The sequence below is a fragment of the Epinephelus lanceolatus genome, chromosome 11 (genome assembly GCF_041903045.1).
Source record: "Epinephelus lanceolatus isolate andai-2023 chromosome 11, ASM4190304v1, whole genome shotgun sequence".
In the NCBI taxonomy this organism is placed as follows: Eukaryota; Metazoa; Chordata; class Actinopteri; order Perciformes; family Serranidae; genus Epinephelus; species Epinephelus lanceolatus.
The window spans coordinates 9,580,473-9,724,651 of record NC_135744.1 but is presented as its reverse complement, the minus strand read 5'-3'; the positions used below and the strand labels follow the sequence as shown (position 1 = coordinate 9,724,651).

Below are 144,179 nucleotides of genomic sequence, written 5' to 3'. Positions count from 1 at the left end.
GAGGCTTCTATTCTGGCTCTTTTTGTGGTTCTTTACAGCAGCTTGTATTACTCAGAGTATTAAGTACCACACACCTCTTCCAATCCATCCTCCAATCATTTAAGTTTGCTTTCCATTCCAATTTCTACCTGGCTTGAACTGGGTAACATCAGTCTCAAAAATGTTTTTTTCCTGTAATTGCACTTGACAAACAACCCGCTGGCCCAAGTAACTGTTTATTGACTTGTCTCTCTACGGAGTGCTGCTGTTCCTCATGGTGCAGTGCCACTGTAGTCGTTTGAGAGGCATAAGGTGCTGGCTTGCACCCATCCCCACCCAGGTGCCACAGTGTGTAAATGTAATGATCGATTTCAAATTTGTCGAGAGCTGCAGGGAACGCCGGCGGTTACACAAACTGTCCCATAACTACAGAATCCGAGCTTCTTTCCCTGCAGCTTTTCAATGAGCAAGATGCTTTGCTCACATGTTCTTTGTCCCTCTGGCATTGGCAGCTAAAAAAGGTCTTATAAAAAGATGAAGAAAATAGGAATTTGAGTGTGCAGGCATGTACAGTACGTGCTCTTGTGTGCCTGCCTACTCCAGATTAGTCTAGTTGCATATTGATTTGCTTAATATTGTTTTCAGATAGTTTTCACTTATGCACATTAAAGGAAACAGTCTTAATGAAAGATCATGAATTTCATGACATTATTATTATTATATATTATTATATATTTGGCTGCGGTTCTAACAGTGTATCTAACTGAAATTCAAGTGGGTACTTGAGGAAAAAAGGAAAATCCCGTCACGAACTCCAATGTCAAGAGCCTTTATTGGTTATTGCAGAGAGTAGTAGATATTGTAAATGCACAGCTTAAGCTGCTAATGGAAATGAGTATGAGAGAAGGGAGAAACTGCTAATGTACTTTAGACATCTGAAGACATCTGTGTATATGCTGAATACATCTTAGGCGAATGCAAACTGTGTTAATTCCATTTGGACCTGTAGTTGTGGCTTATTAGATTACTGCTTAAATGTCATGTTTGTCAGGTTTTAAGATGTAAATGGAAAGTATTAAATGTATCCTTTAAGGCTGCAAAGAGGTACTGAGCCAGCACTCCCTGGCTAGCAGAGTTTGGAACAGACTTTGTGGCTGATTTAATCTAATACGGATCACTACTGGCCGACATGCCTTTTGAGTGTGTGGGTGGTTTACATTAAAGTAAGTGAATATTTGGTGCTACAGTCAGCCTGGAAAGTATTTGGACAATGAAATACTGTTTGATATTGTGCCTCCATTCTCTTTCTACTTCAAATGTTCAACGAGATGATGCTAATGAGGTTAGTTGGTTTTAATTTTAGAGTATCTTCAGATTCAAATTAATATTCAATGAAGCGCTCGTTCCCTTCTTTTTTATTTCGCTGTTAGAGCCATTATGCGTGCGCGGTGCCTGGAGATACAAGTGCCTCTCCACGAACAAGGGGCTCGTTGTGAACAGAGGCCAGCAGCACTGAAGCACCGCTCACCTGTTCAGCCTGACAGCCAACTCCGCTCTGCTCTGCCCTGCCAAGCTACACCACAACCAGCTGGTGGCAATCTTCAATTACAACACCTGAGCCGCATTAACTCGTCAGTCCTGACCCTGAAAGCCAGCAGGTGCATGAGGGAGAGGTGCAGGGGGCTCTGCTGGTACCTGTGGACATGGCTTGGCTCATGTCAAAGGAAATAAAAGTTGTTTTATTCATTTACTGTTGTAAAGCTTTTTCTTCCCTCTATGTGGAAATTGCAGGGTTCCAGTGAATAACGGAGCTACAGGTACGTACTGTTGAATGAATGAGTTGTACAATAACAATAGAGCCTTGCTTATATATACAGCTGATGCATGTTCTGAATACACTTTAATTTCCTATATATTTCCTATTCATGTAATAAAAAATACATCTTATGGTGTAATAATAACCCTATATAATACAGTTCAGTTAGATTTTTACCTTCCACTGATTTGACAACTTTCATCCTGTCAGTAAAACAAATACAGATCGATCAAGCTGCAGTCTCCAAGGTTAAAAAATGAAGCTAACATTAAAGTGCCAAAAACTGCAGTTCTTCAAATGGCCATTTGAGGCTGGCTCCAGAAGCTAGTCAGTCCCCACAGACCCTTGTGTCTATGGGGACTGACTCATTTTTACAACAAAAATATACATGTTTACAGTGTGGTACAAAAATCAGTTTTGGTTGCTATAGCTAATTTCAACATTTATGACAACTGTACGGGGTTTCCATAACCGCATATCCTGTTGGTGGTCACAGGGCAAGTCATTGGCTGTCACTGGGCAAGAGGCGGGGACAAGTCCCTGGGCTAACATATAGAGACAGACAACTATTCACGCAATTTAGAGTCACCAATTATCCTAACCTGCATGTATTTGGATTGTGGGAGGATGCCGGAGTACCCTGAGAAAACCGCAGAGAACATACAAACTCCGCACAGAGGGGCTTGAACCAGGTGTCCTCTTGCCGTGAGGCGACAATGCTAACCACTGTACCACCGTGCTGCCATGTGTGTACATGACCAATTAAAATCAATATTCCACTTACACTCCCTTTCACATGCAGCCATGCATATTTTGATTAACGCGCTCTAACATGTTGTTTATCATGCCAAAATATGTGAAAGTGAGACAGCTTAAGCCGCTTGTTATTTTGCTTCTTTGCATCAATATGGTATTTTTAAGTTCCCTACCAGACTTGTTGGACCATGCAAACACAGCCGCCCTCTTTCATCTCTTCAGCTACCTCTTCAGTGTCAAAATATTTACACATACCCAAAAACCTGTTGATATCCAAGTCTTTTACAATGTTTAAAAGTAAGTATGTTTCTCCTCCAGACCAGAAATGTGGGATTTTCTTTTGGGCATGCCTCTCTATTCTGCCTTGCAAACTGTACGGGTAGTTGGTTTGTGTACAATGTATCCATGGACAACAAACAGAGACGACCATATGAGGCGCATATTCTCCATACATGTCCAAAGAATGCTTCTAAAGCCTGGATAATACCGACATATCACATGTCTTAAGCAGGATTTATACTTGTGCAGCAGACCCTACGCTGTGGCCAATGCTTGTTGCCTACGCCATTGTGAGCATTTATACTTGTGGGGTAGTGCGTCTGTGTCACTCTGCAGTTACAACTCCAAAACACTAGTCTGCAGTGCTGTAAAGTTTAGTTGATTCAAAACACACCCAAAACACACATTAAAAATGTCGTAATAGAGACAGTTTCAAACACAAGTACACAAATTGGCTTCACTGTAACTCGCAGCATTCACAGACAAACACTTGTCCTTATCTGGACACATTTTCCCCACAAATACAACATGCTAATGTTAGTAACACAAGTCTATGGTATTTTTACATTGTATAAATTAGCCTAGCAGCTTGTGATCTTTTCCTCTTAAAACCAGGGACAACAGCAACATTTAACAACGGTAACGTTACAGAAATTAGGTTCCATTACAACACACAAGGTTCACCGACAAGACAACTGACTTATACTAAACACATTTTCCAAACAAATATAACATGCTAACATTATTAGCACAAGCCTATTGCATTTTACATTATATAAATTAGCCTAGCGATTAGCGGAGATTTTCTCTGCTCATTTGAAGCCAGGGTAAATCCTGAAGTATAAATCCTCGAAGGATAAATCACACACAGGACTAAAAATGTTAATTTTATGGAGGCTTTATTATTGACACAATTTATTGTTTCTTATCTGTTAAGTTAAAGTAAATAAAAGCTTTGTGTCCACTGGGGGAAATGGTTTCATATTACAAAAACAAACAGGAGGTCTGCGTCACTGCAACGTGTAGTTCCATTTCTGGGGAGGTGCACATCAGGCTACACGTAGGTTTTAGCCGTAGCCTGCGTCGCCATAGAACCTACGCCGTAGGCGAAAGGGAACATGCCATTTCCATGACCTGCATCTAATTCAGAATATTGTCATATTCATTATAATGGTGGAATATTAGTGTGCACGTAAACTACTCAGTGATTCAGACCCACCCCTCACTCCTCCACTGCTCCACCCTCTTATCCAAATATGGTCACTCCTGGCTCCAAAAAAACAAAAGGACACGGCCAAAATGACAAACTCAAGGCTTTGAAGTCACGGAAACCAATGGATGATGTCACGGTAGCTATGTCCATTATTTTATACAGTCTATGATAAAAATAAAGAAGAAATAGAAAGATACAGATATAGGTTTTAGGGATGAGTGAGTACACTATTATCCATATCCAACTAAATTATGTATCTGTATCATATCCATATCATACACAGATTGGCTGGAGAATAAACCCAAAGGGTGACACCTAATGGCAAGTTGTTTTTTTAAGCCTGAAATTGATGTGGGTTGATAAGAAGTTGCTATATTTATTATTTATTAGAAAACCATTTACAGAACAATCTCAGGATTGGACTTCAGATCATTTTTTATCACAAGAGTAAGAGATTGAACACAGCTATCCAAATAAGGATTTCCGTTCATCAGGAAATAGATGCTTTATCAGAAAAGCGTTAGCGTTGTTATCAAGGTCTAAAGTCTTTATTGTTGATAGTATTATTCTGTGAGGAGAAAATCTTCCAGATGAGCAGTCACATATTACATACCACCTTCAAGTTACATAAAGCAGAAGTCAAAGATTAATTCTCATCAGAATTCTTTCAAAAGCAACACGCTTGGGCTTTCACAGCTGAATAACTGCACGAGAAGATTTCTGACTTGTTATCTGACCAATTACTTTAGACATAATTAAATGTAGTCTCTGTGCACTGAGGAGTTGTGTTTTTATATTGATATCAGTGATTAAAGCAAACCCTCTGTCCTTTTACCTCACAGTCATTCTGTCTTTTTCCCTGTAAAACTAATCATTACAACAAAATAAAATTCAATCTCGCTCAGTGCTGTCGCATCATAACAACCCCTCAATCTCCGTGGCAGTGTGCCTCATTGTTTGAATTAATTTTGAAACACTCTCAGCCATTGGCTCTATTTAGATAAAGATTTACTCAAGTGAAGATGTAAATTTATTTTCTGATATTTTTGTCGAGGTACTGAGAGTGACAGCTATATTTGAGGATTCTGCAATCTAGTTGAAGGTTTTACATTTGTAGGGTAGATTTGCCATTATGTTAATCAGTATTCTGGAATATAATAGATTGAATAGTTAATCTATAGCTACAGTCTTCAAATGATAAGAATAACCAAAAGACGAAATGAATTATCTTTAAGATAGATGTTCTAATACAGTGAGACTGTATCGTCAGTTCCAGCTTTTAAGACTGTATGCACCCTGAATTGTTCTGAAATCAGCGATTGCATTTGACCCGAGTTTGTCTGAGGGCTTGTCGCTCGATTACAAAAGGTCTGTCAATGCAAATGGATAGCTTGTAGGTAATTCAGTAATGACTGAGAGTGTGCTCAGGTGGGAGGTAATAGAGTGTTAAATGAGTGATGCAAAGCTCCACAGACTCAGCTGAGAAGGGAGAGGTTGCACTGCCTGCTTTCAGTGCCGGCTCATACGCATTCTATGTTCCTTTTTTTCTCACTTTTTAGTATGTGTGAGAGCAACTGACGGGCAAGATTAAATTAATGATGATGTTGCACATGAAACATACCAAGTGCACTTCTCAAGAGTACTTATTCACTTAAAGCAAACGTCCTGATGATTCACTTAAATTTACTTCATCAATTTTAATGCTGTAATAACATCGTCAGTTAATCAAAGTAAAAATGCCGGGCAGTAATATAAATGGCTGAGTGTGATCAGACTTAAAGAGTTGTAGCCGTCACTGGTTCCACTTATATTTCTGATATCAATCATTTATCTAGAAATTGCCTTGAGTAAAAAAAATACTCTCTCTCCAGTGGGCCTTATTGAAATAATAGTGCACACACAAGGATGCAGATTTGAATTGATCACTCAGGCATTTTTCTCCTCCTGTGAAATAACCGTGACAATGTCTGGAACATTGTTTTGCTGTTTTTATAGCACAGAGCAAGCTTGAAAAAGCATCAGAGTAACAAGGCAGCGTCTGATCCATGTTACATTTGTATTCACGCTACTAAAAGACATGGATTTTGAAGTCATTCATCGGTATAGCAACCATAGTGCAGGCTTTTAGAAGCATAGCTCCCAGGTGCATGGTTTATTATATAGAGAGCAGATGTAGTTTGAAGAAACATTGCTATTTGAAAGTATTTAATTGGAGACTGCATTTCTAGACAGCCATCCCTGCCGCTGGTTTTATTCTAATTGCCAGCAGCAACGCACTTAATGAAGCGAGTGGTGAAGAGTGTGGGTAAAAGAGTGAGAGTGACCAGGTTTCCACGGCAACAGCAGCGGTAGCTGAGTAGTGTTTTCATCTTGAGGAAAGGGCTACAGGAGAGCAGTGTTTCCCTGCAGTGCTTCTTGCAGCTCTATAATGAACATCTATACGATAATAGATATAACCATGGAAATGTTGCAGGGCTGAAAAATGTACGCAAACCTGTAGAGTAGGGCCTCTCCAGAGGAACAGTTTTCTGGGATTAGACTTGTGTAGGCCACCACTCCAATAGTGCACCCTCTTAAAAGTGACTCTGCAGGGAGAGAGCTTTGAAAGCTTTCTGTGCAAAGATTTGAACAAAGAAACGGGCTTGTCATTTTTTTACTCTGCTTGTCTTACAGATACATATCAGCATCAGTGCAAGTTGTTTGGAATCCAGAGGGTGTCAATTTGCACTACTTTTACCACAAATTCTCACACTGGATCATCATTACCCCTGCAGTACAGCTCTGCAAACTGACCCAATGGCAAGTATCGGGTTTGGTGTTTGTTTCCTTGTTTGTTTGTATTTTTGGTGAGCTCCAGCCTCAGGTCGTGTTCAGGTTTGGTTATTTTCAAATATCATTTAAAAAGAAATTGCTCTCTCTTTCTTTTTTCGCCAGTGGTCTACATCTGTGTGTGTCATGTGTTCCAAGTAGGACACACTATGCCCAGCAGGAAAAGGGGAAGAGAGGCAGAGCGTAGCCGATGTGTTGCATTCGCCTAACGGTCAGTAATGGATGAAATAAAGCAAAAAGTTGCTAAAGGGAGTGTCTCAAAATCCCTAATGATTGGGAGAAGGGTTTTTCACTGTAGGAAGATTCTGACCTTGCATGATCCACGATTAGGAGTGTGCACAGAATTGTTGAGATCAGCTGTGAAAGATGCTCAAAAATTTACAAGCCAGGGTCTAGTCATTATTGGGGAAAGGCGATATTGAGCTTTATATAGATGAACAAGTTGTCAAACCTAAATCACAACTGGTAGTTCATCAGTGCATTCCATACAATTCTGCTACAGCTACAGTATGTGTAAGGTACAGTTAAGCCTCCTACAGACTGAGATTTTTGCAATCTTACAAAAATTAGTGCAAGCTACACTGTGCGACATGAATCTAATAAACTTGGGTATGACATTAAGTCTGGTGTTTGCAGACTGTACGATGACAACGCTTGGTGAAACGCAGGCTACGACGTACAATGCAATAGCTTCCCATACTGAGTGCGCAAGGATGCTGCATGGGTTATTACTTCTCCACCTCTGAAGCACAACAGGGAGGGTCACATTATTAAATAACCTAAAGTTTTGTGGGCACTATATACTGCAGTGTGTGTGTGTGTGTGTGTGTGTGTGTGTGTGTGTGTGTGTGTTTGCTAGCTGCTAGGTTTCTCACCTGGCAGCTGCAACTCCGCTGCTATTTCCCTCCATGCTTTGTCCCTCTTCACACAATCATGGTAAGAACTGGAGGACACATCATACAGGCAAGGCTTCTGCTGCCACAACTCCACAAGGCTGGAATCCCATACTTTTCTTTTAGCCCGTTCTGCCTCCATAGCGAGCTGCTATCTGTCTCTTTGTTTGGGTTTAGCGTCAGTGTGTCATTTTATGCTCCACTTTTTTTGGTTGCTTAGGAGACATATGTTATAACAGCAGTCACACTGTGAGATGGTCATCCCAAATTTCTGACACTGTCAGAAGTTAATCCCAGGCTGTCTTTGATTGCAAGACCAGACAACAACCATCCTAGAGGATCTCTCACTGTGTGACATAGGACCACTGTTTTAGAGCCACGACCAAAGATATGGCCACGTTTCTTTCTCACTACCCATCTTTTCATCTGGAACAGCCCAAATTGCAGTGTATATCCGGCTTTAGGTAAGTTTAAATTTAGCTCCTGATTTTATTTGGTCAAAGTCCTAGTCTAAACTAAGACCTTTTTGTCTAATTTTGTTGCCATCTCCTGTCTTATTCTCAGTAGAATGCTGTAAAATGTATCCATAAATCTGTAGACAGAACATTTTTAAAGCTTCCTCCAGTAGCAGACACAAGGCACAAGCTCACGGTTAAAAATGGGTTGACCAGCCTGTGAGATGTGGGTGTAAAGAGCTAAAAAAAAAAAAGTAAAAAAAAAAAGAAAAGAAAGCAGTACAAGAAATGCATCTATGTGTGTACTCATAATGTATGCCCCTAAAGCTGGGCAATGGGCAGCATATCAGGCCAACACATTTATAGTGTATGGCAAATCACCTAACACAAACATCACAGCATAACTTGTCAATAAACCATATTAAGTCTATTAAATGATTAAGTGTAGCCTTAGTGGTACCCTACATAAACTCATATAACATACAGTGTTTAAATTATGCCCTTATTATGCAACATATCAGAGGAACATAACCATATCATTATACTCTTGTTACTCTTCTTAGCCTACTTATTAAACCATAGCGCTACATCCTAATTCACTTGTGGCTGGGCTTGGTACTGTGCATTATTAACCATATCAAAATGCACTTAAAGTCAAACAAACCCTGTATGCTGCTTACTATTAAAGAGCAGGCACCAGTAGCAGCTCCAGTAGTGCAATAGGTCAAGTGGCTATCAGCTCCGAATAAGAGAGTGCACAGATGCATGCAGGTTATTCAACAGGACTAAGACTACTGCATTAAAATGGTACTACATTTGTTTTTAGTTTTTAGTCATTGACTTGTTTTTTGTTTAGCAGGCATCATTTTCAGCCTAAAAAAAGGTATGTATAAATATATTTCAGCATGTATTCTGTCATAAGTTTTAAGACAGAATTAGCACTGCAGCAAAGTTTGGGTGTCTTAAAGAGCGTGTTCATGGCAAGTACTTGTTAAAGCTTAGGCCACTATAGCATTTGATGAATTTTTGGGAATAATGAATGAAGCCCTTTGTTTTCACCTTCACCACCCTGACACCCTCACACTTTGCCCAGTGCTACCAGCAGGGCTTCTTTATGCTTTGCCACTCAACATAAACATTGGCTGTTCATTTTCTTCACTTGAGGTGGACCTATGCGATGAGAGAAAACAGGTGGTTTATTATTATGCAATATTGGACTTTAATGTGTTATATTTGTATGTTTCACATGTATCCTCAACATTTCTAATGTTGCATAATATATACGCTTACTTTGTCACTGGGTGAAGTAGGGGACGGTGGATGGTGTGTCATCAAGGTGGCCACTGCAGATCACTATAGACCACTGGAGACCGACAAACAACAAATCCGGTTGTGTTTTTTCCACCAGGGATAGTGTCACAAAGAGCAGCTGTTTTTTGTTTGTTTGTTTGTTTTTTTGAGACTTTGCTGTGCCTCTAGCAGACATTGTGCCCCCAAAACAGGGTATTTTATGCTAAACTATAATCTTTTCCTAACCAAAACCAAGTAGTTTTTGTGCTTAAACCTAATCACACTTTTAACATGATGTTTTGAAACTTAAAGTAATATAACATTTCAAAATATCACCTATGTCATAACATACAAATAGAATATGTCCTTGGTTTGCAAAACGTACAGTGCAAGCATTTTTCTGATGACTGGGGAGACGTGGTAGTAGATAGGTAGATTTATTGAAATTCAGTTTGATATTCACACTTTTTAAAACTTTAAAACAAGCTCTAACGTTACCCCAGTTGATGCCAACCTACTACGCTGTAAAAGCAATATGATCTGTAAAACTGAATTATAAGTCAGGCTGCTCATGAGATATGTATGGAGTTATTGATTCAATTTAACATCTTCAATTTATCATCTTCCTGGCTTCATCTTTATTGCGTTGTCAATTACCACATGGTCTCGGGTCTCTCTTGCCCAATTCTAGGTGACTCCCCTGAATAGCAAAACACTTCCATGAGTCAAAAAGCAGATAATAACCATAATACTGAGACAGCACATCCCTCAAGTAAGAGGGTCTCCAGCAGAACATAGACACATTAATAATTGATAGATAGAAAGCCAGCCCTACACAGCCATTCTGAGAAGCCCAGTGCCTGCCACAGGAGAAATTTCCAGCAGCAAATAGGTCTTGAAGGTGCCAGTTATGTCATCTTTCACTACAACAGTGAAGTGAAATGCCGAGCAAGTCTAATAGACTAATAAATTAGAAAATGGAGCCCCTTACCCTGAGTTAAAATTCACCGGAGAGTAGAAATGCTGTAATACCTCAGTAACAATTTAACCAGTGTTACCGAGATCACAAAATATCTGGGAATAATACAAAAAGCTCCCTCCTGCCAAAAGCCTCTAAAACATGAGTATGGTAACAGTTAATATTCCAACACATAGCAACATGCTACAGTTGCTGTTGGCTTTACCTCTTGTTAGTTCAATATTGGGCACTCTGGGGTTGTAGATATTATAGAACAGTATCCCTGGTCTACCAGTCACCATGCTGTAGTTCTGCATGCAGTGTCAAAAACTTTACTTTTTTTTAGTTTTCTGTTTATATCACTGCAGTAGACGGAGTTCCAGGGTCCAAAATGTGGGGCAGCTCAAGGAAAAGGAACCTGAAAGAGACATGAGGCCCCCAGAAAACCTCGTATTAGAGCATGTACACACACACGCACTAACATATGTGTGTGTGTGTGTGTGTGTATATGTATGTGTATAAAGTTCTGTTTAATAAACCAGTGCTGTCTGTTCCTGCTGTGGCCATCCATGCATGGGGGCGCACTCAATGCTATGCAACATACACTGTCAACATTTGATGCTGTCGGTATGCTCCTATCTGTCATGAAATGCAGCTTAGGATTTGTCTGTTTAAAAAAAGTATCACAAACCATTACCTGTACAATGTGTGTTAGCATTTTTATTGTGTTGGTGCAGAGCAATTAAAAAAAACCACTGCAACAGTGAAAACTTTTTCTGTATTGTATTTTTTGCTGTTGTCCCAGGATAAATATTCTCTGTATGAATTGAAAGGTAAGGTAATACATTAAGTACTTGGGACCGGTTGTAGAAAACACTGTAAGTTTTCTCCTTAAAGAATGACACTTAAAGTAACACTTACCTTTCTGGAAATTTTACACTTTTCTTTGTTTAGGTTAAAATGCTATTAATAAGTTGATGGCACACTAAAATGTAAGTGAATTCCACCAGAGATAAAAACTCATAATTATACCATTCTCATATGGTTCGAAGAAAACTCCGACCAATCACTGAATGCAATGACTGGCCGAGCATCCTGTCTGTCTTCCCCACGTGGAGGCCTCCGACTGACATAACCGCTCACATAACATCTCTTCCTGTATCTAACGTTACCTTGCCAACGCCTACGTCTATCATAGACGTAATGAGGACATAATGGAGGAGGGGGGAGTAGGCCTTTGGAGGGAGGTGGAGTTGCAGGAGTTGGGGATGGGACTTTGGAGGGAGGCGGGAGTTGTGGATGTTCAAATTTTTTCTAAGTGCTGTGTGAAATGCAAGAAAGGTAAGAGTAGCTTTAAAGGGAAATTTTGGTTTATTTCAACCTGTCTCCTATCGTCCTAAATTTGTTTCAAGTGACTAGTGACGAAAAATAATAGTTAGCATGTTAGCCGTTAGCCTAGATACAGCCGGGGCACATTAGTAGTGTCAGACCTGTTAAAACGTAAGTGAACGGGCATCCCTTCAAGTGCAAAGTTAGTCCACTAAACAAGCTTTCTCTCCACAAAGACCGCCTCATATCAGCTGGAAGGATACACTGATGAAGAGCTTCGTGAAATTGAAGAACGGAGGAGGAGAGAGAGAGAGGCGCAACAGGTAGAGGACGAGAGAGGAGGAATGGCTGCTGCAAGGCTGTGTAGCTCTGGAGATTGGTGGTGTACCTGTGAATGCTGTGCCCCAGTGCCCACAGAAGAGGAATCCCTCTGTTGCGAGGAATGGGACCAGTTGCAGCCTTATTTTCAAGGTCTGGATGTGACCGAGGACGAGACACCTCCACCTGGAGTAACGTTAGTATCCAGCTGGGCTTTATCTAGAGCTCGCGAGATATATTTCAGCCGCGCTTTGGAAAGCAGAGCTAGAGGGATAAACAAACATGGCAGCACACCGGTAAGGTAAGACAACACGTTTACATGTTGTTTTCTATATGTTCTCTGACATTCATCCTAACGGTATGAGGCGGTCTTTGTGGAGAAAAAGCTTGTTTAGTGGACTAACTTTACACTTGAAGGTTGCCCGTTCACTTACGTTTTAACAGGTCTGACGTTACTATGCGCCCCGGCTGTATCTAGGCTAACGGCTAACATGCTAACTATTATTTTTCGTCACTAGTCACTTGAAACAAATTTAGGACGATAGGAGATAGGTTAAAATAAACCGAAATTTCCCTTTAAGGCATATTTCTCCTTAGCTGAGGGACACAGAATGCAGAGAATCCCTTAAAAGGTTTCCTTAGTCAAGAAAAAACATTAATTCAGGTATTGCTTAGAAAGATTTTACAGGGGTACAAGTTGTAGGAACAACTGTAGGAAGAATTGCAACAAAAATTATTTCAGTCAAATCTATAGTGTAAAATCAAAAGCATATCCATTTGGCTCTCCTGGTCACAGAAAACTCCTCAAGTTTTGTTAATTTTTTTCATTTATACTATAAATTCGATCAAGTTGCAAGAAGTAAAGCAGGTAGAGACGCACCAAGCTTTCAACCAACTCTACCATAAATCCATCCACATCATTATTAGACAGAGTAACATATTATAAAGAGCAAGAAAAGAGCAAGAAAGTCTGCTCAGGGGATGGGAGGTGAGCTGGATGGGTCAAACAAGCACATGACTTTGACCCAAGAGACTAGCAGTTGTGTCCCAAGTGAAACTGAAAGTCAGGGCAATGTTGAGTTATTTTGTCATGTCAGTTGTTGTCACAAGAGTTTTAAGTTGTCTGGCGTTACTGACATTAACCACAATCTTTTTGTAACCCCTAACAAAGTATTTTTGTTGCCTAAACCTAAATGCCAACAGTCTGCATGCAAATGGCTGCCCCTTTTAGTAAATATATTCTTGTCATATGACTGTTGGGTTCTGTAAGTAAAGTTAGATGTCTTCTGTGTAAAGACTCATTTTATTGTTTATACTGGTACAATTTGTGTGCTGTATTGTGTAGCTCTGACAGACAACTGCTGCAACAGGTTTTACGGAGAGTAGGCATCCTTCCATCATACAACGTTCAATGTTAGTGGTAACTGTAGTTCTAGGTGAGTTGCGGGTATTTTAAACCAACTAATTAATAACTCCCCAAACCCATTTTGTTAACTTGAAAAAAAAAAAATGTCCAATGAACTTGATCAAAAGCTTTTTTTTCTGTATCTAAGGAAGCCACTACTGTTTCAGACAGACCGCTTCATTGCTTGGGTCATTTTGAAAATAGGGATGGTTTGCCAAAAACTCTGGGGTCCCAATTAGTTTGAATAGTTTAGATTTTTTTTCTCTCTTTTGTTGAATTTGTTTTGCAAGCAAAGTTCTTTATATATTATTCCTGATTCATCTTTTCAAAGTGTGAGTCATAGTTGCTGAATAAAAATTCTTTTTTTTATTTCATATATCAGTCGAATCTAATTTATATCTACTCACTTTATTAATATTTTCCACTGTGATAGGTTTTTGCAAAAGTATTTTCTGAATAGTTTCCAGCTCCAGGTTTTCATATCCCTATATACTTTTTTTTCTTCTTCTTGTAGGAGTATGATATTGTTTTCCCCCTGTATTACTGTTTCACAGTTTGCAGAGTAATGTTGGTGAGCTGTTGGAGAAAGTCATTTGTGTCCATGAAGGATGCCCACTCTCCTGAAGAACCTGTCAAAGTCTGGATCTCTGAGGAGTGAAACATTAAAGCGCCATCTGGAAGGCTGTTTGTAAAATTGCTTACTGTGGAGAACTAAAGAGATAGGGGCACGGTCACTTATTACAATTGAAGGGATTGATGTATCAGTTATGTCCTGTGTAACTGAGTCAATGCTGCAGAGTGAGTGATGTGGCAGTGAAGAAAAATGAATATTCATTTACTGTTGGATTATTTATACGCCAACTGTCGCCAAGTCCTAACTCCTCTATATACTGTTGTATTGCCTCCGTGGATTGCCATGTCCTGCGAGTTTTTATTGATCAGTCTACAGTTGGATTGAGAACTGTGTTAAAATCTCCTCCAATAATAATTTTAGAATCTGTGAAATAAGATAAAATGGGACCATCAATATTTCCAATAATAACATCTGTGTTGTTGGTTGATGTGTTAAAGATAATGAATCTGCCGTCTTGGTTAGTAATTGTTGACTAACACTGCTTTGCCTTTAATTGTTGTAAGTACAGACTGAATTTTGAATGATTGTTAGGGCTTTAAGTGTAAGTCTCTATAAGTACGCATACATATTAGGGTAAAATTTATTTCAATAAATACATATTTTATCCCTTTTAGCATGGGAGCCAATCCTGCATATGTTCCATCTCAGGAATTTAAGTGGAGCAATGATTGAGGGTTTTTGGGATGACACGTCCTGGTGAGTATTTGCCATGAGTAATGTGTGTTTGTGTCTGATTATGCAAGATTGTGTGTGTAGATGTTGTATACATGTGTATGTGTGTGTGAGGTTTGAAAAGTCTTGCTGTCACCAGTTATCATAGTAGCAATTGACAGCAACAGAGTACAAATAAAAAAAACAAACATATACGGTAAACAAGCATGAACAGAGTCAAGATGAGTTTGAGGGGTGGCTGTTCATGTAAGAGACCAGTGGGGGAAAGAGTCTGTCATTTGCATGTATTTGAGAGGGAAGGGCAGGAGGGATGGTTCAAATCATGTTACTACAGTCACTGATAGGTAGGCGTAATGTAATGTGTTAGAGCCAGGCTGTGGTATTGGGGTCATGTTAAAGCTGTCACTCAGCTGTATAATTTGTCCACCATCAACTTTGCATGTTTTTGGTTTCATCTGTGTTTTTCATGATGGAGTATAGAAGGTTGCATTGACCAGTAGAAACCGGTCATTAAGACTTTATTTTGTACTTTTTTGTTCCTTTTCTTTGTTTTTAATCAGTTCCTTGTGTCTGAAATGTTTGAGCTTGGCAACAATAGGTCAGGGTGTCAAGCAATGGAAAGTGACCTGCATGCAGGAACACATTTTCAGTAGCAGGGGGGCCACCCTGGATATATTACAATGGAATGGAAGGAATTGTATGACTGTTTTAACTTGCAGTTGTGGGCAAAATCAAGGTATCAAAAGAGGTCTTTTGTTTTGTTTTGTGGCAAGCAAATCTAGCTCATTGTTAACAGATGTAAGGACACAGACTTTGATTTGGGTCATTTATAAATTGCATGTTTCTATCGTATGCTTCCAGTCAGGCAACCTCTGAGTATGCATAAAACGTGTTGATGGCATATTGCTTTGCTGAAATGCTTAAAGGGAAACTTCTGTATTTTACCTGGACCCTATTTTTTTTTCACATTTTTGTGTCTAAATGACTAATGGAGACAATGATTTCTGCAATTGGTCCTGTTTTGAAAGAGCGCCAGCCTCCAAACAGGTTCCAATATAATCCTTACGGGCAATTATGCACTGTCAATCTACGTCCACTAAAAGTGTTTGTTTTTGTCACTGACAGGCTCAGATTATTATAAGAAGTGTCTGACAACATTACATAAAAGACTGTACAGACAAATGAACCTTTTTTTTTTTTTTTTTTTTAACTTTTGTCTGATCCATTCTGTTAGTTGGTGTGTAACCAAATCTCATTGAAGGAGAAGTCTCATTCTGAAATCTCACAGACTTTTGCACATTGTTGAAATCAGCTAAATATTTAGCCATGACATCAAAAATCTTTCAGATAACATTAAGCTATGCTTTCTATTCACCAACTCTTCCTGGCACTCCTCTCAATTTACTCCCACTGTTGTTTTTCCTGCAGCAGGTCATCTCTTGTGAGATTTCAGAAAGAGACTTCTCTTTAAGTGAAGTGTATTATTGTAAGCCAACAATACTTGTGCAGCTCCCGTGTCCAAGACGAATTTCCCTATGGGGACATTACGGAAAGTCCCACTTCTCTGTAGGGAATTTCCACAATGTTGTCAAACACTTCTTATAACAATCTGAGCCTGTCAATTGCATTACTACCATGTCCTGTTAAGATTTATCTGTTGAGCTGAACCTATGTTTTAGGGTTGTGTTATAGTTGCTTTGACTTTTAAGGTTAAATTTGCACTTGTGAAAATAATGCAACAGACGTATGAGGCAACAATCTTTTTGGTGCACCTGTGCAATCTAATGCATTCTAATATATGTCACACACACTTTGTCAGAGAGGTGTTGCTTTTACTAATTTTCTGGCTGTAATCAGTGGCATTATACTAAAACTGCTGGGTGACTCTACCTCTGCTAATTCTGTATGTCAAAATATTCTGTTATATAATGTATTATAACATATGTGACATTTGCGTTGGTGTTTAGAGATGCCTCCCTTTGCAGTGGCTGCTGACTATTAAGATGCCTCCTGCTAGCATCAGTTAAGTTGCTCCCTTGCAAACTCAAGGCACAAACTCATCAGACTGGACCGGAGCTGTGCCATGCTGAGGCAGAACCCATCCTTTTCATCCTCCATCTCACAGGAAGAAAAAACATGGATCACAATTATGCCCTGTGCTTGCCAAGCATGTTATGTGAAACGAACAGGTGCACTACGACGCACAGCAGCTCTGTTGTCTGTCGTGCTGTCAGATGGGCTGGCGGCGAGGGCATTTCACAGGCCTGTGTGGAGGAGCTCGTGGTCGGCACCCTGCCTCTAGTGTGTATGCTGGGTGTGCGGGGGTCTATTTTGAACTCTAGTTAGAGAGACCTATGAGCTCTTCTCCATTAGTCTTCCCATTGCTATATAATGAATATGTTGTTTATGTTTTACTGGACTATATCCTCACATTTAAACATGACTGCATCTACTGTTGAACTGAATATCACATTGTATTTGGGATATATTCATTTTATGTAGAAAAACAGTGATCCTTAACACCTGCAAGATCCAATTAACTGTGATGAGCCATTTTTGTGTAACCATTTTATACTGAATGTCACTTTTTGCCGCTGCTCACTGAGATAATATGTGAAAAGCAAGCACACAATTATTGACTACACAGAAACCTTTATGTAACAAAGCCATACATTGACTGGAGTCTAAGCCATAATATTCACTGGCAGCTATGACTGAGGACGATGTGCTTAATGAGTGCAGATTAACAGGCTTATACAAGGGAGATTGTTGCCTTAATCTGTTTCCAGGAGAATTAATATTGCTAACTCTGTTAACAGCTCTGCTGGACAGTGCAGTTGCTCAGCTGTCTCAGTTGTCTTCAGGTTTCATTTTTGAAGTAAATGTTATATAGGTCCACTGTTACAGGACAGTGAAAGGCAATTTCAAGGGCCTTAGTGCTGAATATCCAACACTGCTGAATTATCTTCTTTTAGCCTTGCTAGCTGTATGCTGTAGGGATAGCAGTGTCGGTAGGTCTATCCACCACTTTGTTCTCAGCCCAATCGCCAAGGGCAATTGTGTGTTTCTGCAGACCATGAATACATTATATTTGTACGTTTCATATGTATCATATCAACATTTCTAAAATGACGTATTATATGAGCTGACTGTCATCTGAAGGTGGAGGGGATGCTGGATGGCCTGACACTTAGGTGAAATGCCTATTAAGCTGCAAATCACTGTTTGAGACCAACAAACAACAAAACTGGTTTCCCTTTCCCTTTTTTCCCCCACGAAACTCGGTTGTATTTTACAGAGACATTACTGCCTTTCCAGCTGGAATACTGCGACCAGCAGGGGACATTTTAAGCCATACCATGATCTTTCCTAACCATAACCAAGGTGCTTTTTTGTGCCTAAACTTTACCACATGTTTACCACAAGGTTGTTTAGACATTAAGTTTCAACGTATCAGCTACATGCTAACATGCAAATGTAAGGCTGTAACGATTTTTTCTGGCGACGGGCTTGTTGTTCCAAACTGAAACATTGCAACAACTATTTGATGGATTGCCATGACATTTTGTGCATATATTCATGAAGTTGACATTTGTATTTTAAAGTGAATGTCTCAAAAACTATCGACAGGATTACTACGCAATTTCTTGAAGATATCTACTATCTTTGTGAACCTTGGCGATCCCCTAGGAGTGGGGAAAAAAAATGGTACAATGTAGTATCGCAATATTTTTATTTGGCAATATCATCTCGTCACATAGACATGAATTATCAATATTACAAAAACAAATTATACTTTATTTTATTCTACTAGAATAATACAATCAGTTTCTTTTTTAGTCCATTAGATACATGTTGCTGCGATAAAAATGACTGAAGTGAGATCTTTTTAGATAAAACAGATGTTACTAAACTTTTCCTAAATATTTTGGGTTGAAAAAAGGTAAAAATTACAATATGTTCTATTGCAATATTCAGCACATTGTAACATGTTTAAAATCGCAATAATATTGTATTGAAATATAAGTCTCATGATAATAATGCATCATGGGGCTTCTAGTGATTCCCACCCCTATCCCCTGACGTCTGATGTAGCACCATCATCAAGTCCAAATTTATAAGCTGGGGTGAGCGATATGGCTCTAAAATAATATCACAGTATTTCAGGGTATATTTGCAATAATGATATTCTTGACGATATGGGAAATTCGTGACAAAACAATTAATTATTACTTCAGGAACACAGAATTGCACCAACAGTTTGCCTTCATATATTTAGTAAAAACTAAAGAAAAATTATTTCTCAGTTATTTAGTTTGTAAACAACAGCAGTAATTCAGAGTGAGATTCAGATTCTGTATATAATATTTACAGAATTAATTAAGACAAAATAAAATCTACCACAAATGACACATTTAAACAGTTCCTAAATACAAAAAAATGTGCCCTGGGATCTATATATAAATCAACAGCCGCTTTCCTTTTTTTTTTTTTTTTTAGCAAAATCCTAATTGATTGAGTTGTTTTTTTTTCACCTAGACATTTATGCTCTGCCATTTCTCTTCCAATCACTACGCTGTAACCTGTGACAGACTGTTATGCTACAGTGACTACTGCACATTCACATATGTCGTTTTTTTGTCGAGCCGTATAGGATTACATTAACAAAGGTTTATTTCAAAATCACCAGATGACACCGAGGAGAAGGAGAGACGCTGTGCTGCTGCCAGAGGAGCCACTGAATGAACGTTTTCAGCCATGCTTATTGTTGCCGTGGGTAACAGTATGACGTCAATGTCATCAAAGCAAAATATTGCAAATATCACTATATGAGTTTTTCACATAATTAAATTAAATAATTAATAATTAAATAATACATATTAAAAATTACACCAGTATTATTGTGAACAGTATTGTATGGTGCACCCCTTTTTATAAGTGATACTTTGGGATTTGACCAGTGTTAAAACACTGATGTTATAGAAATGACAACCAGTATAACATGTATATGATATATATGATAAACACTAAAAATAAGACTTATATTTATTCAATCTCTCGTGCTCTTTCCTCATATATATTTGCCCACCTAACTCTATATCTGATATTAAATCTCACAAGTGACTTAACAAGATAACCTTTCAGCTTCCACTGAACAAATAAACCCATACTGTCATGTGCATCTCTTAACACTTTCCTGCCCACAACATGATAAACTTCTCGGATACAGGCTGACAAAGCTTAATTGTGACAATACCCTGAGAAGTGGCGCCCCCAGAAATTTTTCACAGGGGTGGCCAGAGGGGGCCACTGAAAATATTGGGACTGCACACCAAAACCAAAAGGTATGACTGAATTATAGGAATTTGATTACGCTATTCTAGTATATTGGCTGATGTATTTAAGTTTACAACTGTCAATATGGAGAGTAAAGGAATTGCCAACTGATATACTTTGGCTTCTTATTTCACACTTAATATTACTAATGATCTGATGGTTAAACAGTTAACATTTTGAGTCCCACAAAAATCCTGTATTAATGTGTTATGTATCTACATGTGCTAGGCGAGTCATTATTCTTCACATGGGCTGGTTGTCCTTTTCCTTGCTACAGCCTCTTCAAGACAGTAATGTGGGCTTCCAATTATTTTCACCAGGGGAAGCCAATGGGGGGTCGAACAATTGTATCAGGGTGGGCCATGACCCCCCTTGCGAGTGCCACTAGGCCAATTACTACTTTTACTGTGTCAGATATAATAGCGGAGATCAAAAATGTGTCTTTGATCTAAAGCAGAACTGCTACTTTAGTTCTTTACAATGAGCATTATAGTCTGATGAGGTCACAGGCATGGCTCGAGACTCTTTGCAGCTTATTGCTGTTATTGATCTCTCATTTAACGCAGCCTCTTGTCATTATCACCCGGGAATTTGGAAGTGACCATGAGATGTAGTTCCTCAGAGGACCATCCACCTCTCTGACTTGACCTTGACTGATACATCTTAAGGAAACATTGTATGCCATTTTAATTATAATAGAGGACAAGGTTTTTCTTGCCATTTTTATACCCCGAGTGAATAAAAAATGAGTGCTGTCTTAAAATTCCTTGAGCGCAGAAACTGCAAGCAGTGAGGAGTAAAAGGCGTAGTGGCATACAGTGCCGTCTCTCTGATCATGTGAGAGAGAATATACTGTAGCACTACATTACTGAAGAGTGACTCAAGACTTGGACACTGTTTGCAAAAGAGGCCCTAAAATTGCTTAATCGCTCATGTTGCATTACTGCGGTTCACACATTATTAAATAATATGGTATCCGTGCAACGATGATTAAGTCAATTAAGTTCATAGCTTATGTGCTAATGATCAAACACAGTAGAAATGCATAGAGCGTGAACATCAGACACAGAAAGAGGTCCCCTTTCAGTGAATGCTTTCAACCGGAGCTCATTGTCCATGACAAAAAAAAAACCTCTTCTCCCTTTAAAAAAAAAAAAAGGCACAGACATATCAAAATTAACATCACAAGACAGCGCTCTTGTAAGCCTTGCACTAAATGTGTAGCAATGGGCAAGTCATCAATGCTTTAAAGAAATGTTCCGAATTAAGCTAAGTGCATGACGGGGGTTGTGTACTTCTAGCACATTGTTTTCTACTTGAAGTAGTGAACACAGGTCCTGGGACTCTCCTACTTCAAGCCCTGGAATGCTTCCCTCTCAACATTCTGGGGCTTCCTGACTTAGAAATGAGGCGCTGGTCCCCACATGACAAGAATACTAGTTCTTCTTAATGAGCCTGGGTCCTAGAGTGAGACACATTTTACACAATGTAGCTCCAAGGCTGCGAGAAGCTCTTATAAAAATGTAACAGCCAAATCCTTGTTTAACACTCAAAAGCGATGAATAATAATAGAAAACAAAGAAAACACTGACAGCATTCATTTTTTCCCTGAAGTGATTTTATTACAAAGTTCATGAGGACTTACAGTATTACAAGAGAATTTGTCAACATGCGAAAACAGAACAAAGCAGAACACAGGAGTTTAACAAACTGGTAAGATAAGACAATCCACTGTTCACGATAAACATAAAAACTGATTAAGTCCTCAGGAGGTGGGAGCCGGTGAATGACTACAGTGCAGGCATAGAACGGCCACATTCACACTGACTCAGCAAAGGTCAATCCAACCAAGGCAAGATGTGCACATCTCAATAAAACATGTTACAATTTTTATATGCCATCGGCTTTTCTCAGAACTTTTAGAAAGCTTCACTTGTATGTACATAAAACTGTACAAAAACATGGCATCACAAGCATTTTATCCTATATAAATATACCAACAATTAGGATAACAACTAGATTCTCTCTTGCAAAGACATTTTTTTCAAGGCAATTGTCTTTGTTCTAGATGAACTGTGGAAAAAGATGAAATGTTCAGTTAATTTCAGTTCGTTTTGGGAGAGGGGCCTTTTGAATATGAACCAGCACTGACATTTCAGAAAGTAAAATAAAAGAAAGAAAGAGTAAACAGTTTCTACCAATTATCTTTGGAATTCATGCTAAAATCGTTGCCTGCCTGACAACAGACATAGGGTTGTGGAGATCTATGTACACTACACCACCAAAAGATTTTCTTTATTTTTTCACACAACCACTTTTCTAAGAGTCTTTGATCAGTAAGAAAAAAAATCTCTTGCCAATTTCAGTACAGTAATTTGTCCATCTGTCCACAGAAATGATCACCATACAATACACACTACAGAGAGGCAAAAGATACTCAAGTGAATTCAACATTAAATCAATGTTAAGTACAAATTAAACATTATTCAACATACTTTTGAGTGTATTTAGGTGCTTCATGATGTCCTCCCACTTTGATCGAGGAGAACTGTTCTGTGTTTGAGAGAGAAGTAAACACAGTTCATTCAGCATGAGTTCAAAAGAAAGGTCAAACCTGGTGATATATTGTTCCAGGGGTGAGTAGCAGGAGGTCATTATCGGCTCGAGTGAAAGAGTCCAACTCATTAAGAGAGGAGGGGAAATAGGCCCAGGCTTGTTTTTTATTTTGCAGAGGACTTAAATCAAACTCCTGCCATTCTGTTTGGAGCAACAACAGATGATTACAAGTTATCTCCTGAGAGTTACCCCATTTGTTTCACGTATCGGTGATCAAAGAGACAAATCTGAAGATACCAGATTCACTAAAGCGATAAGTGTACTTAGGCTGGAATCGGGTTAAGATTTAACCCCGGAGATAAATCTGGATGCAAAGCGGTTGTGAATCTGAATCAAGTCGAAGTGTTTAAATAGATAAAGTTGTGACTGAGGCTATGTGACATTGGTTTTATCACTCATTGCTATCTTTCTCACTTATCATTAATTCCAGGTCAGTGATCTTACCCACTGCTTTGAGTTCGTGAAGCGGCTATCCACAGCTCTGAGAGGGGTGCTTGGGGGAGCCGTGGGGGTTTAATCACAGTGTATCATGGCTGTTGTTTGAATTTTTATTTCAGTCGCTAAATGGCTTTGAAAACGGCATAATGTGCTTTCTCCCCCTCAAGGCAGGATAATCGCCCACCTTATTTAATCATGGCCATGTCCAGTAATTTCCATATGTTTTCAGTTTAATTATTCTAAACGCAGCTTTCAATGGCAGCATGATGAGGTAAGTGCTGATAAAAATACCCCTTTTAACTGATTGTGGCTCTGCGGGTGGATTTGCATTATCTGGTGGGTGCCTTGTCCTGGGGGTGTGCTCACACATGCCCTAGCTCAGGACTCATTACTCACCCTAATTAGGAAATGTCCATTCAAGGCTCTTCCACCCTTACTCAGAGGCACAATCTCACAATGGAAATACTCTGCAGAGGTGAAAGGTATCTACAAATCTAATCAAATCAATGTTTAAATCAAAGACAGCGGCTAGCTCTACGATGTTGTAAGGCAGGCTAGTGTTGTCATCATTAACATCCAATTACCGACTAATACGCAGTGTCCTTCAGACATATCCTTCAGATTCACTTGGAAAATCTTTGTAAAGATAAATGAAGCCCACGGGCATGCCCTATTTTTTAGTCTCTGTTCAATAGCCAGAGGAAAAATGCCTTATAATTTATTAAGCATGTTGTCCTCAATACAGGGAAAATCATAATTAACAAGAGTTGCAGTAAATCAAGCCTGACTCCTACTATCTAATCCTATGTTCAAGCTCACTCTGCATTTGCAGGGATTAATCACAGACATTTAAAATATACTATGCAGGATGTTCCTGAAAAACAATGTATAGACTCGTACAGAAGTAATCCCTCTCAATCATCACTTAGGCAGAAGTGTGTGGCGGTGTATTTTTCTGCAGACTCTGCCCTCTTTCTCTATGTTCTTCTAATTTTCTGTGTTCAGGAGGTTTACAGGCATGTACCCCCACAGTGACCAGGTGCCAGACCGTGGGCAGCAGGCATCCAAGAGACACTGTGCCAAATAATGCAAATATAGCAAGGCCAAACACCAAATGAGACTGAATCTGGGGTTGACGAGCCCAACTGACAGTCCTGCATAGTATACCTTAAAATCAAATATTTATTGAGAAATTCCTCATGGTATTGACAGTTACTCCAAATATTTAATTAGACTTATCAACTCAAAATCCACATTGTCCATAAATTCAGTCTTTCAGTGTGCACTGTGTTGAATTCACCTCTGAAGAAGTATCTAGTGAGAACTGATACTTTATAAAACAAAGAAAGTACTCTCATCAAAGAGCACTCATGTAGTACGTCAGCGTGTTATTAACTTCGGTAAGTGCTCGAGCTCTCCAGTGGTTATCCACGCTCAAGTGCCCTTTCATGTAAATAACTCTGAATTCATTAGATCTACAGAAGTTCTTATGGATCGTGAGGGGAAAGGACTGTGACTTCGGGGGAAAGGATTGTGAGAGTCCGTCTGATTGTCACGACAGAGAGGAGTTTTTTTTGTTTTTTTTTAACTGATACACTGGTATGATTTCATCAACGGAGTGTGTCACAAGGTTTCATTTGAAAAAGCCAATTAGAATTTGTCCAGTGAGTACTCTGCGTTTGGTCATTGTGACTGCGGGGTGCTGTGGCCAAGTCAACCGTTTTCATGATGAACGATAGGTCACAGTGCTGAGAGTCAGTGGAACATAATGTCAGTTTAAATGTTGCCACACAGCTTTCTCCACCAGTGGCAGAGCTCTACAGGGAGCAGAGGTAAAGGCCATTCTACTATGATTAGGGGTCCAAGGTGTGTGTGTGTGCGTGTGTGTGTATGTGATTGTGTGGAGCGGATAAATGCCTTTCACGATATCGAGCTCCACTTTCTGGAGATGGTTTCAATCAAGTTTAAACAGCAGCAGCAAAGAAAAGCTTAAATATGCTAAAATTCTGAGGCAATTTTTTTTCAGCTTATGCCAGACAAAAATATATGTAGAACACACCATTCAAATGTATATACATCACTGTACATTAAGATAGACCGTTTCAGTTGATTGTTAGTCAAAAGTGTTATGCCTTCTGATCGGGCCTGACTGGCTGTCTATTAAATTATGTCTAATAATGGCACAAGAGCACTGATCACAACTTTCAAATTCAAGAGATCACTTCACAGAATGGGACTTGGCTAACTACAACAATATTCAGTTACTACTAGAGTAGCAATTACCATCTGCGTTTCCTTTTGATCAGTTAGATCTGTATCCTTCAGGATCTTGTATAAATAAATGAGTAAGTGCATTAATTAACTTTGTGGAATTCTTAATAAATATGCTAATAAATTAATAATTTAAGGAGGAAATGACAAAAACAAGTGTTCATGCCAGTGGTTGGATGAGTCACAGCCTATTGTTACCTACAAAACGGGCATTGGCTTTAGCATGTGGACAGCCTGTTTCTCCCTCTGAAGTGGGTGGATCTTTTCTTCGTTTGTGCACCAATCAGATGACGATATTCCTCACAGGTAAATTTCTCTTTTTGGAGTGTGGGCAGAAGGGGAGGTGGGCGGGAACTCAGAGGCGACGCTCAGGGGCATCTCCTCTGAGGGGCAGTCCTGACTGGCGTCGTGACCGCTGTTGGAATAGGCACTGCGGGAGGGCGGAAGGTGCGGCCGGTGCTCCTCGCCACCCAGCCTGGCGCTCCCGTTGGCCAGGCGTCCCAGGCTCCCTCTCTCCTGGTAAGGCACGAAGGTGGAGAGTTTCGGGGGGTTCCTGGTCTTGCGTATGGGGGAGGGATGTCCGGGCATCCAGCAGGCGTCTGAGTGGCCCAATTCGCTGCACTCGGTTGTGCAGTTTCCGGTCATTGCCACGTCAGGGAGGGAGCGAATATCTGTGGGCAGGGGGAAGAGAAAACAGCACCATCAGAGAGGGCTTCATAGTGATACACATCAGAACATTCATAAAAAAAAGTTGTAAAAAGGCATTTGTGAACAGAAATGGTGTCATCTGAAATACCCCATGAAACCCACCCCCCTCCTTGATGTCTTTGCAGCTGTTGCTAAGCAGTCAGCAGCAGTTGCTATGTAGCTGTTGCTATGCACTGTGTAATGAGCACTACTGTGTGTGTAGTCCACTCGCTGATGTGATACATTCAGGAGATGGCGTGCTGTGTCTATGTCATTTAGTAGTATCCAACAGCAGTTCGTCTGGTATGTTTGTGATATATCACTGTATTGTTAACATGTTCAATATGGCAATGTATTGATTTCTTTCCTGTGTTAGTTGGATGCTGTAAACAGTGCTTCAAATATGTGTTAGTGTAAAAAAAGAGAGCAGGAATGCACAAAATACTGCAGACACACATACTGTAGACATACAGTGTTTGGTTACAAAGGGAATGGCTGGATCCCTTTAGGCAAAACCATTGTTGAATGAGTTATTGATTGACAGTGCTGAAATGAGTTCCCTGCCCTTGATTATCATCCATTTTTTATTCAACTGTTCCTAATTAAATAAATGGGTCCATGACCCAGTGACCTCATTTAAATGTACAAGCTGTGAAAAGCTCCAAAATAAGTTTGCTTCAGCCATCACTCAAGAGTACGACACGCTTTCTGAAAGTAAAACTGCACAGAAGAACCCGTGTATTTGTTTACCAGAAATGTGCAGCTGGCAGCTAATAGACTTGTTAAGCAGCCCACCTGTTGACAAGCTAAACACACAGCCCAGATTTAATGGAAATACCACTCAATTTATCTTTGTTATCCCTTCAGACTCAGACTGGGACAGCCGGATCAATGTCTGCGAAGAGAAGAGCAGACAACTGAGATCTGTGAGTCTACGACGTCGCCCTCATGTAAACTTTTGATTGCCGTGATAAATGCATTACTGTAATGCCTCAGTGCTGTCCACGCAGTGAAAGAACACGTCCATCACTGGAACACGCTGTCTTGCTTCGCAGCCACAGGACAGTGTGTGAAAGGGAGTAAATGTATTCGTAGAGAAAGCGGAGGGCTCTGCGCTGCACACACAACCAGCAGAAAGATGTTGCTGCATGCGAATGATGCAACCACAAGAGATGACGTATTAGAGGCTGTAGTGAGAGTTCACAGCTAATAGAGCAAATGCCACCTTGACAGTATGCCTGTGAGACGCACCATCAGCATTGTACTCATGACCAGTGGCAAGATAATTATCCTGCAAAATGTCAGACCTCTGAGGCTGGAAAAAAACTGCATCTGGCCCACCAAGGCTTCAATCAATCAAAAGCCAGAGAGAGACAGCTTGCAAGGCATGACTTAAAATTTTAAACCGCTTCATAAAAAGTAGTGGAAGGTATTTTTCTCGTCTCATTTCCCCCTTTTATGTACAACATTCATTTGTCATGGGTAATCCATATACAATTGTCCCATTGTTTATTAAAGAATGCATAGCTCCATCTATTGTTGCCGCTAATCTCATTGTTTCAATAATCCTAAATTGCTAGATGTTTAGACTATTTAATACATTTACTTTACAACTGAGCAACATTCTGCCGTATTCATGCTTAATTATATCATTATGCTTAAGTGGCAAATTCTTCTCTCTGTTTACAAGGCCAATGTCAATGATTCTTTTCAAATGAATGAACTACGCTTTTATGCCTGATTAAGAAAGAAGAATCCGAATTTGGAGCTCTAAGAAAAGACGAGGCGACCGCGGCAAGAGTGCGCCTGTGTGTGCCGCCTCATGCATGATGATTGGAGTTTCATTTTCTCGGCTCCGCTAAGAGCGTTGTCTGTATGCATCACTGCAGCGAAATGGACTCTTGATACAAAAGATGTTCATGGGAAGAGAGTTGGGGAGAGGGTTGAGGAGTACGCTTCTGAGCACAAGCACAGTCGTGTAGGCATCTACTCCAAAAGGATTTCACACTTGATTAAAACCTCTCCACAGCTTCCAGGAGGTTTATGCCACACCAAGCGCCCTTGTGTAAAAATTCTGTGTAGCTCTGAAAATCAGTGTGCAGGGGGGGAAAAAGGTACATTTACACAGGTTTTCTAAAACACTTCACATGCAACAATTGGGCGTGTTTTGTCCTTTGTGAATTAGAAATTGCAAGAAATGTGTGCATATGAAAGGGCTTAGTATGGATACATGCACAGAGAACTCACATTTAGCCAGACACAAATGCCGAAATGTCCCTTAATTTGTCCTTTAACTCATTCAGCCTCATAAAAGAAGGGATAAAAGACATAAAGGTTAACACAGACTGCCACATCCTCACTGACTGTCAGGTTGGTAATTGACTTTAGGTCGACTGTGTTTTTAGAAAATATAATTTGGACTTAATGTAATGAAATGCCAGCTAAAAGAAAACATGCAATGTAAAATGATGCCATGCACCGCTGACAGGAATTAAAGCACATTCTGAGCCATGCTCATCATCATCAAGGGCCAGAAAATCAGCAATGACAGCTAAATATGCCGCCTGGCTTGCCAAAATCTGCCATTTTCTTCCAACAGCGCCAAAGCACATATCGCACGTCATCAACAGAGAACATAGATGCTCTAATGCCAGCTATTTTAGTAGGCCATTACCTTGTCTGTTGGTGTTTCATCAAAATTGTATATGGTTTTATTTATAAAGTAGCTCTGACATATTGTCTGTTCTTAATAGACAATTTAACAAACGAGAGCTCCATATCCAAGTGCAACCTGTCGTGTTGAGGTAACTGTTGCTGCATGCTGTTATTAGTGTTCTATAGTGCATATAATTTCCAGTCACACACGTCAGCTCACAAGTATTTTTAACATGTAATGATAGTAATGAATTGGTTATCACAGCGTGATATGATAGGGTGTATCATTTGTGAAAGCACAAGTTTTTTACATTTGCTTGCACTGACCTTTCCATCGCACTCCAAATCTATCTACAAAAATTCAATACTGATAATTATACTTTTGTGTCTGCCTTTTGCTGTGGCTATTAGCCATCTGTAGCTGTAGTACCCACTTACAGTGTGGCGGAATACCGTCTGCTCTGCACATCAAAATACACCCCCACACTCAGCTGAAACGATCATTGTTTGAATATTTGGTGGACACGATGAAGCAAATGAGTCAACCATGGGGGTGAAAGGAGCAGCCAAAGGAGCGGTGGGAAAAATTGGTATTTTCTCACCCACTCAAGCCTGTTTTCTCCTGTACCTATACCTGAAATAAATCTGCTCACAGTCTGGAACAAACCCTTTAGAGTTTATAGTCTTGTATGTCATGGATGGGAAGCCAAGGTGGACAATGGAGGACAGATGGGCAAACCACAGCACTATTATGCCAGTGGCTGGAACAGGCTGACTGGATTTAGAGAGCTTGTGATTTGGTTTTGAAGAGCAATGACTCAATGACATTTCTTACTCTCTGCACAGCAAAATTCTTTTCCTCTAGACTTGGAGATAGATTGCACCTGTAGCTCCCTCCTTTAATATTGGGTCAGTCCCCATCTGCTTGCTTAAAGCAATATCATGAAAAAAAGAAACACAGTAATTTCCACCTTCTTCCACCTTCAGTACCACATCAACGACTCACAGTGAACCTTAGCAAAGCTTCTAAAAGCACCTCCACTGCAGTAGCATAACATGCACTCCACAGTGCAGTTACGAAGTGGGGGTACACACAGAGCTTAACCCCCCGGCTGACAGATACATGTGAGGGGTGGGTTTGCATGCTGCTTGCATCAGGGTGCCAGTGGGAGGTGTTGAGTGTCTGAGGCAGGCTTCCTCATCGTCTGATCCCCTGCCCACGGGCATGGGGGAAGCTGCCTCTTCCTGAGATTTCACACTGCTCCTCTCTGTTTGATTGCAAATGCTGCCTCTCCCCACCGGCTGCTTTCCAGCGTGTGCGCCACACCGCTATGATCGATGGCGAACAAATATGAGAGACCCACAGCTCATAGAGGGATAACGGGGGAAAAAACAGCTACTATTGTTTGGGAGCGCGTGAGTGATATTAATGGTGTATTTGTGGTCCCTGCAAACAGTTTATGTGGTAAATGACTAAAAAGTTCCAAGAAACAAAAGCAGAGAAGAAGAAATGTCCTACATCTGAGCAGACATTAGTGTCTGGTGCTGGTTATCAGTGTAATAACTGGGTGTGCATGTATTCTCTGGTTGTCATACTCCGTGAAGAAAAACAACAAGAAACCAGGGTTTTGTATTTCTTTAGCTACAACATGTCAAGTCTTGTTATTCAAGTGTTCAGAACAGTTTCTCACAGTAAGCAGAAGCTACCGAAAACAGTCCCTTTTTTTTCCCTCCAGAGGAGAGCATTTTTAAGAGAGGGAAACTTGCTACAAGCACACAAACATAGTGTTGACGTGCACATTTTTCCTTGCTCATTGTAATGGAATACAAAAGAACAACGGCAGAGCTTGTAACCCCAGACATGCACTTTCACATCTCACGAGCAAAATTAGAATGTGTAGGCTTGAAGGCTTTGGCGCCTTACCTCTACAGAAAGTGACATGTGAGATAAGGCTGCAGTTAACTGTTTAGTGACAATACTGTGGTGTTGTCGGGCGGAAAATGGGTGTGAATCCATTCTACAGCACGCTTTGTGTACAACAGCTCACGTACACATTATCACCTGCTTACTGTATGTGGACAGCATTGTTGGAAAAGTTTATTTCTTTTAAACCCTTGAACTCTGCCCTAGAAACAGTCTGCCAGTGCGTATGTTGGTATTTTTTCTTATTGTGATGTCATTTCTTGCAGTATTTTCAAATGCGCAATATCACTAAAATCTGTACAGCCTAAGCTAAAAGGTTATGCAAATCAATAACCATAAAAATTGATAAAAGTATTGAAATATGTCATAAATTTAAAAACTACAAAAATTGGATTTTTTTTGATTGAATTAGAAAAAACTTAACACACAACACATATTGATCCAAAAGATTTCTAAATGTAGAAAAGTGATTAAAACAACTACTTAGCTATGTACTATATACATTTTTTTAGTTTTTGAGAAATGCTTATTTTTATAAGCAGAGTGGAAAGCTGTTTTAGTATTTTCATCTGCAGTAGAAGTATTTCCCCACTGCCTACACTGGTATTTGTTGGTATCCCATATCTCTACAGTCTCTACAACTAAAAAGCTAAATGGCTATTTAAGACAATGAACCATAATTATTGATAAAAGTATTGAAATTATGTCATAAATTAAAGAATATACAACAGACATTACAATAGACTTGCTTCTCTGCCTCTCTGGCGCCGTTGCATTTTTAACTGTTTTTGGACCACTTGTGGCATAACGTGATGACATCATTGCATAAGGACAACATGATGGCACAAAAGACAGACGTCTACACTTTCTGCTGCAAGTCAAAATGAACACTCTAGCTAATTTAGTTTTTGGTGTAGATAAGTTTTTAACAGCATCATGTAAACCACGATCTCTTGCGGCCATGACAATGACAATACTGTGCCATTTCATTGTCTTTTGACCACTTGTAGCACTTGTAGACATAATCGCACACTGAAAACATTCATTCATCTTCTAACCGCTTCATCCTCTTGAGGGTCGCGGGGGGTTGGAGCCTATCCCAGCTGACATTGGGCGAGAGGCAGGGTACACCCTGGACAGGTCGCCAGACTATCGCAGGGCTGACACATAGAGACAGACAACCACTCACACTCACATTCACACCTACGGACAATTTAGAGTTACCAATTAACCTAGTCCCCAATCTGGATGTCTTTGGACTGTGGGAGGAAGCCGGAGTGCCCGGAGAGAACCCACGCTGACACGGGGAGAACATGCAGACTCCACACAGAAGGGCTCCCACACCCGGGATCGAACCGGCAACCCTCTTGCTGTGAGTGCTAACCACCACACCACCGTGCCGCCCACACTGAAAACATGATGGTGCGAAACACATTAGTATTAGCTATATGTTGCAAAAAGAATGAATGCTCTAGCTATTATTGTTTGTTTTTTTAATATTAAATTGATTTTAAACAGGCTTAGGGGCCTCCCTAGTGTAGTGGCTAGAGCACTCGTCTTCCATGCAGAAGGTCCATGTCCAAGGTTCATCAGCAAAGGCATGTGGTTGCACGAGGTTTCCACCGTCGAATCAAAATCTTTACTAGATTCCTTAAGGAGGCTTCAGGCTAAGAAATCTGAACAAAGTCCTCAGCGACAGTGCATCTCAAGCCCATTGTAGACGAGAGGTTCCAGACGTAAAAAAACAAAAAAACCCAAACAAACAAACAAAAAAAACAACGATTTTAAACAGGATCATGACAACATCAACCCCCCACGAACACCACTTTGAGGTCCGTTTTCAGAGGGTTAACTATTACAAAAACACATGAATGCATCACTTTACACAGCCATCAGGATACTTCTGTCTGTTTGGCCTCTAAATAAAAATGGTAAATCTTTTGTTTCTTCAGGGTTAATTAATTCTCCAGTCCACAGGAAGTCATACCAGGAGAAGAATTTGCACTGAAGTTTTAGGCACATGTCTCCTTTACAGATTCATCTGAGTTCTCGGATTCCTGAGCAGACGAGCGTCTTGCTGACAAAGGCTGATGAGTGGACATGTTGGCCAGAGGCACGTCAGGAAAAGCCGCTGTAGATGGTTCAGTGGGTGATGGTACACCTCCTGTCAGTTCTCTCACCATCCACCATTTTGTCTTACAGTTCCTTTATTTGAAGACTGCCTTTTATATCACTGCATTTGACAAAGCCTTAGCACCTGCTGACAGATCACGCTATGCACCGGCTCCTCCAATTGAGAAGTTTATATGCGGTGTGATATGTCAACCAATACTAAGGCTTTGTCAAACTGTGACACACACGAGGCATCTTCAGATAAAATAGATTCAAAACATTGGTGGGGGACGGGGGAAGGAAACAGTTCTAAATGATGATGTCGTTGCTTTTGTAAGTAATATAATGGTTTCTCTGTTGGTTGCACAGAGGTGTTTGTGAAAATGCTTGTGTGGAGAACAGCTTCATGCCTCTGCCCACAACAATATGTTTGGCTTGCTGGCCAATTACTGACTGGAAATTGCATTCTGAACCTTGACAACACAATATTGATCTGCGGCAGCTGCCAATGCAAAAAGAAAAAAACCAAAAAAAAAAACCAAATTATTTATCACAATTGTAGGAGATTCAGGTTCATGATTATCATATAAGTCCAGTTCCTAGTTTCATGAGTACTCTTCGATTGGCCTTGCAGAAACAAAACTGATATTGTTTGACATGTCAGTGAGTGGGACTGTAAGGTTACAACAAATAAATACACAGCACGTCTCCAGATAATATCCCCATTCATTTGCATTAAGACATTACGCAACCTCCAGTACAGTACATCTTGACTGAAGACCTACTGTTACTCAAGTTAACGTTGCCCTGAGAAGATGCCTACATGGTTTTGCCTAAATCTTTTATTAGTGCAGTCAGCTTGGATAATAAACAGCAGTACTCTATACGCTGTATTCAATCTCATATTCATGCAGAGAGGGCTTCAGGGGGAGTAGAATGTGCATGTCGAGTTTGAAAGGCATTAGTTCGACATCAGTGCCTAAATTTAGAAATTTGCATTTGTTCTTTAGGCCAATACAGGTATTTTATTAATGCTGCTCATTTAAATCTTTATTGCAGGCTGTGCCACAGTTGATGTGGGGATGCTGATTAGGATTAAAATACAGACACACTTTATACATGTGTTCAGTGTAATGTGATACAACTGAACATAATATACGTGGATAGTATTAATCATTAGGTGTATGAAAATGTAATAATCATTTGTAAGGTTACACTATGGCAGCATGTAAGATTGAATAATAAAGAAAATTACAGACATTTTAGCTGTCATAGGTTTATTGGGAAATTTATTTTTGGAAAAGCTCAAAGAAGTTTATGATCTAATCATATATTTATGTGATAAACTGCTTGCATGATTACATTTAGGCCCACTCTGCTCCTCCTCCTCCCCGTTTCTCTCACTCCTGAAACAGGAAGCCGCACATTTCCCATTCATTTTCTGTGCAATTTAATTAGAAAAGCTCAGAGAAATGTAGACTAAATCCCTGCAGTGTGGGGTTGTGACTGGACACTCAATAGGCTGATGATTTTTTTTTTTTTTTTTTTGACTTTTTTTGTGCCACGAGGTGTAACTCCATTACAAAGTCTGCACAGGTCAAAGAAGCTTACCCAAACTTTGTTAAAAAAAAATGTGAGGAATACATTTCCTGTCCAACAACTTGATTGACTCAATTTTGCTTAGTTCTGCTGTGAGTGGACGTCGACAAGCAGCTGGAGTCTGTTTCTGGTGCAGATCAGCTGCTGATTTTTTTTTTTTATTTATTTATTTTTTTTTAAATGCAGAACTTTATTTGGCTTAATAATCAGTGACAGTGCTGAGGTTGGAAGTGAAGGTGGAGCTCAGAAAAAAAAAAAACATCCTAAAATATGTCTTTGGTGAAGTTTATGACTGATTTAATGATTTAATGAAAACCATTGTCAGGATAATTAGACAGACTGTTTTATCGCCCAACCCCTCTCTGATTACTGTGTGACATTTACTTGAAGAGTCACTTGTCTATTCCTGTCTCACACGCAAACGTTCTTTCTCCTTCATGTCTGAATGTCTCTTTCTTGGTCCCTGCCTTTGAAGCTTTCTTCCTGCTTTAGGCTTTCACATTTGCACTCTAAGGCCCTTTCTACCACGGTGGCAGTGGTCCATGGCCTCTTACTAGCAGGTAGGAGATGTTTTATTTTGTGACAGCAGAAAAGGAAACATTCTGTCTTGCTGGTAAAACGTCTGTTGCATTTAAGCTGTTTATTTCCTTGAACTAAATTTTCCTAGAAACACTTAACTGTAATGGGCTTTGCTTCTCGGGTCGCAATATGTTACTGTTGTGCTTTTAGCTTTGTTTGCCGCCCACATACTAACCTGTCTCTAAGAGCCTCCATTTAACCCATTACAAATTCACTTTCTTGATTTCAGTAGAAAATGCTTCTTCTTTTATATGCAGACCAGGAGAGAGGTGAAAAATGTCCCAATATACGGTGGAGCCGATACTTTGACTGGATTCAACTGTTTCTCTGTTCAAATCAAACCACATAATGTGGGTGCAACTCATCTGCAAATTTCCTTTCAGCAATAAGAAAGTCAAAGTCTTCCTTATATGTGATCTACAGCTCTGATTATCAAAGGAGGAATTATTTTCCTCACAGGATTTTCCCCTGGAGTTAATTCCTGTGCACCACTTTCATGCTCACTATCTTTCACCCATTGATCTTATTGACATGTAAAAAGGGATGTCTTCCATGATCCATTTGTTGTTTTCCTTCCCCTTTCGATCAAGATGTTATCTCTCTGCTAATTCTGCCTTTGATTTCCACAGTCTGCAATGTGAGACATGGCTAACCAGGGAGAGCTAACATGAGCTGCTAAGAGAAAATAAAAATGAAGAAAAAAGAACTGAGTTTTTACTCAGTAGAGATATTTTTTCAATGCCTTGTGGGCTACATAGCCTTGCCTATGGCCATGGTTGTTCCAGGCCGACTTTTATCATTTGATCATACATCATATCCCCAAACCAGAAACCAAGTGGTCAGGCTCAGGTTTCTATCAGAGCACTATGTTGTCTGGATGCATTCCAGTTAAAATGCATGTATCAGCAGACGTGATGTAAAGAGATAACCGTATTATTTAAATCTGTGTTTATTATTACGGCAGTCACAGCAGGCACATCATTTTAATGGGAAGTATGGACAAACACCAACGTAATCTCACAAAATCCGATCTTTAAAATGTAAGCAGTCCATGCGGTGGCTAAATAACAACCCTGGAGAGGCAAAGCTTTATTTGACTATTTACTATAGATAGTGGGTTGCTGCATGACTGACAATTCTCTGAGAAAGTCAAAATACTAACGCAGTCAGATGGAAAACTCCGTTCCCACAATGAACAATTCAACTATGTCTTTGGAGCAGGACCATTCAAATTTATAACATGATGAAATGTGAAAATTGCCTTTTGTGTTGCAGAAGCAAAAGGAAAAGAACAGCAGCAATGTCCCAATGCTGCTCTGCTCGTCTGTACCCTCTGCTGCCGATAGCTGTTTTGACAAGGCTTTGATTGATGCAAGGGGGGGGGGAAATCACATGGAATTATGATTGAATATATAATCATTAAAGGAAACTAGAAATGTCTGCCTTTAAATATGGACTTAAAGAGAAGCCCAAAACACAGAAGGCAGCAGGGGGTCATCATATCGGCTTTAAAAGCCAGCGTGATTCCACCCTCCAGTGTTGTTCCTCACTGATCCATTGCCTTCAGCTGCTTGTGTTTGATTGACTTTTACAAGCTTCGGCATGGTGAAGATGGGTCAATGATCATGTCCTTTGATGTTCTTGAACCCCTACAACAAAAACAATAATCTATCACAGTAACACAGTTGGCCTAATATTTGCTCAGATATGGGAGTAAATGTGGCAGAGAGACAGGAACACTTGGGCATATCTGCGAGGCTGAATTTTTGGTTAATTGAATGAAGACCACACCTGCACTTTAGTGCTGTCTTGTGTATTAAAGGGGCATTAAAGCAGCAATATAAATGTTTTACCACATTAAAATAACATAAATGGACAGGACATTCACTACATTATGAGACAATAAAATGAAAATTTAATGAACCGATGGGTAAATTGGGTCATGTACACAGTGCAGTAGTCTGGGTGTGTCTGTGACCCTGGATGTTCAATATCTCCATGTTTGGCTGCAATGTGGAGACTTTTCAAAGATTTTTTTAATAACACTGGACACATCCACTATGCCTTTGTGTCATATGAATGTTACTTGTGGTGAGCCAGATTGGGGCTATCAAGTGCAAGTGAGCCACAGTAATAACAACAATAAAGCGGAAAAGGAAGGGAAGGAGAAAAAAAGACATACAGCAAATGCACAACAAGAGTAAACATCGCTGTCGCTTTTTTTTATTAAAGTGGCTGAACTCGCCATCTGTTTTTCAGTGCCTGTGGTAGCTGCGTGTTTGATGGGTACCTCGTCTCCAGGCTAGATACAGTTTCAAAGTAGACAGCTCATCAAGATGAGTGACAAGTGTTGGGACCTTGCAACATGGCCATCTGAGAGGTTAGCCAAAGGGAAAGAGAACAAAATTGTATAATTGCTTAAAATAAAACAGACCTTTGGAGGTGACCAAGGAATTGCAGGAAGATCTACATGTCTCGGTTGTTTGGATCTAACCAAAATCTGTCAGAATTTTACAGTGAAGTCAAGTGTGCTTCTGGGAATGATGAAAACAGGATACATCATCATGCAAAACTCTGTCAGAATGACTCTACTATGGGCTTGAGAACAAGGGCTCTTTAGGGATAGCACAACACAGAAAGTGAGTTTTAAAGTGAGTTTTGAAAGCCGGAACATCTATTAAAAACATTCGAATGGTTTTGTGTGATGGGCAGAGTTGGGAGTAACAAAGTAACATGTTAATGCAATTCCACTACTTTTGGCAGTTATGTAACTAATTTTGTTTTACAATTAAATAACAAAATTACAACTAGTGAGATTTAAATGCGCTCATAACTCATTACATTTGTCTTTTGTTACAGCAGATAAACACCGGGTTTGCCTTCCAGGTTATCATCTAACAACACCCGACCTTATGGTCACACAATACATGGCGTAAATCAATCAATTAGCAGTCACTGCACACAGTGGTTGACAGTTCAAACTATTTCAGCTCGCTGTCCTGTAAATATGGACATTATTTTTCTCTTCTCGACATCAAGGACAAAAATATACTGGTGAGTTTTAGTCTATGTGCAGATATGAGAACTTTATCCACATCAAAGAGTAGTAATTTTAATTTTATAAAATACTGAGCAAAACAACACCCTTCTACAAAGCTAATCCAAGCTGATTTTCATCACAGTGTCATGTTTGAGAGCAGTTAGCAGGGGAAGGACCCAAACACAGATAAAACAGATGAGGAGGCGGCAGAATGAGTTCAAAGATTTAACAGAGTACAACAGGGAGTCCATAAACAGGCAGGAAGCAAAAGTACATCCAAAAATCTCCAAGAACACAAAAACACTTGAAGATAGTGAACGATGGGCTGAAAGCTGGACTCATGGAACAAAAGCAGGTGACATGACAGTGAAACAGGATAAACACACACACACACTATACACAAGGGAAGGAGGTTGTGAACGGAGGACAGGTCACAGCAAGGCTAATGAAGGACAGGTGAAACTAATCAGGGCGTGGCAGACAGGCACACAAAGGCAGGAAATGAAGTTGAAAACAACAAAAGGAGTGAGTAAAAAAAAAAGAAACAGGAAACAAACACTAGAGCCATGGCACATAGTGATAATAGATACAAGCATAGATAGGAGGCTGAACATGACACAGCATTACATGCATGCATTACACAGGATAATCACAGCACTGTAAGACCGTCTCTGGAGTTCTTCTCCTCCTGCCAAACCAACGCCTTCTCATCCCTACTCGTCAAATATCTGTCAGTGGACCTAAACATCAAAATATGATGCTCTCGACACGGAAATGGCACGATTCATTTAACTCGTTAATGACCATTAGTTAACTTTAGCTGTGTGATGCTAACAGTTACCAGTGTCACCGTGTGTGTGTAAACTCTCCAAACTGACGGTCAGTGTTTATATTGTGGTGGTTGTCACAAATAAATCATTTAAGTAAAATGTCTGACTACCAAAAAACCAAATACCAACCAAACAAATGAACAAATATCTGAACAGTTGAAAATTTGGGAAGATGTATGTTTCCTACTTTCCAGCCTTAAAAAGTTGGCAGTTGTCTTGTTCCACGCTGTGCCACAACAATACTAAAATAATACAGTAGCTATGTGTGCATTAATAAGGGATTGATGCAGATATTTAAAAGAATTGCAAATGTTATTTTCCCTAATGAGTATTACTTTAATATGTAATAATAGGCTCAATTACTTTTAAGAAAAGTAACTAGTAACCTGCACAACACTAGTAATAAGGCAGTGAAATGTTAGGTCTGTCATAATAAATGTGTTACACTGTAACATTCTTGGCTACAAGGTTGAGCAAGACAAATCTAAGTAATTTCTATTTAGCTTGAGGCATGTAGAATATTGACGGCATGATATACCATGTTAACACAAAACTGCAAATTAAGAATTGATCCTTTCACCAGGAGGATATTTCCATTTGTGGAAAAAAAACCGTACTGCCATTTAGGGTAGAGGGGATTTTTTTCTGTTTCACTGGATGCCGTCCTCATTGGGTTTGTAAGGGCCTTGAACGGCAGTGAAGTTTGAGATATCCTCAACTGACTGTGAGAAAGCCTTAAAGCAAGAGCGGCTCCATTCCTCTGTAACTCACTGGAAATAAGGAAATGCATGTCAGACCCATACAGTACAATTCCAGTCCCTCAAGTGCCATCCATCATTGAAGGGCAGAACACTAGTTAGAGGGAGGTTCAGTGGCTCTCGGTCCCCATCACACTATGATGGAGAGATGACCCCCAGGGCCTTTCTCTGATGCCGGCTTGAGCTGCCCGACCAACTGAGGTTGAAGTGGATCTGGCCCCTAGCCAACATCCCCTCCCCAATGCACAGTGCTCTACCTGCTCTACGAATCACATCTGGGGTGAGACTGGGTAAGACCCACTGAGAGCAACAGAGCTCTACCACCACTTTCTATTTCTGCCTCTATAATTATCCTTAAAGTTTCAACTCCGGGTCCCATGGACCTGCCAGTGGACACTCAGCTAAAAGGAGCGTCTCTTATAGCTACCAGCTACACCAGTCTAATTAAGAAATTTTTCTCCATGTGTCTTTATAAACTTGTACTTTCAAGCCCGCATTTGCACACACATTACCACCTCCAAACCTGCTGCTTCAGCATGCTGTTGCCCAGACTCACTGGCGTGGCAAGAGCAGGCAGCGTGCTATCCAATTTTTGCCTAAGTACAGAGAGCCATCCACTTTTGTTAGAGTAATACATGAGCACATCTAAAGCTTAGGGATACTGGCTTAGGCATACTGGCTCACTCATTCATTTTACAAGCTTAGTGCTAAAACCGGACATTTTCAGTGGCAGCATGGTGTTAAAAGCACTATTTATGGAACCTAATGTGTGCTTATATGTGTGTACTTTTCTTTCTGCGCATAATTCAGAACACTCATCTGGTTTTCATCCATATTACTGTATATACATGTGGATAAGAGCTGGGTAGCTTGTGTGGATCTCAATTAAAATGAGGGGAACTGGGAATCTGTCCCTAGAAAATGTTCCAGAAATCTTCTACAAAATCACTAATGATTTTGTGCTTTCTTCTTTTTATTATTCAAACATTTTTTTTCTCAGTTCTTCGGTACTTTCTCCCATTTTTCCTACAATATAACCAATACCCAAATACAAAAAAGCTGAAAAGAATTATATACCACAACACAAAAACCACTTACAACACATTTTCAAACTGTAAGAACTACAGTGCAAATAAGTTTCACGTTCTGACAAAAACATGCTATTATCACAAATTCTTCCAGTCAGCTGAACACAATGATGAAACTACAGAGAAATCACTTTTATGTGTAAAAGAAGGTAATATGAAATTGAATGCAAGGGGGTAGATTTATTGGAATAATGGGACCTCTATTCTGGTTCTAGATTTCACATGTGGCTGCAATCTCTGCCTAACAATAATATGTCAGTTCACTCTAAAAGATACAAAGCTAATGACACACTTTGATACAGTTAATGGTCTGAGCTGTGAAACCATGTCCTTCCTCTCACATAGCCCTGTTCAAAGGTCCCGCCTGTCCACAGTCATTTGACAAACACTGTAATGTGTGCGGCCAAAGTTTGGGGTGAGTGTGTAGGTCTCATTGTTAGTGATCACGCAAGCGAAAGAACATTTTCAGATTCAAATTGGGCGAAGGGAAATCTAGACACATTCAAAACTGTGACGTGTTGACACATCATCAGTTCCATTTTGGATTCAGCTTCATTCTCCCATAAAGTCATTTGTAAAAGGGCTATAGTTAACCATTGTCAGTGGTGTCAAAGCCTAATCCAGGTTACAGAGTTTAATTCTGCTCCAGTTCGGCTCTTCCAGTGACCTATTTGCACCAAAATGAAATAACAAACAATTGGGGGGTAACAAACAGCAGCAGCTGATGTGAGCAGAGCATAATGCGCGTGCTAGAATGAGCTCGGGATTATGAGCGTATTACTCATGACAACTTGCCTCAGGGGACCACTTGTAAGGACTTTTTTCCCCCCGACTGAAGCTTCCACAAAACTGCCAGTCCCATGACCTGTCCCTGCTCCGGTGGTGGCGGTTCCAGTGGTGGCTGGCATAGGCCACTGTGCTGGTTCAGGCTGGCATAGTCTTCTCCGCTCAATAGTACTAACAGGCAGGGACTCTAACAAGGCACAATGACATCTGTCTGAGAAAACCCACACCCCTGCATCAGCACGCTATACTGGCACCCGGGCAGGGGCCCAAGCTGGCACTCATGGGACAAACAAGCCCCATCAGGCAGACGATCTGCCTCTGTCTGCACAGCATCTTTCTCCACATCTTTATTTGTTTAAATGTTCCTTGTGCTTTATACACAAACAAGCCACCAACCAGATATTCAAAGGGAACTTGTGATCTTAAAGATGTGATGGCTGAAACTGTGGTACCCTGTATGATACTGATATGGCAAGCATTGAAAGCAGAGGAAAATCCCTGACAGGAGTTCAAAAAGAACAAATATACGACGCTACATGCATCATCAGAGAGATCTAAGGCAGGAAAAATCAGACAGCATTACTAAAGAACCTCATTATCATGCAAATGCCATTTATTCCATTTTATCTCACCCTTCTCAATAGCCCATATGGCAGAGAGTCCGCACAGAGGAAGACACAGGGAGACCTCACGCTGGGCAACCGGCCACATCAAAATTCCTCCATCTGTGGTCAATTGAGTTTGTGTGTGTGTGTGTGTGTGTGTGTGTCTGTGTGTGTGTGTGTGTGTGTGTGTGTGTGGTGTGTGCATGCACTGGTACCAGTCTTCAATCCACCTGTGTCCTATTGATGGTAGCCCTCATATCACAGCCAAGATGCCTAACCACTGATCCCCAGAAGAGTGATTATTGTCTAGGTTGGACTGGACACGATGGGACTGCCGGTCAAACTTGTGTCCGAAGAAGAGAGAAGAGGCATAACACAGGTCCCCGTAGGACTCATGCCCAGGGCTCATGGGCAACAGGTTAATAGGATGATTTCAGTGATGTGTTGTGAATCCTGGTGTACTAGGGCTTAAAATATGCACAATTTATTGGGTTAATGTAGACTAACTGTAATTATTTTTTAAAAATCTGTCAGTTTTCTATATTTCTATTAAAACATAGTTGATGGAATAAATTAACTAATGAAACAAAATCATACTAAGTTAATTCAAGGGTTAAAGATGTCAACAGTGTCAGCTAAATTACTGTAATGAAATACTGAGTAACTTATTTTATACATTTCAGAGTTTTTGATATTTGGGATTTGTAATACATGTAATGAGAATGGCATAACCATTAAAATGATGCATTCTCCCTGTGAACCAATCAGTAATAAATACTGTGAATCACTTTGATTATACCACTAATCAAAATCTGATCAGCAGCAGCTGAGATAGATGGATGGACAGATGTGAAAGACAGAGACCAGTCCTCGGTCTTCCTCTGACTTCAATGTGGATGACAAATCATGCATCTCGACAGCAACCAGACACACAAGATAAGCAGTTTTCATGCTGTCTGAAGCAATCAATTTAATTTAATTTAACAGCACTGTAATCAAAGTGATTTAGAGATTCAGGGTGTGATGCAACACCCTCCAATGCAAACAAATACACGCATGCATGCAGGTGCACACACATGCACGCACGCCATGTGTAACCGATGGATAAACATTTCTGATGAGATTAACAAATAGTTGAGCAATGTGCACGCCACACGTGTGAACATAAGAGTGGAAAATACACATGGGGAAACTGAAATGGAGTGCACTCTAACACAGCCTGGAGACAAGAATTAGAAAAAAAATCATAGGAGAGGGGAGCAGCTGCTCAGGCATACGAAAAAAGGAACCCAAGAAATTAACTGCTGCAGATCAGGCAGCATAAATGTCATATATCAGGAATTTTATTACTGTAGTTTGAATCCACTCTTAATTTGAAAGCCAAGAACCAGAAGAGAATATGGTGATGTCTACTTTAGTGAACCAGACACTGTTACAGACCACACACTCTCCTTCATCTCAGCCACCAAGTTCAGTAAACCAAGGTCATGTTACTTTAGTCTGCAAAAATCTTAAAAAGGCAGCAAAAATAGATCAGCAACCAAGCTGCAACGTCTAGGGCTGAAAAATGAAGCCAATGAGATGTGCCAAAAACTGCAGTTCCTCTAATGGCCACTTGAGTCCGGCTCCAAGAACGAGTCAATCCCCACAGACCCCCATGTTAACTTTACAGCACAAATAAATTTTAACAGCCTGGTACAAAAAACAGTTTAGGTCTCTATAGCTAACTTTCCCATTCATGACAACTACATGGGGGATGGATTTTCGTATAACTTACTCATTTAAATGTTATTAAGGCTTAAAGTTACACAAAATTAAGGGCATGGTCGCTTTAAGTGACAGGTGGGTGCCATTCCTTGACAAGTTGCTACCTCCCCAACAATGTTGGTTAAGTAATTGTTACCATGGTGAAATGCCAGATTCACAGAGTATCGGCATAGCTGTAGAAGTCGCTGTATCAATGTGTAAAAAAAGTACCTTCTTTGGTTGTCCTGAAAAACCCTCTAATTAATCAGAATTTTCCATTTAGTTATGTTGTGTTTTGTTTTAATGGTTTTAAACCTGTTTTTTGGCTAGCAACAGCACTATCATAGTTAACCATAGCTGTAAATCCACCCTGCTAACCATACTAGCAGCTAGCGTTTGGGGTTAGCTCCACCCTATCATCAAAATATTTGTAAATCTTGCTCCAAAATGGCGACAACCGATATGCTGAAGTCGAGGCTTCAAAACAAGATTCCCTATACCAGTGGGTGACGTCACGGTGGCTAGGTCCATTATTTCATACAATCTATGTCAACAACATAAAATTTATCAGCTAATATAAATAAACTTATAACAATAATTTATCATTTGCTAAGAACTGAACTCTGGCATTAATATCCCGTATATTAATATATCTTCAATTAAGAAATTCCTTGGACTGGGATGCAATCACAGTGGAATGCCCTCCAAGCTCAGGCTTATTCCAGTCACACACAGTAAAGGTCTGACTGACACCATAATTTCTAAAGTGGATCTAAAAAACATCATGAACTACATCATTCTCCACTGTAGGCCGCTGACACTCTCTCACAATGTAGATTCACCACTGTCAGAGTTCAACTTGTATAACAAAACACACATCCGTGTCGATATTTCCGGGGCCCAGTGATGCAAAGGCTGACAGTCTGGGGTTCATATATTGCGTTTTATCCAACTTAAATGGAGTGACACATCATGCTCACCTCCCCATTTTTTGCCTGTCAGTCATCTCTACCGCAATGAATAAAGCTCTGCACCAGTACAACCTGTCACTCTGTCACTCAGATGCTTTAAAAAAGATTTTCACGTCACTATTCAGGTGGAGCTGGGGAGGAATTCCTCTGTCTCCTTTGATTTTTCTGTCTAATCCTTCATTTTATGTGGGCTCTTTGTTATCTCCCTGAAGTGGGAATCACATTTTAATTAGGTCTATCCTTGGTTAGCAGTTCATCCTTGCATCTCCCTGTCCTATGTGCTCATCCTATGGGCTTTGCTTCCTTGTCAGAGACTCTTAGTCCCCGCTCCCTGTCACAATCTAACATCTCCCCCATCTTGTGCCATCTTTTCATTCTTTAACTGCTCCATCTCCACTCACAATCTTGCTCTCCTGCTGCTGACAACAAAGAGCGCCCTGTCTGACAAAACCTGTTTGTTGCAGATGGGAGAAATGCAATAATCAGCTACAACAATAGAAAAAAAGAAAAAGAAAATGCATATATTACACATCCTAAGTGCAAAGAGCGAACAGAAATAGTCAACTGTTGGCCCGTGGGCTGTAAACAGCCTGCCTGTATATAGGCTGACTAAATCTATCTATTAAACGGGATGTTAAGCAATCTCTGACCTCTGTAGAGCCAGAGGGAACTGCAGTATTGGCAGGACTTATCCTCTCCTACAATACCTCTCCTTGAATAATGGTGTCATTAATTGACATAAATAAATAAACAATCAACATTTGCAATGCAGATGAATAAGCTAGCTAATGAGATCCAACACAATTGTCTAGTAAAGAGTCAATGCAAGCTACTATACTAATAATAGAACTGTGTTATCTGCTGCTTTGGTGTGACGGTGACACATTTTAGCCTTTGATCCTGCAACGTTTTGCAACTGAAAGCGTCTGAGATTGAAATAGTTTCTTTTCCTCACTTAAAAAAAAAAAAAAAAAAGAAAAGAAACAACAGAAATCACTCTGCACTCAGTATGTGCAGCCCCACTGACAGAAGGTACATCTGTGTCTTTTCACTGACACTGTGACAAAGTGTCTGTCAATGCTCATCAACAACTCTATCAAGTCCTTGCTGATGCGTGCCCCATTTTGTACGGGGCAATAAACGCTTCCATATGCCTAAAAAGCAAAGCCACACATGCTCTTGAGATAAAACCATATATTAATGCAACACTCTAATGATATACAAATATAAGTAGAGGGGTGAGACGTTCTTGGTGAACAGACTATCACCATGTAAAAATGTCTAATCCTGAGAGCGGTGCAATGCAAAATACTATAATGACTGGAAATGCACCATGGGAATCACTTATCATAGTGTGTTACAAGACAGGTAATGGATTATGTTTGGCATCTTAAGGCGGCAAAATTATTATTATGATACACAGTCCACAGAATAGCAGTTACAGCTTTGGCTATATTTTCTTTTAATATGGACCGATGCTGAGACCATCACTGTTCAGCCTGTGGATTGATGAGTGTGTCTACAAATTATTGCTCCTGCACACCTAAGCTGCAGTGTAACTCTGGTCCAGCTAGCGGCAAGGAAATGCTTAGAGTAAACACAGTGTTTTCTGCACAGATGTCATGGTTCAGATTTATTTAGAGGGCGAATGCTCCATTAGTTGGGCTTTTTAATTAGCACACTTGTGAGAGAGGGTCATTAAGGATGTCTGACAGAGGACCTGCTGATGAGGAGGATGGAGACACTGCTAACTCCAGCCCTGATCCCACGCACACACATATGGGCACACACCCACTCCTGCACGAGCACAGATCTGCTTAAAAACCAATAACATTTCACACAGTCATCGACAAACACAGCGAGTCAACGTCATGGGTGCCACAACATTTCCACTCCAAAACGGCCACAGAGCACAAACAAATCTCCCACAAATGTCTCCATCGCCAAACAACACCGCACACACAAAAAGAGCCCATTAGAGTCATTTACATTTAAATACATATTCATAGAGAACACAACAGAATGGAGGGGGGATTGTCAGCGTACCGTTTTCAGGGTGCTCGGTCTCTCCAATGCTGCCATCTGGAGTGGTTCTCTCATAGTGGTCCTCAGGCAGGGTCAGGGGTCCAATGCGAGGACCAGACGATGACTTGCTGCTGGGAGTCTCCGATTCCTCCAAGCCGCTGTCATAGTAGCTGTGCTGAGAGGCGTCCTGCAGGTCCTGCACGGGGTTGGTGGTGGAGAAGGTCACTCGCCGATGGGGATGCTGAAAAACAGAGAGACAACAAATAAATATCCTCAAAACAAGGAAACTATTTTTCAGGCTACACTTTTCATTTTGTTTGATGGTTCCAAGGAGACATCCACGAAGTTGTATGGTAACAGTTACAGCTCAAAACTCAACGTTTTAAGGCTACCATCTAAAATGTGCTGGCCTTATAAAGTTCACTCTTCAAAAGTCAGAAACTAGTATTAAATATTAAACACTCTTAAATATTAAACAGTCTTTTGCACTGTTATTATTCCGCAGATTATATAAGGTAGAAATATATGAAAAGAGTGAAGTTACAGACTTCAATAATGAGAGTGTGCAAATTAGCAGCAGCGGAAATTGAACAAATTGAGACAGAAAATACAAACACTATTAAACATCCCATACTACACCACAATATTTAAATACCTAAATATGGGGCATGTGATTAAATATGCCATATGATACTATCCTGTATATGTAAAGAATGATTAAAATCTATGTGCATGCTTTAAATAATGAATGAGAGGATGCACTGCTCAAGAACCTGTGCTTCAATTAATGTGTGTCTACACTACCAAATATATTTTTTAAAGCTGTAGTTGGTAACTTTTATAAAAATTAACTTTTGTCATATTTGCTGAAACTGTCACCATATCCTGACAGTAGCACATGACACGGATAATCTGTAAAAAAAAATAAAATAAAAAGTGTAGTGCGCCTAATGGCATTTGCAAGAATCCACCGCAACTGAATGAAAACAACCAATCAGAGCTGAGGAGTCTCTAACACAGCTGTCAATCATGTCATATCACTGCTTGTGAACTGCAGTCAAATTGTCAAACTAGTAGTGCTGATTAAATACTAATCAAGATTCTGTTACTGCATTACCTATTTCTCATCTCCAGTGTATTCAGAGACATATTTTGAGTGTACTGTTTAGCCGTAATATGAGAAAGGCTGTGATCCAGCCACCATGTTGAAAACAATCAAGCCAAAATGAATCACCGCCCACCGGCCAGAGCAAGCTTCCTCATTTTACAAGTTATTTTTAACTGTAAAATGAGAAATTTAAAAAAGCATGTTTCTAAAAACATGTGAGGAGAGGAGCAGGCAATTCAGTCTCAGAAGTTTGATTCATATTTGATCAGCGCACTGGTTGATATGATTGACAGCTGCGTTGAGAGACTTCTCTGCTCTGATTACTTGTTTTCAGAGGAACATGATTTTTTTTTTTCACAGATTATCGATCTCATGTACTACTGTGTGGATATATTAACAGTTTCAGCAAACATGACAGAAATTTATTTTCATAAATGTTACCGACGGTATCTTTAAGGATCCTGCCTTGTTGACAGTGCAGATGCATAAAAAACTCTGTATCCCTCATCTAAGAAAATGAAACAGCAGGTATAGATCCAAGGTACAGAATGTTCAGAACTGTGCATTTCTATTCATTGTTGTCCATCTTTTCAAGAGCTCCAGATGGAGGTGGCATACAGTATGTACCGGAAAAATAACAATGTACAAGTTCCATATGTATAATGTCACTTTAACAATCATACTCAGAACATTTACTTGGATACTTGTAGACTCTGTATTGAGACATATATATATATATATATATATATATATGTATATACTGCAGTATGTACTGGATGTTAAAGTAAACATTATAAAACAGGGTTATAGGGTGTAACAGAGGTTGAGAAAAAGTATTATTATTGCTGTTATCATTATTAGTCAGACAAAAGTCACATTTTCTAAATCTTCCACTGCCAAATTAATTCTGATGACAATGATTGGTACACTAATCAGTAGCCCCAGTGAGCTACTTCCTATCTCCATATTTTAATATTTTCCTTTTCCCTGGCTTTTGATGTTTAAGCGAGTGGAAAGCTAGACAATATTTCTGCAGTTTAACTAAAAAAGGAACCCCAAGAAGATCTAAATAAGGCTAACACAAAGAACTAAACAGAGCTTTGAAAATACAGTTTGTGACAGTCACTACTTTGCCAGCATTCGAATAGGCTATATCATTAGATCTGCTTTCACTGTTAGATACTGATGAGATTTGATGAAAGAGTAAACGAATGAATGAATGAAAATACTGATGCAATCCTGAATTTGATAGCTTGAAGAGGAGCAGGGCGGTATATAATAAATCATTCAACATCACACCCTTTATCAAATTCAATGGCTTGTAAATACAGTTAGGAGACCATTAAATTTCCTCTTCCAAAGATCAGTTTACTAATGGCTACTTACCACCGATCCACAACAGAAAGATAACTCCTTACGGCGCACACGCAATCACACTTCTTCTCCCCCCACCCACCCCCACACATGAACGCCTCTCGTAAAAGTCAGGAAAGCACTGATACAGCAGAACAGGCCTTCCGCTGCCGCACGAGTCAGCCCAGATCAATACCACGGCTCTGTGCTTTCTACCATTCAACCACTTTTCTGGCAAACAAATCCATGCTAGAAATCATTCGAACCATCAGCCTTTTAGTATATACACACCAGATATTGAGAAATGCTTTTAGAGCTTAGGTAAGTGCTATCAGCACTGTGTTCTTAATACCGTTAGCAGCCTTCAAAAATGTTTCCAGAAACCTGTTCATCTCCTCATCATCTCAACCAGTCACACTTTCCTCACTTCACAGATGCATCTCTTGGTCTTTGATCTTAATAATGATTATTTGAGATCTGGGGTGCATCATATTTTTTCTCTCCCAGCAGTGCTACTACATCCCTGCATCAATAAATCATACGGACGATGCACTAAGAAAGCTGTCTTGGAATAGTCTGTTATCTGTAACATTTAATGTAAATGTTCTAACAAATATGGAAGATTCTTGAAACACAACAACCCAGCAGCTCTTTGTGTCTTTGTTTGTGATTTTACATGCTTGGTGCACAAATGAGAAAAAGAGGGCAATGAGTTATTTTGGGGGATAAAAATATGACATTTGTTTTCTTTCTATTAAACATGCTCTTTAGCTGGTGCATCTATACACAGTGAGTTAGAAAGAATGCACTGTTGTATCATTATTCACAGAATGTCAATTACATTAATTGATCTAATTTAAATTCTGATAAAACAGCACATGGAAGAAGTCAGCCTTCAGGAAATCTTTTCATTTCAACCCAAACAATGATCTTTTCCCCAACCTAACCAAGAAAAGGCTTTCTGGCAGAAAGTCCTGAGGGTAAACTTCTCCCAGTTGTGATAATAAAACAGTATGGAGTAGGAAAATAGACTATACTTAACAGGAAGTCTCAATAGGGAACTCCTCTGCCGCACCATACAAGTTATTTAACTATTGTTTCTGTGATACTTCAATAAATTTACTATTGATTCATGTGGCTGGACCAGACATGATAACTTTCAATGGTGCATTTTTAAAATATGACTGAAGGTCGCTGAGTCTTCAGGACTATTTAAATGTGAGGGGGCATTTAGTTGTTTAAATATGGATTCTTGCTTAAACTCCTCCTTGAGGCATCACTCCAGAGAGTCAGCATGTTTCCTGGGTATGATAACTAGCTAAGGCTGCAGAGATGGGAAATAGATTCTCCTTTTAGTCAGAGCACAAATCCTTTGCCAGGCCTTGGGGGCTGCGGGGATGCGGCAAGACGGAAGGATGGAAGGGGAGGCTGAGCAGGAGTGGGGAGTTGGTCAGGCAGACACGGCCGGCGCTTTGGCTGGAGGGGACAAGCAGAAGGATTAGATTCTGGGAGACTGGAGGCGGGAGAGGGGGATTGTTTGGGCATTGTGGTAGGAGTAAGAAGCTATGAGGCTGAGAATGGAAGAGGGGACATTTACGATGACATCTGAATTCATAACCCCCGATTTAGATTGGGCTAAAATGGCCTCATTTATACGCCTAATATTACAATCCCAACGCAGATGGAAAGATACAGCGGGATTCTGTCTTTACAAGGGGACCAAGAAACATTTTAAAGAAGCAATAAACAGCAATCATCCACTCCCTACCTAGAGCTCCTGTAGCCCTTTGGAGACACTTTTTTTTCCTGTCAGACTGCCAGAAATATTTTATACAACCTACTGCCTCAGAATAATCTCAAGCCACACATGGATACAGCCGAATATTTCCACTGATGCAGTTATATGCCAAAAAGCCACAAAAAGGATGAAGCAAATATGTCCTTAATTTCTACAGCTCATTACTGTATGCATGATATGACAAGGTATTTCACAGTCAAGTGCAAAATTAAAAGTGATTATGCACACTGTTTGTTAGACTCATTTGTCAACTTCTCTTTGATACTATGGCACATCAGCTGTCTTTCACTACATAAAAATAGGAAAAAGAAAATGAGAATGGCAATATGCCATATGTCGGCCTATTAGCTTCACGCTATTCAGTGCCATAGATCTCCCCATCACCTTAGAGCTGAAACTGTGTTGCTTTACTGTCTTAAACATATTGGACATAATAACATAACATAATGGAGTGGTATTTTAAAAAACACAGGTCAGTACCCGAGCTAAAGTCAACTTTGAATGACAACTGGTACTGTATGAATCATACTTGCGAGTGTTTTGCACACCATCAGCTTGATACAAGTTAGACTTAGAGACTAGAAAAAAAACATTTTTCTAAAAAAGTTTTGGAAAACATGGAAAGTTACACTCTACACCACAGATACTCAACTGCCTACTTTTCCAAAATGACAGGAGACCAGGGGCCAGTTAATAAACAAACATTAATAATACTAATCAGTATATATAAGAAATGATATACTTGATCAGTATATATGATAAATGAATTGACATGAGGCAAGTCTAGTTGCAGCGGTCTGGCACAGGCCAGGTATATGCAGGGTGATTCTATGATTTTAGTACATCTGGGGCTAAGCCCACACCTCTGTTGGGGTCCTTGGTTCCTCCCCTGGTACTTTTTTTTGGATAAACAGGCCCTATTTTAACTTTTTTTTTTTTTGCACTCTGGCACTTTATTTAAATTCAAATTACAAAAGAAAATTCCCAGTGTGAATCAATTTATTTTCATTGTGCATTAGAAAATAGTAGGCGGGCCACCCACCTGCCCGCAGGCCAGATCTGGGGCTGCAAATTGAGTATCACTGATCTACAAAAAAAAGGCAATGTGTTGATTGTGATTGATGTTTCCTTTTTTATGTGGACGATGCAACATTTAATGGCTTGGATATTGCCATGCAACTAGGGGGGAGCCTTTTACAGATGACAAAATGTCGGATTAAAAGGCCTTGTCACAGAAAATAAACACTCTTTAGGCACTGTCAGGCACAGCAAGGAGAAAAGGTAAAAGCCTTTTGATGTACTTGTATTTGCGGCTGTTATGTAAGCTGAGGGTACTCAGTGTTAATTAACACAACTATTGATGTAATATAAAAATGTCTTTACCAAAAGACATTTGACTTTATAAGCAGTGGACCTTCTCGTCCTCAAATTGATTTGCACAAGCCCACATAAAGTATGTTAAAAATATCGAATGGGTTGAATTATAAAGACCACACTTCAGTTACTGGTGCATTTTACAACCTCTGAGTTGCCTCAGATGATGACTACATATCGGATATTAAAACAATGGGATGCCACAACACAGTATGACATATCTTAGCTTTAAACAACAACTGCTTATTGTTAAACTGATAAGGAGTGACAGTGTCTGCAGCAGATAATGGTAAGTGATGATCTGTGTGAGCTAAATCATGAGCTCGAGGCTTTAAGGCATTTTAAGTTATGTTGAGACTGGCAGCCCACATCAGATTTTTGGCTGAGATAAATCAAAATAAATATTTCATCTATCTAATCAGATCTCAACCACATTCGGGGGTGGTTTGATGTCCGGTTTAAAAATTGGCTTTCAAAGTGCCCTTTACATCACCTGCTGTTTGACACATAACAGTGACGTCACGTCCCGGGAGCTGTCAGCCCTGTTAGCCGGCTGCGGCTGCTGCAAAAAAACATATATCAACCACCTCTGTCACTAATGTTGTCTGGTGTGATGGAGGACTTCTGCACTGAGACTAGATATTGCTATGGTGTGAAGAGTGAGAGGATACATCTCCATTATTCACCCAGCCTGCAGCTTGCTGTTTTGTGTCTGTATCGAAAAAATGCACCACCAGTTTGCGAATGTACTCACGCCTATGTCGTTTCCACAGCAACTGACGCAGATGGGTTATTGTTAATGGCTATATCTAATCACTTGCAAATAACAGTCTGGACAGTCTGTCCTAAAGATTGGATTGGAAATAAAAAATAATGCATTTGCCTGCAGCTTGAATGAAGGAATAAAAAGGGATTCCTGGGGCACATGGCTATGCCTAAGCAACAAGGATAGCATTTTGGTGACTGTGGAGCATCAATATTGCCATTGCTGATTTGCACCACTGATCCCTGATGGGACAGCAGACCCCACTGCTGTTGTGCTCTCCCATAGCACCGAGTTCCCGGCCTTATGTGAATGCCCTGGAGCTACCTGACACCACTCTGCCGTCAGGTGCCCTGTCATCCAGCCAAGCTTCACTGATTGCCGGTGCACAGGGCTGCTGGTACTTATGCAGATGGGAAAGCTTTTCCATCATCTCTGCCACTTTTTTGAGCAGACTTCCAGCAGAGTCGCAGGTGAGTTAGATTTTGTGTTTGTATTTTGACTGATCTGTATGTGAACATTTGGTGATCAAGCTGGCAACTGCATTGTCTGTACTTTAACTACCTTGTAGAAATGATTCCCCAGTGCACTGTATTTCACAGCAAGTGGCGGCTTAATAGTTGGTACATATGGTGGGACTGCAATCCATATAGTGCAGTGGCAGCAGGATATAGCAGAATATTAACATAATAATAAAGTACATTTAATAAATATAACTCAAAAGATATTATAATTACAGTAGAATAGTACCCTGGTGGTTCTTCTGCAAAAGTAGCCCCATTTGATATGAATTTTAATAACAGTTCATCCTTTAATATCTAACCTGAGATTTAAAGCTCCAGGAAGCATCTAATCTTTGAGGAATTAACCTCTGAATTGTGAGCCTAAGTGGTTGATAACACTTTGATTGTATCTCCATTTATGCTACTCTGACAGCTTGCTAAAATATATCTGGATCAAAGTCAAATATTGCATAATTTCTCATGAATTAATCTTTTTAATCAATCCAGTTATCTATTTTCTCCCAGTGACAAACAACAACATGTGCTAGATTGGTGTAGTGTAGTAAAAGAAATAGATGTGCCATTTGCAGTAATCCAAATACGCCCCTCTATATTTCATTGCTATGAAGAGAAAATCAAATTTTTCCAAATGCTGAAATCAACAACACAGCACTAACACCAACGCTCTATTTAAATAAAATATCTTGTTACTTTCCATGTCCAATGGGTAACGATGTATTTGTCACAGTTAGTTTGTTGCCAAATGTTTTTATTCAAAGTTTTATTACACAATGGTATTGTTTAAGCCTTGTCACTGTGACCAGTGAAACATGCTGAATATTCAGAATTTCATTTAGAGGAGCAAAGTACAACACGCGCCTGGGTTTCACACCTTTGAAGAAGACACATTAATGGGAATAATAACCATCTAAACATAATCATTTCTATGTTGTGAAGCAACTTGGGGACAATTTGTTAGTGTGAAATACAGCTTCTGCCAGGACAGTTAGGGTGCAGTATCTTTTCTAGTAACAAAAGTAAACTGGTATAAAATGGGAGGCTTTGGAGGTTAAGGATTGTCTGTATGTTTCACACAGAGACAAATGTTAAGAAAAGGATCTGTAAGGTTATGAGCACAAACTGTGTTTCATTATCGTTTCTTCACCCACAACATGATCATTTACATGCTAAAATACATGTGTTCGTTGAAATACATACATTTTCGCTAAAAGATTATTATTTAAAGGTCTAGTGTGTAGGATTTAGCTGCATCTAGCAGTGAGGTTACAGATTGCAACAGTGTGCCATATGCAGTTTTGTCCATTCTAGACTACTGTTGGGAAAAATAACATGGCAGACTCTGTGGAAGAGGACATGCTTCTTTTGTAGACATAAACGGCTCATTCTAAGGTTAACAAAAACACAATGATTCTTCAGGTCTATTGAAAGAATAGTTATGAATTTTACTGTTTATAGATGCCACTTATCCAGACGTACATGGGTATTTTTTAAAAACTTTACTTTTTTCTTTTTCTCTTTGGCCTCTTGCCCACAAGTAAACTGTGTTTTAGATTTTAACTTGCGACGTCGGAGTGTGTGCCATTATCACTTTTGTGAGGCGTCACAAATGATGCAACATTTCGTGCAATGGTAGATGTGACCAAAATATTGATGCCTCTAACATTGTTAAGAGGGCTTTTTACAAGTTTACACATAGATGTATGGTTACTCTTACACTATACTGAGAAACAGGGGCGTCACTGCTCCCAGTAACTTTCCAGTTATAGCCTTTTTTTCAGGCTTCTGATGGGCCGACATCTTCTTCTTCTTCTTTGCTTGGCTTTAGGATTACAGTTATATCACCACCTGTTGGTTTGGTATGCCCTTGACAGCGCTTCAGTTGTATTATGCAGATTAATTTAGACAGAGACTTTTTTTATAACAATGCTCATGTGGACAGGAATCCTTTTGAGAATGAAGGAAAAAAAAAATATTTCCAAAAATAACTGTCTGTATGGAGTAGGCCTAAAACATTTCTGAATACAGTTAGCGCACCTGGGCAAGTGCATGCGTTTGAACTGTGCTTGAGCATTCCATTGAGCAGAGTTCACATGCTTACACAGGTGTGCTGCTCATCCATGCATGAGACTGTTTATGGGGAAATGTTTCATATAGTAATGTTTAGGTGAAAATGTATGTGAATACTAGGTAAATGAGACTGGGATTCCTTTGCGAGTCCTTTGATAGTTTGTAAATGGTTTTAATATTTTTTTGCTGTTGTCGAATGCAGCCCCTTTACTGTAATTCATCAAGAAACCAAAATCAAAATTTTTGCTGTTTTTGGATTCTTCGTTCACTGTGGAGGCATGCAAAAAAAGTAAAGTTTTCTTCACGAATTCAAAGTAACACAGGATGACAAATTAATATCCGCATGTTTTTGTGGGTGAGATATTTTTTTTGGTATCCAATAAAATGTTTTAAACAGGTTGTGAAGCCGAACAACTGTACAATACTCTGTTGAAATACCCTCAACTTTTCAAGCTGCGGGAAACCTATGTGGCCCTGTTTATCAATCCGGAGTTGAGGTATATCGTATGTGTACTGGAGCTGGAAGGCAGACTTTTCCTATTGAATCACAGCTATGTGTCTCTCAGATATTATGAAATGGGTTTTCTGCCCATGTTAAAGGAAACGGCTGATGTCTCAGTGCCCCTGTGATATGAAAAATTCAATTTAAAAGGATGAGAGAAAGAATGGTGCACGGCCTATTTTCATTCCCCCACATTGAGAGATATGAGAATGATGTTCTGTTGTGTGGAGGAAATGATGCCAATCGTACTGCAGAGAAATTCCTTCATAATTCAATTCAATTTCGTCTAAATCCCAATGGCAAGCTCCTCTGCCAAAGAGAGGCAGAATGACAGAGACAAAAAGGTAGGGCTACAGACTAAGATGGAAGAAGAGGGACTAAAGATTGAGACTGAAACAATGGAGAAATAGAGACGGAGTCACAGAGAGCAGCCAGACTTGCTGAAAGGTAAGAGGAGGAGACAGCAATACAAAGTGGAGGGAATGTGATGGGAGAAAAATGTTTTAGTAACGATTCATTTTGATCAGTGTGGCATTTTAAGTATAGCCAACTAATTTTCTTTAATTGCCTCTCTGCAGCCTCTGACAGAAGCAGAGAAAACAGGACAAACTGCTTTTTTATGAAGTTGTGTTCAATCAAGTAGTGTATCGTAAGCCTACAGTATATACATTTTCTGTTATTCTAACTGTAGCATTAGTTACAAAATGTGCATGTAAACTCTTTGATAGCCTGGGAGAGTTCCCCGAGTGTGAGACCCAGAATTTCCATTTAGTTACAATGTTTGTGAGTACATCCTGGCTCTGGCATTTTGGGTGTGTATGCAGGAATCAATGAGCTGCTGCCTCTGAAGGCAGAGAAAAAATGAGCTGCACCAACAAATATGACAATGAAGAAGTGCACCTCTCAGTGTATGCAGCAAGCATAAAACCATAAAGACTGAAGCAGTTGCAAAGGAAATGCATATGGAACTGTTTTTATTTTCCATTCCACCATTAGGTCCTCCATTCTCATCCCATCTACTGCTCTCTCTTCTCTCCCTCTTTTTCTACAGGCACACACACACACACACACACAGTTGTTTTTGTAGGTGCAATAGCTCCAAGGCAAGCAGCGTGGAATTGGAGTCTTCAAAGAGTCTTGGATTATCAAAGAGACACAGCTACCAGAAAACTAGGGGACACGCTGGAGAGGGGGAGGGAGGAACATAAGCGAGAGGCGGGGAGGGGGGAAGAGCGCAGAGGAGTCAGCATGGGTTTGGGTGGAGGATGAAGTGATCAGACAGGGGAGGGGTGAGGGTGAGGGGTGGATAAAGACCAGAAGTCCCTTTGTTCGCATACTGTAAATGGAGAGAAAAAAGGCTGGAGTGAATGCATTAAAAAACAATCACATAGACCTTAATGGTCTTGATAGGCAAGACTGAATTCGCATTCTTCACTGTCTGTGCCACCGCCTATTCTGGAGTTTTTCTTTTTTTTTTTTTTTTTTTCCCCCCTACACAGAGGATTTCATTTCAATGGGAGCACTGGCCTTGAAATACCATAATGTTGTCACAGTAAAACCAAGTATTACTGCAGCAAGACCCACCATGTGTGAATATAGCTGCCACATCTAATGACAAATCTGACTGTTCGCGCCATTCCATATGACAGGATGTGGGAGTGCTGGTGTGAATGCATCACCCTTCGACAAAAAGCTCTCCGTCAGCCCCTCTGTCCCACAATGAGCTATGGATGTCTTTTTTTCCATTACAAGAACACCTCTCACCATAGAACACATTTCAAGTCAGTGTATGAAACTGATTCTGGTCGGTTCGCTGCTGTCAGCTGCGGGGCATCATCCGCCAATGATCCTGTCCCACTGCCACAGCCACCACACATAAACCTCCCACCATCACTGACCTGGTTTGAACTAAATTACTCATTTAGTGTATGATGAGAGTGTAAAATGCTCCCGACACACAATGTCAAAAACAAATCAAAGTCCAAAAAGTAATCTTCCTCGCACTGTGCAACTCTTCTTGAAAAATGTGGTTATTGTGAAAGATGGGTACTTGAGTGAACAAAAGTGTTCCCTCTGCCTGCATCCATTTGGTGATTTGGGGAATGCCGTGACATCTTTTGTTCTGACAGAGAAGTGTGAGTATTAGAGTGGGAGTTGTGTCTACACAGCACAAATCGTTGAACTCTAGTCACCTCTGTCCACACAGACCATGGGCAGATGCTTAGTGCCAGTTTCACAGTTATTAGTAAAGGCACTCATGTACACAAACAAAACCAGAAAGAAAAAAAAAAACACATAAAGACCAATTAGGGGAATTCTGAATGCTGTTTCAAAGCCAATGTTATCTAATATAATGAAATGTGTGGATAGTACATGTGAAATTAAGAAAATAAATGAATTACATGTTATTCTCAGTTGAGGTCGACTGATTCCATATATTGTTTTGGCCTATTTATTGGCGCCAATAGGACCTTTTACAAAATATTGTTATCTGTCGGACTTGGCTCCATTAGTAGCCGATGGCTGTGCAGCCTCCACCAATCATGCAAGGTCGTACATCACCAACCGGAGCTGAAGAGGGGAGGGTTGCGTTAAGGGGAGCAAAAAGGAGCTGATGAGTGGGTGCAGCTCCAGAGAAAAGGCGTCCTTTTTGCTGTGGGACCTTGAGTGTATTTTTCTTTTTTTTTTAAAATGTATTGACATAAATTTATGGGGGTCCAGCATTGTAGCCCTATAAACACTAAAGTGAAGCCAGCTGGCACCAGATGTCAACGTGACGTCAGAAAGACGTTGGACTCCTATGTTTGGACAGACGTTCAATTTTGGTTGGAATGAAAATTGGGCTGACAGATTTATCAGCGTTAAAATTTCACGTTATGTGGGTGTTTACCTTACGATGCTTTACAGATGTTGGGTTTCGTTCTTTACACCTCATGACTGAATATCGTTATTCTACCTCAAGGGTAAGGGTTAGGGTTATGGATTTTGGTCACATAACAACATGACCTAAACCAACAAAATATCAACATAATCTGTCATCAGTATTCTATGTCATACTGATGTTGGAATTTGACATCCTGACATTAATTTCTGGTCACCCAATGACAATTTAAATTCAACCAAATATCGACATGTAATGATGTTGGCGGCAAGCTTGGAAAGTCTGAGTCTGTGTCTCTGCAGCCATTTCAAATTAAAAGCCCACTTGTGTTTCATACACAGTCCAGCCATATGACCTACTCTTGTTGTTTATGTTTAACACATCATGCAGACAGTATTTTGATTATTTTAAAAACACAAAATGACTCCACTCTGAAGTATCTTTTTCAAATTACACTTGATTTATATCAGCCCCATAAAATAATTACAAAATAATCAAAATGACTGCCCATTTCTGATCATCACTTTGCATGGGGACTCCTTGCATGAAGTCAAGGTAATGTCACTGCTCACCTGGGAATCTTGACTTTGAGGTAAAATTAATCCTTCGAACAATTAAAATCGCTCCCACCTAGATTTTTTATGGTCAGTTTGATGTTCAGTTCCAGATTTATATATTTATTTAGGTATTTATTACTTTGACATAGGTATCCAGTCTCTAATAAAGTCAAAGATTGTTTATTTATAACACTTTTGGACACGGTTGGGGGCTGGTTGATATCGGCCAATTAATCGGCTGGTGGCTTTTATCATTCCAAACTATCATTATTATATTGGCCTTTAAAAATCCACTCAATCAGTTGACCTCTAATTGTAAGTACAACAGTGTGCTGCTTTTTGACACAGTTTTCACCCAACATATAATTATCAAGTTATCATTTTGTGTGTTAAATCACACTGATCCATTAGCAACTGTCATTTCTTCATGTTTGTGTGGGCGTAATGTAGAAGTTAATACACACAGTCAGAGTCAGAGTTGATTAATAATACACAATATATTCTGGTTAATTGGTGTTTTTTTCAGCATAATGAAATAAGATGGTGGAATGACAAAACACAAATGTGACATTCTTTGGTGTTGAGAGAGATTTGGAGGGGAGGGATGAGCTTTGGAGGAAGCACAGAAAGGATCAGTGGTGAAACTTAATTGGGAAGGGCAAAGGATTAAAATTCTGATTGGTTCAGGATTTAGATATTGATGTCTTGCTACCGACACTCTCATTGTCTTAAATTGTGAGGACTAAATATGCTAATATGAGCTCATGGGGTCAAAAGAAATCTTACAGAAAGAACCCAGTTTTGTAGAGCTGGGGGTTTTCAAGCGACATGCTGCTAGACACTGTGGAGAGGAATAAATGCTCCCCACAGAAAAACAAGAAGCACATAGGAGAATTGGAGGACACAATGTAGAGAAAAAGAAGACAAGGGAGTCAGAGAAACATACAGTAAAGATGGAGGGGAGCTGCAGAAGCTATTCTCTACCACAATGAAAAAGAAAAAGAAAAGAACTGAACCGAAGAAAAAAAGTGGTGATCAGAAGTTACAAAAGACTTTACCAAAGACGAAGATGTTACAGAGATAGCAGGACAAATAACTGCAGCAGGAGAGTGAAATTCTACAAAAAAAATAAAGTAAGAATTTTGGCCGCTCTCAAACAAGTGAAGATGATTTTTCCACTTTTAAGAGTCAGACCTTTTGACCCTTGAATGTAACAGTTTTAATAATACGTACAAAAGTTTTATAAAAATCAATGTTGGGTTTAAACACTGAATGGCTATTAAATTTTACCATGTTCATCCATCCCCCTTCAGGCTTTAAACAGCTACCTCACTGGTATTTACTGAAATATTGTTGCATTCTACTATTTTTCTCACAATTACCTGATTGATGAGTCGTGGGATTGTGGCCTCAAATTTACATTTTTAAACAGTTGTCCTTGTTGTCTAATATACTGTACAAAGCGCTGTATTAGTAAAGTATATTGCTTAATTTCCCCAATGTAAGGAGTTCAAGTTCAGGTTGACTCATTCAGATTTAGAGTTTCATCAGTTTCTCTTTGAGTGATTAAGCTCTATAAAACTCTGTTCATTTTAGTTGCTCCTCAGACCCAGACATTAACACTCCCTTGGAGGCCAAAGTATATTTGCAGCCTAATTTCCAGCAACCATAACAACACTTGCATTTGGAGGAGAACTGTTGCGAATTAGAGTGACTATATTGTACCTTGGAGTCAGGCCAGCAGGGTGCAGGGAAAGTGAGATGCAGGAAGGACTCTAGGAAATAGACAGTGATTAGAACCCCGGACTATTTACAGTAGACAGACTTTGTCTGTGTTATGGTGAGGGCTGGGCTTTGGTTCTGTGTAGAAAAACACAGGCAACAACGTCCTTTATATTCGACTGCTTCACTTTCATATACTGTGCAAACACAATAGAATGTGTAAGATATGACCTTCATGATCAGCTAGCAATCTGCCGACTGCCTGTGCAAAGATAGCAGAAGTTACCTTTGTATTGTGTAGTTGTGAGAATAATTGTCACCCACCATAACTATGGATTCACATCACGGCACAAGAAAAACACCATGACAGTGATTTTAATACTTTAAGAAATGTGGTTTCAACTTAAAACCTGACTCTGTCTGACCCCAGCGGGATATTTTAGGTGGCATATATTTGCACCGTGTGACTGTGCACCTCTGAAACAAGAACATCACAAGCTCCTGTGGTGAGAAACAGTCAGTGCTGCACTGGTGTTTCACTGCTTTCAACAGGAGTGATGGGCCGATTCATTGGGTATGAGAGCAGGCAGCTCTTACCACTACTATAATATGTAATTTATCCTAATCTGTCTCCTATTACTGCATTGCAGGTAAAAATATTTTGGTCAAACATAAGTGATCTAACACTGCTAACCCGAGCCAGCATCGTGGGCTTGAAGCTTGAAGTCCCTGATTTTCAGTGCCAAAAGCAGGCGAAATCAAATTTTACATAAATGTCTGGAATTGGCCCTAAAGTTTGTTGGATCACATCTGGTCATGCTCTATAATGCTGCTGAGCAGGCGCTTTGGCAGCTTTGCAAATTGCCATATCTGTGTGTGTTTGGCCTGTATGGGTTGTGAGCCCTCCAATGGTCAACTGCAACTATATTTTCTATCTAAATAATGTCCCCAGGGCAAGTTTCCACTTTAATCTCCAACAGCTGCAGTCCTAAACAAAACTGAATTAAAGGCGAGCAGAATTTAAAAGCAATACCTTTAACAGACAGAAGGAGTAAAGTCAATAGATGGACTTCCCACCATGCTGATGGTAAGGAGAAAGAGGTCAAAGAAACACAATCATTTGGACTGTTTGGCTGTATGCTTCTGAAATAACTATCATTTTCTATCTGAAAGTGGGGCTGTTTTCGAAGCCTTGTCTGACATGGATTATGGCTGATATTTGCAGTTTACGATACATTTTGTATTTGTTTTAGCCTGCAAGCAGTTGCTTCAAGTTAGGTGAAACCAATCAATATTTACTGTTTTTAAGCCCAGAGCAGAAGTTGCACAGTCACCAAACCTTAATAGCTGTCTGTGGGCCAGTATACACTTTGTCAGTGTACTCATGTCAGCAAAGGTGTGGTAAGCACAATTGAACAATGTTTACATCACGTAGCCACTTAAATGTTCTAATACTTCTAGGATCACATAGCAAACCTTGTTTCATACATCTTCTTTGTCCTTTTCCAGTAATGTACTGTAAAAATAAGCATCTACCATGCCAAACTGTCTGCCTGAAAGACATATCAGGAGTTAATAATACCAGAAGGGAAATACAGACAGAGAAGAAGATGGGCTGATGGGGGGAAGTAAAGAATCAGACATGAGAAAAATTAATCCTCAATATCCACTCCCTGCTGGGTACCTTATTGCCTCTCAAACTTCCCATCTTCAGAGTTAATATCTCTATTCCTGTAGCATCTGGCTGAGAAGCATGCATACACTTCCATTGGTTTGAACTAGAACATAATTGGATTGGGGAGAGGGATGAAAAAGCCTTCAACCATACTTAAAACTTTTTTTTTTCTGGCTATCCTCTAATACATTCACGAGAGTGTGCGATGCGGTGTTTCAGCGTGAGCGTGCGTGTGCATGCACATATATGCGTTGCTATTAATAGCATCTCTCATGGTCTCGCTTGTCTTGATTTGTTACCCTGCATCCAAGATGTCCCGATTGGCAATACATTCCGAGAGCTGGATGATTTGGGAAGTGTGTCTGCATCTCGTTCTTGCACTCAAAGTAATCCTTTCGATGCAACTGGATGGGGAGCCCTCATGCTCCTCCATCTTATCAAGGAACTGAAAAATCATGCTTAATTAGATTCATAGTGACCTTTTTCATCTCTGGCTACAAGCGCCCAGTCGCTGCCGAGGCAGGATGTGTTCTCAACATTGATCTTTCTGCAGACCCGGGGATTGAGAAGAGCCCAGCGCAGTGAAACGAGGCAGAAAAACAACATATCAAAAATCATCAGATGAAGAGATTACTCTGTTTGAGTGAGCTGCTTTGTGTGTTGAGGCCTTTAGGAGTTAGCGTGTTTTTGTGAGAAGAGCCCTGTAATCCACCTACTGCATCTCAATCATAGTGCAAACAAACTCACACACAAGTATCAAGTCCCTGCCCTCTGTCTCATCTCCCATTTGCCAGACATGCACATGTAATCCTCCTGCCTTTTTCGTTCCCAGATCCTACCTTCACTTGATTCTCCTTTTGCATCCCACCACCCTGCTTCTCTCTCTCTGCAACAGCAGTCTGCAACTGAGCAATGATCTTCCTGCAGGCTTCAAACAAAGGATGACTTACAAGTTCCATCTGGAAAAAAATAGATGCCCTGCTGATGAAGCCAATACACAGCAATCTGCATTTTAAAGGCTGCTCACATATTTTCTACATACATACATAGGTGCAGAGGGACACTTCCCCCTAAACATTTAGAACGTGCATTTGTTCCTACCAATAAAAACATTAAAGTAGCAGAAAACTTTTAACAAAATAATTATATTCCTATCATAAATTGACGCATAAAAGTTCAACAGAATGCAGGCAATTAATGCTGCGTTCAAACTGAATCAGGCAGAGAGTATATAGCAAAATGCAAATCATTTTAGTGGACAAGAGCAAGACGGTAAAACTACGGCTATGGTGGACAGCATTACTGATAATTTACAAGTGAATGTTATGTAGTTTCCTCACACAATGAGAAAATGTGCAATCTGGACAATTACTGGACGTCAACACAATAATTACATAAAATAGTAAACACAAATAATTTAATTTAACATGTTCAAGATTTTATTCCATTCTTTGTTAACACTTTGACATCACCATCATGACATATCATCTTGCATGTTTCATTTTCCTGTCCTGCCATTCTGTTGGATTGTTTGTGTGTTTTTCCTGCGCTGTTCTGAAGGTATTGTCCATGTGCCATCTAGCGTCTGCCTGGGCTGGGTGATATGCCCCGAAATGTTATCACTGTAAAAATGATCATTAGTTGATGTCAATAATTATCACGATAAATGTCCAAGGTCCACCGTGAGGGAACTGGGACAGGGAATGTTGTATGCTGTAAAGCCCTCTGAGGCAAATTGTGAATTGTGATATTGGGCTTTATAGATAAAATTAAAACTGAATTGAAGTTGTTATTGGTACAAACCTTTGAGGGATGCTTTGTGATTGGTATATAATGAACTTTGACTTGACCTGACTAATCTGGAAAGCACTTTGGGTTGCCTTTGGGTGTGAAATGTGATATATAAATGAATTTGCCTTGCCTTAAAGGCTGATTTTTGCTCCTGAGTGAAAGTTGAAGAAACCAGGGCCTCTAGTTTCCCGGCGTGGCGCAGGGTGGCGAACCCCGCGCAGAGCTAGTTTTGAGCAGCGCAACCCAAGACACGCTCAGTTTGGTAGTTTGGCAGACCGAGGTGCGTTGAGATGGGTGTGGCGGCGCAGCAGGGGGAGGTGTCGACAGATTCAGCTTGGCGCAGTGACAGTTTCGTGCCAAAAGGCTTCACCGAAGGTGCGCTAAAAGCTCACCAGCTGAAACCAGGTCTACTGTCAGCGCAGGCAGAGCACAGCCGGTGTAGCGGAAATTTGGCTGACCGGCGGACAGTGCGTCACCGAAACCTCACAGGCAGGTTTCCAGAATGTCAGGCACATTAACAATGCAAAAACCACTATTCGATGCAACTATCTGCAATCAGCACATAAATGTATCTCTATATTGACTGTCCCGTCACATCTGATGTCAGATCAAAGGGGATTGGCACCATTTGGCACGTTTGGCACGCGTAATGGAAACCCAACCTGATTTGATTAAACAGCTGCAAACTGATGAGTTCGCATCCCTCTCAGCCAACCACAAACAGCCACAGCATCAGATAGGGAGTATATATTCAGCATCTGTCATCTTAGAAAAGTCAAAAGAAAAGAAACAGAGTGAGACTGCGAGAGAGAAAGAGAGAGCACGCACGCACGCACGAGAGAAACGCAACATTGATTTACAATTGTGGTGACCTCCTCCCAGGCTACCTTTGCATCATCAGCCCGTGGAGGTCTGCATGCAGTTCCGTATATTCGGACACTGCGAGCTTGGACCTCCCGGACCAAAACATCAGTTTCCTCCTGGGAGAAGTTTGGCCGTCTGACGCTGCTGCTCTCTTCTGCCATGGTGAATTGAGTAAACTCTCATTACGCCTTCGCGTGGCGCATTTAAGGACGAGGAGAGGGGCTCATTTGATTGGTGTGATGTGTGTAAAACCCACTCCACGCCTTCTCTCCTCCCTCTTTCCGACTTGCGCCGGTAGGAAGGACGGAGGTGGGAAAGAGGAGTAGCTGCGCCAGCGCGCACGGTGTGCCAAACTTGAAAAATCCACCTGGCCACACCCAGTTGGCGAAGCACAGGTGCGCTGCGCCCCTGCCTCGCCCGGTCTGTGAAACTAGAGGCCCAGATGTTTAATTGTACTTTAAAGTATTATTTATTGTCAGAACATGATGAACACTTGCCAGACAGTGGAACATTTAATAAATCTGACTTTGATGATGTTAAGAAGTAGCGTGGGATCACTGATTTATTGCCAATAGTGTATCTGATGTAACAGCCAGAAATCATTTTTACAGACGAGTTAATAAATTTAAGTTTTATTCATATTACAAAAAGTCATATTTCTTAACATTATGTCATTTCATTCTAATGAAAAAGCGCAACTAATGTAACGTTAGTTTGCTAACTTGCCATTAGCATTAGATAGGTTGACTACCATAGGTGTTTCTAGCCCATTTTTGGGGGTGCTGAAGCACCCCTAAATTGAATCTCTGCACCCCTAAAATTTGAGAGAGATATTTTTTTTTTTTTTACTGTATGTCCCTTTTTAACAAGCTAGAAAAGTGTCAAAACCATACAGTACTTGGTTGCAACGTAATATTTTGACAACAAAAATACAGTAGCACCCCCCTTGCCTCAAAAATGGTTTGATCCACCCCATCCCTCCCACCTTTCCCCGACCCGGGCTCTGAGCGCTCTGCACAGAGCAATGCGCTGCCTTCCAGAGTGTTTCAGTAGTGGTGTAAGTACCTGGCTGAAACCAGGATATGTGGCACATTTCTTAACTTCTACCACTCAATACCAACACATTATTATCATTACCAGTCCTCATTTTTGCTGCATTTAATCGTAGGTCACTGTTTATGTTGTTAGGTAGGAGTTAGCTGACGTTTTTTCTAGCTAGGAAACGTTACAGGTGGTCAGTACCACTGTCCTCTGTTTGAATTGGAATGAGAGGAGCTAGCTGTTGTGTCATGTGCATGTGTTAATATTAAAGCCAAGGTGCTACTGACTAGCTAACTGACTGGATGCCCATTAACATTAGAACTCCTATTGTGTGTATTTATTATTATTATTTTGTAGGTTTCAAGCACTTTTCTTTTTTGAAGTGTATTTTTATTTATGTATTTGTATTATATAATACAGACAAGAAGGAAAAAGGCAGAGACAAACATTGAAAAAGTCAATTACTGTTAATGTGTTAATGTGTTACATGTTGTGCATTGCATTTCAAATAAAAGTCCAAAAAATAAGTCCAAGGTCCATTTTTGGTATTTTTGGTACTCACTAGAGGGGGCTGGTTTACTCCAGAAACATATTACTGTTTATAAGTATGTTGAGGAGCTGCTGTATCAAAATGAGTTGTCTTCCCCCAGAAATTAGGGTTACGATATGTTTCTTTTATGATTCCAATCCATTCCTCTTTTGCTGTGGCTCAGCATTTAAATAACCTTTATCAGATTTGATGGTTTAGTCACAGACTTTCCCAAGAAGTGTTGTGCTTTTCTTTCACAAATATGGGAATGAAATTGAGTTAAAATGTACAAAACAGTGAAATTTATCTTGCCTGGCCGGGCAGCTGGGTGCTCAGCACCCCTAAACCTCTGATCCTAGAATCGCCCCTGTTGACTACCCATACAGCTACTGTAGCTAAGGTTATGTGGCGAATTCAATGCTGGGGTAGCCCAGCACTGTTATCTGTGGTCAGAACAATCTTACTTAAATACCTTCATGAGTGTGTTAAATGTTGTTGCAATGCTATGATGTTACCGTATACAATAGCTTTGGAAAAAGTCAGCCTTGGAGGATGGTCTCGCCTTCTTCTTCTGTTTGATTTATTGGGGACGCCAACTAGCGTTAAGGGTGCATTAGCCCTTCTGGTGTTTTCATGGTTAAATTATATTAAACATTTATCAAACATTTGTTATAATTCTACTGAGGAAATTTATATTGTGATAATTATTATCATCATTTTATCGCTTAGCCTTACATATCACCAAAGCTCCATTGTTATCACAGTTAAAAAACCCCACCTACAATAGAGCTATTAAGACATCAAAACAAACTGCCTTGGCTGTAATAACATGGGGAATTCTCATTTTGGAATCTTGCAAAATATGTGCAGATTTGATATGTTTGTCAGAGTCCCTCTGCAGCTTTGGTGATACTGTGGGGGAATACACTAGACAGAGTTGATACAGATATGGTATGATATTGATGACAGATTTGATTAATCTACTGATGGAATTTTTGGTGGAGTGCTCCACAATGGGCTTTAGACAGAGCCCCAAAGCAGAATATCTAGTATGAATACTCTATTGCCATATCCTTTCAGAGCTCATTTGAGTCATATCTGACATATTTATGGCTCATCATGTCATATCGTAGCCATCAGAGTACAAGCACCATGAACCATTTAAATACTGTGGGCCATGCTGTCATCTCCTGTTAGCAACATATGTCTGATAGATGCATAAGAAGAGGCACTCAACTGGATTCTTTCATAGTGCTGCAGAGAAGCTTGAGCCCAGACTTGGTGAATTTACTGGCAGGAATGATTTTTGCAAAGAAGGCCTATTTAGCTCAATAAAAAAAAAAAACATGACAGCTTCATATTGAAAGGATGCATGACGAGCAGAGATACTGGAAGCATTGGAAAATACAACAAACATGAGCCTTATCTGGATACAGAATGGTACAATATCTTTTTTAAAGAAGTACAAGTTAACAGTTGCACCCAAGAAATCTATAATGATCCTTTGTGTGCACCTTAACAGAGTTGCCTGGCAACAGGACTAGAGCTCTGCAGTGAATTTAAGTGTCAAACGAAATACATTTGTAATCCAAAGGCAACATGGATTAAATTTTAGACAGTAGGAGTGCCTCTTGGACAAGATTTCAATAGCTAAGGTGGGCAAAGTGAATTGGAAAAAGGCAAACAATTTTCTGCACCTTAATAACTTTCAGAACACTGACTTGCACCTGAATATGGATGGCTGAATGAGCACAAAATAAGCACAACTAATTAACTGTATCGTTTTAAAATGGGCTGTCTTAATGGACGCCGTTATTCATCCGCCTTCGACTGGAATCCATGAAATATCACGAGGGTGGACGTGAGGCTGATAAATCATGATAGCATATAGATCAGTGTCATACCTTTTTTTTTTTTTTTGTTCTCTGAATTATTGATTAACTCATACGCAGAGCCGCTGTTTGAAAACACATTTCCTGTTTGGATTTGACCGCTCAAAGCAGTTTGATAAATACCGCAGCAAAAACGGGTTCATGAGAAACAATGCTTCTAATATGCTTTCCGTATGAACGAAATAAAAAAATCTAAGAAACACTCTCGCTACCTCTTCTAAGTGCCCCCCCTCTCTGTCTCATACATCACACACACACACACACACACACACACACACACACACACACACAAACAAATGCAAATGTTTTATAAGCACACTGCTTATTTTCTGCTAAACAATGTTAAGCATTTACACAAAGGGACCCAAATGAGCCTCTGATTGAAGATAGAATCAGTGCCCAAGCGACCCATCACAGAGCCTCTCAATCCTGCATATGCATGATTAATACATCAAACAACATCAATTCTCCTTCCTCTTCCACTTGTCAATGAGCACTCACACGCACATACACACCCACGTACGCAGTATACGGACAAACTAGTGCACATGTACCCCCATGCACACACAGACAGAATGTACCCAAATCCTTTCAGGACTGCGCATGAACACACAGACACTGCCCCCTCCATCATGGTTAATACATCAAACAGCATTAGCTTCCTGGATTCCTGAAGCTTAGACAGACACGGTTCTGACAGCCCATGATTCCTCACTGGCTGCCTCCCCCTCCAGCTTCCCCACTTTCTTTATTCCCTATGAAGTCTGTTTGGGTGGTTACAGAACATGCTGCCAAAATAGATTCACTTACATATTACCTTTGCTTTTTGTAAGCTTGTATAATGTCATGTTAGAAAGCCATCTCCACAATAAGATGACACTGCTGAGGAGCTTTAGAGGCTCGAGGAGATGTAACAATAATAACCGCGAGCCCTGATCAACAAACTCTTTATTTCATAAGATTTCCATATTCTTCTGACATCAGCGGGTATTTATAACCACACGAATCCAAAGGTTGCTTTTGTACCACCGGTTCATGGAAATAAAATGGGTCCTACATCAGCATAAAACCAACAGGCCATCAAATACATTCAAATCTAACCTTTGCAATTCAAATATGTTTTATTTTGTTGGCCAGTCATAGTGTAACATCAATGAGCAGGAGGTGGTCTATTGGATCAAGGTCTAATAAAATGGACACTCGTTAGTATATCTTTAGCATAAAGTGCCCGGTAATTACCATGAGAGGCCTGTATCCTTACAATGCAGTCCTGCATATGATCTCCATTTGATTTTACGGTGCTTTCAGCAGGATATTGATTAGGACTTGATTTTAGAGATCCAAGCTGTAGCCTTTCTATAAATTAGTAAACAAGAATCTTCGACTTTCCTGTAATGAACCTCAACCACAAAGGAAGTATCAGTCGTAGTATATCTCCCCTAACATTATCGACAAACCGTCCGTTTTTGTGATGCTTTCAACATCAAATGAATAAACATGCTGTTCCCTCCAATCTCCATCTGTTTTCATTTCACTGTGTACTTACTGTGTATTATCACAAACACGACAGCAGGCCTAAAATTTCTGAAAGCCTTGCAATTTAAAGGGGCAGTTCTTCCCATTATAAAAAATACACATTTTCCTTCTTATGTTTGGTGCTATTCATTTTGAGTTTTGGAGATATCACTTGTTAAGATGTCTGCCTTCTCTCCAATATAATGGAACCAGATGACACTCAACTTCTCGTGCTCAAAGCGGCCAAAAATACATGAAAAATACATGTCTCTTTTCAGAAATCATAACAAGGTTAATTAAAATAATCTGCAGACCTTGCTGTGAGCAGTTTCACGTAGGACCTCAATGTGTAAATTGCCAGTTTCATCACAATGCAATATCAATTTTTTGTACAACAATACCATATTTGCCAATATCACAAAGTCTGCCACAATACGACTTCAAATTGATTCACTAAAGAGCCCTTCTCAGAAGAAATGTTTTCATTTTAACCCAAACCATTATCTTTTTTCAAAAACTTCATGGCTATCGGGCTTAAAGCCCTGAAGGCAAACTTCTCCCAACAGCCGTAAAAACATGGATTAACAGCAAGATCATTTAACAAAGGTGCAAGCTAAGTAATAATTTTCAAGGTACAAAGACAAAAAATGTTTTTTTTGCTAGTCACCTTTTATTAGCTTAAGCATTTTTACAGTGCATAAATTAGCGGCTGGAGGACTATTCCTTGACTCATATCTTAACAAATTATATGTACTGTTTATACTTTTTCTTTCTCTCTCAAGAAAACAGCACAGTTAAATGCAGCACAGCCTGCATGCCCCTTTTTTAGCCTAGCATTGTTGAAAAAGAGCAGCTAATGTTGCCATTGTGAGACATTAGTGGAGTGTACGTCACGTTTTCTATGTATTTTACCTGATAACAGCATTGTTTGCACATGGCATGTGCTTGTCTATTGACCCGTATTTCTCAGATCTGCGAATTCCAAAATATTTCCACACTAATAACATATTCCCGAGCCAATAATTTTATCCTCGTAATCTTTTTCTTGTCTGCTGGCCATTATCTGCCTGCCGATGTTTGACAGTGACAGAATTTCAAAATAGGGGCATATCCTAAAGCCCAGTTCAGACCAAAGATTCGCGACATGGTAAACCGTTTTAGAACGTTGCAGAGAAAAGTTGCAGCGGTGTGAACTGGCTGGTCTGAGCTCGACTCAAGCCAGCTGATGGTGTCAGCTGCAACTCAGCTAGTCAAATCGCTGGCAGCTGGTTTTAGAATGTAAAGCATGTCACCTGTTTCAACAGCCAATCAGCTTGTAGTGAAGTCTTCTGGTCAAGTCAAAAAGACTGCAAACAGTGTGTTTGCTTGCTGCAGCAGTTGCCCCTTCCCTGCCGAGCCCTCTGTTTTTGTCCTCAAAGTGTGCCATGGGGATGGTCAGTCGCTGCTGCTGCTTGCTGTATGTGCTTTTAGAAAGTTGCAGAACAGAGCATTGCAAGTAGTTGCCTGTTACAACTCGTCTCGTTGCCAATCTTTAGTCTGAACTGGGCATAAATATAATGCTTTGGATTGATGTCTTCACTTTGCACTTTGATGATGTTGGATCGTTGATCACTGAACTGATATATCAATCAAGAAAGAAGAATTGTTGCACCCCTTGTAGGAACTATTTTCTTTCCATCAGACTACACCCGCCAACTGTATCACGTGTTGTTAGCTAGCTCAGTGATGCTAGGGGAGCTAGGAGCAGATGCATGCTTCCCTCTGCCATGAACTATATCAACACTTGATAGGCATAGAGCACAACAAGCCGAGTGCTATCTAGTTCCATTATGCTGGAGAGAAGGCAGACATCGCCTGATATCTCTAACACTCTGCAGCTCACACCAAAACAATCTAGACTGACAAATAGCACTACAGGTAAGAGGAAACTTATGTGTTTTTTAATTCAAGGTGATCTGTCCCTTTAACGCCCAATATTGACCTTATGAAAAACACCTTGCTGTTATCAGTTAACTGGTGTGGCATCCTACATTACCTAATCTTTTGTGTTTTGAGGGAACAAGTGATTTACACATGAGCTTCTTGGGTACCAAAGATAGATGCATCACTGATATTTTTCCACCATACTTTCATTGGTGTTAAGTAGTAACGTTAGGGCACTTAGCAGATTGCTTCATGATGCTGAATAGTATCCAATGAGTATAGCTCCTCGATAAATAGAAAAAAATAAATGAAAAGGGGTTGTGTGTGTTATGGATAGCCTACTGGGCTGCTGATAGTGTAGCTTAAGTGCAGGGAGACTCACATGTGGTCTGCTATACTGCAAATCCTCAAAAAGAGGATAAAGAGGCTTTAAAATCACATTTACAGCACAGGAGCAGCATCCCGCAGATAAATACAGATCATGGTATTTGACCCTGTCCATCAGCACATTGAAAGGCTCATGGCTTCTACACTATAGAGTCACAAACCAGGCTCTGTCACTATGAGATGCAGGGCAACACTTCAATAACTTGAAATAACAGCACCAGTTTGTGAGACCCAGGGGACAACTAGGGGGCAAGTCAGCTATGACTCCTCAGTTTTCCAGAATTTCGCTCTGTTATTTGACCTTTTATTTGATCTGGTAAATGAAAAACATGGTCTTGATTTTCACTCTCAGACCTGTGTTGGAAAAAGCCAAAAATGCAGAGTGCTTCATGAAATTTGCTGTACGTCACATGGATCGATATGCTTCCTAAAAGCCAGCATGCCATATTTGTTCCCTCATAACGTTCCACAACAACCTTAAATGTCAATACTGATCACCATCTGCTAGACATTTTCTGTGCTACCTGAAAGGAATTAACTTCACAAGATTACAGGAATCCAGTGGCAGCAGGAGCATGGATCTCATCTCATCTAGCCATGGACGTATTGTTATTGCTGAATCCAATAACCCACAATCTGTTCCTAAGACATTTCTGAGGTAATATGAAACCTGTGACCATTATTGGGCCAATGTGTCACACTAGGCTTTTAAGTTAATAATACACACGAGAAACCGACTGTGTAGATTAGCTGTGTCTTTGCACAGAAAAAATAACCTGCAGTTTAATAATATCTGGCAGGAGATAATATTTTATATTTATTGATATTTATCCCTACAGTGGGCTCAAAGTGTATAGCTGTTTATTAATTCATAGTTCTGTTTTCTTGGAGAGAAAATGCTCTCAAAGCTGTAATGAATATAATTAATGGGTATGGAAGTGATTTTTAGGGGTGGGTTTGTGTTTTATCAGCCTTGAAGTTTCATTGATTAGAAATATTTTATTGTCCCCACAATCTAATGGGAAGACGACTGTGGACTGGCTCCTAACTGTCTGTCTACCCATTTACCATGCACAATAATGGATCTGATTTGGACAAAACAGCAAGATGCATGCCATAACATTTTCAAAATAAAATTATATGGCCTGAATTCAGGGCATACAAAATTTTCCATATGACATACTGTATTCAGGGACACAGCTTCTAACAGCTGCATCTCTATAAGTTCATACCATAAAGATCCACATCAGCTTGTCAGGGGGGAATTAAATAATTAAACTGGGTGGGAAAACATCATACATGAGCTGACATCTCATGTTTATTTATTTTTTTTAATGTGACAGAAACACAGCATAGAAAATTTGCTGAGGAGTATTGTCACACACTGTAGCATTTATAGGCTGTAGTGTGTAACACTTGTCCCTCGTAGACTTTAACATAAAAAGAAGTGCATATGCAGTGCTATGAAAAGCACATATCTAACTGTTCAAAGTACAAAGGCAAAAAAAAAAAAAAATATAAAAAAAAAACAATGAAAGTAGCAGAATAGCACATACAGTTCTAAGGAAAGTTCTCTGATCACGCTTCAGAAACAGTTTCAAATTAGCTATAAAATGGTCCCTGTTCCCTGGTCGTAGGGAGTTCCACGTATTTACCCGCTGAATAAAGAAAATTCCCAGAGTAACAGAGCCTGAAACCCTGAGAGGTTTCACCATATCACTGAGCACACACAGCAACTATATAAACATTTGCAGATACAGTGAGTTTAGCATTGCAAAGTCAATGACGGTGTCGTTCTTAATGTCTTGAGTACAGGGGACTAATGGGGGTCTTATTGGCTTGCCATCCGCAGTCTTTATAGTAGGAGATCTGCTGACCACTGATTGTCTTAAGAGTCTTGATTATTGTATAAGATGCTTGAAACAATTAACATGCACACCAAATTAAACACAAGGAAAGTCACTGACTGCATAAAACTACTGTTAAAGGGACAGTTTACCCCAAAATCAAAACTGCATATTTTTTATCTTGCCTATGGTGCTATTACTGATATATTTACTAGATTATTTTGGTGTAAGTTGCAGACTGTTGGAGGTATTGGCTGTAAAGATGTCTGCCCTCTCTCCAATATCATGGAACTAGATGGCACTCAGCTTGTGGTGTTAAAAAAAATATATTTGAAAAACTCAACAGCAATGTCTCTTACCAGAAATCATGACCCTTTTACTCAGGATAATCCACAGACCTTGTTGTGAGCAGTTTCAAGTAGGAACTATTTTCCTTCTACAAAACTACACCAGCAAACTTATTACTATGCACCTAGCACCACTGAGCTAACGATACAGCTCAGCCAAAAAAGACTGAGTGCAAAGAGTGCAATAAGTCTATCTACAGTTTTCTTGGTGTGAAGTATTAGAAATGATTTCATATCATTTCGCTATAGATCGTGGAGGCTGCCACAATGGTATACATATTTGCTACTTACAGAAAACTTCAGCTACTTAGACAGTAAAGCTACATTTTCAGTTAAATCTAAACTGATTTACTGCCATTGAAATTCAAACACTGTGGATCATCAGATAGGCCTGGGTTGATAACCGTGTTATTTGATGGAGATAATGAACAACCACTCCAGGAATTCAGCTGTGTTTTCTTCCTTCAGACATTAGAAGCATATGAGAAAAAAATAGCTCCATTTCCCTGGTGGCATTTTAGTGACATTTTGATGTGAAGCGTCTCTGGTGAGTTGGAAAGAAATGTTGTATATATGTTCAAATAAAAAATGTTCTGCGCCTGATAACCACCTTGTATCATCTATCAGATTGATCGCTGGAGCCAAAATCCAGATGACCACCCTGAATCAATAAGAGGAAATTAAACGTGTGTTCTTTATCTAATCTTCATAGTGTTTCCCTCATAACTAAAGTGTGTTTTTCACATTGTGCTGGTGGCTAACGCTGCTCCTGTGCTGATGGAAGCAGTGGCAGGGAGGTTAAGTTTTAGAGTAAATACAGTAATGGCAGGTTTTCACGAGTGTTGGAGGTGGTTTGTCATGCTTTTCCCCTTTCCAAAACTGAATGAGAACAGACCTGGATGACTCATTGGCACTACAGTAGTAGGTTCCTGCTTTATTTATGAGGGCTGGTGGTTTTCTCCTGCATGTCTCCTAGGCCCAGTGATTCATGAATGGACTAGACAGCCTGAGCCTGCAATTGTGGAGGTGCATTGGGAGCAGTGGATATTGAGGATTAATTTCTTTCGTGTCAGACTGTTATTCCCAACCCCCATCAAATCCATCTCTCCCTTGCTCTCTATCTACAATGACTTTCCCATTTCTTAGTTTAATAGAGTGAAGCACAATTATTTGTCCACTGCCTGACAAATGGTCTGAATATTACGATAGAGCAACCCTATGATATACTGTAGTATATATTATGTTGTTGTTGGTGGTAATGATTTAGACACCACCGGTCAAATTCCAGCTTGTTTTCTAAGCACATATAGGGTTTCATTACTTGCATAGAGGACTAGGGCAGAAAGAACAGTGGGCTTATTATTCTGCAGAGTGCTGCAATCGAAGGTTCAAAGAGTGAATGAAACAGAATATCTGGCGGCGCTAATGCAGCTAAGCTCAATTATGTCTTGGCTATAGCGGGATCTGGGCATTTTCTTGCTCACTGGCTAAACTGCATTGTCCCAGTGATCAAATGAGAAATGCCCACTTGTTTAATTGGCTTACACGACAGAAATCATGCCACATCTTGTCACAGTTGGAACTGTCAGACAGTTAACTTAAAATGTAGCCCATGTCTCCAGTTTCAGTGACACAGTAGGTGTCCAGAGGAATCTTTGAAATAGATGAATATGTCCTGGTTTCAACAGTATGTGTCCCCAGATATTCAGTTTTGGCAGATTGTTAAATATTCCTTTCTATGTAATGTTCCTTCTGCATCCTGACCCACAAAAATCAAACCATAAAACAAACAGCCGTAACCCCATGTGGGGTTATTTCTGCAGCTGTTGATGGTTGCTCAGCTGCTGACATGCCAGTCAATCACAACGGAAATAGTTTGAACCGTCCTCACGACATTGATTCTGAAGCAAACTCCTGCTGTCTGACAGGAGAGATTGCTGACATTTTGCATTTCACCTCACCAAAGACAAATTGTTCAACAAAGACCTCTCGCTGAAATTCTTTTATCGTTGGTTCATACTTAGGCAACTTGTGATACTCAGAAATAACAACAACCAGGGTTCTGTTCATTCTGTTAGGATATCTCTGCAAATAAACAAAATGTAACTTATTTTAAAGGCGTTAACATAGCAGCAAAGTGGAGTAATGCCGTCCTGATCAGAGAATAAAGTCAAGCTACCCTTGTGTGTGTTGTCCAAATTCCTCTGTGGTTTGCTGTGGTCTGACTGCGCATGCATGTTTGTGCATGTGTGTGTCCCACTTAGTGATGGCAGTTTTGGTTAATTTTGTTTTGGATAGGCTGACACCCATTAACCGGTAACTAACTGATACATTCTTCTAAAAAAGAAAAGAAGTAGTAAAAAGGGACCTTCCCTTTAGTCCAATGCTCCATTTTTTGCATTTTAAAGCACTATCCATATCGAGGTTTTGTGATGTAAATATCTTGCCTTTTATTTTCGATTGGCTTTGCTGACAAACAGCCGGCCAGCTGTGTTAACATGTGGAAACATGCCCACTGCCCAACCTCTGGTCTCCACTGGTTGCTTGGCTGCTATGCACTGCACACCACTCAGGTCAGGAGGGAGGTTACATAAGCTAGCTACCAGTGCCGCTCATTTGACAATTACAGCTGGTAAAGCTGTCCAGGTCGCGAAATACGTTGCTGGGGAGAGACTGTACCCACCCTCTGGTCTTGCCACGCGTCATCCTGGTGAGGAAGCCCCTTCATTTTGGAAAAAGATAGTAATGAAAATACAAGCCCTTTTAGCATTGTTAAATATGTTAGCACTGCTACTGCAGCCTTGCTGACACTGCAAGGGTGATATTTATACTTCTGCGGCTAATTGCTGTCATACCTATGGTGTAGGCTCTGCGTCGATGTAGAGCCTACGCCATAACCTATGCTGTAGCCTGAGGTGCACCTCCCGTGAAATGAAACAACACTTTAAGGGGACGCAGACCTCCTGTTTATTTTTGTAAGCTGAAATTTCCCTCAGTGGACACAAAGCTTTTATTTACTTAAATTTTACAGGTAAGAAACAATAAAACGTGTAGACCCCACAAAAAAGCATTTCAAGTCTTGTGTGTGATTTATCCTTCAGGGTTTTATACTTTGGCATTTATCCTGGCTTCATGTGAGCAGAGGAAATCTCCGCTCGTCGCTAGGCTGATTTATACAATGTAAAATGCCATAGGCTTGTGCGGAAAATCTTAGCATGTTATATTTGTTTGGAAAACCTCTTTAGTGTAAGACAGTTGTTTTGTTGGTGAACCCACTGAGTTATAATTGAGATGTATTCTGTAACAGTCCCTGGTTTCATATGAGAAGACGAAAAGTTTGCTAGCTGCTAGGCTAATTTATACAATGTAAAATGCCACAGACTTGTGCTAAAAACATTAGCTTGTTGTATTTGTGGGGAAAATGTGTCCAGCAAAAGACAAGCGCTTTGTTTGTGAATGCTGCGAATTATAATGAAGCCGATTTGTGAGATTTTGTGAGAGTGTCACTGGGGAAGCATAGCGCCCATCCTTGGGTTCCCCCCGGTTTACACCATTAGCTCTGTTGGCACTGTTGCCATTGTTAGCCCACCTTCTCAGCCACTTCCATGTTGAGACATGAGTGCAGACAACGCATATGCTCTGAATTTTAGACAAAGCCCCTTTAACAGCAGTATGTCTATTCAATGCTCACTAATGTGTATATTCATAAGTAAATGTGCTACACAGAAGTGTAACTTTATGATTAATTTGGTCTGCATTTTGTCACAGCTATGAATACAGGTATGCTGGACTCAACCAATGACATCTACCAGTACAAAGGTTTCTAAAGGGACACCATCTTATTTGCTTTAACTACAAAAGAAGAAAGTGCTGCAGACTTCTAAAGACTGATGACATTATTTTCTAGTGGCCCTCTCAGTGTTGTTATTAGACAGCTTCCTGGCTGATCAATGTGTTAATTTGATTTATAAAGAACACGATGTATTGAACTTAGCAATTACTAAGGGTTGTTCAAAATGACTGCAGAGAGGCTCCACACACACCCACAAAAACTCATTCTGTGTCACCGTGTGGCTTTGATCTGTGGAAAAACAGATGCAGATCTGTGCGCATCCTTTACATCCTAATCCCATTTTGTGGTATAATCTGTTCTCTCATAGTCCTCTCATAGTTCAGCAATCATTGTCAAGTCTTGCTATTTTGACTCAAGAGCATGACATATCATGAGTCTATCTCCGGCAGTTCAAGGTTGTTCACCTCTGCTTCACATTATCATTTCTGACATTGCTAAAAATGTGATATATATATATTTCACAACACAAGGCTTTAAAACTCAGTTATGAAATGAAGTATCCTTGCTTTTGGATACACCTCTCTGGCACTGTTAATATTACAAGATAAGATACTGGCTTGCAGGAAGCTGGAGCTAACAACCCTCAAAACAATGCATTATGTTCCTCTGTTTTTATTTTGTCATTGTGAAAATGGACTGGACTGTTATATCATAAATAAGTACATGGGCTATATTGCTCACAGAGTAGGCTATTATAAGACAGAACTCTGAAAACAATGTTACTTCCAAGCACTTATTTCTTTTATTAGATATGATTATTATGGCTGGTGGGTGGTAGCTATGATGCAGCAGATAGTGGCAATGCCAAACAAGTCTTGGTAACACTTACTAAGGAGACCACATTTATTGTGCATTATAGGGGCAATCCTAGTGTATTATAATGCAAGTATAATGCTTTATGACATCTTTATGACTCTCATAAACATACATAATGCTTTCTGATGCACTATATCAACAGTCATAAAACAACGTAGATTTGATTTATACTGAATTATGAGTTCAAGTGCTGGATGGATTCACTAGTTATAAACTAGAGATTGACTGATGGGGCTTATAATGCATTATGAATACCTATAGCAACCTATACACACATCAACAATCAACTGTAGTAAGGATGCATAGTATGCTTTAGTCCATGTGGTATAAGTGTGAAGTGAAGTGCATATTGATGTATAATGGATGCAACATTATAACGCTTCACTGTTGGCTGTAAGAAAAGTATATTGCATTTTCATGCATTCAAAACAATCTTTGCTCACACATGCACACATGCCTGCAGCATGTGAGTACTGGGTACTGGGTGTAACTATTACAGTGGCTGCGTAGAGTTGCTGATGTTCAGTTAAAACACCCTGACACTTTACTTTCATCCCATAGTGAAAATAAAGCTTGACAAAATGTTTTGAAATGTTGTGATGAACAATGCATTATTATTTTACTTGACACATACAATGATAACTTGTGATAATGCATGGACAATTATAGCATACTATCGGTTCTTACTACAGTTGATTGTTGAAGTGTGTACAGGTGAGCTTAGACTGAATCACTGTGGCATCACGGTAAGAACAGTAATCACTTCCAGGTAAAAAACTGGCAAGTGATTTAAATTGTGGAGCTACGTGAAATCAGCAAATTTGTTTATACCTGTTGTCATTTTCAGCAATAACTGTAAACTTTAAAGATTATATAGCTCATCACAATGGTTTGACCTATCTCACAACTTTGCTGTGCTAATGTTGTGCATCATGTTGCTTTGCTAGGATTAGAGGGGGTTACAGGCACAGAAGGTAAGCAACAGCAAAACATATTTTAGGCACCTAAAAATCAATATCAGTTTAAGTGTACACTATATTTAGAATATATTCTCCAATTAACCCTACACATTTACCTTACCTGTCTTCTGCTTAGTAAACTTACTGTCGGAAAAGGTTATCTGATGGCAATATAAAGCAATGAAAAAGTGTATAATATAAACTTAAACTAATTTTGATATTTTTAGGTGGCTAAAAACTAACCAATTGTGGCAGCATTTGCTCAGAGCTGTTTCATTTCATGTATGTGATGCAGGGATTTTTTTACCTGAAACAAACATTTGGTCTTAAGGTAGTTATGTATTTTAAGCCCCATTAGTCAAACTCTAGTATATAACTAATCAAGATCATCCATAAGAAACTTGAGGTTTCAATTTGTTATAAGCCACATTAATAGTGTTATGACTGTTGATTTAGTGCATTAGAAAACATGTGTTTATCAATGTATTTATAAAGCACTATGAATGTCCTTATAATACATTATAGATGTTATCTACATAGAAATTTTTTTAGTTCCAGTTGGGGTCAAGTCAAAGCTTTTGACTTTGTTTGCGAGGCACAGCACTACATTATACAGTGTTCCGGTTCCCAAATCACAGCCTCAGATATGGATTGACACGTAGCTACTGCGGCTCTGTCAGATTAACCAAGTATCTTTAAAAATGACTTTTCATTTTAGAGAGATAACTCCCACTGGAAAGAAAAAGAGCAGCTTTTCCTCAGTCTGCAGTCAGACCCAACTAAATAGCCAGGAGGGTTATGATGAGAGCATAACCAACAGGACTCGGATAGCCCTGGAGCTAACAGTGGGTTTATCATAAGATAAATATTAGAAGAAAGAGATGGAATAATTCCATGCAGCTCGATGGCAGCCGAACAACATGACCCAGCCACTCTTTCTCATCATGACATCTTCTTCTCTACAGCCAAGCAAATAATAAGACAGAATTTCCTTTCCTGTTCTGCCTATGTCTCACTCTCTTGCCCTGGTGCTCCGTCACTCAATGTCTGTGGTCTGCTGGGTGTAAGAGCATGTCTGACACATTTCCATTAGTGGGGAGACTATTCAATTACCATAGCTCAAGATATTTAAACCTTGCCAATTACTGAACATCTCCCCTTTAAATTATGCATACACAGAGCTGATAAGGTTGTGTGTAGTGATTTCTCCTTTTGACACGTTGCAGTGTGTTCTGCTGTGTCAGACTTGCTTCTTAAAAGAGAGAGAGAGAAAGCTATACATTTCATTTACATGTTTTGGATTTAACAGTCACAGTTGGACATCTGTAGCCAGTGTCGACAAATGTTGTGACCTAAAAGCTGTAGTCAACACCCAGAAGGGTTTTTTCCATGTGAAAAGTGTGAGGATGGTCAAATTTGCAACACTTCACAATATGCAGTACAAGTTTTCGGGTGGTGAACTGCTGATTTCTCAGCGGGCCTTGTGATCACAAAATTGTGCAAAACCACGCTTAGCAGTTTCCTCTTAAACAAGTAATGATCATTGGCTCTAATTTTCTTGATGCCAAATCCAGTCGACAAATTGTGTGCGCTCTCCAAGAGCATCTGATCTCTTCCCTCGTATCCTAGCAACCCCCTCCATTTCAAATGATACAGTAACATTCACACATCCTCCCACTCGGCAAACCCACATACCTCTCCCTGGCCTCTGTCTCTGCTCCCTGCACCTGACCCAATCCCCAGGTGAGCAGCTACCTCCAATCTCCTACTAGACTTTTTCCTCACCTTCACCCCAACCCACTCATTGTTGCGCCTTTTTTCTGCAGAGACACATAAATAAAATAATAAACACAAACCTCAATGCCCCCTCTGCTTTTCTCTCCCTCTTCTCTAACTGTGCCCGATACATAAACTGTACAGTTCTACATTTATATGTTGTGTACACTTTGACACGTACAGTACAGTGTTGCAGGCTGGTATTCTGCTGCTACGCACTGCTCTCAGACATTACTGCTTTAAAATACATTCCTTTCTTTAAATACTTGAGAAAAATGTCCATCCTGTCTTTAAATCAGAAGATGAAAGACTCATGAAAAATAATAGTTTACAGGGTAATCTGCCCTCTGATTGGATAAGAGTTCAAGGTAGAATATACAGCATTTTTCTGTGGAAATTAAACTCAAAATGAAAAACTAATACCGGTATATAAAAGGGTGAGGGTACTAGGCAAAGTTATAGAGGATTTCTTGAAGAGTTCAGACCATTCATTTGATTAAAAGGTTTCAATGGCAGTTGAGACCTTCTCGCCCTATGGTCAATGGATTTCCATATCATTTAAATAGGTTCAATGGCTATATAGATTATTTCTCTAAAACATGTGTTTAAATGATTAATTATAATTGATTTATTATACTTTTAGTGTATCGCTGCTCATAAGTCTTACTGGTGGCTTTCAACGCCATGAATTCCTTCTTGCTTTGTAAGGTACTAATCACTTATAGTGGCATTCAAGACAACTCTGCTGCTGATATGTCTGAATATTACATTAAATGCTTAAAATGTTGAATATACTCTGCATTATGTAATATTTTCCCTACCTACCTATAGCCAGCCATGTAGCAACTGTCCTTTCATAAAGGATGTTTTAATGCTTTAATCCAGGCATACTGGATCTGCTTTGCCTGGGGGCCGCTTTTACAAAATGACAGGAGGCCAGGGGCCAGATAATAAACAAACATTAATAATATTTATCAGTAGCCTATATATAATAAATGAAATGCCTGTTTCCAATTTTTCGACGTTCGCTGTCCTCACTCATCTTTGCCAAAAGGCAAATCCAGTCAGAGCCCTGTACAGGTCAGGTGTACACACAGGCCTTTCTAGGGTTTAAGGACATTCAGGATTTAGCCCCAACCTCTGTCAGGGGTCTGGGGGACCCTGCCCTCACACGTTTTTTGGATAAACAAGTTCTATTTTGATGTAATTTGTTTTTGCCTTAACCTATGGCATTGTATTCCAGCTCTAACATATCAAAAATCTATTAGACAATGAAAAATTGTCACATTTTAAACTCACATTTCTGTCCTGCCTCATATAAAATATAGCCTATATGTTCTGAATGAAACTGTTTCGAAGATTTTAAGTAAATGTATGATTTCATCAACAGGTCTAATTATACTTATACTAATTATAGATTACTAAAACACTAATTACAGATTTAAGAGACGATCTTAATCCAAAAGCACTTCATTAGATTTGATCAATAATGCAAATATATAGTTAATTGGTACTCAGAGAAAAGCTTAGTCAGATTATATCTCCTTGTTGATACAGCAGGCACTCAGTGCTCAGCAATGGGAAGCAGTGACATCAAATCCAGGAAAGAGACGCTTCCTCCAGACTTCCAGACTGAGTCAGAGTCAGGACAGACCAATAAAAACAACAAACAAGAAAAGAAAAAAAAAATCATCCTAAAGACAACAAAAACACAGCATGTCGTTATCTTTAGCTGCCGCTGTTTGATAGCTAACTGTAGGTCTATACTTAGTGTTTGCTCACTACTTAAATTCTAGTGTCAACTGAAATGTAGCGAAGCCAGCGAGGTAATTGCTAACCTTATTGGTAAAATATCACTCTGAAGCTTAAAGCCTTTACTTTGAGCAAAGTTGATAAGACATTGTTGCAGCAGCAGCAGCAGCATACTGCCACTCAGAAATGACTGTCACGTACACACCAGCCCCGACTGGGTCACATGTGTTTCAAAATGTCAAACATGTTTAATATGTTACTGCCACATGCCTTCCTATAGCCAACAGAAAAAAAAGAAAGTGGGGATCACCTTTCGGGTAATTCTTTCTTGAACCATATGTTTCTGAGAGATCCCTACATCTCCTGAAGCTCTGGGTGCCGTATACTGTAAGCTTTGACCTAACTGCTGAAAACATTACAGAAACCCTTAATAATGAGAGAAAGAGCCTGGCCCAAGGAAGTACTGGAATCAGCCCTGAAATGCTCAAGGAAGGGGAACAATTAAGACCAGAATCCTCTGTAGGATTCTTTACAAGGACACACTTAATACCAAAACTGTTAAAACCAGGGGGCATCACGCTGACATCACCTAAGCTCTGATCTTATCCTGGAGAAAATGACATACCAAAGGACCATTCTGATGAAAAGAAACGGCTGATTTCAGGGAGGGGAGAGACAAAGGATGGAATTTTTGCATTACATCAAATACTGTCACAAAGCCCTGAATCCCACTGTTGCATCGACTCTTCAAAAATATTCTGGTGGTATGGGATTCCTGACATAACAGAAAATGTCATCAAGATGTAGATTAGAGGTGTCAAGTTGTCTGCAATGGGGTTGTGGCAAATTATTAAATACATGTCAAATTTAAACTGAAAGTGTGAGGCACATTCTCCTTCCCAACCTATTCAATCATCACTATTGTGACTGGCAGGAGAAAAACACTTTAAAGAGGGAGACACAGGCGGAAGGCGAACGCATGCAAAGATTCAGTGTGCGCTCCTTTTGTCATCCCACTCTTCACTGGACATTTTGATAAACAAAGTAAGGTCTCACTACAAACCCATAAATCATCTCAAATGAGTGGAGAAGATTAAGGACTTTCATGGAACTGTGTCTCCAAGAAAGCAGAAAAATAGAAGCCAACGGCAACGGTATTCTCTTGTGAAAACCTTATGTCTTTCATAGTAACTCTGCTATGCGTTATTACTTGTGAAATGAAGGAAATTAATTGAATTATATTCAAGTCATAAGGGTAATTGTTTCTGAGTCAATGACTGTTTCCGACAGTGAGGCAGACAAGCTGAAAGACACAAACAAGCTCCCAGCTGGAGAGATACATGCACAAATTCACAGAGTTGCAAATGGCTATAATCAAATGCATACACTGACAGTATTAAAAACATGCTGAGCTCCAACTATCTCAACGATTTTATCAGATTTTCTTTTTATTTTGTATCAAAACCATAAACCAAATGAAATAATCCAGACCCCATTATCTCAACCAGACATCTTTTACACCTGTAGAGCAAGCTGACATTTTGGCTTAACCAGATATAAACACACAAAGAATGAAAAAGGAACAGTTATTATCATAACCTTAGCTTCTCCCTTGAGGGAATAAAACATTCAGTTTACAATGCTGAGCCAAGGGCACGGCTCCCATGGGAAAACTTTCTTCAATTAGAGATGTCTCGTCATTGAGGCATCGCGGGTGTCACCCAGAGTACATACGGGTGCAGTATTAACCTGCTTTAAAAAAAACCTTTGGTCAGATACTATGTTATGCCACAGGGAGGACAGGTTCAGGGTGCACAACTGTACTGTCTAAAATACAACTATGTCCCTTGTCAGTGCAAAGCAAAGCCATAATACTAGGCTGTAAACAATAATCTATCAGCTTAAAGAACTGTACACAGTTAGGATCAAAAACATGGTGTTAAATGCACAGAGAACACAAGATCAAAGGCATGGGCTTTATACAGGGCTATAGTCAAATGTAAGGCTTATCACACACTTGCAGCGCATTGATTTGAAGACATATGCTTATCAAGCACATACAGAAACACCATTAAATGCAAGGACTCTTTCTACCATATTCTTGCGTTGGGGCTTTCTCAAACACACCCTGAAATGTCCAGGTTTCTGATATATTGTATTGGAGCTTATCCATATCTGCAGACTGTCTGCTACCCAGTTAACAAGGTGGAAATAGTCAAAGGAAGCACACAACTGAGAGAGGATATAAGGAGCTTCCGTCAGATAACAAATATGCTTTGGTGAGGGTGTATTCTTGACATGGAGTATATCACCACTGCAAATCAAGTAATCATGGATCTGTTTTTGTTGTTGTTTTGATTCACCACTAGCCCAAAAGCAGATTACTTACTTCATTTCAAGCATTTCTGGCTGCAACAAGCCCCGCTGGGGAGAACAGTAATACCTGCTTCTGTGTTCTCCTAGAGGTAGCGGAACCTTTCAATAAGTTTTTGTAATCATCAAAGCGCTGAAACTGCCCCTGGTGGGGTACTGTAACTTAGCACCTGATGACTGTTGATGATACCTTCAAGCTTTCAGTGTAACTACTGCTTGGTCTGGGTGCAGTCATGCATGGCATGTCTAACTCAGTGGCGCCCCCATAAAGTTTTCATAGGAGTGGCCAGATGGGGCCATTGAAAATCTTGGGGGGAGTCACCAAAACCAAAAGCCTTAACTGAATTTCAGAAGTTCTATTATGCTGTATAGGCTAGTTGAAAAACTATGTCAATATGGAGTGTTAAGGAATCACATTCTGACATATTTTGATTTCTCATTTTACAGTTAATATTACTCATTATCTGATGAGCATAGACTAATAGCTATACAATTAACATTTTTGAGTTCAACAGCAATCCTGTTTTCATGTGGTGTGCATCTGCATGTGTTAGAGAATGCACTGTTCTTCAGAAAGGCTGGTTGTTCTTTAATTTGAAGGAGTACATTAATCATAAGAAAAATATTTGCTGGGTACAAGCCTTCTCAAGTTAAGGCGAGGCTCATGGGTACCAGTAAAGCACATTTTTATACAGACGTCATGAGGTGAGAGAATTGTTCCCTCGCTAAAATTTAGCCTTATTTTGGAGCATTATTTAGCCCCCTTACCAAAAAGCCATGGCAATATGGTTGGTACCAATGGATACCTTAGGTTGACTGGTTTCATTAGATTTCACTGTCTTTGTGTTAGATTAAAAAATGAGTGCCTCGCAGCCTCTTGAAGACAGTAATGTCATCCAATTATTTTTTGCGGGTGGGGGGCAGCAATTGTATCAAGGTGGCCATAGCCCCCTCTTGGGGGCACCACTGGTCTCATGTTCAATCTCTGCAAATATTTTGGGTTAAAAGGCTATATCTTTGTGTGTTAAAATGAGGGTTTTCCTTCTGCACCTGTTTGAAATTCACAGGATTATCATGTGCTTCATTAGTGTCATTGGCCGTCCAGTGGTGGGTCACCGAATTGGTATCAAGTTTAAATTGATCAAGTGTCTGAATTTTTTTAATATATCATTTTAACAAAATATGCTATATATTTTAAGCCAACAGGGTAAAGTATGCAGACTGTGTTTAAATATGTAGTACCTTATCCAGAGAGTGGTCCACAATGCTTTGCTTTACATTACATGCACCCCCACACAAAAGCATTCATGTAATGGAGCTGGAGCTGCCATGCCAGGTGTTGGCCTGCTCTACCACCTGAGCTACTGTCGACCCACATACAAGTGCATCATTACTCATGGAAAAAAAAACAAACTGGTGACTGCCAGCATTCAGTATGCTCACAAATGTGAATTTAACTTAAAAAAGACACATTATCTGCCCTTGGCAGCAAATTCTGACTGCTGTGTATGTGCCCTTGGAACTGTTTTATGAGAGAACAATAAGTGAGGTGCCTCTGACTCTCCACTCCATTGCCAAACTGTCAGTATGCCATGGTGGGAGAGCACTGCCTTTAAAGGGGATATAGGAGCCAATGTGATTGGCCACAGTTGTTACAGCCGCTGAACAACCCTCACACACACACACACACACACACACACACACACACTTATTATGTATTAAAATTGATTTACCCAAATCCAACCCTACGTCCATGTGTACACAGGAGCACTGCGTGCCACAAGCCACATAAATACCAAAATTGTGTCACCACTCCCTCTGCACACAGCATATCCTGTGCCTTGACTCACAAAATTAGCGTCCATAATCTCGATAACTACCTATAAAGCTTGGACCTAAGAATTTAAAATAAGCTAGATCATATTTTTTGTTTGTTTGTTTTGTTTGGGTTTTAGTTTTTGCATTTTTGATCCATGGAAACATGTTTTGAGTTGACAAAATGAAGTGAATTATTCTACACGATGCCTTGCTCACTTGTCTCAGATCGTATTTCATAGCACAGCCCCTGCCTGTAGGTATAAAAGTTTATTGGCAAATTCCACCTTCATGTCAAGGGACCGCATCACCCTACTTTAGCTTTCGCATGCTGATGTGACACCTACAAAAAGGGGAAATAGTATGTTAGGCTAATGCCTGTTTCTTTTCCTTTTGATTATTGGGTTAGTTAATTAAATTGTAACTTGGTCTTGCCCCACTGCAATGCCCCTGAGAATGACAGAGCACTTTTTTACTGAAGCGGCACTGCAACTGCATTTATTGGACAGTCAATTAAAAGCATATATGCATATATTGGTCTGTCAAGATTAAAGAATATTAAGTATAAAAAGTCCATCAATAATGTTGCTATCTTCATCTTTCCCGATATCTATTCTGTCTTTAAGGGCTCTGGGGCTTCTTTGATGGTAAGGGACTGTCTCTGAAGCAGCACTTACTCCAAGTATGCAAAACAGAAAGTAAATGCTGCCTGAGAGGCTGAGTTCAGGGTGAGATAGTCCCATAGATACACTGCAGTGGAGGGCAAAGAACAGTAAATTCAACTTATCATGCACTCCTTATGCTGACAAATACTGTATTAAACATATAAACTGAACACAATGTGCAAGAAGTACTCTCAGTTTTAAGATGGTTAACAAATTGAGCCTTGATTTTGGTGAATATTTGTTTCACACTTTGTGTATATACTATATCATAAACACTTACTAAAATGTGGTTTCAGTACAGTTCACCTCATGACTTGTGTAGGCTGAAAGCAACATTTTTTGCATCACACCATGGAGAAAGTGGAAAACTGCTGATGTAGCAAGCTGTTTTGTGGTAGAATTTCTTCTCCTGGTGAGTCACCATTTAACCTGAATTTTGAAAATGTAGGATGTCTGGATATATTTTATTTCTGAAGTTAAAAACAGCAACAGTATGCTTACTGTGTTGACCACTCGCCAGATACACACACGCACACAAGTACACAGTGAACACAAAGGCTTGAGATGTGAGTGGAATCTCAATTTGACAATATGAGATGCACATTTCTATGATTATAACGGAAGTATTCACAAATGTATCTTTCAGTACGCTACAGTGACTGCAGCTGCAGTGGATGCATATTGTTTGAACTAAAGTGGGAGCTGGACAATTGTCCTACTGTAGGATGCCCTGGAGCTCAAACTGTGCAACCATGGAAATATCAGTGTGCTGGGCAGAAGAAGCCTTAGATGCAAACCCTCTCCAGCTGTGCCACCGAACCTCTCAACAGCTGTAACCCCACATTGGAGCCCTGGCTGGCCTGTTTTATTAGCGATCTGCTGCTGTAGAAGTACAGTCTTTCATCAAGCAGAGCCAGGCTAGTTTGTGAACGCATGTGTTATAAATTATTAAATCAAAAAAACATAGCAAACAAAGAAAATACATACTTTGAACACTGAAACCTATTGATCTTTGGTCTATGAACTATGAAGAGAATGCTACAGATGCATTCATTGTAGAAATAACAAGTAATGCTGTGATCTGATCTGGTAACCCAATGGCCAGAAAAAAAATTGTATTGGTATTGTACGCTTCTGCAAATCACCTTATCATTTAGCAGGTATTTTAGAACTTTTCAACAGTGCTATGGTTACCATGTGGTTAGATTTTGGCACAAAAAAAACTTGATTATATTTGGGAAATGACCACTAGAAAAGCGTCAATGTCTCAGTAAAAAAACAATCCCTTTTTTGTAGCACTATCGCCGCTGGAAAAACAGCAATGAGTTAAAACAAAACATCCACATTTGGCGTCTAGAAAGCTGCTGGAAACACAGCAATGAATCACCAAAACACAGCAGGCCTTGTAATTGGTTGGTCTCAAACAGTGGTTTTTGCAGCTTTGCAGACATCTTGCCGAAGTGACATGCCATCCACCATCCCCTCCAACTCCCGATGACAGTCAGCTCATTGACTATGACACTTAGAAATGTTATGATGTGACGTTATGATAAAGTGCAACTGAGCAAGACTTTTTGGGGAAAAAGGAACATTTCACCATTCTGGTAGCTAGATAACTAATTACACTGAATTACTGTTCACCTGCCGTAATAATAGGATGATAGAGTTATTAATATAAATGGACATGTAAAGGCTACTGATCCTTTGTCTTTTGAAAAGGTTTATCTGGTAAACTGATTCAGAATTGCAAAATGCAGCTTATGTTAATGTAAGATGGAATCTAGAGAGCTTTTAACTGGGCAATATGTGTTTTTTTTTGCAGTCATATTCACATCTATGGTAGTGCAATAAAAATGGCCACATCCATAACATGAGCAATATGTGTGCAGAGCCACGATGACTGTACTGCAGGTTTGTTACAGGAAGTGTCTGCCCAAAGAATGCTGACATCTTCATAGGTTAAAAGAACAAATTACTTTACCCTATTGCCTTTTTTTTTGCCAGTGTCCATTAATTAACTCAACAGAGGAGAATTTTACAAATACACATAAAAAGGTTAGTCTTTATGTTTTACAATGACAATGCAAAGAAAAAACAAAACAAGCATGGCATCTGCTTGGCTATGTGATATCAACTCTGTTACAACAGTGCGAATTCTTGGCCAGTGACACAGTATAATCAGTTTAATAGTATAAGAAGGCTGCCAGTTATTCTGACCTCGAGACAGCAGAGCCCACAATAATTCTTGTGGCAAATAATTAGTTTTATCACACAATGACACGGGTCACCCGTAAGGGCTTGATTATAACAAGAGAACAATATAAGAAAATGTGCGGTTCAGTGGAGCTCTCAAAGGGGATTGCTTCTTCATATCTCGTCAAATTCCAGATGACATTTCATATGACTGCAAACCAGAAACAATCCGTCCCTGTATGAGCTACTGCAGCCTCTGAGAGTCATTATGTTGAGAGCTGAAATTCCACACTGCAATGCTTTAGTCCTCACTCTAAGTGCTTTGTTTGTACTGACACTTAGTAGAGAGGAAGAGGAGACAGAAATCAGATTTTCAATCAATGCTGTTTGCAGGATTTTCTTGAGTCGAATATGCAAATATTATATAAATATGTAAACAAAATATAGAAATTGTATAAAGGCATTAAGAGCAGCCTTGTTTGCTATTAATCTTTACCTCTAACTGATTGACAGTATTTATTTGAGGTTGTATAATTCATCACACTTTCCATTACCCATGGCGAGCGGTTCTCTTAATGACACTGCACATTGTGCCTGCCCAAAGGAAATTGTGTGGCAAACATGCACATTTTGCTTTTATTTCACTCTCGACTCCAATCTGTACGGTATTGACCATATGTTGAATAATATAGCCCACTATTTGTTATTCCAATTACATTCGGTACACAGTATTTTTTAGCTCTGCCTGATGGATTTGCACTCATCTAATGTGCGCATTGTACTGCTGCTTTACAGGCTCAGAATTTGCATTATAATGATTTAGAACACCAATGCATTTTTAATGCTCATAAACAAGAGTGTGTACTGTGGCTTTTTTTTTTCACAGAATATGTTTACTCCACCATTTAACTGTGTGTATGGTCGTGACATTTGTAGCAACTCCTTGGTATGAAATTGCTCTTGCTTTTGTACGAGACTAATCATGATGAAAATGTGTCTTAGCTGAAAAACAAAGACAGATATTTAACTAGAATTTGAGGCGCCTCAAAGGTGAGTTGCAGCATTAAAATTCGACTGACTTTGGTCAGAGCTTTGGAGCAAATGTGATCTGGAGGTAAGCTTGCCTTTAAGAGAAATTTCTAATTAATAGTGTGTCCCTTATCATAGTTTTGAAGACCTGATGGTTTGAAACAGATCTGCTTTTGAAAAAATGTGAGGGATTTTTTTTTATTTAGCATTTTTAAAATTACACTGATTAGCTAAAGGGGGGGGGGGGGGGGGGGCACAACATGTCAGATACTCTTGACTAATTTTATACAGAACTCAGGGAAATTATGCACACTGCGACACTGCATTTGAGCATTTTTTTAGATGTAGACAGATTGGCCTCATAAGGGGTGCTATGCTTGTCATTTGGTTATCCATATATTAATAACCTGTCACTGCAGTACATTTCTAAAGATTGCACAAGGAAGGACAGAGCATGCATGATACATTCATCCAGCTATCAATTTGTGTGCATCATACATTAATAATCACTAAAGAATCTATGTTGGACACTGAAGAGAAAAGCAGCAAAAGCACAAATTTATTACAGAATATTTTTTACAGCAAATGGCATTGTAGCTTAATAAATGATGTTAGAAATCAGGATTGTGTAAATTACACCTCCACATGAAAGTATACAGTCACTGTTCAATGCATTTTTCTTTTTGCAATTTTCTGCTTGTTAGCAGTGGAAAGCACCTGAAAGTTCAACTCAAATACCAACACAAGGCAACTTCACTCACACAATGCACCCACAATAAATGCACAATAGTCACGCGAGTCTCTTAAGGTATTAGGGTGGCCCCTAAGCCTTTATCTTATCAAGTTTCAGTCCAATACACAGGGGGATGGGGGCGGGGACAAAGGAAGCCAAGCAATTAATTGTCTTCTCTGCTTGGCATCTCATTTCAGCACCCCAGAAGGTCTATTACAGGAGCAAGACAGTCATTAAACCTCAACAATAATCACTGCTGAGCTATGCCTTCATCCTTCGTGCTACTTCAGTGTCTCCTGCTTAAATGGCACCCGCCTATGACAATACCACTCAAAAAGCAATAAAATTTTGATACATGCCAGGCAATTTATAGCATTTAAATGCCATGTTAGTCGCATCTATGACATGAAACAGAAGTGGAGAAGTAATTATTGTGTGCTGGAAAGGGTTACTTTGCCAATTTCCAACCAACTTTGATTATGGTAAACTTCCCTCCATCTCGCCAGCAGCCAGATCGGCTCATTTGCCAGCAAAAAGCAGAGTTTTGCTGGCTCTTAGGGTGTTTCTCAAACTACAGATTGTATGCTCTCATTTTTGTCAAGGAAAAGAGAAGTCACGGTGTCAGATCATTTGGGTACAACACATGTGCAGTAAAATCTGGTCTGCACTTTCTGAAAGGCTCAATAGCTGGCGCACTATCATAGAATATGAGGATGATTGATTTGTGTCACTGAGGGGTCTGCAGTCTGAAATATATCTAGAAAGATATGATTTACAACTCTCTCATTACTGAAAAGATCTTTAACAAAAGATAAAAAACAAATGCTTTCTATATAAAAATGTTCTATTGTAGATTGTACCATCCATTTGAGCATACTCAAAAACTTCTGTCAGGTCCAGCGCATCTGAGGAGGCTAAAAAGAGCACACCCAAAGAGCACCTGAGAGAACACCTTTGCTTTATTTCTAGCGCCGTTTGCTGTAACCCTTCAACATGGCAACTTCAGTTACATAGCATGTTTGTCATACCCCATAACTCCCATGGGGTCAAAGAGCGTGTCTCCATTTTGATTTTTTTATGCCCGCCACCACGGATGCAAAGACTATTGAAGTGGCTCAAGAAACAGACTGGATCCCCTCTCTCTGCCTCAGACTCAGACCAAACTCAAACTGTAAAACTAGGCGGTGCTGATTAAATATAAACCGAGATTCTGCTACTATAATGCCTATTTCTCACTGAAAGTGTTTTAGTGCACTGTTTAGCTGTAAACCAGAGTCTGTGAACAGGAAGTGGGCACCATACTGTTCCCTGTATTGAAGAAGTGGAGGCTGAAAAAACTGAGATGAAACTAGACAGCGCTGATCAAATTTGAATGAAGATTCTGTTACTGCATTGCTGATTTCTCAACTCAAACAATTTCCAAAACATATTTCAGCTCACTGTTTTAGCTTACAGCTGCCATAGTGTTTTCAGAGGGGCAACTTGAATTACCCACCAGCTTGAGCATTTATTGGTCCGGTGCAGTGTAATGCATTCTGACAGTTGTAGGTGTTCTACCTTTTGAACAAAAGTGAATGCCATAACCCTTTTTCTTTATTTCTCTGGTCATATAGCACCAATTCCAGTACCAAGTATGCACCAAGTATTTGCATCTTTCTCCTGCATAGACAGACCAGTTTTATGAAAAGACCATCTTTCCAGCAGTGAAATACTTATTTAAACAGACTAAATAATACATTAAAATGACTACATAATACAGTGGAGCAGGACCCCTCCAGAAAATACTTGTCAAGTGACGGAGCAAGAAAGAGAATAGGGAAAGGTAACAGTAGAAGGCAGAGAAGTGAGAGAGCATCACAGGGAGAACAAAAGAAAAGTAAAAAATGTAGGACAGAGGAAAGTGAGACTGAAAAAGAGCCTGGTAGGTGAAAATGAAGAAGATAGGGGTTGAGGGTGCTCGAAAAGAAAATGGTGGGGGAACGGGGAAGAGACTGAGGGTGAGAGAGGAGTCTGAGAGGAACAAAACTGGCAGTTGGGGAAGAGGAGATGGTTCATTTGTCACTGTCAGATCAGTTTGTTTCTCCTTCATAACTGCAAGGACGAGATCTGGCCCCCGATCCTCCCCGTTCTTAAGCCAACCACCCATCACCATCTATCCTCCAACCTCTGCCAGCACCTGCCCTCTCTCCAATCGCTGGAGATGAGGATACAACCCATGCTACAGTGCACTGCGTACACACACAATTTTGTCTGCCTGCATGGACATGCTCACTGAGCTTAATTGAATGTATGTCCCAGTAACAGCAGCAACCTATAGCCTGGAGTAAAACCATCTATCCAAAGGCATGTAGGAATGCTATTAGCATTTTCTTTTCGAAGCTAAATTAATAAGTCATATCCATGCCATTGTAGTCTTTTACAAAGCTCACATTCTAAATAGAAGATGAATGTTTGATTTAGCCTGAGTATCATACAAAAACAGAACAGCTGCTTACAGCTCAGTTTGACCATGGCCCCTCTTTCTTCTCTATATGTACCTCCTGCAAAGAAGTGGAGGCAGCATGCTGATATAGCACTCCTGGATGCATCACAGGCAGAATTCGACAAACTTTTATTGGCTGAGTGTCTACCCCAACCTGAGCCCTGTAATGAGTACTGTGGCGGTGCTTCCTCAGTAAAAATCGCTCAGTTGGAGGTTAAAAAACACTTTCTTTGGCTCAGGAAGCGCGGCATAGTTGGCAATCACATTGCATGTTCAGTCCCTGGTGGGTAATGTGTCTACGCATCCCTCACCAGGTGTAATTAACCTGAATTGTCTGTGGTGTGTAGGTAAGTCTGCAATTACTGCACCTAAATGTGAGATGTTTCTGCTGCTCATGCAGTTATCTGACAAGCAATTCAGTTGCCAAACGATAAGAATGGTCATGAGTCTCTCCATAAGGATACAATCTTTCTTTTCTTTTACAGTGACTATTTCCTTCCGGCTCTTTCTGCCTTATGACAGCCGGGTTGTTCATTCTTTTGTTTCCTGCTGCATATTATCTGACCATTTCCTTTACTTGTTACTTTGGGGTTTTTTTTTCACCCACAGTTTCATTGATAGCTACTGACAATTGCTGATTCATTTATTTCTCTTCATTTTTGTCTTCATTTTTTATTTTCCACCCAAACAGTACAGCTCTCTATATATACTAACAAACTTGAAAAGACCAAATTACTGTTCTAAATTACATATATGCAATAATTCCAAAGTTGATGCCTGAAATGAGTATTTAAAAGAATGGCCTAGGCAACATTTTGAGACATTTGCTAAGTTACCAAGAGTTAGATGGTGAATTAATATAACTGTATTCGTCACGTGATCAATATTGGGATAACGTTGTCCATGTCATGTATACTACATCCGATGCAATACATATGTAGTTCATTGGTGTACAAAATGGTGCTACACTTGTTGTGGTCACAAGCAGCAGTAGTTGTGTTTGCTGTTTTGTCCTTTAACATGGATTTATTTTTTTTTTTACTCGACTGTCATGTTTTAACTCCTCTTTTCTAGGAATGGTGTTTGTCTAACGGCCTTTTAAATATATGGTGACATCATCTATGTAATGAGTGCTTTGTTTATTAACATGGTTGCTCTTTGGAGTGTTATGAACTTTCAACAAAGCAACAAGCCTCACAGACTCCAAAACAATCATAACTTTGTCATTTGATGTGTCAATTGAGTTGCTAGGATTTAACACGATGGTATTCTGACAGCTATTTGTAAACACCCAGCTGGTCATTCAAGACGTCTGACAGCAGTATGAGTGAGGAAGCATGGCCGGAAAGGAGTACGATAGAGGCTACGCAGACTCAGGCGACGCCGCTTGCCTCTTCCCTCTATTATCCTCACTAAAGTGCAGAAAGTGCAAACTGGTGTACACAAACACTTGTGTCATTGTATTCACTGAAATAAGCTCAGCCGCAGACATACCTCATAAGCACACGTCAGCAGCGTTTATGTAATTACTCTTACTGCCAGAAGAGGGAGACAAAAGTTCCCCACTCAAGCTTTAACACTTGTCAAAGGAAGGCCCTTGGTCATTTCTGCCAGAATGTAGATGCTGATCTGTGCTATGGCACCATAAAGGCTGCCTTCAAATCTTACAAAAGGGTAGCACTTGTTACTTCCGATCACAACTGCGTCCTTCGAGTCCAAGTCTACCAAACGTCCCCCAAGAGAGGGAAAGTTGAGCACAAAGAGGTTGCTATGTGAACAGAAGGTGCTATTTATGAAGTGACAAGCTGTATTCACAGTACCAACTGGGATGTTTTTAGAGACTCTTGTACTAATATGGATGAACTGATTTCCACTAAATCAAGCTACCTTCTGTAAAAAACGGGATTATTCCCAGGAAGACAGTTACTAATTCCAATTGTACCCAAATAATAAGTGCTGGGTCAGTAATTCCCCCAAGAATACTCTGAATCAGAAAAAGCTAGTTTTCCACCAGGGTGACATTCACCAACAAAGACACGCTCAAAAGTCGGTGAAAAGAGAAATAAAGTTGGCCAAAATGAGGTTTAAAGACAAGACAGAGGATGAACGTAAGAATGGCAATTCTCGGTCTGCCTGGATTGAAATCAAATCTCTGGTGGGAATTCAAGACTTGAAAAAAGGGGTGTTTAACCCTGATAAGTCTGACTCCATCCTAGCAAAGTTGTTGAACCAGTTTTACTTGACATTTGATTACCATGACTTTAGTGTAGAACGGACTGAATGTACAGTTGCTTCAGAGGGCAGTCAGATTTATTATTGATGAAATGGACATCTGGAAAACTCTTTAACAGGCAAATGTGAGCAAAAATCCCAATCACTGAATTAAGTTTCAATGTTATTGAAAGAATCTGTGGTTGTTCCAACTGCCAAGGTTCCATCACCAAAAGTGTTGAATGATTGTCACCCTGTAGCGCTTACCTCATTAGTTATGAAAGATTTTGAACTATTGAAGCCTACTGACCATGACAGAGGGCATAACTGAACCACTTCAATTTGTGTATCAAGCAAGGAAGGGAGTAGAGGATGCAACGGCAACATTACTAGATTTTGTTGTTGGGCACTTAAAGGGCAGGAAGATGTCTGCTTTGTTGATTTCTTGTCAGCTTTCAACTGCATGCATCTTCATATCATAGCTCAGAGGCTTTCTGGAATATCTGGCATTGACTTTGGCACTCTATGTTGGCTGGTTGACTTTCTGATGATGAGGTCACAGAGAACCAGTGTTAATGACTTTGTGTGAGGCCCAGATGTGTTCTACAGGACCACCCCAGGGCTGAGTTTTCTTGCCTTTATTATTTGTGCTCTACACCAAGGACTTCCAGAGCATTTTTGAGTCAAGGTTCACAATCAAGTTTGCAGATGATTTGGTGATTGTCTGACTCCTGCAGGACCATGAGGTGGGCCACGGTCCAGCCTTGGAGAATTTTATCAAATGGTGTGATGACTATTACTTGCAGCTCAATGTCTCTAAGACAAAAGAGATACTTATCAGCTTTTGCTGAAGCCCTCCTGCCATGGCACCAACTTTGATCTATGGCATAGTTCTGGAAACAGTAAGCCAATAAAAGGCTCTAAGCACCATCCTGGATGACAAAATGTCTTTTGATGCCAACTACTACTCCATGTGCAAAAACCCCAATTTCTTAGGGAAAGTTAAGGGGTTATTATGTTGCCAGATCACTCATGAAAAAGTTTTAATTATTTTTTATTGAGTCAGTTTTAACTTTTGCAATAATTTATTGGTTAGGCAACCTCAACATGGTCAACAAAAATAAGCTGCGGATGATTGTAAAACTTTGCCAAACCACCACTGGCAATAACTCGAACAATCTTGGCAATGTTTATCAAGTTAGAGCCACTCAGAGGGCACAGGGCATTCTAGTGGACCTTCAACAACCTCTTCATGCAAAAATTTTGACTCCATGCCATCTGGGAAGGGGTACACATTCCCTAAGAAGGCAAAATCAGACATATCTGAAATCATTTATTCCTTCATCTGTTGCGCTTTTAAACAAGCTGTAGGCTGAGTAGCTATTGCACACAAGAATTCAGCAAGTATTACATGTATTAAAATACAAACATACGACAGCCTTTGGAGCTATGGGCTGTTTTCCATGCCCAATAGTTGCGTTAAGCTAGGGTGACACATCATAGCACTTCCTTTGTTAGAAACGCACGGAAGTGACACTTGTCTTTTTACAGGTGAGAAGCTGTAGCTTGTTTGCGTGTTCACAGAGGCTGTTAAAATGTGTTAACAATTTACTCAAGGAGATTGGAGCTACTTAAAATTGTATCTCAATTCAAAATGAACTGAGTCTAATCGCTTAATAGCTGTCCTAAGCGTTGCATGTGTCAAAATGTTCTCCTGTTAAATGAATATTCGACATAATTGTAATTGTCTTACAATGTCAGAAATGTCGGCTGTTCCGCTAATAAAGTAAAATCTTTGTGAGAAATTTTTGATGCAACCTTTTGACTCACAGTTAAAATGGTGAACACATCAAACTTAATGAGATTATTTCCTTTTGACAAGTTTTCTTTTCATCCTCTGTCTTTTTTCTTTCTGTTAAAAAGCATCAGAGCAGTGAGGTCTCTAATCAGCAAAATGTAAATGGCATGGACACATTAATGTTGTCTTAGCCCCATTCATTTAGCTTTTAATAGCTTACAATGCATTGAAATATTTTAACACCTAAGTACTCATCTTTTTGAATTGGAAGTTAGTGTAGTCAAACCTGTCAACACTCTTTTCATAAAACCATTCCTCATTATTCTAACTTCCTACTTTAATTGCCAAGGCAAACACACTGGGTCTAGGACCATGTCATTGGTGAATTTTAGCTCACAAACTCAGAGATCTCATGGCCAATTATGTATTGCAAGTCACAAGATACATACTTTAAAAGGCCTTTGTGTAGGTTAGAAAGGCAATGTTGCAGATTCATAATAATTTAAATTTACATAATTTCTTTTAAGTGTCGCATTCAAGCAATAAAAAGGTTCACAAGTGATATATTCAAAGTGATATATTGTGAGATATTCATCTGCAAATCACATTGTAAGAGACATTATGGGTGTGAAGAGGAGAAAGTGATAAAGAAATCAAAATACCAGAGAAATAAAAAGAGCAAACCCACTTGTAATGTGAAAAAAAGGAATTTGCACCTTGGAACACTTCAGGCAGGTAAGTAGCTTCTATTCGTAGGGAGGTTTATCTCAGTAGCTGTGGTTACATCACCAATATTTGTTCAATCCAATTGAAATCACTCTGATTAGACATTCCAACTGAACTGTCTACATGGCCACTAAATAAAGTGATCTGATAAGATGTGTGTTTAAGTGACCCAAAGCATTTAATCAGAATAAATCTTTTATGACTCACACAAAGAGCTGCATGCTGTGAAGAATCTAATATGCTGGAATTATAACAGAAGATTTTTTTTTCCAACCTTACTGAGAAAATTCAATTCATTCAATACATAAAGTATAGAAGGAGAATAGGTGGTTCTGCCCTTTAATACGATATAGTAGTAAGTAATGTTAGGTGTAACCCATGTAATTTTGCACAGCTACAAATTACAGATGTCCCCTAAACACCTCACATTCAGATTATCAGTAAATGATACAATTTACCAGTGTTCCCTTAATGTCTCACATTCAGGCTACTGCCACTGGTAATGATAGACGATTGTTATGTCCAACGACTCCACAATTCAGCCTGCAGCAACAAGGTTACATAAGGCTACTGGTTCAAAATCAAAGAATAACTTTTTTAATTAGAGCACTCACATAAGAATGGAGCACTAACAGACTGCTATTTTTTATTTCTTTATTTTTTTTGAATTTATGAAAGATTTCTGTGAAATTCAGCAGAGGGAGGCGTGAGGATACAGCTGTTGCAGCATGTTGTGTGCAGCATATGCACAAGCTACTCCACCAAATGTTTCCCCCATGTGGGGCAAACATGCGCAGAAAGAATATATTTATTGTAACCAGTAACAAATTATTGGATTAGGCATTTTAATTGTTGTCAGGCACTAATATTTTCCTATTGAATGGATTATCAAAGGTTTACTCTACACACCCCAAACCCAATTCAAAATTCCTTCTGCCTGGGCTGGACTGGGTGACTTTGTTGTGACTGAGGTCGTTACATGTGGCATTTTATTCTGATCGGGGTACTATATTGATTATTAGTGGAATATTAGGATCCATGTTAGCCCACCTAAGATTTCTCACATTGTTTTTGAAATTAAAATGTTGAAATTAATACCAAAATATATATTATATATACAGTATATGGGATTATGAACAATTGTTTTGCCATGCAATCCATAGAAGTGTATCACATGTACGTTGTGCAATCACCAATTATATAGTTATTACCAGTTATATATGAATACAATGAAAGAATGTATTTCATTTTCATGTGTTCATCCATCAGCTGCTCTTTTTAAGCAATTAGGTTAAAGCAATACAAAAACAGACCAAAAAAACATTAACTTGTGAGTGAGGCTGTAGAGCAAATTAATATGTGTTCCCCACATGCTGCTGTTAACTAAGTAAAAAGCATGAAACACATGAAATTAATCATAACCCCACGACAGTTTGTCACAAGGAGAAATGTTTCCCCAAAGCTAATTAAAAACCATTCATTAGGCAGTGCTCCCAAACTGTGTGTGGCAAACTTTTGGTGTGACGGGAGTGTGTGGTTGTGACACATTGTATTGCTTTAAAACCTGCCATACACATTTGGAGCTGTTGACGACGTTTATTAAATGTCATGAAAGTGTTCAAATGGTTGATGGGATGTAACAGTCCCACAGAAATGCTCCAAAAATAGCAAATTTATGGCCGAGTCAGGGATTCACCTTTGGCTTGATCTAGGATTTAGAATTCAAACTCACTGTGGAAAATGTGTCTGCCACTGGAAGATTTGGGTCAGGCTCATCAAACGTAATAAGCAGTGCTCTGATCACATGCGAGGCAGTATGCTGAAACCTCTCAGCTGTATGCGATTGTTCCATTCGAAGGAGGGTGAAAGAGCTGCCATTTGCTGAAGAGCGTGTTCAGGCAGCTACAAAAGACTGAGTGAAATCTCAGCTGGGATCTGTTTTAGCTCAATAACGCTTATGCTAATTCATATTTTCATTTGCATTATAGGCTGGTGTGCTAACAAGAAAAACAATGCGATAACTATATAGTTAAAGCAGCTGTCATTAAACATCACTGAATTTGACGGTGATTAACACAGACATGTGACTATTGCAATTAAATTTTGACACTATGTCCATGCAGCAGAAATATCTGACATATGAACCAATGCTTTTTGTGTAACAATATGTGACACATGGCTCAAAATGACAAATCAAATAAGTTTTACACCATTTGTAACTGTGCACCTTTGTGGCTGACTGGCCTTAAGGTGTCTGTGGGCCAGAGCACTTCCCTAATGGACCTTAATGGGTTTTATGGTGCACTGCAGGCTTCTAATGGGGTAGTATGTCTGATGGGGATGTTGCACTCTGGTCCTCCTGGGCCCTGTCTAGGTTCCTAATGTGACCTGAAGAGAAGAATACATAATGTATCACTGTCTCTCTAAGTCAGAGGTTAATACCCAGAGTTAAAGAAAGTGGAGAATATTTGGGGGGTGAAAACAGGGAAATGTTAGGTTATGAGGATGTGCAAATGCGAAAGACACAAAAAAAGAGAAGCCCAGGAGTTAAAGCAGAGGGAGAAAAAAATAGCATGGCATATTATTGAGGGACACTTTGGTGCTAAGCTGCTTATTGATAAAAGCACTAATCTGCCTGGCAGAAGGTAAGGAGGCTGGGATGTGTGGTGATATAATATCTCAGCTAAAGGCAATGCCATCAGGGAGCTGAGCCTCCACACAGCTTTACCTAAAGGAGTTACTCATTTTATTTTATTTTTTTACATAAAAGACGGGATCTGACCGTGTGCCACTCGCAGAAAGCTTCTGTGCCAGAGAAAAAAACGAGAGCAGATCACTGTGAACCACTGGCCTTTCATCAGACTTGATCGATAGGGAGAGACCATCACTTTTTAATACGTATATAGATCACTAGCATCACTTTCATTATTTACCCTCTACATCAAAGAGCCAGTCAGCATTGCCGAGCATTTTGATGACATCAAGAGGGCTCATGGTTGGCAGTCAGGGCGAGCTGCACAGAAAGTTCACTTACAGTTGCCATTCATCAGAAGACTTTTGTCAAGGGTGCTTTTGCTGTTAAATCAATACATTGTTACATTATTCAAAAATGTTTAATGCATAATTGCTGCAATAAAGCAGACATGATGCATGAAACAGTATTCATGACAAGTGTCATTAACTGCTAAAATCTAGACTAGAGCCTCATATCTACCAGGAATTCTCTTTTAGTAAACATTCAGAATGTTTTGTACATGGGAGCGTCATTAGACATAAAACTGGCCGGCAAAATACCCAACTACGTTAAGCTCCAATGCGAACAAATCTCAAAGCGCGCATTTAATCTTTTTAATCTTGTTATTTTTTATTAGCTAAGAACAATGTTGAAAAACGTGCAGGTATCGTTTGCAGACTTTTCATTTATAGCCAGTGCTGACTGTTGCCTTTGTCTGTTCATTAATGAGCTCCCTCCCTGGGCTGACTGTGCTCTGCCAAGGATTGTTGATGAGCAAAAAAACACAAAATAATCTGTAATATCACTCTTGGACCAAAAGTGAATTGTGTTTTTGTAGTTCAACACAGAGGTGATTCACAGCACTTCAAAAACAGGAGTGCCAGGTAAACTTTTATTCACTTTGTATACAGTATATTGACCTCGTTAACCTTATAGTTCTGAATCAGGCCTAGTAGTTTGTGAAACAATAATCAACATTTCATATTTTCAGCTGCCCATCTCTTTTTCAGGTTGTGGCTACAGGTCATGAAAACTGAATAGGCTAGCTTAATTTATGTTATTGTTGATTCATTTAGTAGCCACGACTAAAAACTTATTACCTCAACCTTATAGTTCTGAATCAAGCTTAGTAGTTCGTGAAACAATAATCAACATTTCATATCTTCGGCTGCTCATCTCCTTTTAAGATTGTATGTAAATATTGTAGAAAGTAATAAGGCTAGCTTAATTTATGCTAATGTTGATTAATTTAGTCGCCACCACTAAAAACTTAACCTTAACCGTATAGTTAAATAACTACCTTAAAGTTTTGAATCAGGCCTATTGGTTTGTGAACCAATAATTAACAATTTATATTTTCGGCTGCTCATCCCTTTTTTAGGTCGCAGCTACAGGTTGAGAAGATTAATAAGGCTAGCTTAATAAGGCTAGCTTAATCAATTCATTTAGTAGCCACCACTAAAAACTGTTAACCTTTACCTTATAGTCATACAGCTAACCTTGTAGTTTTGAAGGCTAGTAGTTTGTGAAACAATAATCGACATTTCATATCTTAAACTGCTCATCTCTCTTTCAGATTGTAGCTACAGGTTGTGAAAATTGATTAGCGGGCTAAATGGATGTTAATGTTGATTCATTTCGTAGCCACCACTAAAAATTATGATCTCAACCTCATAGTTATATAGCTACCTTATAGTTCTGAATCACACCTAGCAGTTCGTGAGACAGTTATCGACCGTTCATATCTTCAACTGTTCGTCTCTTTTTCAGACTGTATCTGCAGGTTGTGGAACCACCAGTAAAAACTTGTAACCTTAAGTTATATAACTAACCTTTTGATCAGGCCCAGTACTTTGTGAAACAATCAACATTTCGTATTCTAATCTGCTCATCTCTTTTTCAGGTTGGTGCTATAGGTCTTCAAAATTAATTAGGCTAGCTTGTGTAGAATTTCATTCTTCTTGCCCATGATCATAGATCTGCAATGAATCTTTGAGTTGTAGTTATCTATTACTTGCAAACTACATAAGCTGAACAGTGAGATTAGATCTGGTATTTGAAAGAGTTTGGATTTCATGCTGAATTTGATAAAATGCGTGATTGGAGACACACTCTATACCCTGCTATTGAAATGTTAATCACCTTGCCATAGTGCAACACCTCTGACGCACAACACAAATAAAATCTGTTAAAAAAAACAGGAGAACTGGAAGTAACAAGTTCCACACTGCTACTATTTTCATGCAACAAAATCAACAAGCAAGCTCAGTGGGATCACACTTCATTGGCACATTTTTGTATTTTTTTTTTAAAGAAGGAAAATCACATCTTGCCACCACAAAGAAAAATGTGTGGAAGTTACAGATCTCAGCTCTTTTGCAGCTACCTGAGCAAAAAGACTCTCCAGATAGCAATAGACGTGTACGTCAATTACGCTTTATATACTAAAAAGTATACTACTCCCTCCTGTGCATGGTCTAAGCCTGTTATCTACACCTGTCAGACTGCCACACTCAGGCAGGCCCAGCCAATCTCAGAGGGCCAATTCTAATCATTCAATCTAAGAGTGAGGTGCAAATGGAATCAATCCTTCTGTCCCAGTTCAAAGGATGGTTCTCTCATTAGTGCAAACCTGTTAATTGAAGTCATTTGCCTCTCTGCTGTCTTGCTTGCCCTCACCATGTTGATCATCCCTCTAGTTAGAGGCTTTTCTTGCTTTTTTTTAATTTTTTTTTTTTATTGGGAGCATTCTCAATCAATACCTCCTCTGTTTATTAATGTGGTGGGAAGTCTCTATATATTATATTATAAAAATCTGACACTAGATGGGAGATTTACTGTATTCTGCTACAACTACTACAAGTACTGTTCTATTACTACAGTAGTCTGCTACTAATGCGACCTGATGTCTGGAAATCCAACCATTAACTCCCAGCCTTCATGCCTTCAACAGAGTTAACAGATTAAGAGACACCTGGTGATGGAGAATGAGGTACTGTATATTTAAATGACTACATTTAACAATGAATGAATAGTACTATATGCAGCATATATACAGACAATCCTTCCCAGTACTGTACATCTTGTCAAGCAGGGACATAAAATGTTATTCCTACTTAATTTCATTATCTCAGTCATTTTAATTTCTGTATTAATTAGACACATTTTTTTGTATAACCTCAATTTACTCTTTTAAGCAGTGAGATGAGCCTCCTGCCAGATGTGCACTTGAGGTGCCGAATATGTATACCCCGGCGTGTCCAACTTCACATCATGATCCATGGATTCTGACTTTGAGTTAAGTCAATTTTTAATCTTCTCTCCTCAACTACCTGGAACCCACCAGTAAGTCTGGCACTCCCATGGCTCTGCTGGTGTAAAACCAGAAATCTGCATGCTAATGAGCGTCACATGCATCAAATAGGCTTCGACTTGTTAAGTCACAAGAACTTAAAGAAAACGTTGTCGCAATCAAGTTTGGACAGCTGATTGGCCTCTGAATAATTGGGATGTATTCTGACATTTAGGCGCTCCGGTCTTTAAGCGAACATGAAACAAGACAGTATCAGAGAGGTACATTGAGGGTGCCAAGAAATTGTAAATGTGCTGAGTATAGCAGTCAGCCTGTGCACCCAGCGTTTCCGCATAAGCCTTGATTATTGAGCTGTGCCATCTTTTATATTGTGTGGAGCCAGATCGCACAGCTGACATCCGTCTCCGTCTACTGTAACTCAAGGTAACACACACCCTCTCTACCCTGGCAAGATACTTCAAAGGATGTCTGGGGATGTTATGTGAATATTTTTGGCCTCAATCTCCACCTGCCTAGCGCAGTTTTTAATAGCAATGAGCAGACACACCAAAGAAGATATGAAGGGGTGGAGTTTAAGGATTTGAGGCTCTAGCCCACTAGACTTATGCAGTGGAATTACTAGAGCAGTAAAATTAAAGTAATTTTAAGGCAGATCATTTTGTTGTGGCTATATTCCTTGTATTAGTCTGAATTTGGTCACTGACATAGACGTCCATCCTTTGTCATCTGTTGCAGTGTTGACGTGTGTATATTACGCAGAACGAATGATAGAGATCATTTCATATTGTACACCTAGTCTTGCCTGGCATCCAGAGTCCAAATACACCCTTGAGGTCCATCCACATCAAGAACAATAACTGTAACAACAACTATAAATACATAATTTAAAAAATCGTTCTAACTCAAGTGGATGACAGAGTCCATAACACAACCTGACAGTGTTGAATATTATCGGTGGGATTACTTTCAGAGCAATATGATGAACAGCAGCGAAACTTTTTTCTTAGCTGCCAACACAGCTGGAGTGTGCAGAAAGTTCACCATAATGGTTTTTCTTTTCTTTTTGCATCTTAAGATTATAGATAAAGGCCATTATGCCTTTATTGATAGTACAGAAGAAGAGTGACAGGAAAGGCAGGAGAAAGGAGCATTGAGAAGGAACGACAGAGGGCCAAGGTTGGAATTGAACCTGGGCTGCTACAGTAAGGGCCTATTTTCACAAAGCGTTTCATTCTCAGCGCCAGTGTCTTTTTCCAGTTGTTCCCAATGAGGAGAAAGTTATAGGCACCCATCTAAAGAAAAAGTGCTGCATGCTGCATCTTTTTTCAGTGTTCAGACTTTTTTTTGTGGCGGCTCTGAGTTATTCTAGTTGAAGATCTCTGTGACATCACTGCCGCTTCTTTAGCTAGGCTGCTGTTACAACAAAGCCAGAAGAGTCCGTTTGTGTGAGTGGATCGGCCTGCAGACATTGAATGTTGCTGTTGAGTGTTTTTAATCACTGTACTGTTCTAAGCTTGTTGTTAACTGTGTAGTTAAGCCTCTGTTAATGTAGCATTACTTTAGCTACCTAGCTTACATTAAGGTCAAGATATTGATGTCATGGAAACAAACCCTGACACTGCTTTTCAGCTTACAAAAAACACTATGAAAAATGCTAACACCTTAAGGACTCAGCCTTGGCCAAAGGGCACTTGCTCTGCTGGGTGAGCTATTGGGGCGCGTCAATGCTCATATCTGGCATTATTCACTAATATGTGCATATAAAATAAGTGCGCATGCAAAAAAACCCGTTAGATTCATGACATATGCCCACCAGCTGATTTTGTTCTTAACACCGTGCATATGTTAATGAATCAGAATCATTCTAAACTGACAGGCACATGACCACTATCTGTATCAGCATACTGCCATGCCCCCTCTTCTCTATATAAAGAAATTTGTTTTCCCAGAGGTCTATCCTGGAGAAAGCAATGAAGTTTCTTTCTACGCACATATTAAGGCCCTAACACACCAGTGTCAGACCATCAGTGTGAAAGTGTGGGCAGTTGGAAACAGCCAATGAGCTAATAAGCTAACATGTTTTGACATGTCGGTCTCTGATGCCGCTCTCTCCTGAAGGCACTGACTGTAATATCTCCCAGCTCGGTTAGATACGTCATCCTAACACCTGCTTGGTGTTAGAATCTTTAATGTATCCTGTTATTAATAATAATAGGCCAAATAATAATTTCATGGCACTAAAAACTGGTGGAAGTAGTCATCAATACAGGCAGATTCAATAAAAACAATGGAAAACAAAACAGTTAGGTCAATATAGTGAAAATATTGGAATATTTTAATTATGACAATAATTGATGAGATTGAAAGTCTGAGGATGAAATAGGGTCATGCATTACTAAATTAGTAAACCAATAGTTTTAAATGTTGTTGATTATTAAAGCAAAAACAGTATTTTGGCAGATAGCGCCCATCCTCTTTTTAGACAGTTTGAGCTCTTGAGCTCCAGGTGGCGCTAAAGAGATCCTCTAGCAACTAAAAATGTATTTAAGGAGTCCTTCATCTCAAGTGCCATCAGTATGCTTAACTCAACAAAGTGACTAATGAGATTTAAACCACAGACAGATAATGAGCTGAATTAGTGTGTTTAAGTGTTTTGTAATGACTTTATATGCTCGTCTCACTGACTATTTGTCTGCTTTTTACAATGTTGTCTTTTCTGTTTGGTGAGGTAAAGACAAATTTCCACCCATGGTGGACAATTAAGATATATTCTATTCTATTCTATTCTAAAGCCTTTTTTTAACGAATGCAGTTTAAATATGCTATGCATTCAGTTAAAGGTACACCTCCCAGGACTGCCAGGCCCTCATCATTTGTGCACATGCATGGTCTTTCGGTTTAAGCACAGATGTGTGCATACGCACTGTTTGTGAATGAGGCCCATTGTTATTGTTCATCTTTTCGTGTCGATGGTTCTTTACACTTTACTCTCCTTTTTCACAAGGTGGACAGTGTCATAGCGGCAGGAAAAGTGGGGCTGATTACCCAGAACCCCAATGGGAGGGGGGCAAAAAGCCTGGAATGAAAAATTTGTTGTTGTTTTTTTATTTCTAAGTTAGTGCCATAACTAAATTTAAACTGACTGCATAAATTGAGAGACTTAAATTTGTTAAAAAAATACTGAAAGCTCTCTGAGGCCCATCTCACCCCTTAAAGGTGCAAAATGTTTAATCCGCCTCTGCAATAGGATTTGTCTCTAGACGCAGCTAGAGCCAGAACTGCTGGAGCACCAACATACACTATTATGCCGTTCCCCAAGAAAGTGAAAGAAAGCAAACTGACACTGTAAAAACAATTTCAAAAGGTGTGTTAGAGAGACATGGATCAAGAGAGGAAGAGTTCTTATGCATATAGCACACAATTTGGTGCTATGCCCCTGCTCGTTCATTTCAAGGGATAGTTTCTTTCTGAGATGTAGCGGTGTGTGTGTGCAAAATATTAATACATCTTGGTTTTGGATTGGTTTCGTGTAGGTTTGCTATTTCTGTCAATGAGTTAAATGTCTGCAAACGATGCCTGCCTGTCTGTGATGCAGCTTCACAAGCTCAGCTGCTGGAGCTATGGCAGCAGTTCCAACAAGCAGGTCAGCGACAAACCCTTTGAAAATAAACAACAGAAATGTATTTGACATTCTTAAGTCATGTTGTTGTAGATTAGTGTAAATTAATGACTGTGGCTTACTAACTTGGCTAATGAGCAATATGAGATTGAAGGATGTTTCAGAGACATCTGCGTAACTAACCCAAAGCCTTATCTGCAGATCACTGCCATAAAGATGTAGCAGATACACTCTCTCTTATTCTGTAATTTAAATTACAAAAAGCATCTATACACAACTCAGATGGATGTCTGCCAAGGTGACAGCCTGAGGCAACAACTGAAAAAAAACTTGACATCAGTCTATTACCCAGCTAACTTTCAAGGGTTTCTCTCTCTCACTCTTGTTGTTGTTAACACTCTGGTGAATTAGTGGATACTGGCAGATTGTCACCAGCTTCAAACAGGTATCAAGCCAACCGACTGCATGTTAATCAATGTCCTTCCATCTCTGGTGACCTGCAGCACCTACTCTAAATTGCATATTGTCCATTCACTAAAGGAATTTCATCAGGTATGTAAACAAAATGGTGCTGCATGGTTATGAAGGCTTTCTTTGTAAGTTGAGGGGACTCAGCTGACTAAAGGACAGATCCATAATTGTGCAAGCTTTGCTGCATGTGGCCTTCTTTCCCCCTAGAGAATATTCACTCGGTGACTAATGTAGATATGGTAATATGGAATGCTTGCGGACTGCCTACAAGGATTGAAATACTTTTTTTTTTGGTGTAAATGCACTGGTGCATGTAACTTTTAACATTATGTGCACCATTTTTTTTACCTGCACCATTTAATGTCTTTGTCCTTTTTCAAAAGAAATCCAACATCCACGACTGCGCCATTTCCTTTTTTTCTGACAGTTCAAATATGAATAATGTGTTATAATGTAAAATGATCTTATTTTTCCCAAACACTTTTCAGTAAAATAACTCCAAATTTTACATGGTCAGAGTCAGGGTCATGAACAGAAGCGCACTGAAAATTTCAGCAACCCAGGAAAACATTTAACCGTTTAATTTATGAGAGTTTAGAGGTAAGGACATTTTCAGTGTGTTATATATAATATTATTTGAGCGGACTGTCCTTGAACAACAATACGCAGTTAAACTACTTAAAAATGTATGCTGTCATAGGAACATTTTGAGCAGAAATCAATTGTGCTTCTTAGCACATCTATTATGGAAACCTTTTTTCATCATATTAGAACATTTTCAGTGATGTTTCATATTTAATAAGACTTGTTTAAGTTATGAAGTGTAATAAAATATTGCTATAACGCGTAACGGTAACGGTACTGTAATAGGATGGATAGATGCCCATCAGAATACAAGCGCCAGCTGGCTTGACCAGGTTTTACACAGTGCTGCTGTTGCTGCTCTGTCTCGTCTCTCTGTGCACTGTTGGTGGCCTTATTTTGTGCAGCAACGATTTGTTTTTCATTGTGAGACAATGTGGTGTGAGAGTGAGTGAAAAGCATGGCAGTCCTGCGCTACATATTTTCTATACCAAGTCACATACACTGGTGCGTGTAGAACTGATCATTTCTTGCACAGCCATACTGTATAAATAGTGGACGTAGCTGTCGTGATGTCACCCGTTGCTTTGTGGATGGCTCTCTTAAAGACCAGAGTTCGGCATTTTGTCCGTCGCCATTTTGATTTTTTAGAGCCAGAAGTGACCATATTTGGATGAGAGGCTGGTGCTGTGGATGAGCGAAGGATGGACCTGAGTCACAGACTGCAGCAACAGGTAGCAACACCTTGCAGACAGCCTGTCAATCAAACAACCCCACCCTTAAATACGTGTAACTTTAAGCCTTAATAAAAAGTAAACGGTTGGGTTATACAGAAAATCACCCTTGTGCAGTTGTTATAAATGTTGAAATTAGATATAGAGACCAGAACTGTTCTTTGTACTAGGTTGTAAACATGTTCATTTCTGCTGTGAAGTTGGGCATTTTAACATGGGGGTCTATGGTTATTTACCCTGTTTTAGAACCAGCCTCAAGTGGCCATTTGATGAACTGCAGTTTTTGGCCATTCCACACTGGCGTCATTCCTTCAGCCTTGGAGGTTTCTGCTTGTGCACAGCTCAAATTTTACATGCACCACTGTATAAATGAACAAAGTATTTCGAGCCTGTGTATGCCTACAATGTAGTAGCAATTTCATGCCACGGTAAACAACACCAATAAAAATACATTTTTTATATACAGCTTTTAAAATCAATTAATTTATCTAATGTAAAAGCTGATGTGAATATGTCTATCTGTCTGCAAAATAGTCCACTTCATTTCAAGATGTGCAAAGAATATTTTATCATGCTTTAACTTAATTATTGTCCCAAGGGGAAGCTGCCACCTCAGTCTTTGTGTTCATCCATCCTAAACAAAATGAAATGAGATGCACACAGTATTTAAAGGCGATGCTTCAGCAGAAAATGCTTAAAAGTCTCTGGAGTCTTTGGCTTCATTTCTAATGGGGAGGAAAGTCTTGATGGTAGCAGCTCAAACACTAACAATCCAGAAGTGGGCTTGTGCCAGTGTAATTCAACAGTATACTGCAGGGCATTTAACATTTTATGTTTTCTCACGGACAACTTGTTGATGACACTCAGCTCAGTGTTGCACTGACAATCTAAGCACTAAGACCTTGTTCAGTCAAACGTACGTTAGGTTCTGGTTTGTATTTGGCTCCTCTATTGTATGACCTGTGACTGTGTCCTTCACCAGCAACTGAGTCCACAAACATTCCACAAACATTTTTTTTAAATATTTATCTCTCATACAGACCAGTTCTCTCTCATTCACACTTGCCCTGCTTTTATCTAATTTTGAGTGCTGACTACAGTTTGAGCTCAGCTCATACACACACGGTACTACATTTACCAAGTGTCCTGTTGCTCCCTGCATCATCTCCCTCTCTTTCCTTTCTTTCAGGTTCATATTCAGACAAAGCCTCTGACTATCTTTCTCCTGTCTCAGTGTATTGAGGATTTTTTCTTTTTCCTGTCAGTCCTCCCCCGGCCCACAGTTTCCCTCCACTGTAGATTGCCTGACCCTATCACCTGTCTACCGAGCTGCTCCTCATCAGCAATTAGTCCCAGTATTTGTAGAGGGCTGCTCACTGCCAGGTTACGTTACCTCTCAGTCCAGCTATTTCTCTTGTTAGCTGAATGCCTGACTTCCAGTTGTGGATGTCCTGCCTATCTGCCAATTCTACTGTTGCAGGCTTGTAAATTGCCCTTTAACCACTCTGCTATGCATTGCTGTCTGCATTTGAGTCCAGCTTTATGTGACAGTATGATCTGGCCAAACTATGGACCTAGCAGTATTAACTAAGGAATGTGGGTAAAAGGGGAAATATATGAAGCACCATGATAAACAAGTCCAGTATGTGCATTATTTTGCACCCCCTGTGTTATGTGCCTTTTCCAATAGTGCAAGATCCCCCAATTAAAATGTACTCAAACCTATGAAAGTATCCTCCTGAGAATCTGCTCCTGTCATCTTTATGACTATGTTTGATCCAGCAATGCCTTGGCTCCATCAAGTATGGATCAAAGTACTATACATTCATTACTGGCTTCTGCTCCTAAAACAGCCTCTCAGTGTTTGTTTCCATGTCAGAAAGTTCCCCTTATCAAAGCCAAAAATAATAATCTTCTTCCAACAAGCTTTTTGGATGGTGTTTTAAAACTAGTTATGGTACTGTTCAGGGGTGGGATGATAACTTTATCACAGATCGTGATGAAAACACTCACAATAAGTCGATTGCGGTGAATTTCCATTAGCCGGACAATCTTGAATATTGGGTCCAGCAGCACCAAAAGAGACTGCTGGGCACCCAACAATAAAAAAGACTTGCAATAAAAAATGCAAACAGTGTTAACCAAGAATTAGAATAATTCATATTGAAAGATATGATACCATGTGTCTTTTAACTAGTCATGTCCTGATTATTCTAATTCCCTGTATTCAGGGATGTCCCAAAAGGCTATTTCCTGTCTCCAGCTTGTTCAAAACTCAGCTGCCAGATTTTTAACAAATTTTAAGAGACAAAACCACATCACTCCCATCCTTCCAATGCTACACTGGCTACCTGTTATGAATAGACTTGATTTTAAACTTTTACTAATTACATTTAAAGCCCTACATGGTCTTGCTCCATAATTATAGATTAACTCAAGTCCTGCGAGCCTAGCCGCTGCCTGCGCTCTTCAGGAGGGCCCTCCTAACTGTTCCCTCAGCCCATCTTGTTACAAAAGGAGACTTTTCCAATGGAGCCCCATAGCTGTGGAGCTCCCCACCTGAGAAACTTGTGTAAGCAAACTCAGCACTTTATTTTAAATCCCTCCTCAAAACCCTCGTCTACAGGAAGGCTTTATTTATTTTACAGTAAATATGTTGTTTGTCTATGTTCTATCCCTCTTTTATTACTTTTATTACACACTGTTTTATCTGGTCTCATGTTCTTTGATTTTATTTATGTTTTGTTGTTTTTATCTTGATGGCGTATAGTACAATATCATGTTTTGTAAATAACTTTGTCACTGTGTTAAAGTTTGTTGTTGTTGTCGTTATTATTATTATTTATTTAAAATGGTTGAGAAGCCTGGTTTTATGTGTTTGTGTGTTTGTTTGATTGTTTTGTTTTTTCACTTTAAAGGATGTTCAGTTAAAATCAAAAAATATGTTCAGCCCTATAAAATATATAAGATTAGGGTTAGGGTTATTGCAATATTTTTTTTTTTGAGAAACAGACAACAGCGTAGTATGAAATTATGGGATGCAGAGACACCAGCTGATTTAACTGATGGTATGTAGGAGTGTATATATATACATATATATATATATATACAGTACAGGCCAAAAGTTTGGACACACCTTCTCATTCAATGCGTTTTCTTTATTTTCATGACTATTTACATTGTAGATTCTCACTGAAGGCATCAAAACTATGAATGAACACATGTGGAGTTATGTACTTAACAAAAAAAGGTGAAATAACTGAAAACATGTTTTATATTCTAGTTTCTTCAAAATAGCCACCCTTTGCTCTGATTACTGCTTTGCACACTCTTGGCATTCTCTCCATGAGCTTCAAGAGGTAGTCACCTGAAATGGTTTTCCAACAGTCTTGAAGGAGTTCCCAGAGGTGTTTAGCACTTGTTGGCCCCTTTGCCTTCACTCTGCGGTCCAGCTCACCCCAAACCATCTCGATTGGGTTCAGGTCCGGTGACTGTGGAGGCCAGGTCATCTGCCGCAGCACTCCATCACTCTCCTTCTTGGTCAAATAGCCCTTACACAGCCTGGAGGTGTGTTTGGGGTCATTGTCCTGTTGAAAAATAAATGATCGTCCAACTAAACGCAAACCGGATGGGATGGCATGTCGCTGCAGGATGCTGTGGTAGCCATGCTGGTTCAGTGTGCCTTCAATTTTGAATAAATCCCCAACAGTGTCACCAGCAAAACACCCCCACACCATCACACCTCCTCCTCCATGCTTCACAGTGGGAACCAGGCATGTGGAATCCATCCGTTCACCTTTTCTCCGTCTCACAAAGACACGGCGGTTGGAACCAAAGATCTCAAATTTGGACTCATCAGACCAAAGCACAGATTTCCACTGGTCTAATGTCCATTCCTTGTGTTTCTTGGCCCAAACAAATCTCTTCTGCTTGTTGCCTCTCCTTAGCAGTGGTTTCCTAGCAGCTATTTGACCATGAAGGCCTGATTGGCGCAGTCTCCTCTTAACAGTTGTTCTAGAGATGGGTCTGCTGCTAGAACTCTGTGTGGCATTCATCTGGTCTCTGATCTGAGCTGCTGTTAACTTGCGATTTCTGAGGCTGGTGACTCGGATGAACTTATCCTCAGAAGCAGAGGTGACTCTTGGTCTTCCTTTCCTGGGTCGGTCCTCATGTGTGCCAGTTTCGTTGTAGCGCTTGATGGTTTTTGCGACTCCACTTGGGGACACATTTAAAGTTTTTGCAATTTTCCGGACTGACTGACCTTCATTTCTTAAAGTAATGATGGCCACTCGTTTTTCTTTAGATAGCTGATTGGTTCTTGCCATAATATGAATTTGAACAGTTGTCCAATAGGGCTGTCGGCTGTGTATTAACCTGACTTCTGCACAACACAACTGATGGTCCCAACCCCATTGATAAAGCAAGAAATTCCACTAATTAACCCTGATAAGGCACACCTGTGAAGTGGAAAACCATTTCAGGTGACTACCTCTTGAAGCTCATGGAGAGAATGCCAAGAGTGTGCAAAGCAGTAATCAGAGCAAAGGGTGGCTATTTTGAAGAAACTAGAATATAAAACATGTTTTCAGTTATTTCACCTTTTTTTGTTAAGTACATAACTCCACATGTGTTCATTCATAGTTTTGATGCCTTCAGTGAGAATCTACAATGTAAATAGTCATGAAAATAAAGAAAACGCATTGAATGAGAAGGTGTGTCCAAACTTTTGGCCTGTACTGTATATATATATATATATATATATATATGTATATATATATATATAAAACAGCAACACTGGTTTCTAGTAAGCCCAGTTATATAACTGTGCTAGCAGCATTTCTCAGAAGTAATATATTGTAATGATAAAAATACACTGAAGTATATTCTATGAACAACTAAGGCAACTAGTCTTTATTGAAGTAGGTCTGGCAACCCATCAGACATACCACAGTGTGGGCAAATATTTTGAAACAGTGTTAAGATGTGAAATGTTGGCACTATTGGTGTATAAAAAACACACAGTGCTTTATACGTACAATGCAGTGTGTAACACAATGTACTGAATGACGCTTTTAAGCTGTAAAACAGTAAGCAAAGCATGCAGTACATGCAGGGTAAATTATTCCAGCATCTACAATGCTTTTTACCTCACTTTCCTTCTAGCCTTCCTTTTCTGGGTAATCAGCCAGGGCAAATATGTGGTGCACAAAGAGCTGTGTGTGTGTGTGTGTGTGTGTGTGTGTGTGTGTGTGTATGTATGTATGTATATATATCTGTGAGTCGTGCTGGTTTAAAAAAAATACTTGAAGGCAGATTGGAAACCGAGATAGGAAAACATAGGGAAAATAAATCAGCCGCACTCCTTGCTTTCCCAACTATTCACTGAAATGCAGATGACATATTTCCGATGATTTCCAGGTTTCACTGGTCCTGAGTACAGGTAAGAGAGAATAATGTGTCACAATCTTATAGAACAATTGCAAATTTTGCCTTGGGCCTCGTCTGTAATACACCTCTGCTGAGTTCAAACAGCAGTATTGGGCTAAATTGGGCTAATCCCAGCTCAAAGGGATGCCTAAAGTTCGCAAAGTGTGGGCCCTGCTTAACAAAGAAGCAGGTTAATTAAGACTCACAGTGACTCACTTTAGCCCCTTCCCTGCTCTCAGAATCCACTAGGCTTTACGGTACTGCAGATAGGAGATGGAGATGAACGAGTATCCCACTGGGGCACAACACTCACCTATTTTTGATAAATAAAGCATTCTAATTGTGTGAATGTATATAAAGGGTGAATTTACAGCTTCTCAGACAGCCCTGATTACTGCTTAACACTGAATTCTCAGTGTTTCATACCACTCATATTGTGTTTTGTTCAAATGCAGTATTCTCATTAAGTGAAGTGTGAAAAAAGGTGCCAGCTCTTGGACCCAAAAGGGCTAATTATCAGCTCTAATGGTTAATGTGAGTCACTGGTTTCTCCAGCAACCATCATGCAATATCACACATTCAAAGGTGACGAAGGGGGGAACTAACAACTACAAAGATAGTTTTTGTGAAGGCGCACAAACCTCCAGCTCTCTTGTTATGGGAAATGTAAAGCTTAGCATATCTTTTCTGGAGACAACTGTGCAGCAGCAGTAGGTGAGACATTAATATGACATATACATACGAATATGTCATCATATGAATATGACTGAATAAAACTCACACAGATTGAAACGTGCTTTTCTACAATAACTCCTAAAACTTAAGTAACAGCAGATTTGAATAAGTAGATTTCAGATTTCAGTCATAATTAAGGAGTAAATATTATCTGCAGTTATCTGGAATTGCCAACACTGCCTATGCAGTGTATTCCCACTGATAATTATTGCTTTAAAATATCCAGACTTCCCTGTATGTAAATGTAGGACTGGGCAATATGGCAAAAACATGATTGCAATGAATATTTCATGTTGATCAATATTGATATTTATCACAATATATAATTTGATAATGCTGCCAGTTTGAAGAGTATCCTTATAGTGATAGATATCTAAAGAAACAACAGAGTTTGTTCTGTAATTGTTAGAATATAGTTTATTAATATATGAGATTGAATAACCTAAACATTGAAATGTGTAAACGTGGTTTAGTTTATTACAGTTCTTAGGATAAGGAAAACACTGTAGAGCTGGGGTGGTTCATCAATGTAATTGACGCCAATGATTGCGAAAATACGTAAACACGAAAATTTGCAAAACGTGTTGCATGTCGCAATTACATAGGCTGCGTCCGATGAAAGCGCACAGACACTAGAAGTGAAAGCATCCCGGAGCACGTTTTAAGACAGCAGCAGAAAGCACCATCCTGTTTACTTTTTGTCCCCACATAAGCATGATATATTAGGATTATCAACACACAGAACGTGTTTCTGTTAGTAGCAGTCAATTAAACTTTCTGCTGCGCTACTACTGATACCGCATGCGTCATCTAACGTTATATGCTGTTTTGTATTTTCTGTTTACTTTAAGGGGAATGCACAAGCAAGAAGTTCTTACATTTACCAGTAATTATCTTAACTGCATATTACTCAAGTGATGAAAATAAATCCAAGTCATAACCATTTTAAGTTTTAAGTCAAGAACTTCAGAAAAAATACTGATATTCTAGTTCAGGAAAGGATTGCTATGACATACAGCGATTTAAAAAATGTATGTTATACAGCAATTTTTTTTTTAAAATATGAGGTCCAGTACTTTCTGTTCAGGTATCTGACACATAGGGCCTATTATTACTATCAGTATTACCATAATACAACAGTGACATCGAAATTAGACTAATCTTAAAATATGCGGCTATTGTCATTGGATAAGAAAAGATAATTGAACAAAATAATGACAAATAACAAGCTGAGTAATAAAAAATAATCTTGAGAATAATTAGTCATGCAATTAGTCGACTAATTGAAATAATAATCATAAGATTAATCATTAAAAAAATAATCATTAGGTGCAGCCCTAATATACTTAAAACATCTAAATGTAAATATTTAACTAAACATGTCTTACCAGCCCCAACAAATTAATACAAGTTAAATCGCCTTGTAACTTATTAAAATAATGGTGTGGTCGCTGGGATGGTACCTTTTTAGGCGATGTTGTGTTTCCACTGTTGTGTTTCCACTCTTGGTCGGTGTCGACTGACGGTGTATTTTCTTAATCTGGGCTTTGTTGTTTTTGAAATATCCAACGATTTCCATATAATTGATGCCTACTTTTTTGTTAACTTTTCCCTCAGCTTTGGAGGATAATGCAAGTTCACTCTCAGCATTTTAGCATAATGAGCTCCGTGACTGTGTAAAACAAACCAAGTGTGAATTAAAAGGAGAGTAGCCGAGACATCACATTTCTGCAAGTTTGTATTCTGCTTGTTCAACAGGTGTTTGATAAATTGATCATTAACGTCCTCCTTTTGTTGCACTTATGGATAATGAGCATTGTCGTCGATGACTCCAGTAAAATATGTCCTAAAGTGTGCTTTATTCCCTCTGCTGTGGGCTGTAGCATAGCCCCGCCCTCCTGCAAACAGGCAGCGACACAGAGCAGAGGCAGAGAAGAGAGGCAGCACATTGACTGGCTGTTGTTGCGTGTATTCCTGCTGTGTGATAGGCAGGGCTGTCATCAAGACAAACTTAACTGAGTCCAAGTCAAGCCCAAGACCAGGTCCAGTCCAGTTTAAGTCAAGACCAAGTCCAAAGGCAGAGGAGACCAAGTCAACACCGAGTTCAGAGCAAATCGAGTCCTGTTCAAGAAACCAAATTGAGTTATGGTAAAATTTTCACACAATTTTGCCATTTAATGTTAGCTGAGGGAGCTAGCTAGTGACTAGCCACAAGTGATGTTACTGTTAGCTCACTTTAGCTAGAGGTGATGAACTCAGAGTCAACGTTGCTTGCAAAATTGGTGCAATGCAAGGGAGCAAGAGGCAGAGGGAGCAGAATTTTTTCTGAATCAGGAAATGTTCTTTACAACTGATTTTGAATCACAAAAAACAATTGCAAGTCCAACAAGGCACAAGACCAAAACAAGTTCAAGACTTCAAGACAAAAGAACTGGTCTTTAGACCAGATTTGATACTGACAACGAACTCAAGTCCCACAGCCCTTATGACAGGCTATTAGATCTATCCATACTGAGAAAAAAATGCCCAAAGCTTATCATTGTTGTTGACATAAATTTAATCGTGATCCCCTATCAAGATCCTTTCATCGCCCAACCCTATGTAAATGCCCACCCAGGCTCAATAACAAAAGTGTGACATACACCTGAGAGTGGTTTAACTTGCCAAGACCCTGAGGAAAATTCCCAACGTCCCCACTTTAATTATAATATTACCCGAACAGGTGCAAGCAGTATGAAAGCAATTGTAAAGACCTCTGTTCAGCACAGTGAAGCTACAGCATTCATGCAGAGAGCTCATCTTATTTGTTTATATCTAGTATAGAAACACTTTGGGTTTGTTCGTTGGTATATTTGCACTTCTTAAGGTTGTTCCTGCCAAAAAAAAAGGGTTTTCTCATCAAACGAAGTCAAGAAAATGGCTCAGGTCTTTTTTTGATTTTTGGGGTGTTGGTGGACTTTCACCAATTATGTTAAAATACTGCACTTTTTTAGCATTTCAAACATTTAATTAGTGTTTGGTATAATTCTAAAAAGTGTTGACAAAGGACCACTGATGACAGGAGTCTCTCTATATCAACCTCACATGGGCCTGTTATCTTTTTCTCCACTCATGATGCTATGGTAATCCATCTGCACAAAGGCTTTAAAACACTTGGAAGCAAAAAACACTGTCCAAGGTTCTGAATTTCATTGGATCTAGACACACACAGTACATGACAACCGTTGGTTGCAGCTGTGGTTAAGGGTTTTGGATGTCTGCGTCTATTCCTGACATTTACTGGTTCGCTTTTCTTTTTTTCTTTTTCCTTTTTTTTGGAACAAGCATTTAAGAAAAAAGGATTTATTTTGAATTTGCTGTGAGGCAATAGTTATTTTTTGCCCAACTGCATTTAGAGGCAGTACGTCTGTTGTAATATACTATATCCCGGAAACTGCATTTCAGGAATTCTGTGCCAAAGTGGGTTAATCTAAAGCAATTAGAGGGCTGAAAAAATCTCTACAGAGTCTTGGGAGAAGATCAAAATGTTTCTAAATTGATAGCAGTACTAGCTCATAGTGCAGGAAACAAAACAAATATTGCTTTGCACATATAGCTGGTACATACTTAGATAATGGTGTGATGAAATTAGGCCATCTGAAACATCTGTTTGGGTTTTCACACCCTCAACAAGCCATTCTTGAGTATTCATTATTTAAATATTCTGCTATGCAACAAACAAGGCTACATAGAAAATCTAAATAAAAATGAGGGCAATGATACACCCACCCAGTACAGTAGGTCTAATACTTGTATGTATTATCCTTCTATGTATATTTGTGATGAAACAACATCTATATACATGACTAACCTACCAAATCTTCCACGTATGCACATGCATACATTAACAAAAATATTTTTGTGTCTGTGTGTGCTAAATCCTATCCTGAGCCCTGATGACTTCCTGTCTAATATCTATAAACAGATTCTGTATATGTCTATATGTATATGACCAATCACGTCTGAATAGCTGATAAAATGTCCATGTGGAGAGGTGAAACACATTGGCTAAAGAGGAGACATCTAAAGAGGAGTTAGCTTTATATTACCTTTTCTTAAATTTATCTGCATTCGTATGCAAATATCTGCTTATAAAGATCAGCCGAAATGACTGGTGCATGGAAGAGGGTGTTAGAATAGTGGACCTCACCCCCAGAGGCTTTATTGTTGTTAGATGAGGGCCAATGGGTTCTGAGTTTGTTTCATGTCTACATCCAACCCTTACCCTGAAGCTAATCTAATTCTAACCTAAACCCTAAGAATGAAATCCTTTAAAGAAGTTTGGACAGGGCAAAATATCCTCATGCTTGAATCATAGGCTGTATAAAATAATGGACATATCTATAGCCTGGTTCCAGACCATAGACCCCGCCCACTCAACTGAGTAGGCTTGCATCTCTGGTCTGGCATACTTCAATGAATTTGCGATTTATCTCGTCCAAACAATGGACGGACCAATGAACGCCGGGGGTCTAGCAATTAGCCAATCAGCGCCACGATGATGTCAAGCTGTACGCCGGTGGGTAACTGGTAAGGATAGCAGCAATGGCGACCACTACAGATCCTACAGACCACATTGACGATGCTATTGAGGTATTTCGCCACTACTCCCGTTAATGGAGGACCAAATTAAGGAAGCTGCTAAACTGGATTTAACAGCAATGCAGCTGGGCGTGCACGGCGACGGAGACATTTTAAACGGGCAATGCTTGCTTGTTTTCGGCACCCCCGAGGCATGGATACTAATGACGTCAGATTCTGGGTGAGTCGTTGATCTCTACTGATTGGTTAGGGAAAAAATCAAATTCCCTCCCCCTTGTAAATCGCCTTCAATGGAAGCCATGTCAGACTGAAGGTTCTGGGAGCTTCAGTCTGACACTCAGGCTAACATATCTACAGTGACGTCACCCATTGGTTTGTGGACTGCTGCTCTGAAGCCTTGAGTTCGGCATTTCAGCCTTTGACATCTTGGATATCTTGGATACTAAAATGTAAATGGGTGACATATAAAATTTAACCCCCTGTACAATTAGCTTCAGAGATTAAAACTGTTTTTTTGGACCAGGCTGTACAGTCGGACATTTAACATGGGGATCTATGGGGACTGACTCGCTCTTGGAGCCAGCCTCAAGTGGCTAGCAGAGGAACTGCAGTTTTTGGCATTTACGCATTGGCTTTATTTTTCAGCCTCAGAGGATGCCTCTTGGTTTAAACAACAAAGTTTAGAGTGTCTTAAGCTTCTGTATTGTGACATGTAAGGTAAGGTGAGGTAAGGTAAAACTTTTAATGTCTGAGATACAGACAGTGGTCATGAGCATAACAAAACAGACAGTACAAACTGTCAGGGGTAAATCATGGACTTTAAGGGTCAATGCTTGTTAAGATAAGTAATAGCAGACGGGACAAAAAGATAATCTGTACCAAGCTGTATTTCCTAGTACAACAATATTTGAGTAATGTACAGTTAGAAGAGGAACTTAAATCAAATCCTCTGCATTGGATTGGACCACTAAAAGGTAGGTGGGCTTAGAGTTTCTCTCCATCCAGAGCTTCAGCAGAGACAGCTGCTGAACGGACTGTTGGTTCCACACACACCTCCCTCACGTTAGATCACAACAAGGATAAGAGACAGGAATGAGTTAGAGCTCCGCTACATTGTTTGGAAATGAAAACAATTGCTCGGTCCACTGATATCCAAACACACATCTCTTCCTATCTCTCTCCATATTGCTGTGCTAGCTACTACAACCCACAAAATGTGAAAGGTTTTTTTTATGACTGGTGTGGCTAGCTAGTCACCCAAAATCTCATTTGGCTGGATGAACTTTTGTAAATGCCCCTGAGGGCAGGATGTGTCATCCAACATTTGAAACCATTTTCCCTGGTTTTACAGGATGAGAAAAGACAGGGATTTTGATGTAAAAATACTTTGATAGTGATTTTTTTGACATATATTTGGCATATAAGAGATCGATGATCAATTAACACAGGGACACAGGATTAAAACTGGGAAAATGTATTTTTCATTTCATGGGGACTTTAGATTCAAACTAGTGCTCACAAAGACATAAGCACAAGAGGTACACCCACTTTTTTCACAGTTTCCAGATCAGACTGCTTTAGTTTGTTGAACATTCACTCAGATTTAACTCAATGATAGATTGGTGTTTAGGAAATTGGTGAAAAAGAATGACAATGCAGCAGATGGTTACAGAGCAAAACTCTAACAGAAATGTAAATAAATAAATAAATAAAAAAGTCTAAAAATGCTTATTATATTCCGTGTGCTCATACTTTGTAAACATGCAAGCTGTAACTTTCAGACATGACATCAGGAAGTTTAGTACAAACATAGACACCTGACCACATTCCCAATGAAAAGCCATTGTCGAGTGTAGCACAGTTAATTAAAGCAAGGGCACCACCACTCTGCATCTGTCACATCACTTGGCAGTTACTTTAATTATATATTTTGGTCAATCTGTTCTTCCTGATGTGAGAGGGGATGCCATACATGAGACAACATCTGCTGAGGTATGTCACATGAGCTTCAACATCTGTCCATGTTTTTACACAGCCTGTCAATCACTTGAGTCATGTCTCATACGCATTTATGTTATCACATTGAGAAACCACAAACACTGTCAAGTGCTGTGAGCTTACATCTGTGCCACAGTTACAATTAACACTCTTTCACTGAGCAGCAAATCCACACACAAACACAGAGATTGGCACTACACACAAATACCCAGACACACCCCGTGGCTTGCAGTCATTTTGGTCCCTTATGCTGTCCATCAAGGAGACAGTGGTGACTGTTCTCTAAACTGACTCCACCCACAAAGGCTTGTGATCACCTAAGCTGTCAGCTGGCATCTGCTGAAACTACCGACCAGCCAACTGTGATAGTGGCTCTGAAGATATCTCCACTGAAAATGTGTCACCTACACATGTTCAGAACTCAGCGGCATATTTTCCTCTTCTATTTTTGCTAATTTTCGTGTGTCAAACTTTTGCAAAGCCTTGGAGAATGTCACACTGTGTGTATGTATAACACTGTGATTTGATATATGGAAGCATCTTGAAAGCAGATGTCAACTTGTCCTGGATGTAAATAAATTGCTTACATGAATGTCAAATGTTTTTGATAAAAAAATGATTCTGAATACCAGCGTAGCAACATGAATTATGCATTGTTGGAACTAGTCATTACTGTGTGATTTACAAATATATCAGTTACAACTCAGATGTGATGAGAACTATCAGTCATGTTAGGTTGCAGATCACAGTTGCACTGCGTTTGTTTAAGTAGGAATGCCCCTGTCGTGGGTGGTCTTTGGATTTGGGTGCTCTTTGAAGTTATGTGATACTGTATCTACCTCCTGGATGATATTTTCTTCACACAATGAAAGTTTAATACAGTATTTACCAGAAATGGGACCAAATCATTATTTTGAAAGTCACACGTAAGACTTAAGACTTTACACCCAAGTCCTAAACTTTGACTTTCAAGTCCTTAACAAGTCACATTGCGCTCTTCACCAAATGTAAAGCCATTTTTACAACAGAGCAACAATATATTAAATCTACAATAATCTTGAATACTCTTTGAAATTTGTACTAATCTGTTTAAACAGTTTTTTTGTAAGTTGCTGCCTCTCTGTCCATAATTTCTGACCTGCACATTTAGCAAAAATTAAGGAAAACGAACGGATTCATGGCACACTTTAAAAAAAAAAAAAAACATTATTTTTATTCTGTGGGCTTGAGGGAAGGTATCAAGTACTTCCAAGTCAAACGGTCAAGTCCAAGTCAAATAAAGAGTCATTGGTGCTAAAGTCCAAGTAGATTTGCTAGCCTGTTTTATATTATTTTGTCAAGTTAAGTCTTAAGTCATCACATTTGTGACTCGAATCCACACCTCTGGCAATTACTGGAAAAAACATTTCAATAGTGATGGGATCTTGACATGTGGATATTTTGCTGTACTATAAAGAATGTTATATTATTTAATGTTCATAGCAGTCTACCTTTTGCCCCTTTGAACACATGCATACACACACACACAAATACAGTACATGTCTACGCCTGCCGAGTCCAAGACGCACATTCATTCACACACTTGCAGATGACACAGAAACCTAGAGACACAATAGCTTTCCATCCCCAGACTCTACATTTTTTCCCTTTCGTAATCCCCTCTGAGTCTATTAATATTTCTGTTTCCATGGCGATTCGAGCCTTGCCAAATGTTGTACAGATAAGAGGAGATAAGAGCATAAGGAGCAGGGAGATAAGAGCAAGTGACCTGCGGAGATCAGAGCACTAGAGGTCAGGCAAAAGAGCAGAAGTAAGTCACTGCGAGATGGACCTTCCCTGTTCAACTCCACTGCCAACCCCAGGAAAAAAACAAAATATGATGGGCCGTCTAAGTTTTTTTAGTAGTGCCATGTCTGATCATACACTTGGAGGTAAAAAGACAACTTGGGGTTTTTAGCAGGAACACTCTTTGTGTATTGAATTTCACCCTCCAAGGAAGTTACACGGGAGCAAAATAAAATAGTAATACAGCATATCTTTAAACTTAATTAACAGAAATAATTGTAATCTGTAAATATCACAATTACATAATCCCCAAAGTACATTAATATTGTCCATGCAACTAAAGAAACTTTATAATGGTAAAACAAATTTAGGGTAATACCATGTCATTCAATTCCAAGCAAGTTATATGCTTTTCAACCAGAAGAAGATATTTTTTCTCTCCTTAATCTGCTGTCTCAAACATTATGTATTGTTCTGCAGAAAATTAAATTCTGAATAAGAGAGAAATGACATTAACAAATCTGCAATATATATGTATATTTGAACATTTCTAAAATTCAGAGTGATGGCACAATGATCATAAAAGCCATTCAAATTATTCAAATGTTATCTTGAATTGTCTTTTAAGTAGACAACATATTCCTACAAGAGTTGTTCATTCTATCAGATGATTTAAAACTGTTGCACACAATAAGAATAATACATATGAGTTCAAAAAGTGATTTATGCCTCTTCAATACCCTCAAACAATGCAACACACCAACCATCCACTCCTCTAACAGACCATTTACACAGCAGTTTGATTTTTAAGACATGACCTTACCTGTTTGTTGCTGTACTTCATTTGGCTGGTCTTGTAGCTGTAATCTGAGTACTGGTCTGAGCCGGTAGAGTTGTCATCTCCTCCCGTTCCTACAAAGGTGTTGGCGGCAGGAAGGTCCTGGACAGCCTGATGCTTCTGCGAGGCTGAAGGGGACTGGGCCTGCAGCTGGATGGAGGGTAAGGGGGAGTTGGAGCGGTAGTGTCTGCCTATATCAGGGCTTCCTGGTGAATATGTTAAGGGCAGGTGTATCCTGGGGCTATCATTGACTCCATCAAGGTTGAACTTGAGACTCTTTTGAAGGCTGACTTCCTCGTCTTCTCCGAGTGGTTTTGGGGACTTCTGGGGTTTCCCTTTTCTCCCACGTTTCCCTTTGGCATTCTTTGGTGCCTGTTTGGGTGCGTATAAGTCCTTTGTTTCCTTCTTGCCAGCCTGATACCCACTCTTAGTCTCTCTCTGGATGCGGTGTCGAATGAATACCACCACTAGGATCAACATGACAACACCTGCCACACCAGCAAGGCTTCCAAACAAAATGTTACTACGCTGTGCAGCAAAGCCATTGTCAGGATCACCAGCAATGTCCCTGTCCAATGGAGTGTAAAGACTATGTCCTACTAGAGCTTCCACTAAGCTGACATTTGAAATGGTTTCATTGACATAGATGTGGACCAGGGCAGTGGCATGACGTGCAGGCTTCCCCCTGTCACTCACTCGCACCACTAGGCGATGCAGTCCGCCATGTTTACGGGTCATCTCTTTTGCTAGAGTGATCTCCCCACTGGAGGGGGAAATGCGAAATAACTGGTAAGGGTTTCCACCAGCAATACTGAAGACCAGCTCTGCGTTAGGCCCACTATCCAGGTCTTCAGCTTCCACTACCTCAACGTGGCTATCTGGGGAGGCTAGAGGTGATAAGAGCCTAAAGGAGGAATTGGAGGGCTTGGTGACCACAGGGTCGTTGTCATTTTCATCCAGTACATTGATGGTAACGCCCACATATGAAGACCGAGGTGGGTCTCCTCCATCCACTGCTTTGAGACGGAAAGTATAGCTGCTTTCTTTCTCCCTGTCAAATGAGATGCTTGACAGAATGGTGCCTGTTCCATTTTGGACAACAAACTTCCCTCCATCAGGCTCTACAGAGAGGTGGACACGAGCGTTCTCACCTTTGTCCACATCCAGGACTGTCACCATGCCAACTGGACTTAGGGGAGGCATATTTTCCAAAACTGAAAAGCTGTAGCCACTAAGCATGAACTTGGGGTCATTGTCATTGCGGTCAAGGACTTTTATTACAACAGTTGCTGTTCCTTTATGAACAGGTGACCCTTTATCCGCTGCAGTGACCCGGAACTCGTAGTGTTCTTTATGCTCACGGTCAAGTGGGCTTCGGGCTCTTACTTCGCCAGTATTTGGGTCAATCTCAAACAGACCTTTGATGGATGAGTCTGCCACAATATTATAGAGGAGTTCTGCATTAGTGCCACTGTCAGCATCTGAAGCAGTAACATCCAAAACTTTCTCCCCTGGTTGGTTTTCTTCGGCAAAATCTACCTCAAACAAGGTTGGGGAGAATATTGGAGAGTTGTCGTTCACATCAGTCACCTGCACCTTCAGAGAATTTGTACTAGAGAGTGCTGGATTTCCAGAATCCACAGCCACAATCTCTACTCGGTAATCCCTAATCCTTTCGTAGTCGAGGGGAGTGGTGGTCTGTAGGAAGTATTTCCTCTTGTTGTCACTGGATGAGTCGCTGGCAGGCCGTAGCTGGAACGGTACGTCTCCTGCGACCACGCAAGTAACCACAGCATTCTCTCCCTCATCCTTGTCGGACACTTGCACCAAAGCAACAGCTGTTCCAACTGGCATGTCCTCTGATATGTTAGCCACTCCTTCACTGTGTGTCACAAGACCAATTCCACGAATCTCCACGGCTGGAGCGTTGTCATTTTGATCAGTCACCTCAATGGTTACAAATGTCTTGGAGCTTTTAGGTTGAGGACCCTTATCCCTCGCCACCACATAGAAGGACAAGCTGCTGATTTCCTCCCTGTCCAGGGGTCCTTTGACATAGATAATGCCTGTGGAGCGATCAATCCGTAAGAGTTTCGGCACTGGGTCTACAGCTTGGTGAAGGGTGTACTCAATTTCTCCATTAGGGCCCATGTCAGAGTCATTTGCTTTAACCTAGAATGAAAGGAATTCAGTGGTTAAAGGTGTGATTTATGCACAATGACTTGAGGTAAGAAATAAAGGAAGCCAGTGTAGGATTTTCTCTACTTATCATTGGTCAGTGAATGAATGAATAAATTAATCAACGGATGTCTGATCACTTCAAAGCACAGCAAGTGAACAGCTTTATTTAGGCATATTTCATTATCGCCATCCTCTCTGCTTTTGATGGTTATGTCACTAGCCTTTTTTTCTTTTCCCCCCTCCCACTCCCTTTTCTTTTATTCCACAAAATGAGCTAGAGAAAAGGTTCACATGAAAACATATGTACAAAATATTAGAGCTGCTATTATTTATTTATTTATACGACAGTCGGTACAATTTCATGGCAGTATGCAGAGAAAATCCTACACAGAGTATCTTACTCCTACACACTGACATTGTGTATCTCTAATTCTATTTCTTCAAGTATAATAGCACAACAAAACCAATAAGCAGCTTAATTACCTGTACAAGCACAATATCATAATGCTCTTGTACCTATAGTATTACTTGAACGTGCACATTAGAGTAATAGGAGTGAAGTTACAAATGATTAATGTTTAAAAACTTAACTATGATGAAGATATGTGAGTTGACAAAAAGCAAATGTGGCCTTGGTTTCCCAAGAGTTCTGCATTAGAGGTTAAATTTTTAACACGGCAGAGTAAAAATATCCATCTTTGATTTGGTTTTACACATTACGCCATATCTGAGGAATAAGTACTGCAAAAACATGACACACACTCATTTTTCAAAAACATCTTGATAAATTGGATGAGGGGTTTTTTAAGTCTTTGTTTCTCAGCTGTTGAAGATAAAATTCAAAACAGTACATCAAGCAGCACAAACAATTTTCACTGCAGTTTACTATAACCATTCACTTCAGACTGCAATTTGATTTAAAGTATGTTCTTAGAAGCAAGTATATTTGCATCACAATCTTACCTGCAACACGGAGTGCCCCACTGGACTATTTTCTGACACTTCTGCCTCATACGTGGACCTCTCAAACTTGGGGGAGTTGTCGTTGGCATCAGTGACTACCACTCTCAGCAAAGCACTGCTGTAGCGCTGTGGGTTTCCTCCATCCACTGCCTTGATGGTGAGGTCATAGGAATCCTTTAACTCGCGATCTAGGTTGCCCAGGACAATAAGCTGTGGGAGCTTCCCTCCCCTGTCGTCAGCCACCTGTAAACCAAATAGGGTTGCCGCGTCTGGCCCTGCAGTCAGAGCATAATCCGCCACTCCATTCCTGTCTGAGTCTCTGTCTGTAGCTAGCGGTATGGAGAACAGAGCCCCCATGATCGTGTTCTCTGGGACAGAGATGGTGAGCACAGAAGAGGGGAATTGTGGAGTGTTGTCATTGATGTCCTGTACCTCAATGCGTCCTTCAATGAGTCGTGGGCTCTGGTTTTGTATCAGATCGGTCACTGATACTTCAAATTCCAGGTAGCAGGGCTTACCCTTAGCCAGGGATCGACAGTCCCTCAGGGTCTCTCTGTCTATGGGAATCTCTGTGGTGAAAATGTCTCCCGTCTTTCCATCCACACGTAGGTAAGGGGCACCCACCTCCAGCTTGTAGAGATGACCCGAGTCCGGCAGGCCCTGGTCTGCTGCCAGGCTACCAATGAGAGTGTTGGGAGGCTGCTCCTCCTGGACCCGGTACAGGATACTGCCTTCAGCAGAGCCACAGTGCAGCACCAGGACCCAGAACAACACTACTCGTAAATTCAGTTCCATTAGATCATCAGAAGATCTGCCTGCAAAATGACAGAGAGTATTTATGTCAAAACTGTGTTTCCTTTTGGAAATCATGTTTAAAGATTTAGCTATAAAACGCCTGGTAGCTGTACAAGCCCCCATAGGCAATAATTACTTAACTCTTATTATAAAGTGAAACACAGAACTCACATCAAAAAGTCATTAACACCAGAGTGATACAAGCAGTCAGCAGCAAGTGAAAAAAGCTGTCTTCAGTGTATTGTTCTGCTATAACACCACCGCTGTGAAATGAATTATTTCTGTCAATAAGTAGCACCAAAATCTACAACAAGCCTAGAAGCACAAAATATAATTAGACAACAATAACAACAAAGGGACAAGAGGTATATTTTAAAAGTGCAATCATAACTATTTCCTGGCTTGGTTTCTTTTCTGTCCCAGAGCTTCAATATCTTCTATGGATGTCTTGGCTTTACAAATTTCATGTAGAAATTAATGTAGGAACAAGAAATTGTATCTTTTGAGCTTACACGCAGAACAAACTTGAGGGCCAGTGTGGATTGGATTGTTTCAGCTGCGTAATCAAATAAAACTGTAATACAAAATCAGATTGCCTAAGAGACTCATTATTTTGGTATTACACTACTAGACAGTGAGTGGTGAAGCACTGTAGCTCAAAAGTCACCTGCAGTAAAAAAAAAGCCCTCAAACATAAACCCTCACAAACCTGCCAACATAGTGTCAATTGACAATGTCTAACAGATCAATATCATTACCAGAGAGGCTTCTATTAAGCGCTTGCACACTAAGGGTTACGGAGGCAATGAAGACATTTCTTCTCGAGCACATTATGCAATTTGGCCGATATTATCACATGCAGCTCGAAACAATGCAGAATGCAGAAATTTCCATCCACGCTCCATTGCTACTGGCTAGCTCAAACACTGTAATCATTGTGTTTGATTTTGAACCTTTCAACTCTGTAATTACGACCCATTATTTTAGTGTCTTCTTTGATCTGTATTCCCTCCAGCTAAAGAATTCTGGCTTTTTTCATGCTACAATGATTTAAGACTATAATTATTTCGTCTGTGTGTGTGTGTGTGTGTGTGTGTGTGTGTGTGTGTGTGTGTGGAGTGCGATTGGTAATTGAAATAAGAACAGACGTTGAAGTTAAATATCAAGGTCCAGTGCGCTAGAAAACTTATTAAAGGCAACATTTTGCCAGTTTTGTATGTGTGGTGCATCTGTGAGTGTCTGCTTCACCACCTTTAGTTAAGAAGTGATACATAGTTGAAGCATGAAAGAACTTAAATAGAAACAAAAGGGTACAGGTACTGGATTTAATATTGGTGAGATAAGTGAGATCAGTGCAGCCTTAGTTTGAGTGGCTGTGAGAAAGACAGAAACAAGGCAGTCATAATGATATACTGAAATGCACTTAAAATGTCAATATAATGATAAAAATATAATTTAAAAAAAATGCTATGCTACAACAGGTAACTGCACACACCTTTGAAAAATAATCATTAGCAAGTGTGATCAGAATCACAAATAAACCTAATATATTGGCATTATTATTACTATTGGTTCAACTGTTATGGTGTACTGTAGTTCTGTATGTGGTTTGCCCATTTTTGGCAAAAACAGCAAGTAGTAATCAATCAACCATCACTATTGTCGGCTATCATTGCTTAATTACCTGCAGTTAATTAGCCACACAATCACCCAGCAGCCAACAATGCGCACAAGAATGCCAATGCCCTTCTGCAGATGCCCTTAAGTAAATGGCAAATAAAAGGCTTGAAACTTGAACAATGGTGCTCACAGACATTTTCAACTCACAGTAATGTCTTATTGGGTTGAAGCTTTCAGATAGCCCATGTTATGTCTGAGCAAAGTGTCAGTCATTAACGTTGTGCTGCAGGTGTAATGTATGTAGGCAGTAGTAGCTGTCATTTATTGCATTCTCATATAGCATGTTGTTCATATCAGTGCACTTGCTTATCATAGGTAATATAGTCTAATACTTTTAAAAATTGGATTTTTTTTAGGGGTGGGGCTTGAAGGTGGTGGGGGCTGTGGGAGACGACCCCCAGACCAGAGGACTGCATCGAAAGCATTTTGACCCAACACAAATCTCATGGAAATGGATGGTTTTATCTTTGCCGCTGGTGGGAGCAGGCGGTAAGAAACAAACAGACAAATAAAAAACAACCAAAAAAAACGTGCTGGTCCTGGAGATCAAGTTGGACATTTGAGGAATTTTTGGGAATATTAGAGATAATAATAATAACACTAAATCCCAGAGACATCAGCATCACAACTTCATCTTTTTTTTTTTTTTTTTTTTTAAAAATACCACAGTAAAATAGCACAATCTATTAATAATCAATCTACTGATAATCAATCAATTATGCAAACATGTATGGTCAGAATGTTTGCAGCTGCAGGCAGGAGCTGACACACACCCTGTTGGAAAGGGCGGGTGTGATCAGACATGGTCAGAAATCCAGCGGGAGTGGTATTAGGAAGGGAGTTATGCGCAGGGCTCTACCCCAGACCACTCGTCAGTTAACCTCCCCCCCTCCCCTATGCTGACTCAATGGCTACAGCCTTGGATGAAAAATATAAATGAATATGGTCAAAGACAGTGCATTCTGCATCTCCTCCCATGAAACAATTTTCCAGAGAGGAGCAAAGCAAATGTGTATTAAGCGAGATGGCAAAACACAAATATACAGAAATCCAATGAAGAAATCCAATTCCTTTTGAATACATTAAAATTGGAAGTGCAGGTTATTGATGCACTAATTGCTCAGTTATCGACGTGTCCCTTTTTACATTTGCAGGGGGAGCCTCTAGTCAATGTGGCGTGAACGGTGAGTGTGCATTCAGTGTGTTCATGTGTACAGAGAATAAAAGGCAGGCAGGAGTAAAAACATAATCAGCGGATACAGAACAGTTCATATACCTACAACTGACAGTTAACATCCAAACAACATAATTTGTGAAATAATTATGGAGTAAAGGTCATTCTGAATCTAATTTTAAATGTTTCATATTTCTGTCTCTGCTTACATTAAACACATTAGCTTGGGAAAAGGTTAAATAAAGAAATTGATTTTTTTTTTTTTTTTTTGCATTGTCATTTGAATAACCTATTCATACTCTTCAAAATGACTCCTTATATGACACACAGAATGTCTATCACATGATGCTTTAGTCTTCTTGACACTTAGATCATCTTTACTTTTTCTCTCTTTAACATTTACCATTGAATTAAAGTTTGCAGATTTTTTTTTTAATTTTTTTATTTACAAAATGGCCATTTCAAAATGAAAACTGTAATTAATGTCACAATGTTCTGTTTAGCTGTAACTGTCCCCCTGCTATTACAGCCACTTCTAGAATGAATAGGCGTGCTTTGATAGTGACATGATTGTTATGGTTGATGACACTCATGACTTAATGTCTTCCAGTTGGCCTCATGCCTGTCTTCCAGATGGCACCGTGCCTGGCAGCCACAGCGAATTGGTGTTCTTTTTTCTTTGTTTACATTGACATTAAAATTTGTGTTGTTTGTGAAATATGCGTTTTGCCATCACTCAGTGAGAATCTCTTATCGGTTGAATATTATTGACACCATGCCTTTGGGCTTCTATCTCACATTTCTCAGCTATCTCACAAATATTTTATCAAAAGCCTGACAGCATGCAGTTTTTTTTCTTTTCCCTGTCATCTCAAAGCTCTCTGAGGTGGTGGCGAAAAGGGAACTTGTGCTGAGATTTCTCACCACTGGACTACTGCACGTCTCACCAATGTTCACTACCTGAGCAGCAAAATGGATGAATTAGAACTGCTGAACACAACTAGGAGTGACATTTCCTGCATCTCAGCGCTTTTGCCTGTGAAAAACTTGGTTATCATCTGCCATCCCAGATGGTGTGGTAGACCCACAAGACTACAAGCTGATTCAGGCAGATAGCGATACATAACTCAGCATAAAATCAAAGGAAGGAACAAGAAGTTAGTTCTTCCAGTGTGTTCAAATGTGTTTGTCATCCTGGCCGACCACTCTAACCACTGCTTCTGTAAGGATTGCATTGTTTGGGGCAGATACTAGAACTGGATCAGGCATCGCAACACTGAAATCTTCTGAAAGTGCAACAGGCTGAGAAAGCAAAATCCTTTTGTCTTTTAAAACTTACCCGACGAAAACCCAAGAGCTGTGGCAGCACAGTGGTGTCTAACTGACACCACTGTGGAAATGTGCTTCATTCGTGCACTAACTACCCATTATAACTAGAAACCCGCAGCTACTTTGTGGTAGCTACATCACAGGCAACTTAGACCTGACTAATGGTTGGGTGACCCCTACTGTACTACAACTTATACGGGTGCAGTGCACACTGTACTTCCTTAACACAGAGCTATTAGGGCTCTGCACGGCCTTAAGGGCTCATACTATAATTCCCTCAAGCACTGTATGCTGCAAAAAGCATCCTGCACAAATAGACAAACCAACAAACACACTGAGCCAGACACTCATGGAAGAGCGACAAATATTCTGAAGAAATATCTCTCCAAATACAATCAAGGCATCCACTGTCTTACTGAGGAAAGAACTTTAACTCTACCAGCGAAGCAGCATTCAGCACACTGCCTCATGCTGTGATCATGCAATGGTCCAGATGGTTCCAGCATAGAGAAAAACTGAAGGCAGCCTGTACCACAGTATGGAGGTGGACCTTCAAAGACACTCTCAAACTGCCTGATGGGTCTGCAATTTGCTATATCTCCTGTGAAGATGTTAAACTTTTCAACCAAGAATGCAGTCAAAGCAAAACTGCTCAGCGATGGAGTTTAAGACCCCTAGGAACATCACAGAGTCGACCTGCCACGCGGCAAGAACACTTCCTGGCCAAAACCCAGCTTATTAAGACCATCGGGGATGCCAAGTCTAAGTACAAGACTTGACTAGAGAGTCAGTGTTTCATGACTCATTCTCAGCATGGCCATCGCCCCTCAGACTCACAAGCTGCAGGAGAAAGTCACCCAAGCATACCCCTTCACCAGCCAATGACCTCTATAGATAAGAGTAGCTCTAAGAGAGCAGGAGAAGTGATTCTCACTCCTGCCCACTGTGTCACCTGGGAGTCTGTTGTCATCTCTGTTGAAGTTACACTGAAATGTAGAGGTGTTGTGTTTGACATATGCCTGCATGACTGTTCTACCTAAGGGCAAATAAAATATGTTCACGAGATGGTATTGTCAATAAAAAGAGACAAGTATATGTAGATGATATTGTGTGAAATGTAAGCTCTGAAAACAGTCAAACAAAAAAAAAAGTGCAGGGATAAATATTTTTTTGTTTGTGCAACTGTAGCCTTTTAATAATGAAAGCAAAGAGGATTTGTTTTGTTAAAAAACTAAATATGCAAAAGAGGACAAAGCAAGGAGCAAAAAGCATTCTCAATCAGAATATTGGAATAGCTGCAACAACTTCAAAAGGAACAGAGAGAAAATTTGAATCTCACCAGTGGATGCAGACATAAGGGGATGTCTGTTCACATTGTGCCTCCCTTCCTTATGATCTCTCCCTCGCCTCATGGATCTACCCATTTCCTCCAATGCCATTTTGAATGACAGCAGTGAACTCCCAAATTCCTCCTGGCGACTGCCTACAATCCTCTATCCCTCCACCTCTCCCTAGAGGCTCAGCGCCCAGTGCTGCTGCTCTGCTCCTCACAAAGGAGAAGGTGAAAGACTTCTCTGGCAGCTAAACATCAGTCAAACTGCGAGGTCTGATTGAGTCTCACCTGGAGCCCTCACACGGTGTGCCACCCAGCTGACCCCACAGTTGACGAGAACATTTCACCGCCTACATGTCTACAATCACTGACCCTACACAGTTGGTCTCATTCCCAAGAGGGATGCAGTTCTCTGCCTTAATGAGGCCAGGGGTGCTGAACCCGGCCATAACAATGACCTCTGAAAAAATCTGCTACCACCTTTGCTTACAAACATGGAAAACCTCCACCACCTGTAGTTTGTTTGTATACTGGTCAGTGGAAAATGCAAAAATATCCACACCTATGGTAGGATCATTTTCATTCGCTCTGACTTCGAAACCATCATCCTAAAACTGCTCTGCATGTGTTTTGCCAAAAACCTTTTGCGCCACAGGGAGTTGTCAAACTGTCTTCAGGAATGTTGACATTTCATAGTTGGGAGGAAAGAAAAATAAAAGGTTAACTGGTGCAGTCTAAGCTAGGTGTTGTGATTTTCATTTTGAAGACAACAACTTGTTGGGCACAACACATCCATATTAATTGAATCTTAATGGCTGTGTGGTTATCATGCCATTTAAGTCTGGACAAGTAGATCCTATTTTGATATCATACTAATTTGTAATGTTAATAATTATAAAAGGGAGGAAAATACAGAAATAACAGGGTTGAGTTTCACTGAATAGAAATTCTGTGTAAGAGATACAGTTGAAAAAGACATGAAAAGAACAAAAGCAGTATAAAAGATAGTAACGGCATGTAAAATATGTAATTACCATCACATATATATCTTTCGATAAAGACCAGCAAACAATCAGTCTATCATCATCTACTTCCTGTATACGACATGGCCATCCACCATTTGTTTATAAAGGAAGATAATTAGCAATTATTATTTTAAAAGGTTCTGAAAGATATCAAAACTGGTGCTTGTCAAGAAATATGTATCAGATATTTGGCTTTAAGTAGAAGAAGTATAAGTGTGTCTTCATATGTAAGTGTTGTCATATTTAATTAAAGAAAAGGTATGTCAAAAAAGAACAATATAATTGTGTTGCAGAGCATGTGGGCATGTCCTGGTTACCATAGAGACAGACTATCTACTGACTGAGTCAACTCAGTGACTGACTGGGTGACACTTGCTCTTTAAGTTGGCCGCTCCACAGGTCCAGCAGAAATGACTCATGCCCAGAACCAACTGAGGCATAATTGTAAATTAATAATATGTCAGAGGGTTAGTGTTGTGTCTGGGGAGGAGAAAAGATCATTAGAGTGTAGGAATGAAGATCAGGATCCAGCACCACCACCAGTCCTCTTGTTCCTCTGCAGAAGCAGATTTTTCACCTGTTACTTGGTACAAATCAGGCTCATGAACGTCTATAAGATGTGATCTTCCCTGCTTTGCTCGAGTGGGGAAAGATAACGGCTGATTTAATGATTTTCTCAACTGAGGTGATGTGATATATTGGCTGACTCTGCGCCTTTAGCTAGTATAACAGGTAAAACCCATTACCCTCCCACCAGCATGATTTATGATGGGTAGTATCACAGCTTAGGTCTCCTTACAGCTCATCCACCAACAGAATTTACTGCGAAATGTTGCACTTCTAGAGACAGTAAACCCTGGTCACTGGTGATGAGAGAACAGTGGCCTTTGGTTAGAAACACTTGCTAGGGGCAGGAGTGTTTAGCTATTCCAGTCTGATCCACACGAAAACACTGACGGCGGGTCACTCCTATTACAAAAAAATACCACTGAGATCAAAGAGGCTGCATTCAGATGGGGAGATATGAACAAACAGGTCATATACTTTATACTCCTTGTTGGTCTGCATGTGGAACTAAAACCAGATTAAGTATTATTTTGCACAGGCTCACACTCCAGTGTTTGAAGATTTGATATGTTTAGCAAATGGCAAACAGGTAGCCTTCCTTCAGCAACACCATCACATGACACAATGCATGTTATTGTACAGCATTCAGAGGGGAGTGGGGGGCATGTGTAAAGTTCACCATTGATCAAATATACCTCTTTTCATGGCAAATGAATGAAATAAACTGAACTGACAGCCTGCCCTTTTGCCCCTTATTCATCATCTTCAATAGATAGACAGATAGATACACAATCATCAGCTTTATGTCTTCTAAACAGTTTGTCAGATATGGGAAGAAATGGGTTATAGGCCTGTTTTGATGTGCTGTGTTTTGACGGCCTGGTAGCCTATAGTATGTGTGGGAACTTAGACCGACATCACTACGTGAAGCAGACTATTAAAATGTGCCTGGTGGTCGGTGGAGTGGCGAGAAACAACACCCCAGACTCTCGCTTGAGAGCAGAGGAGATTACCCGTGCGGATGCGCTGATCAAAGATTTTTTTCCTCCGTCCAATTATATGCGCGAAATCTCCTCACAGGAAAACTGACGATTAGTTATGAACATGGCAGGCTATACGTCAGAATTATTTGCGCAACAACAAAAAAAAGAAAAATGGTGAGTAAAGGCTCTAAATAAAGATACACTAATGAAGGCAATTAGTATGATGTTTGCAGCTAGTATAAAAGAAATGACGAGGAAGGGATGATGCAAATGGATCACATTTTCTGCTTCACAGAATCATAATGGTATAATAAGATGCAATTAGCCGATCGTCAGTACACATCACATTGAAGCGAATGCTCTTATACTGTAGGTGAAGTGCACTGACATGCACACTTAACGACTTAATGCCATCACTCTCTCGACTCGGATGTGTTTTAATTGCGATGCATCGTCTTATCAATCACGCAGCGCGTCATTATCGCGGGTGACATATCTGCACTGTTACCTTTCTATCACTGTGTCCTATCAACCTGTAACACCGAGCCGAGCCAAGCTCTATCGGCTTCTCTGTTAAGTGCACCGCGGACAACTTGTTGTAGGCTATAAACAGTCTATTTTGGAGCTCGGCCCTGAGCTATTAGACACCACTTTAAGTCAGAAATCTTTTCAAACTTCAGCAACACAAATCTCCAACAAGATCAACCGATCTAAACAACTTTCTCGGTTAATTCTGCGGTAATTTCAGTACCTGTGCCAGAGACTTCTCTATGAGCGCTTATCGCGTCGACAAATCCGTCCGCAGCTGCTATGTCCACCGGTGATCCCAGAGGCAGGTGTCTAACCCTCAAACCTCCGTCACAGTGCTGACATGAAAATAACTTCAGCTGCCACAAAATCCATTCACAGCATTTGCAACTTTCCGCATCAAAATGCAGGATTGGATGCCTTCCGTCGTCCGGCGGTGTCGAGCAGATTTCAGTCCGTGGAAATATCAGAAGTTATGAGCTGTTTGATTCTTTTATGACAGAGCAGGAAAATGAAGAGTCTCATTCCATAGGGATAGCCCACTGTGTGCCATTTCCAGTCCTCAATAACTGATCCCTGCCAAGATATGCACTCGTTGGCGCATCCCTTTGGTCCAAGTTTCTCGAGCGCTTTCCCGTGATGGAAGTAGCCTGAAACGCACTCTAAGGACGCACTGGATGTCCAAGCGACTGCAACATCATTGTCATTTTTGCAACGTTAAACGGAATAGCTAACCGGTCCTAAACAAGAAGCCCATCTGAAGCATTTCCAGAGAGCAAGTGGTGAGATGCTGTGGGTAGGTTAGTTGCTCCCCTCTCTCTCCCTCTCTCTTCCTCTCTCTACTCATCAGAGCGTGGGAGGAGGTGGGGCTCCCATCCACCGCAGCACACAGCAACTTCACACTCAACATCACATTATGCCCGGGCTGCCTACCAGGAAATTGTGTGATTCCTACAGTTTAAGAAGATCTCATCAAACTGGGTCACCTCAAACGGGGGGAAATGTACCTTATAGAATGTGCGCCTCCTGTAGCACACACTGCATGTGTTGCGCTCCTGCTGCAAAACGGCCGCTGCTTCTGTCGACACAAAATGCACTGATTGTACAAATTGTCTAAATCTGATGTAACAGGTAGCCTGCGCTGACAGTTTACTTGTTGATATGCATTCCATGTAGCAAAATGAATGGCCTAAAATAGAAGCTGCTCTGGCCACTATTTATTCATTTGGCGCCACCCTCAGGCGGTTATAATAAGGAGGGGAAGTAATACAGTCCTCTACATCAGCTGGGGAAATTAAGGGAATTGAATGTTAACATCTCTTGATGTTGGGAGTAATGCACATTATGCTTTTTTCCCTTTTTTCTGCCAGTGAAGATAATGAAAATTGGTGTACATTGGAATACATTAGTTATGTCTGACATCATCTGTTAAAACTGCAGCAGTGTAATTAAAAAAAACAACAAAAAAAAAAACAAAAAAAAAACAATGCTCTTGCTGTGGGCTATAAATCAGCATGGCTCAGCAGGGAGCGAAATCCATCCCACGCCACAGTTATTCTCCTCCTTTCTTCCACAACACTGATGCCCGTGATCATAACTGCTTAAGCATAAGCAATGGACCAGGAGCAATGAGTCAAACGAGGAGTTAGGTGACAAAGGAAAAGCCTTAAGCAATGTCCTCCGGAGAAAACTTGATTTCCTATCTTCCCAAGCCATTCTGAGGCAAGAGTTTATCAGAGTGTTTCCAGTCTGTGATCCTTTACTCCTCCCCCATCTCTCATTAGCTGCAAACACACAGCTGTTGGGTTACCTCTCCAGGGCTCCCATTAGGGGCTGCCACTCAGGCTTACAGTGTCCCTGAGCCAATCATATTAGAGCTCCCGCCCACGCACTGCCACTGCTATGCTGTTCTTCACCAGCCATACTAATAACGTTTAAGTATTTTCACAGGTGGCCCATAAGTCGCCTGAGAAGCGAGCTGATAGAAAGACAGGGGAAACAATGTTAGTGGAACAGAAGTTAACATTTCTATGAATAAAAGAAAAAAAACATGTCAGTAGAAAAGTTAGAGTTAATGTTTCAACGGTGAGTGACCAGTCATCAATCAGGTTATTGCAAACTATTTAAATTCATGTTTCTGCTCCATCAACAGAAATTTAGTTTAATGATCTTTTGCCATTTAATTTTTTTTCTCTCAAGCTGTTTTTTGTAATTAACCATACAAAGGGGGGATTTAAGGCTGCGTTTAAAGATAAGTACACTTCAACTAAAACCAAAAGCATTCTCATCTTGCTGATGTTAAAGGTGCGTGGCAGTCACAGAATCCACTTATTGAGATTCATGCATTTCTTGAACCAAATAGCAGAGACAGACTGAGGCCACATTTCAACAGTGTGTTGTCCGTTTGAGTGTGGGCTGAAAAACTGCTTCATTTGATGTCTTCACCAGTCAGTTTAAAGAGCACAGGCCTGTTTGATTCCCACTCACCTTTTCCTCGTGGCCATATTTGAATGTGAGAGAGGTAAAACGAGGACAAGGCGAGGGTAATCGGTGCATCAGAACAAAGGCACAGAATGTCCTCAAACTCTCCCAAATTCCCCAAAAGAGTCTGCCGACCACGCAGTATCTGGCCAGTACATTGTCTGTGGCCAGTGTCCTGAATATTACAGCCTCATACTCTGATGAGGGACATATTTTTCAAAATCTGGTTTTGTCGATTTAACACATTCAACATGCATCAATTAAGCCTTTGGCAAGTTATTCCTCAAAAAATATGTTCATGAGACCCATCTCTATTTATGTCAACTGAAGCTGAAAACTTTGAAGCTCAGCATACTGGAACAGTCTGTAGGCAGACAGAATGTTCTGAAGCTTGTGGTTTATTTGCTACTGCTGCACACAACAACACAGTACATGAATGTGATCTGTATATATTTACATCTATTCTCTTATCACATACCACACCTGGAGCACCTTTCCTCCTCTCAGACAGACAGACAGACAGTACAGACAAACGTAAAGATACACACACATGCACGCACACACACACACACACACACACACACACACACACACATACACATATGTTTCACAAATGAGATACATCTAAAGAGAGGAAAGCCAGGTAGAAGAGAAAAAGTAAAAAAAAAAAAAAAAAACTGCAGTAAAAGTCATCAGTGCACACTTTGAAGAGTAATCCACACCGAGTGAAAAATGGGCAAACACCTGCTGCTGCAGTGCTCTCTGTAGGTATAAATGTTAATACAAATGCCTTACCTCTGGTCACATCCCAGTCAGTGATGTCACAACGAGTGTTTTTCACCCGCTGTGACATCATAGGGCGTGGCCAGAGATAAAACAGCATTTAAGCCCATAGGCATCAATCAGTGCAGCTGCATATTTCTGCCATATGTGATTAGGTGTGGATTTAATCTTTAATTGTCACTACAAGAACACTAGAGTCTGGGATATCATCCTCAGCTATGGAGAGAAACAGACACTGAGTTGAAGAATGTGCTACATTCAAATTTGTAGCACTTCCACTTGTGGAGCAGGAGCAGTTACAGATGGGTCAACTGAGGGATAGAGGGAGCAGTGATGTGGAAAAAGGAACTTTATGATTGTTGAACTGTTCAGCCCCGAGACAAAGCCCAGCAGCACAGAGTCTGCAGTTGATGAAGCAGAGCTTGCACTGATGCACTGTAGATCTGATTAGTGAATAGTTTTCATCACGCTGAAATTAGGTTTCCATTTGCAAATTAAAAAGAATATGCAATCATAGAATATTTTTAAATGTAGGCATTGATTCAGTAATGGCATCTATTCCCAGAAAGCAAAGTTGGGAGTTCTAATTGGATCTTAGAATGGCAGTCAGAGAGTTACATCAAAACAACTGTCTACATAAGCACTTTTGCAAAATATGCTAAATTCAGATCTTAAAATATAAGGTGAAATATATTGTAGAGCAGGGAGTTCGCAGCACATTCTCATCACAGCTCATGAAATACCATGGCTTTTTACACCCCTGGGCATGTGATACTGATGACAAAGGCATCCTTTGGCATCTCTATTAGACGCACCCTGTAAGGTCTGTAGTGTATGTGATGCACATCCATCTCCTGGGTGAAACACCTTCTGAAATACGATTAACACTGTCAGTCTATCACGGTTTGGACTAGGGAACAAAATTACTCAGTAAGTTAAGAAAAATCATCATGATTTGATTTAAAATAAATACGTAATGTGACGTAAGTACATGACGGATGGACGG

General features: G+C 39.9%; 1 protein-coding gene across 1 annotated transcript; it reads right to left on the bottom strand.

Annotated features, from left to right (window-relative positions):
- Positions 1 to 24,737: 24,737 nt before the first annotated feature.
- Positions 24,738 to 140,263, bottom strand: pcdh1a (protocadherin 1a). The gene is made up of 5 exons (XM_033648957.2): positions 140,133 to 140,263; positions 130,496 to 131,310; positions 127,337 to 129,523; positions 46,915 to 47,134; positions 24,738 to 26,159 (listed from the first exon to the last, which is right to left on the bottom strand). The coding sequence occupies exons 2-5, from the start codon at positions 131,288 to 131,290 to the stop codon at positions 25,789 to 25,791; spliced, it is 3,573 nt and encodes a 1,190-aa protein (XP_033504848.2). The 5' UTR covers positions 131,291 to 131,310; positions 140,133 to 140,263; the 3' UTR covers positions 24,738 to 25,788.
- Between the last annotated feature and the right edge of the window lie 3,916 nt (positions 140,264 to 144,179).

What these genes read in the sequence shown, in the direction of transcription:
- pcdh1a (XM_033648957.2), bottom strand. Translation starts at nt 131,290, where the DNA reads ATGGAACTGAATTTACGAGTAGTGTTGTTCTGGGTCCTGGTGCTGCAC. An exon ending in TGGGGCACTCCGTGTTGCAG is followed by an intron (nt 129,524 to 130,495) that starts GTAAGATTGTGA and finishes CTTTCATTCTAG; the next exon opens with GTTAAAGCAAATGACTCTGA. An exon ending in TGAAGTACAGCAACAAACAG is followed by an intron (nt 47,135 to 127,336) that starts GTAAGGTCATGT and finishes TCTGTTTTTCAG; the next exon opens with CATCCCCATCGGCGAGTGAC.